The sequence below is a fragment of the Aristolochia californica genome, unplaced genomic scaffold, assembly GCF_029961685.1.
Source record: "Aristolochia californica isolate CCGP_79_NKW_82.1479 unplaced genomic scaffold, dmAriCali1.0.hap1 SCAF_14, whole genome shotgun sequence".
In the NCBI taxonomy this organism is placed as follows: domain Eukaryota; kingdom Viridiplantae; phylum Streptophyta; class Magnoliopsida; order Piperales; family Aristolochiaceae; genus Aristolochia; species Aristolochia californica.
The window spans coordinates 24,459,817-24,601,174 of record NW_027181815.1 but is presented as its reverse complement, the minus strand read 5'-3'; the positions used below and the strand labels follow the sequence as shown (position 1 = coordinate 24,601,174).

The 141,358-nt window shown below is 41.0% G+C and overlaps 2 protein-coding genes and 1 long non-coding RNA gene across 3 annotated transcripts; all 3 read right to left on the bottom strand.

Annotated features, from left to right (window-relative positions):
• Positions 1-10,882: 10,882 nt before the first annotated feature.
• LOC137949566 (uncharacterized) lies at positions 10,883-13,705 on the bottom strand. The gene is made up of 4 exons (XR_011111873.1): positions 13,650-13,705; positions 11,231-11,295; positions 11,078-11,142; positions 10,883-10,976 (listed from the first exon to the last, which is right to left on the bottom strand). It is a non-coding gene; the product is annotated as an uncharacterized lncRNA (long non-coding RNA).
• A 9,013-nt stretch (positions 13,706-22,718) lies between these two features.
• Positions 22,719-34,995, bottom strand: LOC137950634 (RNA polymerase II transcriptional coactivator KIWI-like). The gene is made up of 4 exons (XM_068797203.1): positions 34,729-34,995; positions 34,502-34,607; positions 23,087-23,109; positions 22,719-22,980 (listed from the first exon to the last, which is right to left on the bottom strand). Exons 1-4 carry the CDS (start codon positions 34,858-34,860, stop codon positions 22,921-22,923), a joined length of 321 nt encoding a protein of 106 aa, XP_068653304.1. The 5' UTR covers positions 34,861-34,995; the 3' UTR covers positions 22,719-22,920.
• An 11,284-nt stretch (positions 34,996-46,279) lies between these two features.
• LOC137949834 (protein translocase subunit SECA2, chloroplastic) lies at positions 46,280-139,395 on the bottom strand. Its single transcript, XM_068796039.1, has 32 exons — positions 139,220-139,395; positions 139,005-139,139; positions 122,521-122,590; positions 122,294-122,358; positions 122,103-122,223; positions 121,782-121,873; positions 121,621-121,686; positions 121,414-121,478; positions 121,253-121,340; positions 121,096-121,161; positions 120,561-120,676; positions 115,156-115,246; positions 114,105-114,188; positions 113,923-114,015; positions 113,693-113,788; positions 109,104-109,189; positions 108,629-108,707; positions 108,388-108,501; positions 98,998-99,093; positions 98,858-98,921; positions 98,462-98,751; positions 81,295-81,350; positions 77,236-77,353; positions 77,060-77,140; positions 64,108-64,187; positions 56,542-56,596; positions 56,392-56,461; positions 56,107-56,296; positions 55,807-55,930; positions 55,408-55,482; positions 47,034-47,202; positions 46,280-46,913 (listed from the first exon to the last, which is right to left on the bottom strand). Exons 1-31 carry the CDS (start codon positions 139,376-139,378, stop codon positions 47,038-47,040), a joined length of 3,150 nt encoding a protein of 1,049 aa, XP_068652140.1. The 5' UTR covers positions 139,379-139,395; the 3' UTR covers positions 46,280-46,913; positions 47,034-47,037.
• Between the last annotated feature and the right edge of the window lie 1,963 nt (positions 139,396-141,358).

The window sequence follows — 141,358 nt, the reverse complement described above, 5'->3', positions numbered from 1 at the left end:
ATAGCCTTTGTGGTTGAATTTATTGTGCTAGTGGTTAAGTGTTGTGTATTATTAGAAGATTAATACTAATCCATATGTATAAGCCATGAATTATGTTATAATTTTCTTATATACTTAGCTTATTTGTGTTTTAGCCTCAGGGTTATAAGGTTATTATATAATTATTGTCTATGAATATAATGGAAGGGGATGGAAGAGGACAAGCTGACTAAGGAACTTTGGTTGAGAGGGTTTAGCTCCTTCAAGACTGTGTTTGGAACAAAGAAAGAGAAAGATAAAGAGAAAGAGACGCCTATGGAAAATGAGAGAGAAAATGGAAGAGAAATACAGTTTATATTATTTGGATACATGTGAAAATGGAAAAAGAAAAAGAAAATTAGTAATATTTTAAAATTTTGATGATTAAAATTTTCTCTCAAATTTCTATTTCTTTTATTTTCTTCCAAAATTCTATCATTTTGTCAGAGAAAAAGTAATTTTCTCTCTTATTTTCTTTTCTCTGAATGATTCTTTGCCGCCAAACAATAGAAAATACCTTTCTCTCCTTTTTTTTCTTTTCTTTTCTTTTCTATGGATTCCAAAAATTGCACTTTCTCCTTCTTTCTCCTTCACCTCTCTTCCCTTTTCATTTTCTTTCCTTTTTGCTTATGATCTCTCTTCTTTAACTGAGCTTAACCTGAATTAATTCAGTGATTTATTATCAAGTTTTTCAAGGTATTAGAGTAGAGCAGCTCGTCTCGTGTTTTTTCAAATCTAAACTCATCCAAAATTCATTCATAAGGAGAAGGCACTTAGGAGAGAAATAGGGTAAGAAGTCTCTTCTTTTCCTTATTTAGGTTCATTGTTTAGTGCAAGCAAGGAGCTTGCACATGCCTAACTCTGTACTTCATAATTTGAGGAATCTCATGGAGAGAATTAGGTGGTGTAATCTGCAATTTTGGTTATTGTAAGAGGAACAAATCTGGCTTATATCTAAGATTACATGAAATACTTGGTGTCAAATACCTTAAGGTTCAAGACAATGGTTTGGAAGCGATCATGGTCATTGCTTCATTTAGGATTTCACTGAGTTGCAGAGTCCATGTGGTAGTGGAAAAGTTGGAGTTAATATTGCATTTACGTGGTATGGAATAAGCGATGGTCGATCAACCATTTACATGGTAGTGGAAAAGTTGGAGTTAATATTGCATTTACATGGTTTGGAATAAGCGATGGTCGATCAACCATTTACGTGGTAGTGGAAAAGTTGGAGTTAATATTGCATTTACGTGTCTATGCAACAACTTTTTCCTAAATCTTCTTCCTTCTCTAAACCCTTGAGACTATATTTTTGGATTTAAAGAAGGTTTTGTGTTGCTTACCAAGTTGGCAAGCATCACAAAGTTGCTCCTTAAAAAGCTTTTGATTAGTTAATCCCCATTCAAGATCTCTCTTTGTTAGTTTGTTCAATGAAACCATACCAATGCATCCTAGGCGCTTGTACCATAACCAAGACTCATCTAGGCTATCACCTAGGCATATGGCACTTGATGAAGGTAAGCCTAAAATGTCAATAAATACTTTAGCTAGAAGCACTCTGGTTGATTGATAATGTCAAAGGAGGTTGATTGATCAAGCTTTATAAATTGGCATGTTAGCATTTTGGTTGATTGATCATGCCCAAGAGTTGATTGACTTGTTGCCAATATATGATCGATCAAACCCAATAGAAGTTGATCAATCAAGCTATTTTATAATGTTTAAAATTAAATATTTTGTATAATTAAGGATAAAATAAAATTGATGAAGGATTCCAAAATATTTGTATGAACTTCAAAAACATGGTTTGGAAATAATTTGCATGTCCTGAGCTCTAAAAGCAAATTCATGCCTAAGGTTTGAAAACTGGATGGGCTAACCTCTTTACAATGCTAGAGTTCTTAAAAAATTTTAATTGCCTAAATAGGTCTTCAAATCTTAATTCTTCTGAACGTGCTTATTCAATGTGACTGACTTTTTGCTTTAGCTTGACGTCTTCTATCAATTTTGTCAATTCTTCCTCATAGACTTTTTATCTGAGTCAGTTGAAGAGTATGCATCTATAATGTTATGAATTTTAAATTTGCTAGCTTATTTAACTCAAGTTTTTTTATCATCAAAATTTTGGAATGAGTCAACCTAGGTCAACACCTAGATGACCGTAGTTTTAGGATCAAAGATAGGAGGGTTACCAGTGCTACTATCCTACTTCTCACAAGGGATATCTAGTACTTTACTTGAATACCAACCTTTTAGTGTATACTTTCTTTAATACCACCTGTTAGGTCTTATGAGCTACAAACCAAGAGGGAGTGTGAATAAGTTTGTAATCGATGCCAAATTTCAAATTCTTATGGCTCGGGTTGTACTTGTTCTCACTTTTAGTGCATTCTATTTTACCTTCTCAATTTTAAACTAATCATTCATGCAAATCATTCAGTGAACACACAACAATTTATAGTTATTCATAATCATATCTTGCATTGTTAATCCATTCCAAAGGTGTTTCCACCTCAAAGTTAATTCACTATGTTTAAAGAGTCAAACGACTTCTATATTCAGCAGCCACGAGGGCCTATTTACATTACCTCCCAAGTAGACTTACACCACTCTATGGCTACAACAAAAAAATTTACAAAGAATACCCTCATAAGGGATTGAAACACATTAGTCTCGCTAGCTTACACCCATACTTGGGATTTTTTTAGCAAGAAACTAGGTTTCTCAAGCTTAGAGTCATGAAGAGATTTTGGTAGCAAACTAGACTCAAATTCTAGACCCACCCTTGATTTTTAGCAACCAACTAGGCTCAATAGCCTAGACCCACAAAGGGATTTCCAAAATACTTGTCCACACTTGGTGATGAAGAAGCAGCTCAAGATTCCTTTTAAGTACCCAGATTTTGGTGATAACAATGAAAGAAATTTGATTATTTTGTTCTTGAGTGGTTTATGTACATGGAACAAGTTGTTTCTAAGCTGATTTGTTTTTTTAAAAAAAGGAGTCAACTCCATATCATAGGAATTGAGCACATATATACAAGAAGAAGTCAATTAAATTTCAAATTTCTATAATTGCCACTTCAATAAGCAAAAAGAGTCAAGTCAAAAACACACTATAGGAGTCAAGCAACAAATATAATTGCTTGAAAAAATTTCACTATTTGCTCTATTAGCTGAAAAAATACAAAAGAGATTTAAGCTCTCTTTGGCCACATGTAGCTCAATAAACGATTTATATAAATCCAATCTCCCCAAGAGATTGCAGCTGGATTAACTCTAGCTAGGCCTTTCTATCTAGATTAACGAGTTCTAGATGAACCTTTCACAAATACATAAAAAGAACGGGAAACAGTTACACCCATACTTGGAGTGAAGCTTCTCCTTGAGAGAGTCAAGCTACCTCCTCTTTCGTAGCACGTTGTGAAATGATCAAGGACCTTAGACTATTATGAATGCAAGTAGGGGTGGCATCGAGCCGAGCCCGAACGTGGCTATGTTCGAGCCGAGTTTGATTTAAATATTTCGAGCCGAGCTTCGAGTCGAGCCTTGTCTCGAGCCTAAAATTGTTATTGAGCTCGAACCCAAAATTTTTAGCCGAGCTCGAGCTTCAACATACATTTAAAACTTTTCAAAAAATATATATCAAATAAATTGTATATAAAATTATGCATACATTTTACATAAAATTGGGCATAACCTATGTATATAATACATGTATAAGATTGGGCATGACCTTTACTTAAAATTGAGCATAATCTATGTATATAATACCTGATTAAAATTCGGCATGACCTCTACTTAAAATTGGATATAATCTATATACATAATACCTGCATAAACACTCCATAAAATTGTCTATACATTCCATAAGCACTCCATGAAATTGTTTATACACTTCATACACTCCATACACTGCATAAAATTATGAATAAACTCCATACAATAATCAAACACAACAAAATTAAATGAAATATCACTATCAATTTACAATCACCCAAATAAAAACTATAAATCCATTTTAAATTTACAAACTATAGTTGTTTCTCTTCATGCTAGAAAATAATATACGTCCCTACATGAGCAAAATCTCCACCTATGACAAAAACAAAAAAATAAAATTAGTTATTGTCAAATAAAAAAATACTCTTCCACTACTAGTTACTTAATGTCGTTAAAAATATTAAAATTACCATGATGAGAAAAACATGAAAAATCATGTAGCTGGTAGCATTATCTCTACACTCTTCTTCTCAGACTATAATCATAAAACAAATTTTTAATAAATAAAATTAAAAAGTATACTAAAAAATATCATAATAAATAATTAATCAAAGAAATTCACCTAATGATTTTTCACCGTGAAAAACCCGAACCCAATCACTGCCACGAATCAAAGCTTGGATTGTATTTGGTGCCAAGGAAGAATGATATGAGCCTATTACTCTACCACCAGCACTAAATGTAAACTTTGAAGCATCTGTGGATATGAGAATTACAAGGATGTCTACTGCCATCTTAGATAATACCCGAAATTTCATATGATTCACTTTCCACCATTCTAAAATATCAAAATCACATTGTGAAATTCCCTCGCAACTATATACACCATTTTCAAGATAAATTTCCCCACCTCAATAGCCCATTTATCAATGCATTAAATCTCCCTTTTTACTCTTGAAAAAGCGTGCAAGTAATTATGTATGCATGTCCAAGCAAAACATTCGTTAGAGTATTAAAGAACATGCGTCAATCATGTGTGGTTTAAGGAACCTCGCCCGGTCTTCCATGGGGGGAGCTCACTTGAAAGTGGCTAGCTGGCTCATCAAGACTCGAGACATGTTCCGTCTCACGAACCCACGAGTTCCTGATCTTTCTTAGTTACAAACGAGACCTCATAGGGGATAACATTTGAAGATCCTCCACGGCGTCTTATTCATTAATAAATTAATTAACGACATTGCTGAAGTATTACCATCATTATCTGCATTATCTCTGGGCCGTTTTCCCGTGAAATCGGACCGGTAAACTTCGAATGATGTGCAAAAACAGTTACACCCCTACCGCGCACGATAGCACTGGGTCAATCTGCCCGTTCTCCATCTCTATCTTCCTCTGCCACGAAGGCTCGCCACCGCCTCGATCTCCGGCGTCGCCTCTCACCATCCAATGCAGAGCCACGCCCTAAGTCCACTTCCCGCTCACTCTTTCATGTACAGATTCCTCTCTTACTACAGACAAACGTCCTCAAAAGCCCTCCCCCCGTTCTTCCTGATGCCGCCGTTCTCTCGCTTCCTTCTTCTGTACCTCTCTCGTAGTCCTCGTCCATCTTCTTCCCATGTTCCACCTTTTCTCCCCATTCTTCTTGATTTATCTTGAAGAAGGTGTATACACTCGTGAGGAATAAAAAAGGGAGAGGGAGACCGAGGGATTTGAAGACCAAAATCCCCCATTTCCCATGAATACCCCCTAACGGACAAAAACGACAGAGAAGCATGGGAAATGGTAGAGAAATGGCAGAGAAGTATGGGTTTCGCAGCCAGACAGAATGGAAGAGATGGGACTCTCTTTCCCGAAAATTTTCCAAATCCCCCCGATTCCCGAATTGCCGCTCGTTAAATTAACGAGTCGGTTCGTGAGCCGACGAGCCGAACCTGGCTCTACTCTAGCTCAACTCATTAATCTAAATGAGCCGGCTCCGTTCGAAGCCACCCCTAAATACAAGGATGATTGAAAGAGAAAATAATTTTTAAAGTGTGTGGCTCTCTCTCTTTCTCTCTAAAACTCTTTTCATAAAAAAATTTGCAAGATAAAGAATAACAGCTTGAAGATATGCCAATTAATGCTCATTCACTTTTTTACTAATGGTTTGGTAGGGTATTTATGGCTTTCCCAACTCAAATTAGCTATTATTTTCCCATTTGCAATAATTAGTACTTTGTTTAATAGATCATTGAAAAGTGATTCATTAATCAATCAATCATAATGACTACTTTTCTGTCAGACAGTGACTTATTAATTGATGAACTGATTGATCAATATGTTATCGTTTGTCCAAAAAATTAAGTTGATCGATCATTGCCTATGGCTAATCAATCAATCGAGATTCCTTCTGGCTGTACAACACAAGTATGATCTATTAGTATACTTTTTTATGATCAATTTTGCTTGAAGTCCCCCACTAGCAAGATTTTAGTTGATCAATTAATCAGGTGGGATAATTGATCATTCCATGAAAAATTAGCTTGCCTGGACAAAGATGATCAATCAATCAGGTTGGATGATCGATCATGCGTTATACCATGAAATGGTCATGTCCTGGATGATCGATCATGCGTTATACCATGAAATGGTCATGTCCTAAATGATCGATCATGCTTTGTTGGATTTTAGGATCCCATGATAGGGTCCTCGACCAAGATGGTGAGAGAGGAGAGAAAGAAGAAGATGAGAAGAAAATAAAGGAAAAAGGAGAGAGAGAGAGAGAGAGAGAGAGAGAGAGAGAGAGAGAGAGAGAGAGAGAGAGAGAGAGAGAGAGAGAGAGAGAGAGTTTGGGAGAAAGTTTAAGGACGAATTTGAGAGAGGAGAGGCTTAAATATCTACCCCCATGTCTTGAGCCTCTATTAATAGTTGAGGAAGGAAGTTTGCAATGAATACAATGCCCTCATGACAAGAAGTCTTACATGAACTTTTAGTGCTACTAATTCTCTATTTATATAATACTTATTTACTTTATTTAGGTATTATTTGTAAAAGTTCTACTTTGGGTGTAAATAGGACTTAGGTAGTTTAATTTTATTTTGAATCCTATTTATTTTCACTATTATAAATTGAGCACCAATGTATTCATTCAAAACAATTAATTACTAAAAATTCTCCCTCAAATTTTTAATAGATAGATAATAAAATATGATTTAACTATCACAAGGATCAATTCTAGCATCAATCTAAGCTAAGTTGTAAACTCCCAAATCAACCTCCAAGAATAATTTCGGAGTGTGGGAATACTTTGAAAATTGTCTTAGCTACTATAGCAAACTTCTATTCAAAATGAGGTAGAAAATCAACTTAAAAACAAAGTTCTAATGTTCTAAAGTAGAATCGTTAGGTTTTGATAGAGATTTTTATAACTGAAAAAATATACAATTAAAAATACATAAAAATATTCTTCTTGAGGTAATGATTACAATGATAGGTCACTTGCAAATTTTGGACATTAAATGAGCTCAAATCAATTGTTTGAAAGTCAACCTTATTATGTTGTATAGAACTAAATGGATAAAAATCATTGGTATGGTCTTCTTTAAAATGTGTTTACATCTGGACAGTTAGGTGGACCATTTCCCACAAAATCTTTCTCTCTTCTGGTTGCTTGGATGGTGTTTGGGAATTCAAATGATCTATTATGCTAAATCTAGAGTTTGGTCAATCTTTTTGCTCTGATAGGGGGTCTAGATAGTGTCCGACCATTTGAACAATTTTCTTTTTCTTTTTACTTTTGTTTTCATTCTCTTTTGTTTTAACTCTCTATCTTGTCTTTTGAACATTCTAAGCTACAAAAGCTTAAAATGACTTTGAAACTCTATCTAGAACTTTTTAATGTACTAAATTAATTTTCAAATGTTTGTTATCAAAACTTGGTGGAATGAGATCTTAAGATCGATGTCCTCCTAACACGAAGTTACTTGCTATAGTACATATGCCAAACTATAAGTCAACCAAGACATCTACCACTTACTAATCATGGATCTGTTAACAAGGTTGAATTTTTTCACTCTCCTTAATGACATCATATGAAAGCCTTGAAAGAATTCAAAGATACAATAAAACACTAAAAATGCATGGTTTCGAGATCTAACATATTGGCCAAATATTGGGCAATAGCCATGAGTGTAGCAGAGTTGGTATGGATTCAAAATCTCTTATTTTTTATTCTTGGATGTGTTGGTGTTTATGTCTTGCTTATTGATAGTCGAAGTGTTGCCATTCGGATTATTCTTGTTCTTCATGGGAGTCCAAGAACATTGAGTTGGATTATCATATCTTTTGGATTTGGTAGTGCTTTGTACATTAATTCCTTGGTAACAAATTTCCCATGGCTTAATCCATAGTCAAAAGGAGTTTAGTCAAAGGTCACTTTGATAAATGTAAGCTTGACTGTCATGAGTATGGTGGGTACGGGTTGGGTCGGGTCGGAGCCAGGTTTACTAAAATCCAAACTTGAATATGATCCCCGGCCCTAAACCCAAGCTTGAATTTGATATACGACCTTGAACCCAAACCTGAAAAAAAAACCCAAACTTCTCCAATCCGACCCCGATCTAATCATCATCTTCGTAACCCCCTCCCCATTCTGTCTCTATAAACCAGACTTAAAGTTCATCCTGATTACTTAGGTCATTCAAAGATGTCATTAGTGGTGCACCACCGCCAACTTCATATGTAAGATGTAGGTTACAGGGATGAAGCCGCCTTAGGCTTAAATTGTAGAATCAGGAATCTGCCCAAATTTGCGAATCATCCACTTGAAGCCATCGGTCAGGAATCTTCATCCCAATTTTTTTTCTTCTCTCCCACTCTCTTCTCCCTCTCGGCTTGCGACGAGTGACTAGCGACGAGCGACGAAGGCCGATGACGAGCGACGATGGCATTCTCGGTCCTCTGCGGTGAAAGGGCAGCACTACTTGGCGTGGGGTGAGCTAGCGACGCCGACGATAGCGGCCGACGCCTGATGTCCGATGGGGGTCGACGATGGCCGCCATTGAAACCCCTCTGCGCGTGGCTGGAGGTTGAAGACGACCTTCAACATGCAAAAAATAGAATAAAAATTACTTATTGAATAAATTAATATTTTTTGAATATATTGATAAAACAATATATTTATTTATTTGTTATATTTATTTTTTATTACTATATTAAATTAGTGATTTAAGAGTGGCCAATTATTTTTGTTTAATTATTATTTTTTATGTTAAAATATATCTTATGTTATTAAAAAATTAATTAATTAATTTATTACATTAGCTTATGATTTTTTTTACTTTTTTTATAATTAATCAGTGCACAATTAATTGTCATACATAATTATTGTATTAATGTACAGTAAACTGCAATCATTAATTTATATAATATTTTATTTAATTAATTAATATATTGATATATTTTAATTCTTTATTAAATTACTTATTAGTGTAATAATCATGTTTGTTTTGGTTAATCTGGTATTTAGGTATATATGTTCTATTTAAGTATATTATAACAAATTACTCATTCTCTTGTTTACATCATATTTTTTATTTTGGGTCACTAACACTAGAAATTATTTTCCAGCGTATTTGAACTCGTGTACACTAAAAAACACCCAATTTGAACTTGAACTTGAATTAAATTATTAACTTGAATTTGAATTTGAAATTGAACTTCAAGTAATTACTTTGGTTGACTAATCCCCATTAAAACCAAGTCATTGTTCTTCCAAGGGTCATCATCATTAGGGGTGGCTTCGAACCGAGCTAGCTCGAGTTCGGCTCTGTGCCAGTTCGGTTCAATTTGGTAGCTCTCGAGCTCGACAGAATCAAGGTTCGGCTCGAAAGCTCGCAAGTTGGCTCATTAACGGGCGAGTAGTGGGGGATCGAGAGCAGGGAGGGAGGGGGGGGGGGGGAGAGGAACCTCGTGCCCCTCCCGTCCGTCACTCTGGCCGCCTCTGTCACCGTCGACAGCTCCTTGCTGGCCTCTACATCCCCTCTGATTTCTTCCTCTTCCTCCGATTTCTTCGCCTCCTCTGTTTTCGTCGCCGCCTCCATAATAGGATTTTATTTAAAGGATTTATAGTTTTTATTTGGGTGATTGTAAATTGATAGTGTTATTTCATTTAATTTTGTTGTATTTGATTATTGTATGGAGTTTATTCATAATATTATGCAATGTATGGAGTGTTTAGACTATTTTATGGAGTGTATGGAGTGTATAAACAATTTCATGGAGTATTTATGGAATGTATAGACAATTTTATGGAGTGTTTATGAAGTGTTTATGCAGGTATTATGTATATAGATTATGCTCAATTTTAAGTAAAGGTCATGCCGAATTTTATATAGGTATTATATACATAGATTATGCTCAATTTTAAGTAGAGGTCATCCCAATCTTATACATGTATTATATATATAGGTTATGTCCAATTTTATGCAGAGGTCATGCCTAGGGGTGGCATCGAGTCGAGCTGAGCCCGAACCTGCCTATGTTCGAGCCGAGCTTCGAGCCGAGCCTCGTCTCGAGCCTAAAATTGTTATCGAGTTCGAGCCCAAAATTTTTAACCGAGCTCAAGCCAAGCTTCGAGCCGAACTCGAACCTCAACATACATTTAAAAATTTTCAAAAAATATATATCAAATAAATTATATATAAAATTATACATACATTTTACATAAAATTGGGCATAACCTCTACATAAAATTAAGCATAACCTATATATATAATACATATATAAGATTAGGCATAAATTTTTCTTAAAATTGAGCATAATCTATGTACATAATACCAGTATAAAATTCGGCATGACCTCTACTTAAAATTGGGGATAATCAATATACATACAACCTCTATAATACCTGCATAAACACTCCATCAAATTATCTATACATTCCATAAACACTCCATAAACACTTCATCAAATTATCTATACATTCCATAAACACTCCATCGAATTATCTATACATTCCATAAACACTCCATGAAATTATTTATACACTCCATAAACTAGTCTAAAGACTTCATACATTGCATAATATTATAAATAAGCTCCATACAATAATCAAACACAACAAAATTAAATGAAATATCACTATCAATTTACAATCACCCAAATAAAAACTATAAATCCATTATAAAATTACAAACTATAGTTGTTTCTCTTAATGCTAGAAAATAATATGCGTCCCTGCATGAGCAAAATCTCCACCTATGACAAAAACAAAAAAATAAAATTAGTTATTGTCAGATAAAAAAAATAATACTGTTCCACTACTAGTTACTTAATGTCGTTAAAAATATTAAAATTACCATGATGAGAGGAACATGAAAAATCATGTAGCTAGTAGCATTATCTCTACACTCTTCTTCTCAGGCTGTAATCATAAAACAAAATTTTAATAAATAAAACTAAAAAATAAACTAAATTTTTTTTATAATAAATAATTAATCAAAGAAATTTACCTTTTGATTTTTCTTTACACCGTGAAGAACTCGAAACCAATCACTGCCACAAATCAAAGCTTGAACTGTATTTGGTGCCAAGGAAGAACGATATGAGTCTATTACTCTACCACCAACACTAAATGTAGATTTTGAAGCTACTGTGGATATGGGAATTACAAGGATGTTTGCTGCCATCTTAGGTAATACCCGAAATTTCATATGATTCACTTTCCACCATTCTAAACATCAAAATCATATTGTGAAGTTTCCTCACAACTATATACACCTTCTTCAAGATAAATTTCCAATTCTGACCTTGGTGAATTAACTATATCCTTTTGTTTCATATAACTCATTAACTTTGACCAACCTGAACTTGATGAAGGCCTACGACTTGTGGAAACACCCATAGAGCTAGTACTTGAAACAATCTCTTCATTTCTAATATCCACATTATAAAAAGATACATATTCATCGTAGATCTCATATAAGGTACGTCGAACTACATTTATATTCATTATAGCTTCCTCCTTAGAATATATCACTGGAAAACACATTTTGATCAACTTTAATTTGACCCTTGGATCCAAAACTGAACTAACAGCCATCAATAAATTGCGTTTACCCCAGTATTTCTCAAATTTCTCTTTCATTCTACTAACCATTGTCCTAATGAAAACATTTTCATTTGTAGAATGAAAATCCAGAACTTATTTTACCCTATATACCTCACTAAGGTACAAATTAGAAATAGGGTAGTCACTCCTAGAAATTATATTAGTAACTGCATTAAAAACTTCTAGGATCTCACACACCATGTCAACCTTTTCCCATTCATTAAAACTTGGCAAACAATCATAAGTTGGTTCTCTAACTTTAAATCTAGAAAATGCATCTTTGAATTTTAATGCAGAAGACAACATGTCATAAGTGGAGTTCCAACGAGTTGGACAATCAATAACCAACCTCTTTTCACCAAGTTCTAATTGTTGTACAATTTCAGAAAAAAGTGCGAAGTCTAGCCTCAGACAGATTTATGAATTTGACACTTTCACGCACATTATCAATGATATCCTTAATCTGAACAAGACCATCTTGGACTAATAAGTTCAAAATATGAGCACAACAACGCACATGAAACAACTTTCCACCACACACCAACTTTTTTTCCTTGAAAAATCTTGTTTCAAAACTCTGATACAAACATCATTATATGCAGCATTATCAACTGAAATACTAAAAACTTTATTTTTGATCTCCCACTCTTTCAAACACTTGTAAATAGCATATGCTATATCAACGCCACGAGGAGGAGGAGGAACATGCACAAAACTCAAGACTCGCTTTTGTAGCTTCCAATTACTGTCAATAAAATGCCCAGTAATAACCATGTATTCAATCTTTTGATTTTGGGACTTCCAAAGATCCGTGATAAGACTAATCTTGTTAATCTCTTTTAACAAAATTTTCAATTTCTTTTTTTCTGCCTCATACACCTCCATACACTCCTTCTTAATGGTCTTACGGGATATTTTCTCATAATTCATATTTGCCATCTTCATTACAAAATTAAATCCCTCCTCTTCTACTATCATGAATGGATGCTCATGCATAAGAATCCAATGAGCAATGAGTACTCTCATTTTAGCTTGATCGTATTTTCCTCCAAAATCCATAAAAGGAAGTCCAGATGGACTCTGATCAACATTAGATCCCGCTCCCACTGGTTGAAAGTTTAAGGTTTTTTGTTTTCTCATTGCCACTTTTCTACTAGTGCAACGTTTCAAATGTCGACTCATATGTGTGGTCATTCCACTACTAATAAAACTCAAATTAATTTTACAATGAACACACTGAGCCTTTTTTGTACTATTAAGTGATACTTCTTTGAATTCCAACCACACATGAGACTTTTTTTGTCTTTTTGAAGTATGGGTAAAGTCACCTTCATCCTCATTTATGGTAATTTCATCTGGGTCCACTTCTATGACAGAGGGTAGTGACTCTGGTGGAGTTGAGTCACTATTTATAGTCACACTAGAACTAGTGTTAATTATTGATGTCAATTGAGGAGGTGTTGACATTCTTACTTCTACAAAAAAACAAAATTACAAATTAAAAACATAGAGAGAAGAAAGTTATCCAAACAACAAAGATCCTACACATAATTTAAGATACTTGTCTATTCTTAGAGGAAGGTACGTGACGTTGTGACAATCGGGAACGACCCTTGTCTTTCAATGCAGCGGGGTCTCTTTGAGCCAGTAGCCCTGCACCCAATGGTTTCCAGTCCAATATACCGATCCTTTTTTATATATAAATTTAAAAACTTCTAAGAGAAGGAAATAAGCATACCAACATTCTCTTCTAATATTCTGATGAAATACAACCTCAATAACAAGAAATTAATGATAAAAATGAAAAAAAAAATTCAAACCTTACAGAAACAGAAAGTGTGTTCGCCGTTCAGGGATATCTCCAAAAGCCTTTCCAAGAATGAAGGAGCACTGCTGAAACGAAACAAGAGTTAGAAATTTTGTAGGGTAAGGTCGGCGACGAAAAAAAAATAGAACATTAAATAAAAATCTTACCTCCCGTCGGACCGTCGCTTTCGTCTCGTCAGCGAGGAAGAACTTTGGATGAAGAAATTGAAGAGGAAGGATAAAAATCGATTGCAAAAAAGAGAGATAATTTACATCAGTCTGTATCTAACGTATCAATTCAACGAAATATTGGGTCTAAAAATAAAAATTATGTACTATATTATGAAATGTTCTGATCTAATATGTATGATGAATACATACTTACAAGACCTGTTACTAGTCTAACATAACATAATTGGGTTGAGGTCCATATGCATAAAAAAAAGTTTTGTTTTGGTGAACAACAATTTAATTATTATGGTTGTTTTGTGGACCACAATATTATATTTAGGAAGAGGAAGAGTTCCATAGGAATAAGAAAAAGACACATGAAGAAAGAACAAGCTCTGATCACACCAGATAGGGTTTTTTTTTACAATTTTGCAGTTAGGACATGATTTTTGTTTACACAATTGATTCAAAGAGCATGTTATCGTAATTTTAATTCTCTCAAGTTATTGAAAAAAAAAAAAAAAACAGCACCAAGTCACAATAAAAGCTGCAGAAAAAAGGTAAAGACTAATCATTGCATTTTGGATAAAAAAAGTCCACTACCAGATAAAATATAATTAATATGGACACAATCTATATGAACAGAGATCAATATAAGTAGTGAACTAGCAAAAGAAGATGTGCATTGTACATTGAAAATGTTGATAATCCACATATTGTGACTAGAAGAAGGGTTTTGAGACTTTGTCCACAGGAAAATCGTATAGGATACCAAATGTAAGACAACATATGAATGATGACTGTACAGAATGCAATGCCGAGCAAAGGATGAATGATCCTTTTCAGCTTAAACAGATTCTTAAGAGAACAGAAATTTTATGCATTTAAAACCAATACCGCTGATAGCAATATAGATTGAAATTGGAAGGTCAAAGTTTAGGCCTGTGAGTAATAAGATAATAATCAACTACATGGTCTGCTAAATTCTCTTCGTGCTTAAAAAAAACCACATGATAGAAAACGATACGAGATAAAATTATTGATTGAGGAAAAAAGGTAAAAAAATGATTAAAATGATGTATTTAACTTTATCTGGAACATATACAACGAACCCCAGAGTTTTGTCAACCAAAGGCTAACTAGACTTACAGAAGATAGAAATGAAAAAAAAATCAACACTGAAATCACAGAGGAAAAAAATGTACTGAAAAAAAAAAATCAACACCGAAATTGCAGAGGAAGAAAACGTATAGAAGATAAAAATGAAAAACAAAAATCAACTCCGAAATTGCTGAGGAAGAAAACATACAGAAGATAAAAATGAAATAAAATAAAATCAACACTTACAGAAATAGAGAGTGTTCGCCGTTCGGGGATATCTCCAAAACCTTTCAAAGAATGAAGAATCACTGCTTAAACGAAACGAGATTTAGAGATTTTATAGGGTTAGGTCGGCGACGCAAAAAAAAAAAAACATTAAATAAAAATCTTACCTCCCATCGGACCGTGGCTTTCGTTCGTCGGCGAGGAAGCACTTCAGATGAAGAAATCGAAGAGGAAGAAGGTAGAATAGAAAGAAATCACAGAGGAAGACGAAAAAATCGAAGTCTTTGACAGAGATTGAAGAATCGGAGAGGGAGAGGGAGAACGAGGGATTTGAAGACCAAAATCCCCCATTTCCCATGAATACCCGCTGACAGACAGTGATTTTTGCGAGAAAATCATGCTGAAACGGCATGGAAATGGCAGAAAATGGCAGAGAAGTATGGGTTCCAGACGGGGTAGGATGAAAGGGAAGAGACGGGACTCTCTGTCCCGAAAATTTTTTTAGAGCTCCCCCGATTCCCGAATCGCCGCTCGTTAAAATGAGTCGGTTCGCGAGCCAACGAGCCGAACCTGGCTCTACTTGGGTTCGGCTCGTTAATATAAACGAACTTATTTCTGAGCTGCTCGGTTCGAAGCCACCCCTAGTCATGCCCAATTTTATGTAAAATGTATGCATAATTTTATATATAATTTATTTTATATATATATTTTAAAAAGTTTTAAATGTATGTTGAAACTCGAACTCGGTTAAAATTTTTGGGCTCAAGCTCGATAACAATTTTAGGCTCGAGACGAGATTCGGCTCGAAGCTCGGCTCGAAATATTTAAATCAAGCTCAACTCGAACATAGGCAGGTTCGGGCTTAGCTCGGCTCGAAGCTCCGCTCGAAATATTTAAATCAAGCTCGGCTCGAACATAAGCAGGTTCGGGCTCAGCTCGGCTCGATGCCACCCAACTAATCCTCTATGCGGCTTAAAAAACTCACCTTTCTTTCCGTCCGAACTGGAGCGGCGCCTCCGGCGTCTGTAACCGCCCGAGGCGGAGGCCAAACTCCAATCATTGCTGCGCAACACATTTCCCCGTTGACAACGTTAATTCGAAAGGCTTAAAGCAGCTCGGATTCGCTAATGTAGCTTGACAAACTTTCCAAAATCCAGAGACTTCCTTGCGTGAAACAGACGAGTGAGGACCTGCGCGTGTCCTTAGAGGGTGACATTTCGTATGTCCGCTCTCCCTATCGTCGCCGGCAGCACGCTATCAAAACTCCTCCCCGGAAACATCCACGACAAAAAATCCGAGCAGATTTGAACAACATACACCGCTTTCCCTTCAAGAATTTGTCAGCCTCACTCGCAGTCTGACTACCACTACTATCGTCAACCGTCAGTGTTCCCTTGATTTCAGTGCTGGCAACCAAATCAAAGAAATCAGCAACGAGCAGCATAGCCGGTACTTTTAGCTTTGATTTGCTCTTCCAATGGATCAAGACTCCCTGACAACAATTCATTTGGATCCACCCCATCAATGCCGAGGATACGAGTAGAAAACCACTTTTCATCTAAAAGTTGAAACATTTTTTTCTTCTTCCCAACTACTTATTGGCATGCTTGCCCATAAAAAAAACCTTCCGCTATCAGAATCTCAGCCATCAAAAAGCTACAACGAAAAAAATATCAGAACGGATCGCCTTCATCTTTTCATTTACACAGTCAAGGCAGATTGCTGTATGTTAGAAAACCGTAGTAAATCCTAATCCAGAATTTACAATATGCCAGAAAATTAAAATTGAATACATACCTGAATCCATTCCTGAAATTTCGTCTTTCTATTGCAGAATATCTTTGACGAATGATAAGAACAAATTGGTGTTGTGGTCTTCCTCAACTAAATCTCTTTATTCCTCAATGAGACCTTCGTCTCTCTTCCGGATGGGGAGAAGGAAATGTGTGTGATTTAGTATATTGGGGACCATAACCATGTTGTGTCTCTTTATATAGGGTTCCCATAATTCCTTATAGTATCTACTCAATTGGCCTATATTCATGGCCCATATCCATGACCCATTCCTTAATGGGCTTAACAAAATTAGATCACTTAATTTCAGTCGATTCCATTAAAAATAAAAAATATAATTGCATAATAAATATGTTACCCAAATTAGAATAGGAAATGTGAATTTCCTAACAATTTCCCACTTGGGTTATATATCATTCCTGAAACAATTATATCACAAATTCTTGAGGCGTGCATCTGTATACTATTAATAATGGAACCATCGTATATATTAATAATGGAACCACCGCGATTTTCATAACATTACATTCGTGACTAAACCATGATGATCACCATACTAATACACTCAATGACATAGATCAAATATAGATGAGTAGCATGGAAATTATATGCAATGTGATCTCAAACATGTCTATTTCCATCTGGTCCTTTAGTTTTTAGTGAGATCTTTCCATAGTCCTTAATGCAATGTGAACATCGTATATAGAAAAACACAAACAAGTTCATAAATAAAATAATAAGCAATCAATTTTATAAAAAAATCGAATAACTCAATGTCTAAAGCAAACATATAGTACAAAAATGACTCCCACTAAACCAAGGTATCCTAAAAAATAACGCCCATATGAGCAATGTACTCATGAAAGACCTTAGGCGATAAACCCTTGGTTAATGGGTCTGCTAGCATAGAGTCTGTCCCTATATGTTCTATAGAAATATGCTTATTTTGAACTCTCTCCTTAACAACTAAAAACTTGATGTCAATAAACTTTGACTTCGTCGAGCTCCTGTTGTTGTTGGAATAAAGTACCGCCGAGTTATTGTCACAGTAAATCTTTAATGACCTGTCAATGCTATCTACCACTCGTAGCCTAGTGACAAAGTTTCGCAACCATATTCCATGGTTGGATGCCTCAAAACAAGCAATGAACTCCACAACCATGGTTGAAGAAGCTATGAGAGTTTGCTTAGCAGACTTCCATGAGATAGCTCCTTCACCCAACATAAAGATGTAGCCTGATGTGGAGCGTCTGCTAACTTGGCATCCGGCGAAGTCAGAGTCAGAGAACCAAATGATCTCTAAACTGTCTGATCTCCGATAAGTAAGCATGTATTCTTTTGTTCTCCTCAAATAACGCATCACGCGTTTGGCTGCCTTCCAATGTTGCCTACCCGGATTACTCAAATACCTGCCCAAAATTCCTACAATAAATGTTATGTCGGGACGAGTACAAACTTGAGCGTACATTAAACTCCCTACTACTGATGCATAGGGAATTTTCTACATCTTTGTTATTTCAAGATCATTTTTAGGGTACTATTTGAGACTAAACTTGTCTCTTTTAGCGATGGGTGTGTCTCCTGGTTTACTATCTTTCATGCCAAATCTACTCAACACCTTATCGATATAGATCTTTTGTGACAACCTAAGGATACCTTGAGAACGATCTCTAAGTATCTGTATACCTAATACAAAAGAGGCATCTCCAAGATCTTTCATCTCGAATTTCTTCGTCAGAAATTTCTTGGTTTCGTGCAGTAAGCCTATATCGCTACATGCGAGCAAAATATCATCGACATATAATATCAGGAAGATGTATTTACTCCCACTGAACTTATGATATACACAATCATCAACAACATTTGCCTCAAAACCGTACGAGGTTATGACTTGATGGAACTTGTGATACCATTGACGGGAAGCCTGTTTGAGACCATAGATGGATTTCTTCAATTTACAGACCATAGACTTTGGATCACCAGATACAAAGTTTCCTGGTTGTACCATATAAATCGTCTCATCAATGTCTCCATTGAGAAACGTAGTTTTGACATCCATCTGATGTAGCTCTAGATCTAAATGAGCCACTAATGCCATTATTGTTCTAAAAGAGTCTTTCGAATATACCAGAGAAAAAGTCTCTTTATAGTCTATGCCTTCCCTTTGAGTAAAGCCTTTAGAGACTAGACGGGCCTTATATCTCTCGACATTGCCCTTTGAATCCCTCTTGGTTTTAAATATTCATTTACAACCAATGGGCTTCACACCTTTAGGCAACTCGATGAGATCCCAAACGTCATTGTTATTCATAGACTTTATCTCATACTTCATGGCATCAATCCACTTTTGAGAGTTAGAACTGTGCAAGGCTTGACATAAGTTAATCGGGTCATCTTCTGTCAATCCGACGTCATCCTCATGTTCTTGGAGAAATATGATATAATCATTTGGAATCACATTTCTCCTCTCCCTAGTGGATCTCCTTAATGACACTTCTTGAGGTTGTTGAGTTTGTACTAAAGGTGGTGCAAGAGGAAGAATCTCATTGTTGTCTTGATCTGGAACAATGTCAGGAATAGGAGCCTGAACATTTGTTCTCTAGTGCCTGAACTGTGTCTTGAACAATAATAGGTATGAAGACCTGATTACTATCAATAACATCTTCAAAGACAAAATTCCTTATGTTTTCTTCCCCTCCAAACTCAATATCCTCAAGGAATCTCACATTTCCCGTTTCAAAGAAAGATCGTGATGTGGGATTGTAAAACTTATAACCCTGAGAGTGTTCAGCATAACCAATAAAATAACAGCTATCCTTGAGTCTAGTTTTCTTTCATGTGGCCAATAAGGCCGTGCCTTAGTTGGACAACCCCAAATGTGCAAGTGCCTAATTCTAGGCTTCTTGCTTGTCCAAAGCTCATAGGGGGTTTTGGCAACTGTTTTGCTTGGTATCGTGTTAAGGATGTACACTGCGGTCTTGAAAGCTTCTCCCCAAAGTGACTCTGGCAAAGAGGAATGACTGATCATACTCCTTACCATATCCTTAAGAGTTCAGTTTCGTCGCTCTGCAACACCGTTCATGCTGGGTTTGCCCGACATGGTGTATTGTGGAACAATTCCACACTCTTTGAGGAAAATTGCGAAGGGTCCTGACTTTGTTCTCCTTATCCATCATACCGTCCGTAGTATTCACCACCATGATCGGAATTGATAGCCTTGATTTTCTTTCCAAGTTGTAGTTCAACTTTAGCTTTGAAAGACTTGAAGACGTCCAGTGATTGTGACTTCTCATGTATTAAATATAGGTAACTGAATCTAGAATAATCGTCTATGAATGTAATGAAGTACTGTTAGCTATTCCATGACGCTGTACGGAATGGACCACAAATATATGTATGTATAAGTTCTAAGACATCTTTAGCTCTTTCGACACCTATTTTTCTAACGTTTGTTTGTTTCCCCTTGATGCACTTAACACAAACTTGTAAGTTTGTAGTATCTAGGGGTTCAAGAATTCCATTCGACACCAGCATTTGAATTCTCTGTGTAGAGATGTGTCCTAAACATTTGTGCTATAATGTTACAGAATTTTCACTAAATTTTGCTCCGTACCACGTGAACTAATTTGCAATATTTCTCTATAGGAACTAACAACATCAAACATATATAGATTATCAATTAAGGGACCGGAATCGACAAAATTTGAATTTTGATAGAGACTAACTTTATTATTTCCAAAAGAACAAGAAAAACCTGATTTGTCCAAAATGGAAGTAGAAATTAAATTCTGCCTAAAAGACGGTGCTACAAATGTCTCAAATAAATCCAAATAAAATCCAATGTTTAATTGTAATCTAAAAGTTCCTACAACCTCTATTGCAACTTTATTGCCGTCGCCCACAAAGATGAATTTTTCAGCATCACTTGGTGGTCGGCTCCACAGGCAAGTGGTAGCACCAGAATCCACCCACCAAGTGTCTTTAGGTACAAAAGCTAAATTAACTTCAGAACAAACTAAAGTTAGAGGCATACCCTTCTTTACACGCCAGGCGGCGTACTTGGGACAATCCTTCTTCATATGTCCTGACTTCTTGCAGAAGTAGCAGGTAAACTCCTCAGCTTGCTTCTTCTGTTTCTTAGTTTGAGAAGAACCTACCGCAGAAAAGTGTGCAGGAAGAGATATTAGAACCAACTGCACGAATCGATCACAGAAAGTCTTCAAACCATGGAACAACCCAGCAAGCTCTGCCGAAGTGGATTCTGAAATGGCCGAAGGACCGGCGTCAGAGAGGAGGTTATTGTGAGTCAGGGGTGGCATCGAGCCGAGCCGAACCCGAACCTGCATATGTTCAAGTCAAGCCTGATTTAAATATTTCAAACTTGAGCTCGAGCCGAACCTAGCCTCGAACCTAAAATTGTTATCGAGCTTGAGCCCAATAATTTTAACAGAGTTCGAGCTGAGGTCGAGTTCCAACATTCATTTAAAACTTTTCAAAAATTATATGTCTCGAGTTCGAGCTCCAACATACATTTAAAACTTTCAAAAAATACATGTCAAATAAATTGTATATAAAATTATAGATACATTTTACATAAAATTGGGCATATATTTACATAAAATTGGGCATGACCTCTACTTAAAATTAAGCATAAGGGTAACATCGAATCCAGCAAAGTCTGAACCTTCCTAGAACTTGATTTAAATATTTTAGAAAATTATATGATTTTTAATAAAAATTTCTAATTAAAAAAATATTTCCAAAAAAATGACACTAATGGTCCCTATATTTTTACTAAAAATGTCTTTTCAACATTTATTGAAAAAACCACTTATAGTCTTTAGAAACGTATTTTTACTAAAATGTCTTTTCAATTTCTTCAAGAGCCATGAGGAAGAGACAAAATTTTTTTTTTTTTACTTGTTTATGATCTCGCACGTGCGAAATCGTCTAGCGTAGGGTTTCATTGGTTTATCATCTCGCACGTGTGATTTTCACACTTGCGAAATTGGCTTCACAGGGTGGGAGAAATTATTGTTTCCCAACTTAGGTATCTCTCTATACTCTGGTTTTCCACGGAGATGACGCAGAGCAAAGGCACAACGCCGATGACGGAAAAGAGGCGACGAAAACAGAGGAGGCGAAGAAATCGGAGGGAAGGGAATGTAACGGCCGGCGAGGAGCTATCGACGACGACAGAGGTGGCTAGAGCGGCGGACGGGAGGGCAAAGCGTCCGTCCCCCGCCCCCCCCCCTGCTCCCGATCCCGATCCTGCGACTCGCCCGTTAATAAGCCGGCTCACGAACTTTCAAGCCAAACTTTGATTCGGTTAAACTCGGCTTGTTAACTCAAACGAGCCAATTTTGGATCTCAAGCTCGAGACATACCGAATTGAACCGAGCCGGTACCGAGCCAAACTCGACCCGGCTCGATTCGAAACCACCCCTACTTGTGACTACCAAACCCAAGGTAAAGCGCTGCCACTTGAGGTAACCAATTCGGCTAAGGGGTCCAAGTAACCATAATGGGATAGATAAAGGCCCGGCCATAGCAGCAACAAGACGCCAATCCCTAAGAAAGATTTCCTTTATCTATTAATATTCGCTAATGGGGTTGCCTCAATTGTCCATTAAATTCAAATTAGAAAATTGTATTCAAAATTATAACATCTTGTTAACTATATTAGAAGATACAGTAAGTAGATTGAATCTAAAAAATAACCTTACGAAAGAACAATTCATGAGGTTGAAGAATCTTATCCAATAGTAATCTCCCTATAAATAAAACGACAATTGACCTATGAAATATTTGAACGTTCCATCTCCCAAAATAAGCATCACATTGTTTTCACATTTCTATCCATGTACAAAATGATTCAGGAGACGAACCAGATTGTTTACCCCATTCCCATGTGTACAGGATTGAGCGACCCACCAAAACACTATATACAGACTACAAAACAAACTCTAGCAAAAGACAGTCCTTCCACACAATCTATTCATTCTCAGCCACAGCCTTGTCGATTTCGGTGACATGATCTTTCAGAGTGTTCCACTAGATCACATAAAACAGGAGAATTAGCATTAAAAACAGCTGAATTTGTACAAGGTAAACACGAGTAAAGAAGGCAACCAATGAAAAAATTGAGGCCACAGCCTACCTGATCCAGGGTAAGTGAGATCCCTGGAGAAAGAGGAAAGGCGAAGCAATTAGTGCTTGACAAAAGGAAAAGCATTGTACTTAAGCACATTAAGAAAACCACCATAACAAGTGCCATCATAGTTACCTCATCTAGTTGATATTCTCTAACATTAATCAATTTTCCGAAGAGGATTGATTTATTTAATAGGGTTAATCATCAGAAAGCTGAAAACCAAATAAACAAGACCCTAATGCAGGTTTATGTGTAATTCAGAGCCAAGATCATACACGAACAGAAGCCAACTCTTCAAGTTCTAGATCACCATTTGGTCAGAGACGGAGATGCTGATGAGAGAAGAGTTTCAACCTTTTAACAATGAAACCTTCACAAACTTATACATGGTATCAAATCAACTCAAGATCTTTCCACTCCTTCCAACCATTCAATTTACCCATCACTAAGAATCAACCACTTGATACAACCCATTCTCCATTCTCATCTCACCTCGGAAGTAAAAATTACCTTCATTAGTTAATTCTAATGAAAGATTTCTTAACATCACTGATTTATCTAGCCATATGTCAAAGGAACCTGAAATATAGAACAGCAGAACAAAGATGATGCTTAGATCATCCATTTGATGTTAACGATTCAAAAAATAACAGGCTTAAAAGGTATTGCATCCTTTGAAGACTCTTTTCCCAATGAAAAAGAATTTGAATAAGTTACTAGGGGAAGGTGGCTTGCCAATTTATAGGGGTCCAAGATTATAAGCCCCATTGTATAAAATGACACCACAAGGATGTTATGCCTGAGAAATCTCAGATTTTTGCCATCTCGAGAAGTCTCTGAAAACCGAGTCAACCACTCCTAAAAGTTACCTAAAGTACTTCAAAAGGGATACTGTTATGTGACTATGGGGTCTAAACAGCGTTAGTTCGAGTGTTGAATCAGCCTAGCATAAATAGGTTTAAAGGTCTAACTTTTCAAAATCCCTAGGTCTGGAGTCCTTGGTATAATGGCTAGGCATAAAATGTTTGTCATCAGAGCAAGCATACTTCTCATATTTAGATCCCAAAGGGAGTAACCTGTTGGGTTAAGCATGGTTCCGTCCCAAAATGATTAACCACTTGGAAGACCTATTGTTCAATCTTATAAGTCATTTACATTTCTTAAAGACTTCTCAATGTGGGACTTTTTCCCACTTCACTCTCCCTCACGTCCAAGAGATGAGCTTATGGATGACAGCATGCAATAGCAGCTCCCCAATGCCATCATCAGGCTCGACAATGTTATAGTCAAACTTAAGTAAGGTAGGCCTTCCTTCACTTTGGACGACCACAAAGTAAGGTAATAAAGTGGATTCTCATCTATGTATTTTGTGTAGCAAATCAAATGAACACGCTTATTTAGTTCTTCGCTCCTTGTACTTATTATATAATTTGAAACACATGATAATATTTATAATTTACATACTTATAATATCTTTCTTTACAAGACATAAATATCAAATCGAGGCATTCATTCTATGACATTTTCAACTTTCCCTCCTTTAGTAGGCCTAGTATTTCCAGCAATTGCAACGGTGTCTTTATCTTGATATTCAAAAAAAACAAGATTGCATAAATCTCGCCTCGATGGATTTACAACACCGAAACAACTTGGTTCTTACCTCATGGAGACCATAAAACACAAATATCCTAGGGATCACACACTAGGCCTTCACCCACACACTCAAACTACTTTGATGCCATTGACGAATAGGTATGGAAAAGTCTTACATGACTCTCACAAAAGCCAAAATTAATATGGTAGTCTAAGAAGAGTCTTATGGGAAGGAAGTCTCACAAAAGTGGCTTGAATAAAAAGTGTAGTTATGTTAGTTTTTTATTTATGTTCAATTGTTTAATTGTGTCAAGACTTATCTTTTTTTTTTTTAAATGATACTGAATTTTATTAAGACAAAAGCTCAAACGAGCAGATTACAAAGAGGGGAGGGAAGCCTTCCTAAACAATGAGAGATTGCTGCGAGTTTCCGAATTTGGCCAATTTATCAGCCAAAGAATTGGTTAATCTAGGAATGAGATTCCAATTACAATGAATAGATGACACAATGTCAGCAATACAATCGATGATAGACCAGTGGCACTAAGTGGGAGAGCCATCTTTAGAACACCAGCTGATGATAGTCTTTGAGTCTCATTCAATAAGCCACTTGTCATGGAGACGGTCCTTGAAGATTTGGAGGTCGAATAAAAGAGCACTCACTTCAGTAGTATTTGAGTCAATAATGCCCACCGGCCCAACATAAGATAGAATAAGGTCTCCACTACTATCTTTGAAAATACCACCTGCTCCAGTCTTCCCAGGACAGCGTAAAGCACTTCCATCAAAATTGAGTTTGATGCAGTCGCAAGGGGGAGGATCCCAGGTGGCCATAACCGGAGTCTTGGAGGGGCCCACCATGTGTGCTATCAAACTCCAATTTTCCCGAAGGGTTACCCGATAGAGAGGCAAACTCCTTCCTAGTATGTATCTAGCTCGAGATAAAGCCTACTACATGAGAAGCCATATTGTTCGGGGTGCTAGCCTTGGAGTTGAATCTCTGGTTATTACGCTCGAGCCATAGGCACCATGGGACATGCACAAGACATGCCAAGAGAATTAACCTGCCCAACCTAGGAAGGCAGATCCCCATAACCATCCCATGGGACATGTCAAGACTTATCTTTAAATGTTAGACTTTGGGTGTAACTAAAACATGGACAATTTAATTGTAATTTGATTTAACTTATTTCCTCTATTATAAATAGAAACTCATTATACTCAGTTATAATCAAGTCAATAAATTATTTTTTTTCAAGAAATTCAACATGGTATCAGAGTAGTTTCTGTGAGTTGACTCGTTCAACCGATAGGGAAAATAGAGCACTTATTCATGTGTGATCCTTAAGTTTTTAGTTTTCATTCTTTAAACTTTTAGTTCAGTCCTTCATGGGTTCAGTTAAGAGTTTCCAATTGTTTTGTTGCCCTAAATTTTTGCACTACTATCCTCCTGTCTTTGTTGTTGAACGTCCCCTTTGTTTATCATCTTATTCTTGTTGCTTCTATGCTTGTTGTTGGTACTTCATCTCCTTCTATTTTTTTCTGCCTCATTTTCTGCAGTTTCTTGAGATGCCATGTTGGGACATCTATTGAGGTGCTGTGTTAAGTCAGTAAATATGAGACCCCCTTTGCAAAAAGTTGTTCGAGTCTTGTGCTCACTGTTGTTCCCATTGATAGGGTGCTCCAAGTTTTGAAAATCAACCTTAGCTCAATGTTGCCTGGTAGTCCCTCTCCTCTTAGCCCTTCTGGATTATCGCCATTGATGGGTCTCTCTAGGTAGACTGGTGTATTGGGTGTGGCAGTTGGCAGTGATAGGAAAAGGCACTGACAGTGCCAGTGTAAATGCTTCTGGTTTTTTACTCCCTGAAACTTATTACATTTTATTCTTAGTAAAAAAACTCATAGTCCCAGAGATCATACGCTCATGAAGCCTGCACGAGGAGAATTAGGAAGAAGGTTTCCCCAGCATCTTACTCTTCTTCCTTAGGCAAGAGAAATAGCAGCTTTACAGCAGGCAGGCTCACCACTCCGGTCATGAAGAATTCAATTTTTTTCTAATGTGCTATCCATGTTGAGATCTAATTGATGTCTATCCATGAGTTGATAGACAGGATTCCACGAAACTGTTAATGCGAAAACACAACCGTGGAGGAAAACTGAGAAAACCTAAGTGGGGAAAGAAGCATGTTTAGTGCCTCCGTATGGAGGAAGAACAGGTGAAGAAGCCTCAAGAGTTGGTTTTTTCATGGCATATTACATCACGCCAATCAGCAAGCAGTCCTACTTCGCTTAGGACTTCACATCCACAACGACTCCCTTATTGTTACAGCTGAGGCAAAATTACAGCAGTCTATGGAATCTTGAACCCGTGTTTCTTTCCAACCTCTTCATCCGACTCTGTATGCTGGTTTACTTTTGAATTGGTTTGCATCTCCAGTTCCTTTTCCAATAATGCAGGATGTAGTGGACAGGACATTGGGCCTCATATGAATCTATTTTCAGGAGGATTAGGATAACCATGCTGATGACCATCACTTCTATTATCCTCCCAAGACCCGGTCATTTGGCCTCCAATCTTCTTCAACTCTTATGATTTTTCTCTTGAAAGGCTAAACTGGTTTAGGCATCCGGCTAGTGAATTGAGATAACCCAACAGATTACGGCCTACAACTTTTTTTTTTTTTTTAAAATGATGTATATATTAACAAAGAGAGAACAATACAGAAATCAGGGAGCAAAACCCTAACAACAAGAGATTGGAGGGTCGCTCCTTGCTTGGCAAGCACATCAATTGCCAAATTTGCGGATCCTAGAATGTAAGATCAAATACAAGAAAATTGAGAGGCAATATAAAAAATCTCCTGAAAAGTGTCCCAATGGTTCGAATTTTGCCAATTTATCAGCTATAGAATTGGCTGATCTAGGAACGAGATTCCGATTATAATGAATGGATGTGGCACCAAGGGGGGATGACAATCTTTTGAACACTAGCTGAGGACAGTCTTTGAGTCTCCTTCGAGAAGCAGCTTGCCATGGAGGCGCTTTTTGAAGATTTGGAGGCCGAATAGAAGGGCACTCACTTTAGCAGTATTTGAATCAGCAATGCCCACCGGCCCAGCATAGGATAGAATAAGGTCTCCACTGCTATCTCTGAAAACACCACCAGCTCCAACTGACCTAGGACAACCTAAAGCACTACCATCAAAATTGAGTTTGATGCAGTCGCAAAGGGAGGAGGGGGGGGGGGGAGGGGGGGGGAATCCCAGGTGATCCCGGATTCCTACAGGGGCCCACCATATGTGCGATCAAACCCCAATTTTCCCGAAGGAAAACACATGATAGAGAAGCAAACTCCGTCCCAGATTGTAACCAACTAGAGATAAGGCTCACTGCCTGAGAAGCTATATTATCCGAGGTGCTAGCCTTGGAGTTGAATCTCCGATTATTTCGCTCGAGCCATAGGCACCATGGGACATGCGCAAAGCATGCCAAGAGAATTATCTTGCCCAACCTAGGAAGTCGGATCCCTATAACCATCTCATAGGTGCCAAGAAGATCTTGATATAGCCCCATTTGGAGTCCAATCTTCTAAAATATCTTCATCTAGACTTGCCAAGAAAAATCACAATGTAAGAGAAAATGTTGGACTGTCTCGTTGCACACACCACAAAGGGGACAAGTACGATCGGGGGCTGTGTAGCTTCTTTTATGGAGGTTGTCAGAGGTGAAGATCTGTTCCCTGATGGCCGTCCAAATGAAGAATTTGATTTTACTAGGCACTGAGAGCTTCCATGCCAGGTTTGCCTTGTGCTCATGCATGATATAATCTTGTTTTTTGATATGAGAGTAGGCAGATGCAACTGTGAATCGGTCATTAATGCTGGGCTTCCATGTCAGTTTATCAACTGCATGCTCACGAATAGTAATGCTGCTGAGTCTGGAGAGGAGAGCAAAAAACTAAAGTTTCCTCATCATTTAATCCTCGGCGAAACGTGAGACTCCAAGAGTGATCTCTCCAAGAATCGGCCACTGAGCAAGAGAGGTCTCTCGCCACCCTAGAGAGCCCTGGGAAATCCTTGGAGAGGGGGCGGGGGCCGCACCATTCATCCGACCAAAATAGAAGGGTCCTTCCATTGCCTGTGTGAAAGGAAGTTGCATCTCTGAATATTGGGAGTAGCTTTTGAATTGATTTCCATATCGGGGATAAGAGGCGAGTAGCGCCATCCTCCCTCCACCAGGCATCCGAAGGTTGAAGAGAGAACCTGGCCATATCTCCCAGTAGGCTGTTATGCTTTATGTTGAAATTTCAGATCCATTAGAGCATAAGGGCATTGTTCATCTCCTTCGTAGGCCGGATGCTTAAACTACCCCGATTGCGGGGCATGCAAATATCCTTCCAACTCACCAAATGACATCTGAAGGTGTCCTCTGATCCTCTTCAGAGAAAACACATGCGGATGGCGTCAATCTTGTAGCAAACGGAGGCCGGACAATGCATGAAGGATAATAAATAGTTTGGCAATCCTGCCAAACAAGACTTGAGGAGAGTGAGTCACCCTGTAATAGATAAAAGCTTGCCCCTCCAAGTAGCTAGTCTCTTTTCAAATTTCTCAATAAGGGGAGACCAAAGCATCGCCGAAGGCCGAGAGTCAAAGAGTGAGAGTCCAAGATATGTAACTCGCAAATTTTCCACTGAGCACCCCAAATAGTCAGCCATACCCTAAAGCACAGATAAGTCCATAAGATAGCTTAGGAGGGTTTTTCTTCCAATTAATGTTCTAACCAAAAGCCAATTCAAATAGTCCCAAAATAACACGCAATTTTCGGATCTGATCCATAGTACCAACCCCAAAACAAATGGTATTGTCTGCAAACTGAAGGATCGGCACATCAAAGGCTGCACAGTCTATCGTGGGGAGGAGCCAACGATAGTTTTGACCTAATAGATCAAAGAGGATAGATATTCCACTACCACATTGAAGAGCAACGGGGAAATGGGGTCTCCCTACCTGATTCCCCTGGATCCCTTAAAATACCCGCAAGCCGTTCCATTGAAAAGAATGGAATAGCTTGCAGAGGAGATGCAACTATGAATCCAGAAGCGCTATTTTTCCCTAAATCTCATCTTCCCCAGGAGAGTGTCCAGAAGCTTCCTATTAACTTTGTCAAATTGCTTTCTCGAAATCAAACTTAGGATGAATATGGAGAGCTTTAAAGCCTTAAAATGGTGGATGAGCTTGTGACATGCCATGACTGAATCTAATATATTCCTTCCCTTGATAAAAGCACTATGGCCATGATGAATGACAATAGGGAGAACCACCTTGACGCGATTGGCAAGGAGGCGCGCAAGCACCTTGTAGGCACAGGTGGTGAGACTGATCGGCCGAAAATTAGATGGAAGTTCTGCCCCTTCTTTTTTAGGGATGAGGGCAATAAACGAAGCTCCGATGCTCCTAAATCTGATTCCATGCTGATAGAACAAGTGGACCATGCAGGCAATGTCATCTCTAATGAAGGGCCGACATCGGCGATAGAATTCCTCGTTGAAACCATCCAAACCCGGAGCGCGATCCAAAGGAAGACCTAGAGCAGCTTTGTCAATTTCCTTATTGGAGAAAGAGAGCTCGATGAGACTAACTACAGCCGAAGGAATAGCTTGGAAATGAACCCTTTCGAAGAAAAGGCAGGCTGGCTGGCAATCAGAATATAAATTTGCAAAAAAGTTGACCAGTGAATCTGAAAGAAGGGATCGATCCGAGGTAATCTCACCATTAACGCTGAGCGTGGTGATGCGGTTGGCTCTTCTCCGTGCAGAGGCGACTGTATGGAAGAATTTAGTATTGGCATCCCCATAAGCGAGCCACTTAAATCTTATACGCTACTTCCAGTGCACTAGCTCATTATGAGCGAAGGACTGCATTTGCCCCTGGAGGGCATATCTCTGGGTAACTTCCGAGGAAGAGAGGCTTCTAGATTCCTCCTCAGAGTCAAGAGTGGCAATCTGAGAAGGACGAAGGCTCTCTCGGCTGAGGAAGAGGCCTTTTTCGCACTCGCAGAGGCCCAGGATTGTAGCAACGGCTTCAACATCTTGAGCTTGGCTAGGAAATTTCACCCGCTCGGGCCAACCACGACCATCCTCCCAAAAGGACTGGATAGAGGGGGTCCACCATCCAAGCATTGTTGAATCTGAAAGAGGGGGGAGGGGTGCAACTATCGAAGTGGGTATTTACCATGATTGGCCAATGATCAGAAATGACCCTATTGAGAACTTTGCCTGTGGCATTGCTATATAAGTGGAGCCAGTCGTTGTTGGCTAAGAAGTAGTCTAGCTTGGAGAGGATGGGGGGGCTGCCTGCCATTTGACCAAATGAAGGTCTTCCTAGATAGGGTAATCTCATCAAGATCCCAACTGCAAATAAAGTTTTCAAATAGCCCCATGGAGGTAGTGATTCTCTAGGAGGGCGGGATTTCTCATGCAGAAGCAGGTAACATTGAAATCACCTGCAAGCATCAGAGGAATGGGCCACCTCTAACAAGTCCTCAAAAGGTCATCCCAGAAGAGATGTCTCTCATGGCGTCTAGTAGGACCATACACACCCACAAGGCACCAATGTTCCCCGATCCTTTGTCTCTCAACTTGATTCCAAGGGAGTAAGTGTCACAACAACAATTGAGCACCTCAATGGTATTAGTGTCCCACACCATCAGAATGCCGCCAGCCAATCCAATCGTATCCACAGAAATCCATCCAGGCTCCTTAAGAGGCCACAACTCGTGGATATATCCAAGGGGCAGAGAAGCCGCCTTGGTTTATTGAATAATAGCAACATTTGCCTTGGCAGAGGCAAGAAGGTCCTCAACTGAGGCACGGTGACGCACAAATCCAATTCCACGAACATTCCAAGAGAGAATGATCATTGATCACTAATCTTCTTCTTGAACTTCTCAGACAGGTGATTATCTCCCCAGAGGGGCTCTGTGTAGATGGTGTCGCCAATCCACATCCTTGCCAAGCAGCTCCAATTATCTCAGATAGAGGAACCCACAAAAGAGGAGAAGGCCTTCTTAGTAAGTAGCAAAGTGGACATTTGGCCCGACACACGATCTGCAACTCTCACCACAGATTCACATTTAACATCAAAACGGTTGCAGTTGCTGTCATTCCAAAGGCCACACGGAATAAAAGCAGTACAAGTAGAGAGCATCAGCTTACCCAACCCAGGGAGGGGAATACCAGTGAGCATTTTGCTTATGGTGATCAGATCCGCCAACATACAGAATTGCAGCCCTACCTTGCAAAGGATGGAAGTCCACAATATCCACGAAAAAGAGCACTGAAGCAGGATATGGCTGGTAGATTCATCTTCTGTATTGCAAAAACGACAAAGAGGATCATCAATACAAAGGTGGCCTCTCCGTCTAAGCACATCTGTCGTGAGGATCTTATTTAGGTAGGTACTCCACATGAAGAATTTTATCTTTGGTGGGGCACAAAGGCGCCATGCAAAACATACCTCATGCTCCCTTTGAATTGAGTGTCAGCCATTGATGAATCCATAAGCAGAGGTCACAGAGAAGACACCACTTTTGTCAGGCCACCAAATGATCTTATCGAACGATGAAGACCGCAGGCGAAAGGATTGCAAAGATTCCATCAGCTGACACACCTCCAATGCCTCTGTATTTGAAAGCCCCCTTCGGGGTGCAGGCTCAAACCACCGCTCTCGAAAGCATCAACTACCGATATCTCTCTGCACAGAGAGAAGAAAAAGATTCCTGAATGAGTTTTTTAAAGGTTCCTGCCCTGCCCACCAATCCTCCCAAAATTTTAAGGATCTTCTGTTACCTACATAGAATCTGATGGCCGAGGTAAAAGTAGGAAGAAATAGGTAGAGGGACCTCCAAATTGGCGATAAACATCTTCTATTACCTCCTGAAGTCCACCATGGAGAAGAACAATTGAGCTTATCAATTACTATTTCCTTCCAAAGATTGGAAGAAATGGTGTTGAACTTCCAAATCCACTTTAAGAGCAAAACTTGGTTCATGTCCTTCGATTTCCGAATACCCAATCCCCCATTTGCTTCGGCAAACAAACATCCTCCCATTTGACCAAATGATACTTAAAGGCATCACTCGATCCCCTCCATGAGGCAAGGCATAAAGGATAAGGAGTAGTTTGGGATGCCGACAATACAAGACTTTAGGAGACTGAGCCGAGGGAGGGGGGGGGAGGGAGATATATAGGTGGCTGAGAGGAGGTCTCACTCTATTTCATGATCATATGTCAAGCCCTCTTATCATTGAAGGTAACTCCAAAGAGGTGATCTCTTGGTGTCTTCCCTCTCTGCTAAGTCCCCTTGGCGCCATTGGAAATACCTTTCACAATGTCAAGGATATATCCTCTTTTCTTTCTTGTATTTAAACCCATGTACTGCAGTCAACCAATTCTTTGGCTGACTCACTTGCTAGGAATGGTTTCTCCTTCCAATCTCTTATTGTAATGGACCCCATTCCTGATTCTGTATTATTCCCTTCTTTGTGTTACTCTTTAGTTTCAAAACAAAAAAAACAAACAAACAAAGTAATAGACAATCATGAGAAAAAACTGCATGAGGCATTCAATGAAGAAAGAAATAATATTTTCGCTTTTTGAAAATTGCACTTAGACATCAAGTCCAGATATAGAAGAAGCTTTTGTAATATTCCAAAAAGTAGGTGTACCTAATGACAATCAGCCAAAAATATGCAAACAGGAGGTATACAAGTTCTTAGGCACGGTTTTTTTTACACTTTTTTTCATAGCAAAAAAATGAGGAAAGAACCACTAAGAAAGGATCAGATAGAAGAGGAGCCCATGTGGGTAGATATAAGAATAGGAAAAGAAGAAAGCTTACCAAAAGCAAACAAAACACAAAAATGACTGAAGATATCAAAGCAATCCTTTCTTTTTGAAACTTAGGGACTGTTTGTGTTGTCATAGGCAAAAAGAAAACAACGGTAAAATCATTTGCCCTTTTGACTAATTTTTTCATTGGAAAAAATTCTCTGTGACTGGTTTTCTTGCATTTTTGCCACTATAGGTAACAACGGGAAATTAGTTCTGGTGTTTATATTTATAATAGAAATAAAATAATAAAAAATAAGGTTAAGAGGTAAGTGATTATGAACCACTTTAGTGCTTATTGGTTTATTTTTCCTATAGTATCCTATTGGACCAATAGTAAACTCATTTCCTATCCTTTTTAATATTCTTAAAAGGTAAGAGGAATCAAGTAGAATCGTTCTTGTCCCCAACAATGGCACAAATATTGGAAAATTTTGGTCAACAGGATGATTTTTCTATGACAATTTTTCCTAAACTTTCCTAGTGACACAAGCACACCCTTAGGTCGGACTGATTTTTGAAAACAACTATTTTACCATTCATGAATTACTCTGCTACTTTCCAAAACAATGATTTGGCTTTTTACGTTTACACAGTAATTACTGAAAAAATAAGAAATAAAAGTTATCCTTTCGGTACAAAACAAAAAAATGAGCCACTGCCTGTTGTTTACTCATGAGCCATGAAGAAGCAGACCAAGATACTTCGCCTGGCCATCAAACAAGTGAGGTAAGTAACGAGAAGCAGCAAATGTCTCCAATGCTCGACTGCCCAATGTCACCTACTCTAACTATGAACTAAAGGATGACATATTTAACCGTATAGAAGTACCCCAAGTAAAGGGAAACAAACATTTTCATATTCACAAAAGTTTCTTTTAAACCAAAGCTCAACCAGAATACTGAGATGCAAAAAACACAGTAAAGAAGAACCGTTACCTTTCTTTCCCGGCATTTCCTTTCCATCTTTCGTGTTAAACTCCCGAATATCTACCATGATCTTTCCCTGCCAGCTCCTCACTGAAACTTTCCGATTCTTCGAAATCTGAAAACGAAAAATAAGAAAAGCCACTCAGTTTTGGTGAGCAAATAACACTCATTTCAAATGCTGAAATAATAAATTGAATCCAGTTAGGGCTTTCACAGAAACGGAAGAAAGAGGAGACCTCACAGACGGTAATAGTGTCAGTGTCTTCGGAACCCTTTTTGGCCGCTTTCCTGGGATGCGTTTCGTCATCCGAGTGTCCACTGCCTTTAGCAGTATCGTCGTTGTCTTTCCGCTTTCCCCACCTCGGCATTATATTCGCGCTCTCCCTTCCTACGGGGCTTACAAAGCAAGGAAATCCCAACGAGAGGAGGAAGTGAATAAATCAAATGAACCAGTACAGAGCGTCTGAGCTTTCACTTTTCAGTTCCCAAGACAGTTTGAAAACGAAACCCAGAAAGACCACCGGGAGTTGCTTTTAAGTGACACCAGCTAGTGCTTTGTACGATTGTATCCTGGCCCTTGCTCTTGTGCTTGTGCTTGTGTTTGTGCCTGTGCGGGCGACGTTATCTACCATTTTGGGATGAAGAAGGAAAAGCGCGGGGAACGATTTTTTATTTTTATTGAGAGAGGGTTAGTGTAGTTCTATGTTTGGATTGCACTCAAATTGGAATTCAATTCTTTTGGAAAATGAAGATGATGTCAGTTATTGCGAATAATGGCTAAAAGAAGAGAATTTTGAAAAATGAAATGTCATGAGAAAACCATTCATTTAGTACCTAAGAGCCTTGCATCAATATGCAATTCTCTTTATTTAGACGATGCATACAAATTTTAGGTAAAAAAATTACAAATTTTACACCCTTTAGGAAAAAAATTACAAAGAAACTAGTTCCCTAGCTTATGAATTACAACACTTTCAAACACCCCTTCAAGCTAGAGCATGTACATCTAACCTATCCAACTTGGTATGTAAAGATTCAAATTATTCTTTAATCAAGGCTTTCGTCATGAAGTATCTCAAGTTACCTTCGAACCTCACATAAGGTAAATAGCTTTCCTCCCATGACCGTTTTATCTTATAAAATGATTGTCAACTTCAATATGTGTTGTCTATTCACAAAATATTGGATTATTTGAAATGAAAATTACCTTTTGGTTATCACATGTTGTAACCATATATTTGCCAATCAAGAACCCAAACTTAGTTTAGCATACACTTAACCTAGATCATCTCATGTGCATTGTGGGTCATGATTTGATATTCAATTTCAACACTTGACTTTGATATCACAATTTACTTTTTACTCTTCAATGTGAGAAAATTTCCCCTAACAAATGTACAATAACCACTAGGGTACCTCATGTTTGGATCCAAAATAATTTGCATTTAAAGAGCCTTCAATATCAATGTGAGAGTGGTTCTTATACAATACTCATTTAACTAGTGCACCTTTCAAATATTTCCTTTGTAATCATCTGTGTGCAACTTTATGGGCTTCTCTATAAATTGATGCTCCACTCTTACAACACAAGTAATATTTGGATGAGTAACTATAGCATAAGTACGTTTGCCCACTCGGCAATGATAGCCAGTAATATTTCTAAATGGGATTTACTCATCATGTAAGTTCACATTCATATCCTTAGGCATATCGACTAGCTTGGCTCCTGGTAGTCCTATTTCACTCATGGAATTAATAACATATTTCCTTTGAGAGCGAACAGTATTTAATTTACTTTGTGCCACTTCAATTCCAAGAAAAATATTTCAAGTATCCCAAGTGTTTAGTTTAAAATTTTTGCCTAAAATGTACTTTAATGTCATCAATCTCCTACAGGTTAGCTCCTTAAATGATAATATCATCTACACAAATAATAAAAATAATATTTTCAATAATTCATTCTATAATAAATACCAATTGATCCAATCTACTACTTTTGAAACCAAAGGTCATAACCAATTTGCCAAGAGTTCCAAACCACGCTGATGAGTCTATTTTAGACAATATTTTTCCTTGTTAAAATGACATACTTTACCTATCACCCCTTAATCAACAAACTCTAGAAGTTGCTCCATATTAACTACCTTAGACAAATAGTTATACAAAGGAGCATTATTTACATCAAGTTGATATAAGTTTTACGCTCTTATCATCATCACATAAATTGAAATTCTAATTGAATTAAGTCCAACTAAAGGAGAGAATGTTCAAGGTAGTCATCATTATAAGTTTGAGTATATTCCTTGGCGACTAACTTGGCCTTGCAATACTCAATTTCCCATTGGAATTATGTTTTAATATGAACACTTACGGCCATCCAAAAATATGTTATAGTCTTGTGGGGTCTAATCTTGGGGATTCCGGATTGCCTATTTACTATGGGATAGATTTGATGGCGTAACTTTCTATAATCTATCATCTTAGAGATTTTAATGTATTGGTTGGGTACCTAATATTTGGTATCCAAACCAACTTGTGGGGGTTTACACTGTCTAGAAGACATTTTGATGATTTTATAAATGACTCAAATGAAAGAATGTGAATATGGTTTCATGCAAATCAAATTTTGAGTCAAAACGATCTTCCTCTAGGGAGAAACTTATCATTTGAGTTAAGAAAAGTCATGTTGTACAAAGAAGATATTATCTTGGTTGGATAAGATTCAAGATCCAACTTTTATGTAACAAAGTTTATCTCTAAAGAAAGATATTCGAGTATGGTATTGGGCTCAACAATCAATTTGAAAATCTGAATTTTGTTTTGAGATATAACGAAGCCCAAAGAAGCAAAGGGTAGTCTTGACGGGAGGCTACAAACTGGAGTAGAAATTACATGACTTTGGCTAGCATGGAAGCCTTCTCATATCTGTTAAACCACTTGGAGGCTGTCCTACATGCAACACTTTCATTATATTTTCGGGCATGGAGGGCTGAAGTCCTTCAAGCTTTTCCCCATTTTGAGCAGTCACTAAAGGTTGAGCTTTATTTGTACCCACAAACTGAACTTGTAAAAAGTTCTTCCCAAGATTTTCAATCAAAAGAGTTATCTCAGCCAATGGAGCCACCAATAGATGTCAAAGACAACATCCAGCCATGCTTCACCCTTCCTAAATTCAGCACTATATCCCCAAAGATAATTTCCATGTTTCTTAGATAGAAGGTGCAACTCCAACATTATTCATGATGGTGACTTCACCTCAGCTTCATAGCTCACCAAAGCAACAAAACCAATGGACTTGTCCAGGCTAAGTGTCTTGGTCTTGATCTCCTATCATGTCAATTTGACAACCAGACAATAAGTTGCTTTATTGTTGGTCAACAAGCTGAGCTCCACATGCTAGTTGACACTCAAACCTTGTTGATAAGATCTTTTTCTTGCACACAAAAAAGGCATTAGCAAAGTTCTTATGCACGAGACCATGAGACCACCTATCTCTATTATAGTTGCTTACAACACTGTGTCCATCGTGACTAATGCCTTTTGATGGCCTATGACTCAAGGATAACTCACTTCTCCTTTAAAAGTAGACATATTCAACAATATTGATGCATTGGACAATAGATGTCAACCACACCATTGGTCATATCTGAACCTCAAGGTCAAGGTTTCTCTAGGAAGTGTGGAATGACTAGCCAAATAATACACACATAATTTTGTACAAAAGGTAAGAATGTTAAGGGTCATTAATCTTTAGTAGGGTAAAGTAGTCTTGAAATTCAAGTTAGCTTATGACTTTCTATTTTTAGAATTTAAGTTGATGCTAAAGTTAGTTTAGGACGGTGTCTAAGTTTGCCTAGGGTTAGTTAGTTTCCTTTCCATATTCTATCTACATAATCTCCGACTTTATGAATGCTTTAGAAACTGTGGTATGCTTGGAAAAAAACTTAATTCTCTTCTTAAATTCTCTCATCTCTCTTCTTCCTAAAAATCTCCTCTCTCTAGACAAGTTCTTGCTCTCTCTCTCTCTTTTTCCTTTTCCAACCAAGTTACTCATGACGCCCTACTTCTTGACTCCAAAATTTGGATTTGTAATAGATGAGGACTAAGATTAAGGAAAAGAAAGTGCATCTAAACATTTTGGGAGGTAAAGATCACAAAGGTGTCAAGGAATGTAACACTTGAAAAGGGATACAACTAGCAACCATTAATGATGGCTTGTAATTTATTAGGCAAAATGTAGTCAAGACAACATTATCTTATCAACTGGTCGACTTCAAGTTGCTTGTTCCCTCTCTCTTGTTTTGCCTTCATTGGGCTGGTTGTTTGGACTTTTGAGTGAAGGGTCTCTAACGAAGTTTCTCTCTCTTCTCTATTGGGTTGGTTGAATTCATGCCATTCAAATGGAAGTGTTTTCCTTGATTGTTGTGTTGAACATTCATCTAGGCCATTTAAATGCTACTTTGGATTATTTTTTCATGAGATTTTTTCTTTTTTTCAGTTCAATGATTGTTGCCGGCCCATTTAGACAGTGTGCTTTTTGGCATGAGCTGCTAGCCCTATTTTTCAATGGGCTAGTTAGATGGTTCTTGTCTGATCGAATGGATATGGTGCTAAAATTTTTCTTTGGAGGTTTTGTGCTATCAAGGTATTCTTAATGCACATCATTAGTTAAGTATTTGTTGTCATCAAAATTGTCTATGTCTTGGCGATTTGCTTTTTCTACAATTTACATGAGTTGAATTTTTATATTTGGACAAAAAGAACTTTAATAACTTATTTGTGATAGTTGAATGCTTATAAACTATCCCCTTATAAATGTAAAGTAACCTAAGCCAAATTGAAAGTACCAAAATCTTTCAAGGTCTTGAAAATCTCATCATATGGCTCAAAATGACATACTCGATATTTTTAAATGGTTGTTTGGTAAATCAAGTTGGTTCTTTAACTTTAAATAAGAATTGGAAAAGAATTATTCTTTCACGGCTACACATTAAATGAAGAATTGATTTATTAAAGAAAGGAAGATCATTATACCCCTATATACTAATGAAAGTTGCCTAATGCTAAACAAGATTTTGAGCTCAAACTTTAAAATCCTTAGGTTCTATAGTCAATATAGCTTAAGTAAGTGGATGACTACTTAGGATGCCTCTTTGCCGATTGAGTGGGAGATGCACAAGCTATCACACAAACCAAGCTTAGTACGAGAAAGTGTTTGTTAGAAATGATTGGTATAGGGGAAATTTGGCTCACATGCTTATAAGGTTTACCTTTTTTTTTTTTTTTTATAAAAGCTAGTAATTTGGTGAACAAAGGAGCCAAGAGTTGCTCATGAGCATGATAGACACTCATATTTTTTATAGCCTTTTGGAACCAAATGCTCTTTTGTTTTGGTTCACGGTCAAGACCTTGAGAATCTCATTTCATAGAAAATTGAATCAATTGTTCCTCAAAGTAAAATCTCATTATTTGATTCTTTGTGTGAACCTATAGTTTTGATTATCAACCTTAAAATTAAGACCTATAGAAAAGTTATCTATATCTAGTTGGCTATTATGCTCTAAAGAGTGTCACCAGTTTGCTTAGTGCAAATCTAATCTGCCTACCCATGCAAAATTGAATTGTGTATTTAGGTTCAGGAACATCTTGATCAAACCTAGGTGAATCTATGATAGACATTTAAAAGGCACATTGATCCTAGGTTAATATCGGAAAATCTTATATAATAACCTAGACCGAGGAAAAATAGTTAAATAAAATTGTGATTGACTGGGTGTGACTACTTGTAGAGACTAACTAATCTACCTTATTCTTTGAGTTTTGGAGCTTGTAGTCATATCTCTTTAAAACTCGGATGTCAAAATATGCTAAAATAGAAGTCAAATGCTTTGGACTAAAATCTTAAATCATCATAAGCATTAGATTTTAGCCTATAGGAAAATAGGGTTAGTCTCCTCACCCAATGAAATAAATTTGAAAGAAATCAAGTGGCTGCCATTAAAACTTGCATAAGAACCTTTCTTGAACTCCCTCGAGACTTGAATCATAAAACTTGAAATCCCTTGGCATCTAAGTTGGGTGGGCATGGATGCCCTAATGAGTTAGGGGAGAATGAGTGAAACATTAGGCAACCTAGGAAAGGAAGTCTCCTAGGAAAATTTATTTTTGATTGAATCCCCTTAAAATCACTCTAGAGATACTTGTTGCATTCCCTTGGCTTTTAAAAATGACATTTTCATGAAAAAAATTCAGGTTAGGGAATGACCACTTGACTAGTAGGAAGTCCATTTGAATAGTGGCACCCTTTTTAAGAACAAAAATTAAAGTAGTAAGCCCTTAATGAAAGTGGAGAAGAAGTAGGAGGATGTAAGTGAAGAGAAAAAGGCCAAAGAGAGTGCTCCAAGAAGAAAAAACTAGGAGATTTATGAATAGTTAGGCCATGATATAAACAATGTTAATTGCCCTATCCAGCATCAAGGACCTAATCCTAGTAGTTGAAAAGAGAATGATTGACAAGATGAAGAAGCCCAATGATAAGGCTGCCTTGATTTTAAAGAGTTTGAAGAGAAAGAAGAATGAAATGAGTAAGTGAAATACAAAAAAAGCTATAAGTGATGGGGTGAGATGGACTTGTATATTGTCAATCAAGATGCCTTGGATTGGTTGAAGTCAATCGGTTTGCTTAGCTAAGATATGAGTTGCATTTGTCATTGGATGATTACAAGGCTCTTGGAGATTAAAATCTATAGATTGGAGACCAGAGCTACTTTCTATAGGACTAAGAGTTTGGATGTCCCCTTGCTTATGCTCTATGCTATACATCACACCTGGACACTTCTAGACTCTTCCTTTGAGTTGGCATTCCTTTTGGAGAGTTCTCCTGGATAGTTTTGCCCTTTGATGGTTGGGCCATTTTTCTTGAGCATCTTCTAACGATTTCCCCCTCCTCTTTGGTGTCACATGTCTCCTCCTCCTTGCAGGCCTCCTCATCCACCTCAAACTCTTCTACTTGACATAATTATCACCCTAAAAACTTTCAAATTAAAATTCAATCCTACTCTCATAGGAGCATACTTTTCTTATTCTACTATCCATTGAGGAAGAAGAAGCTCAAAGACCTTTCTAAAAACCCGAATTTTGATGATAGACAACATAGACATGTGATAATTTTATTCTTAAATGTGAAAAAATTACTTTCAAGCTAAAAACTTAACAAAAACAGTCAACTCCACATGAAAGGAGTTGAGTATATGAAGAAGAAGAAACCTACAACATTCAAATTCAAGATCTAACACTTCCAAAATTTAATGACTCGAGCACATGACATTGTAGCTGAACATCGTAAGAAAAAAAAATAATTTGAAAAGTCATTATAAGCAATGATTCGTAAGAAGTGGAGTCAAATTCATATTCATACTCATATGGAGTCAAGTACACTAACATTGAGTCGAACACTTATAGATGGAACTAAGTATTCAAAAGTCAAACCAAGTTCAAAATTCTGAATTTTGAATCAAGCTTTAGAAAAATTACCAGAAAGAGTCGACGCCATAGTGAAGAAGTTGAGACAAAAGGAGCTGAACCCAAGTTACAATAAGTTTTGAATTAACTAAGAATTTAACCCCTAAAGGAAATGTGTATGTATAGGAGCTAACTACTTCATGGAGTTGATTTAGACTGAAAGCTACTAAAGTGGAAGGACTTCACCCCTACAAAATAGAGTCAACCCCTATAAGAAACAAAAGACATGGGATTCAAGTTAGGATTCAACCCTCAAAAGAGCCATTGAAGTAGATAACATTTGACCCCAAAACAAATGACTCGACCCCAAACTTCTAAAATGGAATTCCAAGCTATTCCAAAAGCAATATCTTCGTTTATAGATCTTCAATGTGAAAGTGATCTACCAAATTGACAAGCAACACAAGTAGAATATTTTGAATATTTTTTATGTTTTCCAAAATATTTTTCAGCTAATTTTGACAATATCTAGAAACCAACCTAAAAATAAAGTATCATCGAGTTTTTCAAATTGAGTTTGATTCTATAAATACCCAAACATTTTCTGTCTTTCACAATAACTTGGCCACAAAATTTAAGGCCATCTTGTCATACTCTACAGTCTTTTTGTGCTCAAATTCAAAAATTGAAGAATTGAGGTCTTCTACTTGAAGTTTTTGGTTCTTCAAGAAAGCGAAGTATATGAACTTCACTTTTACATATACGCCAAATACTTTTCTTGTCATTTGAGTTTTAATTACATCTTTTGATTGACTTTTTTTTATCTTCATTATCAATTTTTTTTTTTTTACAAAAGTTTAGCCGTAGTTCAAGATTGTTCTTATTAGCGATGCTAATCAGATTAGTAGTTTCACATAAGAAAATTGTAAAACCTTTAATTGTTGTAATATTTTTATTAGCTTATTAAGAGTCAATTGTAAGACTATATCATAAAGCAAGAAGCTCTTGCTCTTTGGTTACTATTGACTAGCTGTAATTGGTTTTCTAATGGTTCGTACATAGAGTTTTTACTAACCATAAGTCCCAAGGTGTAGTAAACCTATTCACCTCCCTCTAGGTTTACTTGAACTAAATCATTTCAAGTGGTATCAGAGCCACTATACTCTTGAAGCCTAATTAAAACTTTTAGGTCAACCATAAAATATCCAATTTCTCTTACTAGATTAGACATCCTATTATAGGATGGAAGTGGATGAAGGGCTATAGACCTACTAGAATTTGTCTTATAGGATGGAGAATGGCGAGTGGACCATTGGAATGGAAAGAGCTATACACAATGGAATGGATGGAAAGTAGAAAAAAAAATAAATATTTTTCCCAGAGGGTGTTCTCCTTGGGTGGATGGCAAAGTAGATGACCAGGACAGAGAGTAGTACCAAGGACTCGAGTCTTTGCCAAGGGCCATCCTCCTTGGGAGAGTAGTTGAGCTGGTGAAACTTGATACAGTGATAGACACCCTATTGATTAGGGGCTAATCGTCTGAGTAACCTTTATATCTTCGGTCAAGATACTTTGGTAGGCCGAAGCCGATAAGTTAGCTAAAGCTAAGAATTCAGCTAAGAAGGATTTGCACTGATAATTGGATGATTATAAGGCCCTTGGAGTTTACAATTTGTAGATTGGAGACTAGGGCTATTTCTAGCATTTCTGCTATATGGGGGTAAGAGTTTGGATGTCCACTTGTTTGTGCTAGTAAGAGTTTGGACGTTCACTTGTTTGTTCTCTAAACCACATATCAAACTTGGACACTTCCAAGCTTTACTATAGGTTGGTGCCCTTGGAGAGTTCTCCTAAATAGTTGTGCCTTTGGATGAGTTTGCACATTCTCTTCTAAATTCTTGCTTTTGGGCAATTTGGATGCTACCTTCGAGAGAGACTTCCAAAGAGTTTTTTTTTTCTCCAATTGGATCAAACAGTTGTTGTTGGGCGTTTGGATGGTGTCCTTTTTGGTATGAGTTGTTTCTTCTCTTTGTATGAGTTGATCAAACGATCTTTAGTCAATCGAACCAATATGCAACCAAACATTTTCTTGGACTTTATGTGTTGTTAAGTATATTTAATACACATAATTGGTAACTTAACTTAAGTGTTTGTTATCACCAAAATTATCTCAATGAGTATCTTGAGACTAACATGTTATAAATTTTGAATAAAATAAAATTGAGTTACTTTGAAATTGCTCCCCATAATTGAGAAACCAATCCTGAGTTTGTTATGAGCCTGGAATTTTAAAATCAAGTTAATTAAGGACTATTTGAGATGCTCCACATATATAGGGCATAGGCTTGGTTGTAATATTTATTTATCTTTGTATTTTAAATAATCTTATCGAGAGATGTTCTATGTAAGAGCTAAATTATGAATAAGTAATCCTTGCATATGTTAGGTGAAACCTTGTGTAGCAAGACCATCCCTCACACTGAATTTCTTAGAAAAACCTTTATGCCTTTGTTTAAGTGCTAAAAATTCTTTGTGTAGGGCTAGACGTGTATTATAGTAAGCTATTGTAAAATCTCTTAGATGAACTAGGCTTGACATAGCGTACTATTTCAAAAGTCCCTTTGTGGGGAAAAATATAATTGGCTTCGAGTCCTTTGAGTTGTAAGTTCACTAGGCTATTTACGTAGGGTGTTCAATTCCAAAGTGCAAACACTTTGTGATTGAAAATAGTAACATAAATTTGGGTTGTGAACCACTATAAATCAAGTATATTCATTGTAAGGATTAATCTTATTTGCTTTGAACTTTAGTTAAAATCAATTTGCAAAAAGAATTCACATAAAACAAAAAGAGCACAATAATCTCAAGTAAAACACTCCCTACTACCATGTTAATGTCTTAGGTAAAAGTACTTCCCAGGAGGTCACCCATCCTAGAATTACTCTTGCCTAAACTCGCTTAACTTTAGAGTTTTGAGTCAGATACCTAGCCAATACAACCCGAAAAGACTAACCGTTTAAGGTGCGGAAAGCCAAGTACCTAACTCAAACCACAAACTCTAACAAGAGTGGACGGAACCACTCTGACACCCACCCCGCCCATTCTAGAGCCGCTTCTCACGGGATACGAACACGGGCCGTGGCGTGCTTAGCTTTGATACCATGTTAAAGTCCTAGGCAAGAGTACTTCCCAGGATCACCCATCCTAGAATTACTCTTACCTAAGCTCGCTTAACTTCGGAGTTCTGAGTCAGATACCTAGCCAATACAACTCGAAAAGACTAGTCGTTTAAGGTGCGGAAAGCCAAGTACCTAACTCAAACCACAAACTCTAACAAAAGTGGACGGAACCACTCTGACACCCACCCCGCCCATTCTGGAGCAACTTCTCACGGGATACGAATGCGGGCCGTCGCGTGCCTAACTCTGATACCATGTTAAAGTCCTAGGCAAGAGTACTTCCCAGGTGGTCACCCATCCTAGAATTACTCTTGCCCAAACTCACTTAACTTCGGAGTTCTGAGTCAGATACCTAGCCAATACAACCCGAAAAGACTAACCGTATAAGGTGCGAAAAGCCAAGTACTCTCTGACATACCACACTTCCCCTTCTTGATTTGTGCTTCATGGAACCTAACAAGGAAAAGGAACTCGTTGCATGAGAGGAAAAGAGAAGGTATGTAAAGATTAGGATTTGTTAGTCAATAGGATTAGTGTTGGTACGTGAAAGACGAGAAAGGTGGTAGTAAATTCGATTAAGGAAGAAGAGATAAAACCCACTAACTGGGTGATGAACCATCTCTATTCTCACACAATGAAATCTAATTTGAAAAGAGAATTTATCTTTGCTTAATTCTTGATTGACCTACTCATTACAATTCATTAGACACTACTCATGCCTACTCTACTAGGCTCCTAACACTTGACTCAATCTCAACCAATCCAATCTATTTTGACTCAAGCTCTTCTGAGCCCACACGGTCGCTGAGTATCTTAATCTTGATCTTTTTATTTGAACTTACTAGACCGTTCAGAATCCTTCATGTAGTTAATTAATACATACCCAGGACTCTATCCTACTTAATATCATAATAGATGTCTTCTTTCTTCCTTTCTTGCTTGGAGGGGACTGGTAGAAAATGAATAATGAGAGGGGTTCACTCCAAATTTTTGGAAGGAGAGAAGATGAGTATTGTGATCTTTGGCAAAAAAATAGTTCCAGTTTTTGCCTGTCATTCTCTAATCTAAAATTGTTCCCAAGAGATCTTCAGACAAGTTGAGTTTTTGTCAAGCTAAAACAAGAGTTTTTGCAAGAAGTCATAATGAAGCTGAATTTTATTATTCTTTCAGACACATTGAGTTAACTCAGACGAGCACCAAGAATGCATGCCAACCGGTCCATTGATGTTTCATATATATAAAAAAAGGTCCATCGATCTTACTTTTGCATTTTGGCCTTTTGAAAATTTCTTTTATCCCCACTACAGACAGTTACATCAATCTTTAATTATGTCTAACCAGAGACCGTGGGTCACAAAGGCCATAATTTCATTACATCAGAATATGTAGTACAATTACATCTCCAGCTTTGCTTGTATACAACAAATGAGACAAGAACCTGGGTTGTTATGCAGATTGCTGCTTTCTACAGATAATAACTTACAGTTTGTCCCCATATAGTCTTCTGATTTTCACCACATCTTTTGGGTAGTACCATATCGTTAGAGAAGCTATACTGCTTTCCTCATCCCAAAAATGAGGTCCCTTCAATTTTTTCACTTCGGAGCTCCAAGGATAACCTCTGTTGATGATTGAATTATTTAAATAGGAGCCCAGATACAGGAGAGCAAAGAAAGTGTACCCAAGGCATGATTACTAATCGGATTATCATTAGATATGGCCAACACTACAAGCTGTGCCATCAGCCTTCCACCCCACTCAAGAGTTTATGACAAGCCCATCTGCCATGAAGAAAAACAATTATGTGCATGTTGTCTGTAATAGGAACGTTAACCAATAGCATGCAATCAGCCAAGAAGACTCCTGAAGGCAAATAAGTCAAAGAAGAAAACAAAAAATACCTTTCTATGACATAAATAAATCCTCAGACTCCATTGGAGATGACCAATACCGAAAAAGTGATTCAATTGTTATTCTTCGGGTTGTACTAAGCATTGAGATGAAAAATCGACAACCATCAATCTTGTATTCTTCAAGTGGATTTCTATGTCCAAAACTCCTCACATTTACCTGAATAAGTATGAAGCCCACAACTGATGGTCAACTTCATGAAGATCCTTTAGGAACTCAATTGCATGCACTTGATGGATAAGAGATAACATTCAAGACAACATGGAGTTTCCCATCAAACTGGACCTTAATAGAATAACACAAAAAGGTGAAGATAATTCCATACTAAAAAAATCACATGTTTCAGCTATATACTGTTCAAAAGTGACACAATAGTAAAAAGAGCATTGTTGCATAATGTACTGCCCAAAGGAAATTAGGTAATTTACCTTGGGGGGGGGGGAGTGGGGTTGAGTAGTTTAGTCCCTTCTCACCTAGGTGTAGTAGGAAAGTGATAGGAGAGTTTATATTGTATTAATTCTGTATTTTGGAGTCATAAGGTAATATGTATTAGTGAGAGGGACATTTCTGGAATTGTATTAGTTTTCACGTAAGAAAGAAATAAAGGAAGTTAGGGTCAAATTTTGAGCCCTAATGAGCATTGCATTGCAGAACTTTCTCTTTCTCTCTCTTTCTCTCTCTCTATTTCTTCTTTCCCTCTCAAATGACTTCTCTATCTTCTTTTTCTTCCTTTTTTACAAGCGTTTAGTCATATTTACTCATTCGATAGAGTATAAGGGATAGTATGGTCTCTCTGTCAATGTTATTAGGTGTCATAAGATGAGCTGGAACCAGCCCTATACTCTTTTCTCACCTTTGCACCTTTCATCTCTCTCTCTTTCACGTGTTGATTTCTGAGTTTTTTTTTTCCAAAAGATTTCACTTATTTTTACCCCTTTTTTCACTCTCAACTGAAAGAAAGCATAAAACTTAAAAGCGTAAGCTTAGGATACACCCAAAGCTAGTGTTTACACGGCGTAGTGGATCACTCTAAATCTGAGGATGTGGGATTATTCTCAACACTCAGATTTGAGCCCTATTTGTGCATCTAAACACAGAGACTAGTTTCGGTGGAAGCCCATCAAACCAGCTTGGGATATGCAATGACACAACTTGCACCAAATCCAAGCAACTTGAATGAATGAATGCCATGTGCCATTCTTTTTGTTTGAAGCGACATATAAAACAGTGCCTTTGAATAGCAAGCACAACTTTTTGAAGTGGTTCTATGGAAAGCTCTGCCTTTTGCCTTTAAAGTGGCATTTTGAGTCAATCTGAGTGCCACTTGGCACTCGACAATTGGTGGTGCACAAAATTGGTGTGACTTGCGTTGCACTGGATCTGGGCTCTCTCAAACTTGTTTTACTACAATAAAGAAAAGCTTATAAAAGCTCAATCTTTGGGTGCAGAAGTCCAACCAAAATCTCATACTGGATTCAGGATCACTCTAAGCCAAGGATATGGGACTGTTATCAGCACCTACACATGTATAACAAAGTTTTATACAGTTTCTGTGCCAGCTTGAGGGTATTTTTTTTTTTTTTTGAAATGGTGCTGAGTATTATTAGAGAGAAGATGATTTACATTAGGGGGGACCATCCCAAACAATGAGGGATTGGAGGTTTTACGATATGTTAAATTGTATATTAGATATAATTTATGTTCATAATTGTTGTATAATTTGGGTTATGTATATAAGGTTATTAGATTAGGCTTAATGGGATGGGTGGTATTGTATTGGGCCCATGGGCCAATTTGTAACAGAAAAATCTAAGCTTAAATACATAATGAAAGGGGGAAAAACCCCGAACGGATTTATTTTCGTCTTCGTCTTTCGTGTTCGTGTTCGTGTTCGCCGAGAAACCAGAGAGCTCAACGCTCTCTCTCGTTGGTGATTTGGACTGTTCTGTCAGCCCCGTGAGGTAGTGGTGGTTTCGTCCACCACCGTGAGCTCGTTGTGCCGTTAGCCGTTGAGTTCCATCAGATCGCTCGTTCAACCATTGTCGGATCGTTCGTTTGACATGGTATCAAAGCTGGGCACCATGATTCCGCGTTCGAATCCCGTGGGGAGTGGTAAGGAGCGGGAACAGTGGGTGTCAGAGTTAGGTGGTTCCGGTCCACTTGGGTTAGGTTTTGTCCGCCCTGGTCCACTGATGGGTTAGGTACTTGGCTTTTTGTACCTTAAACGGCTAGTTTTTTCTGGTTGTATTGGCTAGGTATCTGACTAAGAACTCTGAAGTTAAGCGAGCCTGGGCGAGAGTAGTCCTAGGATGGGTGACCTCCTGGGAAGTTGCTAAGCGTTTGACAGAGGAAGGTCCCATTCTTAGCTAAACTATTGGCAAAGGAATTTGCCGAACATTGTAGCATGGTTCTAGGAGCAGGAAATTACAGAGACAATATCTGAAATGGAAAGCAAAACACGCCAGTGATGCCAAAGAGAAGATACCGATCCTGAACACTAGCCAATAACGACTTTAAGAGTCCCCTTCAATGAGCAAATGACTGAAGAGACGATCTCTGAAAACGGTCAGGCCTTGAAGGAGGGATAATACTTCAGCAGTGATTGAATCAGAAATCCCCATTGGACCCAAATAGGAGAGGATGACATCTCCCGAAGAGTTCCGAAAAATGCCTCCAAAACAAGCAGGTCCCGGACAGCCAATGGCACTGCCTTGGAAATTGAGTTTAATGACACTAGGAGGAGGGGACCATTCAACCATGGCTGGAGTTCTGGAGGGGGCTGCCATGAGCGTTATGATGCACCAATTCATCCGAAGGGGCATGCCAGCGAGGGAGGAGAGGTCCTCTCTGGAGAGCCAACTTGAGATGAGGCTTGTGATAGGTTTGATAGTGTCTTCAATGCCGTTGAACTTGTGGTTAAAACACCGGTTGTTACGCTCTGATCAAATGCACCAGGGCATGTGGTCGAGGCAAGTGGACAGAGCAATTTACCAATTTTTGGAAAGGGAATCCCTTGACAAGGCGGATGGTCCCTATGAGATCACGTTGTAGGCCAAGATGGAGTCCAATCCGTTGAAACATGGCCATCTAGACCCTCCAAGAGTAGCTGCAGTGAAGCAGCATGTGATTAAAAGACTCGTCACAAGTGTTCCATAGAGGAAAAATGATGTCTGGACTGGTGTGGCTGCAATGGTGTAGATTATCCGCAGTTAGAATATGCTCCCGAATGGTAGCCAGATGAAGAATTTGATTTTGTGTGGAGCAGAGTCTCCATGCAGTGGCAACGTCATGCTCAGAGGTGTTGGGGGTCCATCCTATAATGTGAGAGTAGGCAGACGAGACCGAGAAGAGACCACCAGCATTTGGCAGCCATAGCATCTTGTCAGGAATGTGGGGTCTTATCACAATGGATTCAAGGGTGGATAGGAGAGTGCAGAGCAGTTGGGTCTCGTCTTCACTCAGGCCACGTCTAAAATGGAAGTTCTAGGATTAATTACTCCAGACGTCAGCCACAGAGGCATCCTAGCACAAAGAGATTGCAAAAAGAGAGCTGAAAACATCTTGGAAGGGAAGATTTCAGCAACATTGATCACGCCAGAAGAGAAGCTTCTGATCATTGCCGGCAAAAAATGATGTGGCGCTTTTGAATAGAGGAAGCAAAGGGAGGAGGGTCTTCCAGATTGGGGACAGGCGTCTACGATTTTCCCCCTCAGACCACCAAAAGCCCGGCCATTGCAATTTGAACGCCACCATTGGTTTCCAAATACTGCTACGACAAACATTGAAGTTCCAGATGCATTTGAGAAGAAGGGCCTAGTTCATATCTTTTGTGGGGCGAATACCAAGGCCACCCCTTGGGCGAAGAAGGCAGACTTTGTTCCAATTGAGAAGGTGATACCAGAAGGCATCATTGGATATGCACTAGAGAAATTGCTTCCTAATTGCATCGATTCACTTGCAGACAGAGGCCAAAGAATTCATGAATGAAAGGTAGTAGTTAGGGAGGCCGGTGAGGCAGGAGTTCAAGAGTGTGAGTCTGCTAGCGATGGAGAGCAATTTTCCGTGCCAAGTAGCCAATTGCCTATCAAAATTTTTGATCAAAGGAGACCAAAGATTCACGTTCTGTTTAATATCAAACATCGAGCGGTTGAGGTAGGTGGATGGAGTGGAGTCCAAGGAACAACCCAGGCAGTCCGCCATGCTCTGAAGGGTGGCTACATTGATGTGATATCCAATGAGGGTAGTTTTGCGCCAATTTATCTTCTGCCCCGAGGAGAGCTCAAACAGTCAAAAAAGGGCCCATAATTTCCTGATTTGATCCATTGCACGTCAAAGCAGATAGTGTCGTTTGCGAATTGAATGATTGGAATGTCAAACTCAGCTTGATTTGCAATGGGGTGAATCCAAGCCGCCACCTTATCTGAGTACACTATGGAGCAGAGGTATTCGACGATTATGTTGAAGAGCAATGGAGATAGAGGATCGCCTCGACGGATACCGCGAGATCCTTTGAAGAAACCACATGCGATGCCATTGATAAAGGTGGAATAGGTGGCGGAGGATATGCAACTGTTGATCCATTAGCGCTATTTCTGACCAAAGCCCATTCGATTGAGGTCATCCAGGAGTTGCCAATTCACCTTATCAAAGGACTTATCGAAGTCCAGTTTAACGGCAAAATGGCGGAGCCTCAAAGTCTTGAAAGTGAAGGAGCTTGTGACTGGCCATAGTAGAATCCAGAATGTTGCGTCCCTTAATGAACACGCAATGCCCATGATGAATGACAAGAGGAAGCACTGCCTTGAGCCGATGGGCGAGAAGGCAAGCAAGGATTTTGTAGGTGCTGGTGATGAGACTGATTGGGAGATTGATGAAACTTTTTAATGACATGAAAGGGTATATTTTAAATTCTCTCAAGAAAGACAACTCTCATCAAAGTCACATAAGCGGACATTCCAAACTAGCATTTATCTCTTACCTTGTTTGGCTAGTGTTCCAACTAAAATTGAGTCTACTGTGTGTCATTTCCTCTAGATAGGATATTCTGACCTACTCTTTTACCACTTGGTTAATTGGCAAGAGGATGTCTTCCAATTAATTTAGAGGATTAAGTATTAGATCTGTCCATATTGTTAGTTGTGATTGATTCCTGCCAACACATATAATGAACCAGGCTCTTCAGTCCAAGTGGCTATGGAGATTAGGTGATGAGAGACATTCTCTTTGGAAATGAACCATTTCTGTTTAATTATTCCCTTGATTATTGGTTCGCTTTTGACCCGGTTCAGTGTTATGCATAAAGTCTTTGGAAAAATGGCCTTAGATTTAAACTTTTGTTCATGCAGGGTGTTCAGTTTCATGTGCGTGGAAATAGAGGGGGTTTCTGGTCAAACACTTGGGTCGACTTAGTGTTGTTGTCATATTGTCTCTTGTTTCAGTTAGTAATAGACTGTCAGAGAGTTGAAAATTCTTTTAGGAGGAAGTTGGAACTTAAATCTAATTGCATACTGATGATTTAAGGGAGATCTCTAGATTTTCATTGCTAGAAGGCAGGTACACGTTGGGAAAGGGGAGGACCAAAAATTGTTTGGAAATATAGCAATTCTGGTTTCTACTCAGTGGCTTGATTTTACTCATGGTTTTTTTCTTTAGAAACTAGTCATCCATCCAGCTTCTGCTCTACCTTGGAATAGTAGGGCTACCCTTTGGGCAAGGTACTTTATGTGGTATGCTTCTTTTTTTTACTTTTTTTGAAATGTTATGTGTGGGTATGCTTCTAAAAGTAGGATTCTTACCATGACCAACTCCATTGTGGTCAATATTTTAATTAGAATGATGAGAATTCCATTAAAGAAAAGGAGTCAACAAAAAACGAGAAGGCTAAAGAAAAGCCTAAGCATACAAAAAAGAAATAGAAAAGTACTAATGAATATCAAAAGAGAAGGAAACCCACCCCCCACCCCCACCACTACAATATGACCCTGACATGGTCAAATTGATCAAAATGTAAAATGTAAGTTCTGTTTGGTTTTGTATGAGTCTGATGGTCATATATATATATATTTTAATGGCCCATTCCCTTTATTAAAAGAAGCGTGTTGTGGCAAAAAGTTCCGGATTGGTAAGTGTTAAGAAATGATATTGGGTTATAATGACAAGCAATAGGCTTTTTCAGAGGCAAGTCATTTTAGGACATAGCCAGACAATCTAAAAATGGTATCAGAGTAGGATGTGTACATGGATTGAGACCAGTTTGTACACCGGTGGGAGTGTGTATTGTGTGCTCCACTGGGGGAGTTTGAGTGCTGTGTACTCCGTTGGGAGCTTGCACCCACGTCTCAGGCTCGTTATGTGTAAGCCTAGATGTGAGGGAGAATGCTGAGAGGGGAAAAGTCTCACATTATTAAGTGTTAAGAAATGGTTGTTAAGGAATAGTCCCACATGGAATAGTGAGTACAAAAATCTTGAGTTTATTAGTTGGGAAAGAGGTTTCCTAAGTTGACTAGTCATTTTGGGATAGGGCCTTAGACCCAATTTAACATGGTATCAGAGCAGGTACTCATATGTAGGCATGCACCTAAAAACTATCTACCACAAAAAGGGCCTACACCTAAAAACTATTCACTTGTAAAGCCACAAAAGAGGGCCTACACCTAAACTGCCTACTCCTAAATTATCCACTTGTAGAGCCACAAAAGATGGTCTACACGTGAGGGGGGGTGTTAAGGAATAGTCCCACATGGATTAGTGAGTACAAAGATCTTGAGTTTATTAGTTGGGAAAGAGGTTTCCTAAGTTGACTAGTCATTTTGGGATAAGGCCTTGGACCCAATTTAACAATGGTATTGGGTTACAAAGTTGAGCAATATACCTCTTAAAAGGCTAGTCATTTTGGGATGGAACAGGCCTCAATCCAATAAAGGGCGTGGTTGTAATAGTGGTAGTCATGGACGAGGTCATAGAGAAAGGAAGTGTGTGCACTATAATAGGTCCACTCATAGTTCAGATAACTGCGGGCCTTTTCCTCACTCGATAGAGTGCCATGCTGCAAAAATTTGAATATCATTTTTGTTTTCCTAGTTTCCTTGAGTTGGTAATTTAAAGTGGTATTTTAGACTTCTTCTAGAAGTTTCTCTAAATAGGAGAAAGTTCTATGAGCAATTGCTTTTTTATGCAACCATTACAGAATGCTTGAACTTTTGAGAATAAATCTTATTATTGTAGAGGGCATATAGATTGTATGATTCATCATACGCATTTCTGGATTAGTAAATTTCACTCTGTAGAATTACATTATTATAAGATCTCACTAGTAGAGGTGTAAACAGACAGGATTAGTGGTGAGGACACCCATCATATGCTGTTGATTACAAGTCTGGATTTGATTTGATTTCGGATATCTGGAATTTTTGGATAGTATTTGGTATGAAAATCTGTAATAAAAAATTAAAGAAACATGAGGTAAAATGGCAAAAATGGGAAATGTTAGGTGGTAGTGATAGTTGGGCAGAAGGGGGGGGGGGGGGGGGGGGGGGAGGAGAGAAATGAGGTTTCCCCTGTTTCAGTTCCGGATTTGGATATTTACATTATCTGAATCTTATAAATTCCAATTCCAGATCCGAAACTTCTTATTCCAGATCCATTTACAGCCCTATTCACTAGAAAGAAGTGGATGCTTTTATTGACTCTAGAAATATTAGGGTTATCCCTTGAAAGTCTTGAGAGATGGCATAAACATTGATTGGATTTACGGGGGGGGGAGGGAGGAGGGTGCACTTCTTTCAAGACTTTTTGAGATATATTCGTTCTGTATAGCCTGCTCCTTTTAGGCGTTGTGTTTCATCTTTGGTAGAACTGCAAGCTTTTACCCTACAGTTTTCTAGAAAGAATTATGATTTTCCTCTTATTGTTGAGGGAGAGTCTTAGTAATTATTGAATACCTTTTGGCCAGCAGGTCTCTCACCTAGAGTTTTTTATGGCTGCTTGAAAACGTTGCGGCTCTCAATGCAGGCCATTAGCTGGAATAGTCCCACACTATCAGAAGTGCAAAGGGATAGCTGATCATTGGCAAGGACGGGTGCTGCTCTTCCTCATTTTCTTGAGTATCCAGATTCTATTGTTGTTTTTGCTTGTTTTGGTAGGTCTGGTTTGATTGGATGAGAGGTCTTTTGCCCTCTATTGCTGACTCTAATATGATAGGATAGCCTTGTTTTTTATTTCTTGCATGTCATGTAAGTTCTCTTTCCTCTTAATGATATTCTCATTTCTTTCGAAAAAAAAAAATCTGACTCATAATACTGCATGTATTTTGTGAAAAGCTGAAGTATTAAACAAGAATTTAGTGAGGGAAGTTTCAGAACATACTGCTGAACTTAGCCTGTTCATATTGATCAAATGATCCTTCCAGAAATAGTCAAGGGTTTTCACAAAAACTCCTCTCTGAACAAAACATCAAGAAAAAGAGTGAGCTTTTCTGAACTCATGTAGTAGAAACTGCAATACTTGGGAACATACAAAGCAATCAAATAAGCTCAGGTAAATATACAAGAAACTGCTAAACAAATTGTTGAGAAAAACTTCTTTCCTATGAATGTGAAAAATAGACTTTGGAAGGAGTTTCCAGACCCTCACTAGTCACGAATGAACTGAATCATTTACATCCATCTACAACAGGGAAACCCATAAGACCTTGTCTACCATGGGACTTCCTTTTCTTAATAGGTAACAGATCTACATATATTCTGGGAAAGGATAGCAAAATACCTCAATTTCCTGAATATAGGTATCATCATAACCAGATTCTTGTACCACCTCCAAATAAGAAGCAATCAGAAAGTCTCCCAAAAACTTTCTTAGGAGGTTAATAGTCCATCGATACCTTCCATACCTGCATATTCGAGTCCATGAAGCTTAAAAATGTAACAGAAAACACAAAGATGAGCACATGCAAAAAACACCATTTCATGTCAATTGTGCTCATGATGTGTACACCTTTCTACCTCACATTTAGTATTTTGCAATCGAAGCATGAACATATAAACTCATCAGATACTATGTACTTACTTCACTGAATCATCAGTGCATATGGTGAGATAACGCTTAAGAGAAGCACCCTTTCCACGGATTCCTCTGAAGGCATTTGGTGGAACTGGCAAATCAGGGAAGGAAAAGGAACCAACTTCAATAGATGGCAAGTCACGTGTACGACTAAGGAATGAGACTAGGGCTTCTTCAGTAACCCCAGCAAATGAACCTGGTATAATTGGTACAAAATGAGGGCCTGTTGTATATTCTGTATTATCCTCATACAAACTAGTGCAGAAATAGGAAACATTCAATTTAGGTTACCCGGTAGTATCTTCCCTCCAAGTTCGATATATTCATCCAGGATCTTACCCAAGTTCCAGTTACTTGGATGCTATGCAAACAGTGATAAAGCTGGTTAGTCTAAGAAGATGGAAAACATAATACTGCCCCTCGGAAAAAAACTTCCAATACCTTCAGTGGATCAACATTTCCAAAGATAATTTCATCGATCACAGCTTGCATGTATCTGAAGCCACAAAGCATTTAGAATGAGATTAAAAAATTAAAAGGTGTCTTCATTACAACTTAGATGAGTAACCACTAAGGTGAGGAGCAGGATAACATAGAGAAAACACAAACAAAAGTATCTAAGCACCATCATGTGTGTCAACTTGGAGACACACCCTAGAACTTGTTTGGATTCATTTGAGTTTCCAGGTTATGCTTGACCCAAGCACAAGCACAATCATACTTGTCAGAGTTTAGACAGCAAGATGGCTCAACCCCTCGAGCTCAAGGATACACATTGTATGAAAGATGGCTACAGATATTTGGTGTGATTTGTATACAAGATCATGGCATTTACACGTTCTTTTTTTAACTGAACTTTTTCTTGAAATGGTGATAAATTTATCAACAGAGAAAGAAGCAACAGAAGGCTAAGAGGGGGATCTGAGCAGATGAGCCCAATGGAGCTGTTTTAAACAAAACTAGAGAAATTAGGAAGAAAAATAGCCCATAAAATGATGTCAAGAGATACAAATCAAAGGAGCAAATTTATAATTGTAATGAAATTTATAAATACTTGTGTTTTTACAGGTGGTATGGTCACTCGACTTAAGGTGACTCATTACACATTAGAAATTGAGGTCATTTTAGTCTTTTTAATTTTATTATGTAATAGACTGAGAGAAGGGTTGAAGTTAGGCCCGACCATTAACAAGAATTTGTAGCTTGCTCACAGTTTGCGTGCACTCCAAATTCTAGTTTTACCAATTTTAAGGGGTAATTTTCAGGAAGAGGAAGCCATTTGTCCTTACATTATTTGCTACGTCTACTATTAAAATACCAGTCCAATGGTATTTTAGTTATTTTCCATATTCTGATTTATCTTAGCAAATTTCTGTTAGTTAGATAATTATATTAAATCCTTACTTTTCAAGTTTCATTCAATCAGAGTTGTATTTATGAGTTATAGGAGTTTTTGTAACTAAGGGCATTTTTGTCCTTCTTTCTAATTATCACTTCAAGGGTTTAATAAAGAGAGGGAGCTCGTGCTTTTCTGGCACAAACTCCAACACAGCCAAGGCTGCTTCTCTCCTTTCTCTTCTCTCAAACTTTTCTCCTTCTCTTTCTCTCCCAAATCTCTTTCTTTACATGGTATCAGATCAATCGAGGCAGTCTTGGACAGATCTTCTCCAGTTTTGAGGCTTCTTCCTCCCCATTCAACAACCCTATTGAAGGTTCTTCCTAAAATTTCTGGACTGGTAGGGTAAAATTCAATTTTTCCTCCTCTTCCTACCATAACCAATTGGTTGATGGTTTCTACTCTCAATTGAGTGACTACTAATTTGAAGCCCTTTACGAGACCCTAATTGAAGCCCTAGCTTCATTATTGCCTGCCAGCCTACCCAAGGTTTGTGTCATCCTCCCAATTGTTTACATTATCCATTCTTTATGCAATTAAGCTGCTTTTTGCTCAATTTCCAATCTCAATTGCAAAGTGCAACTGCTGTCAATTGAAGGTTGGGTACTTTTGAGTGAAATTGTCCTAATTCCTTTGATTGTGGGGCCCACTTTGCTACACATGGTAAATTTAATTGGGGAAAGTGATCCTTTGGGTAATCAGACAACTATTTGCATTGAATTGTGAGTTTTTTGAGGAAATCAGATGGCTGAATCCAGCACACAATTTGTTCTCCATATGACAGCTGTGGAAAACAATCTCAGCCTATTTAAATTGTTGAGTTTATGGAAAAGAGAAAAACTTCATCGACTTGATATAATCTAAGTACATGAACCCTTATTTATAATAGAGGAAAGTAGTAGAGTCCAATTACACCCAAACTCTAACACTTAAAGATAAGTCCAAGCATAATTAAATAACTCAACATAAATAGTAGACTAACATAACTAAAACACCTTTAAACTGAGATTCTTCCGTGAGACTCCTGTAAAACTCCACCATATTAATTCTGGCACTGTGAGATTTCTTATTGTGAGAGTATTGTAAGAGCCTTCCATATCTTCTCTTCAACATAGATAACATCCATCAGATTGAATGGGTCAAACTATGTGAATTAGTCAAGGTCTATTCTTATTTCTGAAAGCTAGAAGAATGGCTAAATACATCAGACATGATCCCCCTATACTGGTTACTGAGGATTGGGAAGGCATTAATAGAGTTGGGCAAGAAGAGACAACTATGGTTACAAGAGGCAACATGGAAAATAAAGGGACAAAGGTTGTTGCTCTCAATATTAGTCTATACCAAGTCGTTCAAAAACACCCCGTGGACGTGGAGGTCGCAGAGGACAAGGTCCCATGGACGTGGAGGTCATAGAGGACAAGGCAAGGAGGTCCCATCTAAGAAGTCCAAAAAGAAGAAAAATGATCAATGATTATTCTCTCTAAGAATGTTCATGGAATTGGGTCCTTGCGTTGCCGCGCTTCCATTCGGGACCTCCTTGCCTCTACCAAGGCAAATGTAGTTGTACTTCAAGAAACCAAGGCGACTTCTCCACCCCTTGGTTATATCCGCGAGTTGTGGCCCCTTAAGGAGCCCAGTTGGGCTTTAGTGGATGTGGTGGGATCGGCTGGCGGCATCCTACTGGTGTGGGACCTACTCCCTTGGAATCAAGTTGAGAGACAAAGGTTCGAGGAACATTTGGTGCTTAGTGGGTGTTTATGGCCCTACCAGACACTATGAGCGACATCTCTTCTGGGATGACCTCTTGAGGACTTGTTAGATGTGGCGTATTTCTCTGATGCTTGCGGGCAACTTCAACGTTACCTGCTTCGGCCATGAGAAATCCTTGTCCTCTCGGAGAATCACAACCTCCATGAGGCTTTTTGTTGACTTTATTGGTGTTGGAAGATGCGCCCAAGCCCACACGACCAAGGAAGGCCCACATATCCAAGAGTGTTGGAAGATGGGCCCAAGCCCATAAGATATGGACTCACCATGATCACACGAGCTGGAGGGACCCACCATAATCACGTGAGGTGGCATGATGAGTCCTACACAATAAGAAGTCTTACAGAGCCAAAATTATTATGGAAGTAGGTCTCACAGAAGAGTTTCAGTTTCAAGGTGTTTTAATCATGTTAGTCTTCTATTTATATTGGTTATTTAATTATGCTAGGACTTATCTTTAAGTGTTAGAGTTTGGGTGTAATTGGGACAAAGGTAGTTTAATTGTAATTGGACTCTACTACCTTCCTCTATTATAAATGGAGGTTCATGTTCTATGATCACAATAAGTCAATGAAGTATTCTCTTTTCCATAAATTCAACAACTGGACGAGATTACCCTATCTGGGAAGACCTTCACTTGGTCAAATGGTAGACAACCCACCGTCCTCTCCAAGCTTGACCGCTTCTTAGCCAACAATGATTGGCCCGTGCTTTACAGCAATGTCACAGGTAAAGTTCTCAATTGGGTCGTTTCTGATCATTGGACGATTATGGTTCATACCCACTTCAGCAGTTGCCCCTCTTTCCCCCTTGCTTTTCAATATGGTGGCAAAATATCTATCATCCTTGATCTATTCGGCCAAGAACTTGGGATGGCTCTTCCCCACGACAGACTGCACAACCTTTGATATACCGATCCTTGAGTTTGCAGATGATTCCATTTGTTTTGGGGTTAGTACTATGGATCAGATCAGAAAACTACGTGCTATTTTGGGATTATTTGAATTGGCTTCTGGTCAGAACATCAACTAGAAGAAAACCACTCTTCTAGGCTACCACATCGACTCATTTGTGCTTCGGGCTATGGCTGATTATTTGGGATGCTCTTCTAGGCTCCCACTTTTTGACTCTCGGCCTTCGGCGTCGCTTGGAGGGGTAACTTCTATCTAAAGTGGGGCGTCTCACTCTCCTTGTTGAATGAAGAACGAAATTAAGAACGGACGAGACAAAATTTACGGTGGTTTGGCTGAGCCTACATCCACTGGAGCGATAGGGATAAATCTTCACTAATGATAATCAGGGTTACATAATCTTCATATAATATTAAACCCTAGAGGTATCCCCCCCCAACCTTAGATTATATGAGCCATATTCTCAACAATCCTCAAGTCTTGTTTGGTAGGGTTGCCAAACTATCTGCTATCATTCATGCACTGGCCGGCCTCCATTTGCTCAAAGATTGATGCCATCCGTCGACACTTTCTCTGGAGAGGATCAGAAGACACCTTCAATATCATTTGGTGAGTTGGAAGGATATTTGCATGCCCTGCGATAGGGGTGGATTAGGCATCCAGCCTACGAAGGAAAATCAAATGGATTTGGAACTTCAAAGTCAAACATAACAGCCTATGGAGAGATATGTTTAGGTTCTACCTTAAATCTTCGGGTGCCTGGTGGAAGGAGGGTGGCGTCACTCGCATCTTAACCACAATATGGAAATTAGTTAAAAAAAAAAATTCAAAGATGCAACATCCTTTTACACAGGCAACGGAAGGACCGACATCTTCTGGTCGGATGAATGGTGCGGCCCCCGCCCACTCTCTTAGGACTTCCTGGGGCTCTCTAGGGTGGCTAGGGACCTCTCCTGCTTAATGGCTGATTCTTGGAGGGAACATTCGTGGAGTCTCTTGTTTCGTCGGGGACTAGATGATGGGGAAATTTTGGCTTTTTTCTCTCCTCTCCAGACTCAACAACATTATTAACCGTGAGCATGCAGATGATAAACTGATATGGATGCCCAATATCAGTGGCCGATTCATAGTTGGTTCCGCCTACTCTCATATCAAAAAGCAAGACTACAACATGTACGAGCAAAAGGCAAACCTGACATGAAAACTCTCAGTGCCTAATATAATCAAATTTTTTGTTTGGACGACCATCAAGGAAAAAATCCATAAAAGAGGCTTCACCAGTCCTGATCGTACTTGTCCCCTTTGTGGTGTATTCAATGGGACAGTTCAACATGTTCTCTTACATTGTGGATTTTCTTAGCAAGTCTGGATGAATATATTTCAGAAGATTGGACTCCAAATGGAGCTACACCAGGACCTCTTCGGCACTTATGAGATGGTTATGGGGATCCGCCTTCCTAGGTTGGGCAAGTTAATTCTCGTGGCATATCTTGCGCATGTCCCATGGTGCCTATGGCTAGAGCGAAATAACCGGAGATTCAACTCCAAGGCTAGCACCCTGGACAATACGACTTCTCATGTAGTGGGCTTTATCTTGAGCTGGCTATATACCAGAAAGGAGTTTGCCTTTCTATCAGGTGTTTCCCTTCGGGAAAATTGGAGTTTGATAGCACATATGGCGGGCCCCTCTAGGACAATGGTAATGGCTACCTGGGATCCTCCCCCTAGCGATTGCATCAAACTCAATTTTGATGGCAGTGCTTTAGGCTGTCCTGGGCCGGCTAGAGCTGGTGGTATTTTCAGAAATAGTAGTGGAGACCCTATTCTATCTTATGTTGGGCCAGTGGGCATTGCTGATTCAAATACTACTGAAGTGAGTACTCTTTTATTCGGTCTCCAAATCTTCAAGGACCGTCTCCATGGAAAACTGCTTTTTGAAGGAGACTCCAAGACTGTCATTAGCTGGTGTTCTAAAGATAGCTCCCCCCCTTGGCGCCACTGGCCTATCACCGATTGTATTACTGACATTCTGTCATCTATTCATTGTAATTGGAATCTCAGCCAATTCTTTGACTGATAAATCGGCAAAATTCGGAACCTCCCAACAATCTCTCATTGTTTGGGAAGGCTTCCCCCCTTTGTAATTTGCTCATTTGAGTTTTTGTCCTAATAAAATTCAGCATCATTTATGTGAAAGTTAGAGAGAAGAAATAGAGAAGAAATAGAGAAGTAATGAGAAAGAGAGACTGTACAATAGAGAAGAAGCAATTTCAGCAACTGCTGCAGTCTCGTTAGAGGTCCAGATTGACTTCTAACCCTTATATTAAAGACTTGATTGACAATTACAGTAAATGACAAAACTGCCCCTCCATTCAAGCATAGATGTGACCTCAAACTCCAGCATAGACAAAACTGCTGCAGTCACATTAGAGGTTCAGATCGACCTCTAACCCTCATATTAAAGACTTGAGTGATAATTACAGTAAATGACAAAACTGACCCTCCATTCCTGCATAGACACGAGTCATAACCAGGAAAATAAGAAAGGAAAGTAAGACTCTTATACCTTTTCACTACTAGATTTCTAAGTAAATTAGTAGGACAATGTTACAGGAGTAAAATGACTGTAATACCCGTAAGTTAAACATTACTCTTGTTCTACATCTTTTTTTTTTTTTTTTTAAATGGAGTGAATATTATTAAGAAGAGAAGAGTATAGCTAGGGGAACTCTCTTGTTACAATCAGCGATTGAAGGGAAGTTCCAAATCTGGCTTGTTTGTCAACAAAAGAATTGGCTGAGCAGGGTATGATTCCAGGTACATTGAAGGTTCGAGGCAATGCTACAAATGTCCAAATAGGTATCCCAATGTTTCCAGGGGGGCTTTTGTTAAGTTGTGGAGTCTAATTAACGCCTTACGCAGAGTCGGCACGATATATTGACTGTTGTTTCACTAAGGGTAGTTTGGGGATTGCACACTTGTATTTCGGTTGCCCTAGTTTTCTCTTTATATCTGGGGGCGCTGCTTTAGGGTCATCATTGAGGATCATCAGTTGTTGTAGAGATAGGTTAGAGAAAAACACTTGTGTGTGCAATTTCTCTTGTAAACTACATCATCATAGTGAATTATTGCAGCAACGGAAGACAGGATGTAGTCTCACCTTGAGGTGAACCCTTATAAATCTTGTTGTTTTCTGTGTTTACTTTATTTCTTCTTCTGCGATTATTAGTTCTCTCGTTAGTATTGAATTAGGGCGTCTAATTCCTAATAGCTTCAGCTTCAGCATACCAGTCAATGATGATTTTGGAGTCTCCCTCGGTGATCAGAGGCTTGGAGAATCTGTTACGTAGGTAGTGAGGCCACGAAGGAGGCTCGTGAGTTCAGCAGTAGTGGAGTCCAAGACTCCAAGAGGGGCAGGCAGCGTAGGCAGCAAAAAGAGTACCATTAGCCGAGTGAATGACTCCACCTAAGTCAGCAGGACCCGGGCAACCTTTGGTGCTACCATCAAAATTCAGCTTGAGGAAGCCCGCGGGTGGGGGCTGTGGTTCAGCCATTGTAACTACCTTAACTACATCTTGTTCTACGTCTTTAAGGGCCACTTTTTTTATATCAGCTATAACGACTATCTAGTTTCTTCACAAGATGAATTAAAGCAGTAGCATCCATGTAGCCAACTGCCGTTTGTAATTGCCTACAACAACTTATAACTTCAGCAAAGATCTAGCCATCTAAATATTTTCAACAGAATCAGTTATGAAGGATTGGTCGTACTGACATATAAACAAGAAAAAAAGGCCTTTCAGTCTTCTTGTCATCCAATATAAAGGAAATATCAAAGAACATTTATTCTGTCAGTATGGAAAAAAAGGCAAGATACATATGCATAGCAGTGAGAACACCAGCTTAAAATGGAAAAGGAAGTCAACTCACTGAAAGATATGTTGTGAACAACTTTCTGAATCATCAGTTAATATTAACTGTCTCAAGTCATAAACATGCTTTCTTTGCACCTGGTCGAATTCAATTGTTCATAGCATCAATAAATACTTCATATGATGTTGATTACAAACAAGCTAAAAATTATATTTTCAGGAAATAGCAAGCAAGTAAAATAAAACTAATTCATCAGAAAGAAACCAAAGAGAAAAATAATGTGATAAAATGAGAGGACTACCAACTTGATGAGGAATTTTTTTGTATGTTGGCAAAAATAAATAAATTATTAAATGATAAAAAAAATATCACATAGGGTTTAAGAACCCACAATCACGCTAGAAAAAATCTAGAAGAACAACATAAACACTACTATTGGCCAATTATAGTTGTGAACCCATGGAAATAACTAGCTGGGGACATGCAATTCCTCCTTTTATCAAAGAGTCTGCCACTGAATTTGTTGTTCAGAGTATGTGCTGCCACACTACTTGAAGTGGTGCAATCAAATCCATAATTTGTAGAAGATGCCTATCAAACAGCCACAGATCAGCCATGCCTTTCCCCAAGAGAAGACAAGCGTGGAGTTATCTTCAATAATCTACAGTTGATTAAAGTGAAGTCGATTTAATTGATGGCCTTCTAGTAAAACTCCAATTTCAGCCTTTGTTGATGGTTTCTGATACTGCCTCCTATTCTACTTAGACTCAGGTTACTACTTGAACTCTCATCAAAATTTAGTTTGAGATGACCTGGCAGAGGAGTTGTTCATGCCTCTCTATGTAGTACAGATCTAGGAGAACAAATAGTAACGTGTCTCCAATTAAATGTCAAAGTTTCAACAGCACCTGTTAATTTCCATAGAGACTTTCCTAGCTTTGATAAGGGAAATGAACACATCTCAGAAATCCAATCAGCAAGTGTTTTTTGAAAACAATTTGAGAGTCTAAATTGATGAGAACAGAATAACCAGATTTCAGTAGCAAAGGATTAGACGCATCTCCTCTTCAACATTGTGGTGAAATTTCTCTCTGTTATGTTCTTCTCAGCCAAAGAATGTGGATGGCTAAACCCAATCAGCAACTCCTCGGTTTTTTTTTTTTTTTAAATGATGCTGAATTTTATTAAGAGAGCTCAAATGAGCAGATTACAAGAGGGGAAGCCTTCCCAAACAATGAGAGATTGCTGGAAGGTTTCGAATTTTGCCAATTTATCAGCCAAAGAATTGGCTGATCTAGGCACGAGGTTCCAATTACAATGAATGGATGACACAATGTCAATAATACGATCAGTGATAGGCCAGTGGCACCAAGGGGGGGAGCTATCTTTTGAACACCAGCTGATGACAGTCTTTGAGTCTTATTCGAAGCTAATGGCACACGTTATGCATTTCTCCGACACACGATATGCGTCGATTCGGCGCACATTACGTGTAACGTTTCTCTCCTCTTGATTTGCGCACAAATCGCCTCTCACGTCGCTCTCCGCAACTCCTCGGCCTTCAATATCCCTATCTTCGAATATGCGGATGACACTCTGATTTTCAGAGGAAGAACTATGGATAACATCAGAAGAATCAAGACAATTATGGGACTCTTCGAAATCTGCTCAAGTTAGAAAGTAAATTGGGGGAAAACTTGCTTGATAGGGTTCAATATAAACCCAAACTCCCTCTTGGAAATGGCTGAAGCCCTTGGTTGCTCAATCTCATCCACCACATGCATCTACCTTGGTCTCTCTCTGTTTTCGAGCCACATTTGCAAAGACCTCTGGACTCCAATTACTGAGAAGATGGAGATGCGTCTTGCCTCCTGGAAGGGTCGATTACTTAGCAAGTAGGAAGGCTAACCCTTTTAAAATCAAACATTGCTGGCATCCCAAATCATCACCTATCCTTCCTGCCTTGTCTGGTTTCTGTTTGCCGACAGCTGAATAAGATGAAGAAGCGTTTTCTTTGGAGAGGAACCAGCTCAGAAAGTACCATTTGGTCAGTTGGGTAGATGTCTGCCCCCCAAAGACCCTTGGAGACCTTTGAATCTGACTTACCAGAGATATGAATCGTGCCCTACTCTTAAATGGATTTGGAGACTCAACTCATCTACTCCAAACCTTTGGAAAGATATGGTGCTATCAAAGCTCGGCATTACTTCGTTTTGGTGGACCGAAGGGGGAAACAAAAGGCTTTTATCTCCTATCTGGAGATCCCTCTACCTTTTTATCCCCTTTTTTTCCTCGTCTGTTCAATTCTATGTGGGAAATGGCCAAAATATTAGATTTTGGGAAGACTGGTGGTCGGGCGATATGCCTCTTCAGAACTCCTTTCCTAGCCTCCTCAGAATTTCAAGATTGAGGAAAATTACCATTGCCGAAGTCACCAATAATGGGGGATGGAATATTCAACTTCGTCGTGGCCTATCGGAACTTGAAGCTCTGGAAACCAGTCACTTTTGGGATACCTTATAGAGGACCAAAATGCAAGCAAACAGATCAGACAAATTAATTTGGTGGCCGGATAAGACTGGCTCCTTTTCAGTCTCCTTTGCCTATCTTGTCATTCGAGGTTGGACCGCACATAGTCCCAAACATGCAGTGGAGTTCACATGGCATCTCAGTACTCCCCCCAAAGTAAAATTCTTCATATAGAGTGTTTGCTTAAACAAAATTCTCTTTGCTGACAATCTCAGAAATCGTTGCCAGCTAGGGGTGGACCCATTTGCCCTTTCTACCATGTCGCTGAAGAAACGGTTAGCCACCTGCTCCTCATATGCCCCTTCTCTTTGTTAGGAATTAAACACCCTCCTGGGGAAGTTCAGGGAAAAATGGCGCTTCTGGATTCAAAGTTGCATCTCCTTTTCAAGCTACTCCGTTCTTCTCAACGGAACGGCCTGCGGGTATTTTAAGGGATCCAGGGGAATCAGGCGGGGAGACCCCCTTTCCCTTTTGCTCTTCAATGTGGTAGCAGAATATCTATCCTCTTTGATCTATTCGGCCAAAAATTTGGGTTGGCTCCTCCCCACGTGGGACTGTGCAGCCTTTGACGTGCCGATGTTAAGCACCTAGGCAAGAGTACTTCCCATGAGGTCACCCATCCTAGAATTACTCTCGCTTAGGCTCGCTTAACTTCAGAGTTCTGAGTCAAGCACCTAGCCAATACTACCCAAAAGACTGGCCTATTAGGAGCGGAAGACATAGGTACTTAACCCAGACCCATAACCAGGATGTCCCATAACAACCGATCCTTCAGTTTGCAGACGATACCATTTGCTTTGGGGTTGGTACTATGGATTAGATCCGAAAACTGCGTGCTGTATTGGAACTATTTGAATTGGCTTCTGTTTAGAACATTAACTGGAAGAAAACCACCCTTCTAGGCTATGATATCGACTCACCTGTGCTTCAGGGTATGGCTGACTATTTGGGGTGCTCAGTGGGAAATTTGCCAGTTACATATCTTGGATTACCACTCTTTGACTCTCGGCCTTCGGCGATGCTTTGGTCCCCTCCTCATTGAGAAATTTGAGAAGAGACTAGCAACTTGGAGGGGCAAGCTTTTATTTACTGCTGGGCGACTCACTCTCCTCAAGTCTTGTTTGGCAGGACTACCAAACTATTTATTATTATTCATGCACTGTTCGGCCTCCGTTTGCAACAGGATTGACGCCGTCCGTCGGCGTTTTCTCTGGAGAGGATCAGATGACACCTTCAGATATCACTTCGTGAGTTGGAAGGATATTTGCATGCCCCGCAATCGGGGTGGTTTAGGCATCCGGCCTACGAAGGAGATGAACAATGCCCTTTTCCTCAAATGGATCTGGAAATTTAACATCAAGCATAACAACCTATGGGGTGATATGGTCAGGTTCTATCTTCAACCTTCGGGTGCTTGGTGGAGGGAGGATGGAGCTACTCGCCTCCTATCCCTAATATGGAAATCAATTCAAAGGCTCCTCCAAATATTCCGAGCCAACTTCCTTTCACACAGGCACTGGAAGGACCCTCCTCTTTTGGTCGGATGAATGGTGTGGCCCCCACTCCCTCTCTAAAGACTTCTCGGGGCTCTCTAGGGTGGCAAGGGACCTCTCTTGCTCAGTGGCTGATTCTTGGGGAGATCGCTCATAGAGTCTTACGTTTCGTCGGGGATTACATGATGAGGAAACTTCGGCTTTTTGCTCTCTCCTGTCCAGACTATGTAGCATTACTATTCGTGAGCATGCAATTGATAAACTGACATGGAAGCCCAACATTAATGGCCGATTCACAGTTGCATCTGCTTACTCTCACATTAAAAAGAAAGATTACATCATGCATGAGCACAAGGCAAACCTAGCGTGCAAGCTCTCAGTGCCTAGTAAAATCAAATTCTTCGTGTGGATGGCCATCAGGGAACAAATCCTCACCTCTAACAACCTCCATAAAAGAGGTTACACAGACCCTGATCGCACTTGTCCCCTTCGTGGTGGTGCGACGAGACAGTCCAACATGTTCTTTTACATTGTGATTTTTCTTGGCAACTATGGATGAAAATATTTCAAAAGATTGGTCTCCAAATGGGGCTACACCAGTATCTTTTCGGCACCTATGAGATGGTTATGGAGATCTGCCTTCCTAGGTTGGGCAAAATAATTCTCTTGGCATGCCTTGCGCATGTCCCATGGTGCCTATGGTTCGAGTGAAATAACTGGAGATTCAACTCCAAGGCTAGCACCCCGGATAATACAGCTTCTGAGGCAATGGGCCTTATCTCGAGTTGGTTACATTCTAGGAAGGAGTTTGCTTCTCTATCGGGCCTTTCCCTTTAGGAAAATTGGGGTTTGATTACGCATATGGCGGGCCCCTATAGGAATCTGGTTATGGCCACCTGGGATCCTCCCCCTTACCACTGCATCAAACTCAATTTTGATGTTAGTGCTTTAGGCTGTCCTGGGCTGGCTGGAGTTGGTGGTGTTTTCAAAGACAGCAGTGGAGACCCTATTCTATCCTATGCTGGGTCGGTGGGTATTACTGATTCAAATACTGCTGAAGTGAGTGCTCTTCTATTCGGCCTCCAAATCTTTACAGAGGGGCTTTATGGCAAACTGTTTATCGAAAGAGACTCAAAGACTGCCATCAACTGGTATTCAAAAGATAGCTCCCCTCCTTGGCGCCACTGGCCAATCACTGATTGTATTGCTGATATTGTGTCATCCATTCATTGTAATTGGAACCATGTTCCTAAATCAGCCAATTCTTTGGCTGATAAATTGGCAAAATTCGGAACCTCCCAACAATCTCTCATTGTTTGGGAAGTCTTCCCCTCTTGTAATCTGCTCAATTGAGCTCTCTTAATAAAATTCAGTATCATTTAAAAAAAAAAAAAAAACCAAACAACCATTCATATTACTTCAAATCCAGTCTTCCATGAAAGAACTAAACATATTGAGGTGGATCGTCACTTTATACAGGAGGAGTTTCAAGCAGGAATAATCTCCCTCAAACTTGTTTCATTTCAAGAGCAAGTAGCTGATATTCTCACTAAACCAGTTACATCTAAAATCCTTTCTTTTATATGTGGCAAGCTGGATATTTATGATGTCTTTTCTCCTCCATCTTGAGGGGGAGTGTTGGAAGATGGGCTCAAGCCCATAAGCTCAAGGCAAAAAACCCACACATCAAAGGAGTGACATATGGGTAAAATATGATACTTTCCATAAAGATGGCATAAAGGTGTAAATACGTGTTCATTTTATGTCTTTTGTTTTATCAAGTTGTAGCCCTAAGGGCATTGTAAAACTATAAATAAAGGCATTGGCTAAGAGGTAGAGCATTGAAGCCCTCTCCTCTTTTCCCAGAAATTCATTCAGCTTCCCTCATTCTTGGTTGAGGCAATCCATCCTTTCCTTAAACCAAACTCTCTCCCTCTACGTCCTTCTTCTTCTCCTCTCTTTTCTCTCTTCTTCTTCTCCTTCCTCGCTGTTCTAAAATTCTTCTCATGGGATCCTAAATTCTACAACATAGGAGTTTTGAGAGGAGTTTGTCAAGCAGCCACATTCATGAGCCACTAATTAATGCCTCAGTGATATGCGGGCAGACACGGCATAGGTAGCACAGCCGTACATAAACATGGCACAACCGACACAGACGACTTAGGCGAATTCGTATGCTGCACAGTCAAAATGGGATGATGCATATGCAACGGCGCCAAGATGATGTTTCCAAAGAGGTAAGAGCTACCTATCAACATCGTGCATTTTTTTTTTTTTTTTGATTTGTGAGAGAGTGTGAGAGGCGATTTAGGGCGATTTCGGAGAGGAATCAACGTTACGCGTAACGTGCGCCGGTGAAACGCGTAATGTGCGCCGGGGAAACGCGTAACGTGCGCCGTTAGCTTCTTATGTGCTAACGTGCGCCGATTTTCGAAAATAAACCGAGATCCTTCTCCGATCACCGTCCCCGCGGCCGGTGACCGGAACCTTCAACGGCAGACTTTCGGCAAGGATGCCGACTCCTTCTCCGACACCGACCGACGGAAAGAGGTTGACTTTTTGAGAAGACACAGAAATTCCGAAACAGAAAAGCGTCAAGTTAGACACTCGAAAACCTTGAATCTTCCCTCTGACGAGCCAACGGAATCTCCTACAGAAGATTTCGAAGCCAGCTGGAAGACGATCTCTCAGCGCAAGAAAAGGAACCCCCCCTTCTGTTTCAGCTACGGGAAAAACAGATTTACAGTGGAGAAAGTCACCCGGAGCTCCGGACAGATGATTCGCATCTCCTCTGCCGTAGGAGAGAAGATGTCCTTCATTTGTATTCCGATGGAAGCCACTTCAAGCTTCGTCCTTTAGTTCCAACGAGTCGCGAACGAAGCTAACCGAACCCATGAACTTTGGACACGGGATTCGATTTTCTTCCTGTCGGTGAGCTCCTTCCGGGGACAAAGAGAGTGCCGTGTCGTCCATCTGCGTGGCTCAACAGTGCTCGCTAGGATCTATTCCCGAGGCCACAAACTCGGGATTTGGCTGGAAGGAGTTCGAAGAAGCCATCCAGAGTCTCTCTCCGGCAGGGGGAGCCCCCATAGCCAGCAGCACCACCCGAGCTTCCCCCCCCCCCCCCCCCCCCCCCCCCCCCCTTATACTTGAACCTTATCAGCGACAAAACACTCCTCTGAGCCCATTTCTCCCCCCCACCAGCCCTCCCCTTCCTTCGAAAATACGTAACCCCCCTAACCCAGCCATTCAGAACCTCTTTTCAGAACACCATGCTCCTACACACCTTCTTCCTTTAAAAAAATCCAAAACCATCCAAATCCCTCCTAACTTGCTCCATAAAGGGCGACAATCTCTGACCCGCTCTATACTAGTCCACACCTCCTCCAGTATTGTCAAATCCAGCATACTTCAATGACTGATTGATGAGCTTCACCTCCCCTACACACCCAAAATTTTCTACCTCAACCCCCACTCCTGGCTTGTTCACTTTGAAACCCAGACAGAGTCTTTTGCGGCCCTTGCTCTCACACCCCACACCCCCTTGGGCATCATTGGGATATCAGAATGGCTCTCCTTGACTCCTTCTAGTCAATTTGGGCACTGGGCTACGGTCACCGGCTTCCCTGCGGATCTATGGCACAATGAGGTCTTCACGAGCATCATCTCGGAGTTTGGTGACATAATCGCTTTGGAGCCCCTAACTGAGCACTGGCATCGCCTTGATGAGGCCCGGATTCTCATCAATCCTATCCATCCTTGTGAAGGAAGCTACTTCCGATGCATTATGGTGGCTAATGCCCGATTCTGGATTCAAATTGAGTTGGCAGATATGCAAGATTTTAGAAATGTGACCCCGAGTCCTACAACTAAATCCAGAGATTCTCCACCTGTCCACTCATTGAGAGCAGCAACCCCAACCTCTTCTCCCCAGAAGATGCATCCTGAACCAGCCAGTCTTACAGTTGGCGATGACTCTATTCCAGCTGCCTCCTTGGTTGTCCCTCCCTCCAGCCTGCCATACCACCCACCCACCACAAATACTATGCCTGATAGAATCTACCCCCCCCCAATTAAAAGCCCCGCAGGCCTCCCTATAACCCTATCCCACAGTCCTCACACCCCTCAAACCACCACTCAAATAATGAACTCTCCCCCTCCACCACCTCCGAGATATTCCCACCCCAAAATTCCTCCTCCTCCTCCCCTTGCGACCTACCAGCGCCGGAATAGAGGTCAGTTGAGACAGCTTCTCCAGGATGGTCCCAGTGCTACTTCTAGATACCCCTGCAATCTAGAGATAGGGGACTTCATCCTTCCAGAGACGGGGGAAAAAGCTCAGAAGTATGTGGCTGCTCTTCAGATAGAACAACAAAAATTTGACCCAGAAACCTGGGCACAGATAGTGGAACTTGCCAAGGTGATGGGTGCCGTGTGCACGGAGCCCCTCAGGGAAGATAACCACCTGTCTGAGAAATCCAAGAAGAAGACTAGTTATCAATGATCATTATCTCTTGGAATGTTTGAGGAATTGGATCCGTGCGTCGCTGTGCACAATTCGGGACCTCCTTGCCTCTACCAAGGTGACTTCTCTGCCCCTTGGATATATCCGTGAGTTGTGGCCTCAAAAGGGGCCTAGATGGATCTCTGTGGATGCGATTGGATTGGCTGGCGGTATTCTGATTATGTGGGACACTAATACCATTGAGGTGATCGATCGCTGCTGTGGCACTTACTCGGAATCAAATTGAGAGACAAAGGATCGGGGAACATTTGGTGCCCTGTGGGTGTGTATGGTTCTACTAGACACCATGAGAGACATATCTTTTGGGATGACCTTGTGATGACTTGTCAGAGGTGGCCCATTCCTTTGATGCTGGCGGGAGATTTCAATGTTACCCGCTTCTGCCACGAGAAATCCCCACCCTCCGGAGAATCACTACCTCCATGAGGCTATTTGCAAACTTTATTGGCAGTTGGGATCTTGATGAGGTTACCCTATCTGGGAAGACCTTCACTTGGTCAAATGGCAGACAACCCCCCGTCCTCTCCAAGCTTGACCACTTCTTAGCCAATAACGACTGGCTTCAATTATACAGCAATGCCACATGCAAAAATTCTCAATAGGGTTGTTTCCGACCATTGGCCGATCATGGTAGATACCCACTTCGGCAGTAGCTGCGCCCCCGCCCCCCCCCCCCCCCCCCCCCCCCTTTCAAGTTCAACAATGCTTGGATGGCAGACCCCCCTTTTGACTCCTCTATCCAGTCCTTCTAGGAGAGGATAGTCGTGACGGGCTCGACCGGGTGCAATTTCCAAGCAAAACTCAAGATGCTAAAGCCGTTGTTGCGATCATGGGCCTCTGCGAGAAAGGCCTCTTCCTCAGCTGAGAGAGCCGTCGTCCTTTCTCAGATTTCCACTCTTGACTCTGAAGAGGAATCTAGAAGCCTCTCTTCCTCAGAAGTAACTCAGAGATACGCCCTTCAAGGGCAAATGCAGTCCTTCGCTCATAGTGAGTTTGTGCACCGGAAGCAGCGTGCAAGATTTAAATGGCTCATTGAGGGGGATGCCAATACTAAATTCTTCCATGCAGTCGCCTCTGCTCGGAGAAGAGCCAATCGCATTACCGCGTTCAGCGTCAATGGTGAGAGTACCTCGGATCGATCCCTTATTTCAGACTCACTGGTGAACTTTTTTGTAGAATTATACTTTGATGGCCAGCTAGTTCGCCCTTTCTTCGAAAGGGTTCATTTCCAGGCTATTCCTTCGGCCGCTGCTAGTCTCATCGAGCTCCCTTTTCTCCGGTAAGGAAATTGAAAAAGCAGCTTTGGGTCTTCCCTTGGATCGTGCTTCGGGTCCGGATGGTTTCAATGGAGAATTGTATCGCCAATGCTGGCCCTTCATCAGAGACGATATTGCCTGCATGGTCCACTCGTTCTATCAGCATGACATCAGATATAGGAGCATTGGAGCTTCATTTATTGCCCTAATCCCTAAAAAAGAAGGGGCAGAAATTCCTTCTATGACTTTTGGCCAATTAGACTCACCACCAGTGCTTACAAGGTGCTTGCACGCCTCCTTGCCAATCACCTTAGAGCGGTTCTCCCTATTGCCATCCATCATGGCCAGAGTGCTTTTATCAAGGGAAGAAATATATTACACTCGGCCATGGCATGTCACGAGCTCATCCACCATTTTAAGGCTTTAAAGCTTCCCAGATTCATCCTAAAGCTTGATTTTGAGAAAGCCTTTGACAGAGTTAATTGGAAGCTTTTGGACACTCTCCTGGGGAAGATGGGATTCGGGGAAAAATGGAGCTTCTGGATTCAAAGTTGCATCTCCTCTGCAAGCTATTCCGTTCTTCTCAATGGAACGGCTTGCGGTTATTTTAAGGGTTCCAGGGGAATCAAGCAGGGAGACCCCCTTTCCCCTTTGCTCTTCAATGTGGTAGTGGAATACCTATCATCTTTGATATAATCGGCCAAAAACCTGGGTTGGCTCCTCCCCACGACGGACTGTGCAACCTTTGATGTGCCGATCCTTCAGTTTGCAGACGATACAATTTGCTTTGGGGTTGGTACTATGGATCAGGTCCTAAACCTGTGTGCTGTATTGGGACTATTTGAACTGGCTTCTAGTCAAAACATTAACTGGAAGAAAACCACCCTCCTAGGCTATCATATTGACTCACCTGTACTTCAGGGAATGGCTGACTATTTAGGGTGCTCAGTGGGAAATTTGCCAGCTACATATCTTGCACTACCACTCTTTGACTCTCGGCCTTCGGCGACGCTTTGGTCCCCCCTTATTGAGAAATTTGAGAAGGAACTAGCTACTTGGAGGGGCAAGCTTTTATCTACGGCTGGGGGGCTCACTCTCCTCAAGTCTTGTTTGTCGGGGCTGCCAAACTATTTATTATCATTCATGCACTGTCCGGCCTCAGTTTGCAACAGGATCAGAGGACACCTTCAGATACCATTTGGTGAGTTGGAAGGTTATTTGCATGCCCTGGAATCGGAGTGGTTTAGGCATTCGGCCTACGAAGGAGATGAACAATGCCCTTTTGCTCAAATGGATCTGGAATTTCAACATCAAGCATAACAGCCTATGGGGTGATATGGTCAGGTTCTATCTTCAACCTTCGGGTGCCTGGTGGAGGGAGAATGGCGCTACTCGGCTCCTATCCCCGATATGGAAATCAATTCAAAAGCTCCTCCCAATATTCAGAGATGCAACTTCCTTTCACACAGGCAATGGAAGGACCCTCCTCTTTTGGTCGGATGAATGGTGTGGCCCCTGCCCCCTCTCCGAGGATTTCTCAGGGCTCTCTAGAGTGGTGAGGGACCTCTCTTGCTTAGTGGCTGATTCTTGGAGAGATCGCTCATGGAGTCTTACGTTTCGCCAGGGATTAAATGATGAGGAAACTACTGCTTTTTGCTCTCTCCTCTCCAGACTCAGCAACACTACTATTCGTGAGCATGCAGTTGATAAACTAACATGGAAGCCCAGCATTAATGGCCGATTCACAGTTATATCCGCCTACTCTTATATTAGAAAACAAGATTACAACATGCATGAGCACAAGGCAAACCTGGCATGGAAGCTCTTAGTGCCTAATAAAATCAAATTTTTCGTGTGGACGGCCATCAGGGAACAAATCCTCACCTCAGACAACCTCCATAAAAGAGGTTACACTGCCCCCGATCGCACTTGCCCCCTTTGTGGTGTGTGTGATGAGACAGTCCAGCATGTTCTCTTACATTGCGACTTTTCATGGCAAGTCTGGATCAAGATAATTCAGAACATTGGTCTTCAAATGGGGCTACATTAGGATAATGTAGCTTCTCCCTTATCTCGAGCTGGCTACATTCTGAGAAGGAGTTTGCTTCTCTATCAGGCGTCTCCCTTCGAGAAAATTAGGGTTTGATAGCGCACATGGCGGGCCCCCGTAGAAATCTGGTTATGTCGACCTGGGATCCTCCCCAATACGATTGCATCAAACTCAATTTTGATGGTAGTGCTTTAGGCTGTCCTGGGCCGGCAGGAGCTGGTGGTGTTTTCAGAGACAACGGTGGAGACCCTATTCTATCCTATGCAGGGCCGGTGGGTATTGCTGATTCAAATACTGCTGAAGTGAGTGCTCTTCTGTTCGGCCTCCAAATCTTTAAAGAGCGGCTCCATGGCAAGTTGATTATTGAAGGCGATTCAAAGACTGTCATCAGCTGGTGTTCAAAAGAAAGCTCCCCTCCTTGGCGCCACTGGCCAATCATTGATTGTATTGCTGACATTGTGTCATCCATTTATTGTAATTGGAACCTCGTTCCTAGATCAGCCAATTCTTTGGTTGATAAATTGGCAAAATTCGAAACCTCCCAGCAATCTCTCATTGTTTGGGAAGGCTTCCCTCGTATAATCTGCTCGGTTGAGCTCTCTTAATAAAATTCAGCATCATTTCAAAAATAAAATAAAAGAGCTACCTAACAACTATTTCATCCTCATAAACTAAAATAGAAGAAAATGAGGTTCAGCCAAATGAAAAGGAACCCATCTAGCCAAGTGGAAAGGAGTCTTCAGCAACAGGATTCTAAAAATATACTCCTATGCAAGCAAATAAGTCTATATATAAGGTATGATAGTACTGAATTTGTAAAGGACCATTATGATAAACTGTCAGAGAAGAGTCTTCCTGGGGGAGAACTATGGAATGACCACCAAAGAATCACCGTCCACTAGAGAACACAACAAGGACTGAGTGAAAATCCACATCCCATAAAGGAGGGCATGGAGTCCAGCCTCATAAATCACATGCTAACTGATTTTAGTAAACAAGGCAATGCAAGGGTATGACTCGTCAACAATAAAAAATGCACAAAATGTGGGGGATTAAATGGTCTATGAAAGCTCAATGACCAAGTGGAGATTAACAATGACAGAACTAGCAATTTATACAACTACATTACTCTGACACTGTTAGTTGCAAAATTTACCTCCAATACTTCATCAAATTCTACTAGGCTCTTTCTTATCCCAAAAAAGTACTTCTCTGCATTTATTTGCAAGGCCAAAAGCTACAAAATAAATTGAACGTGAGCCATCAATCAGTTTCAGATGTCACAAGTAAAAATAATAAAAGGCTACAGAATAAACTAAGGTTCAATTGCACCTGTTTAACTATAGCATCGCCTTCGATCGGTATGTCCTCATCATTTGTAATCTTTGATATAAGTCTCACTGCCCACTCAGTATCAAAATTAAACTTCTGGAACATCTCATCCTGCAAGCTATTGCCCAAATGGAGGATAAATAACAACTGGAGATATGACCAACAAAAAAGTAAAGCAGTTCAAAGACTGAAATTTGTCTACCACATATTTCTTGTCATAACAATGAAACAGTACAGTTCGAAATGTAGCCCTGAATTGTAAAACTTGTACTCAAATGATGCAGCCCATGCTACCTTTAGAAAGTACAGGTGTTACGTAGGAATTTTACGAGGTATTGGTAGTATAAACTCTTCATAGTAGGTATATGTTAAGTGACGAGAGTATAAGGGGCAGTTTTGTAATTTCAATCACAGTTATTAGATACAATCAATCAAGGGTAGTTTAGCCAGATCACTTCGTCTGTTTATTTTCTTCATAGTTCTTCCTGGGGGAGAACTATGCCACAACAATATTCTCTAAGTTGATAATGAAGAAATTGTTAGCTACCTGCTTCTCTTGTGCCCTTTCTCTTGGGAGATTTGGACGTCGATAATTAGCCGAATTGGGCTCCATCTCTGCTTCCAAGAAGACTTGGTTGCCGCCTGCCGAATGCTTTAAGGGACCCCTGTCCCCGGTCTTGGAAAATTGATGATCTCTGCCCCCGGCCACAGGTGAGGATATGTAAATGAGTGCTCTTCTATTCGCTTCTAAATCTTTAAAGAGCGGCTTCATGGAAAACTTCTTATCGAAGGAGACTCAGACTGTCATCAGCTGGTGTTCAAAAGATAGCTCCTCCCACTGGCCATTCGGAACCTCCCAACAATCTCTCGTTTTTTGGGAAGGCTTCCCCTCTTGTAATCTGCTTGCTTGAGCTCTCTTAATAAAATTCAGCATCATTTAAAAAAAAAAAAATAATAAGACTCTCCAGTTTGTCAAAGACTTTAGCAATTTGGGTGAAGGTTTGGCTATGCCAAAGCTCAACCGGTAGTCCCCTAATGTTGATCCATTGCCCAATAATATTATTGGTGTTAAGTTGTGGAGCCTAATTAACGCCCTATGCTGAATCGATAAGTGGATCGACCTTCAAGGTAAGATCGCCGTGAGGGTTGGAAGGGGGGCGGGAAGCCCCCCTCTCGAGGGTGCCTGGTCCACGATATATTAACTGTTGTTTCATTAAGGGCAGTTTGGAAATTTTACTCTTGTATCGCGGTTGCCCTAATTTTCTCTTTATAATTGAGGGGCCCCGCTATTAGGGTTTTATCATCACCGAGAAGGAGTTGGAGTTGCAGGCCGAGAGAGGTTAGAGAAAATGCCTGTAAGTGTGTGCGATATCTCTTGTGAACTACTCATCTTTAGAGTGGATTACTGCAGTGGCGGAAGATAGGAAGTAGTCTCACCTTGAGGCGCACCTATATAGATCTTGTTGTTTGTTTTCGTGCTTGCTTTTTTCCTTCTTCCGCGATTATTATTATTTCTCTTGTTAGTTTGGAATTAGGGCGTCAAATTCCTAACGGTTGGGGGCAGAAGGTATCCACTCAATGACTTTGCTGAGATCAGTGCTCGAGCTGAGGGGTAGATTGATGGCTGCGTCTTTATCCTCCTAGCTACGAAAGTGGATTAGCCAGTCATGAGCACCAAGAAAGGATTGAGCTGGTGTATAGTCGAGCTATAATGCTTCAGCAAACAATGTGGGTATGGAGGGAACATTTCCAAAGTTACTGTCAACGTGGCAATGAGAGGGATGGCCAGAGAGGTGAGAGAGTGTGACAAGCAAAGAGAGAGAGAGACGGGGGGGGGGGGGGGAGGAGGAACCGCCATTCCTGATCGAAAACTCCTTTCGATCACGAAGATCAGCCTCGACATTGATCCCGTTGACGAAGCTAGGCGGTCTTTCTCCCCTCCCGCGGGCGACGACACCCTGTGACTACAGATGAAGTTGTTTCGAGGCCTCCTGACGTTTTGCACTCACCTCAAAGCTACAATTCCGACACACACAGAGGACAAGTGAGGCTGATAGACCACACGACGCTTTGAGAACTGGCAAAGAGGAAGATGACCCCAGTTGAACCATCGTACATAGCGAAATCAAAGGCAACGACGTCCCTAGGGAGCTGCGACGCCTCTAATGACCCCGCTACTCTTCTCCTATGGTCCCATCTCAGCATCGATTGCTTAGGTGGCCTTCTGTGACGGCCCATGCATGCGCATTACCGTGAAAACTTGGCATGCACAGTGCTTTCATCACTGTTCCCATTTTGGCCTATTGTGTAATTCATTTTTGACATTGTTTCTATAATATCTTGTTCTTGGAATCATGTAAACAGATTGGCAAACTCTTTTGCCGATAGATTTACCAAAGTTGGGACCTCCCTCCAATCCCCCTATTGTTTGGGAAGCCACCCTACCACCCCCCTCCTCCTCTAATGTTATTTCCCAATGTAATTTTCTCTTCATTCTAATAAATTCCAGCATCATTAAAAAAAAGAAGACTATTTAATGAAAATGACACCTTATGGTGCTTCCCGAACCGGTAACCTCACCATTGAAGGAAAACACTGAAGTATAATAAGGAATAAGAGAACAAAGCTTAGCTAGAGAAAGATGTCCCAATTGAAGATACTACTAATATGGAGAAACCAAACCGTCACTTGAAATGCATTATCCTTCAAAGTCGGTGCCTCCACAAGATAGTACAGCCCATCATGTTCTCATCCCCACTAATCATCCTTTTCGTCCTCAAGTCCAAAAAAATAGAACCAAAAGAGAAAAGGTTATTGTCTCCAATTTAAGGATTTAGTTAATTGACTTCTAGGCAGTAAATTAATGGGATATTTGGGAACATATAGGATGGAACTCAAAGAAAGAGTGGATGTGGCACAAATCACACCTTCTCCCTCAACACTAGAAGTAAAGTTGCAAGCCAAGAGTACAAAATTATGAGGAGAAGACAGTCCAAGATAGGAAATGAGAAGGCATACCTAATATAAGGGTTGATGCACCAAAATCAATAATCCAACTATAAGAGGAGGACACATGGAAGGCAGTATACCTGAACTAGATAGTTTGGAATTGGAAAAAGATAAAGAGTTAGGCAATGAGCCATCGGAGGAGGAAAGCTGAATCAACTTCTAAACAAGATGCTGAATTTGGGACTGTATAGACATAGCTGACTCAACCTCACCACCACAACTACCATCTAGCAAATTTGTCACACTAGAATTAGCCCAAGCAAGCTTCCCAAACTTATTCCAACATTTTTAGAAAATATGGTTAGTTCACCCACAATGAGTCACTTTCTATCTCCACATCCTCTACAATGACGGGCCCCTTCTCTTCTCCTTCCTCATCCACTTCCACCACCCCTACATCCTATTGCATTCTCTATCCTATTTGTTGTGCAGGCAGAATTTGATTCTGACTCATTGCCATATTTAGAACCTTTATCCACAAATAAAAGCATGCAAATTTAGCCCTTATCACCCTTAAGAAACCATTTTCCAAGGTAGAAGCATCATCTTCTGCCAGTAATTCAGATCCCAAAGCATGCAAAAAATTGAGTAACTTATATCTGATTTTTAGGGTCTATTTTTAACTTAAACAATGTTCAAAATGACAAAAATATCCCAGCAACCATAAACCATAGGTATCTACTTACTACGGGAGACAGTTTCCTAAAAAAGAAGGATAACCTGATTAACTCAAAATAACAATTTTGTTCCGAAATTACAAAAATCATGTGCTTATACATGGGAACAGGCCTTCCAACTTTTACTAGTCATTATGGGAGGGACCTTGACCCCACTTTAACAACAGAACTACAGCTTGAAATTTGTTTCTTTTCCATCCAAAATTACTATTAACTCAAAATAAAAATTTTGACCCAAAATCTGAAAGTTCATGTGCTTATAATTGGGAAAAGGCCTCCCAACTTTTTCCAGTCATTATGGGAGGTACCTTGACCCACTTTAACAACAAAACTACAGCTTGAAATTTGTTTCTTTTCCATCCAAACTCACTACCTGACCATAAACCTGGTAGATCCAGGATCACCCTGTCTGCCCGCCCTTCCACGTAGCTGTAACATGAGGAGAAAAATCAACAATTAGAAATTCAATAAAAATAAGAAACTTGAATCAAAGAAGATGCTCAAAAACCTAGATACAAAAAACTTAAGATTTTGTCATTGAGTTTTTTTGTTTTTTGAAGTGTTGATAATTCTATTTCAAAGAAAAACGAAGATACATCAAGGGAGACCTCCTCTAACAACAAGAAATTGAAGGAGGGGCCTAATTTAGCGCACAAATCAGCAGCCGAATTGGCTGATCTAAGTACATGAGACCAAGTACAAGAAATGGTGGATACAATGTCTAAAATATCAAGAAAAATTTGCCAATAACACCATGGGCGGAAGGATGAGGTGGAGGTGGAGCACCATCCGATGACAATCTTGGAGTCTCCCGCCACGATAAGGGAACTGAAAAATTCGTAAGCCATGAAGGAGACCGAAGAGCTCAGCAGTGGTTGAGTCAGCAATTCCGAGAGGGCTAGAGTAAAAGAGGATGGCAATGCCCCCTGGATAAAAAATCACCCCACCAAACCCAAACCCAGCCAAACCCGGGTTCCCAAAGGAGCTACCATCAAAGTTTAGCTTATAATATTCGAAGGCAAGAGGCTCCTAAACAACAACTCGGGGGGGGGGGGGGGGGGGGGGGGGGGGGGTAGTGGGGACAGACATCTGAGCTATAATCTTCCAATTAGTGCGGGCCGGGACACAAGAGGGGCGGGCGAACTCTTTCTGGGTGCAGGTCCAGGTAGATATGAGCCCAGTGGCAGTGAAGGAAACTTCAATAGCATAGTGAAAAGTACAGTCAAACCGTCTAGAGTTCTTTTCCTTCCAGAGGCACCAAGGAACAAAAACAATGCAGGCAACCAAGAAAAGCTTGCCCAGGCTAGGCAGGCGGGTTCTAGAAGAAAAAAGACACATGGTGCTCAGGTCAAGCGGGATGCAGAAGCTGAGTCCCATGTTGTCAATCATGTAGGTCCAGATCTTCCAGGCGAAGTCACAGTGGAGGAGGAGGTGATTCAAAGTTCCAGCCACCGTCCTACAAAAGGGGCAGAGAGGATTGGGAGTGGTGTTGTCATGCCTAATAAGGTTGTCTGCAGTAAGGATCTTGTTGTGGCAGGCACTCCAAAGGAAAAACTTCACCTTAGGTGGGGCTGAGAGGTGCCAGGCAAGAGCAGCCGGATGTGGGGCAAGAGGTCAGGTCCATCCCATAAGATGACGGTAGGCCGAGGAGACCGAGAATCACCCACTGTCATCAGGGAGCCAAATCCTCCGGTCAGTTATCTGAGGGCAAACCATAACACTACTAAGACTATCATTAAGCCATTACCGGATCGAGTTCACTACATAGATTTTTGTAGCAGATTTCCTAGGTTATTAACATTAGAAAATGATTAGCACATCTCAATATCTAACTCAAGGGTCAACATGACTCCTCACAAAGTTGGAACTTTAATTTCAGGAGAGCTCCAAAAGATGCAAAGGCACAAGGAGCTTGCCAACTTGCTGGCACTTCCAGAAAGACTTTTTATTAAAAGTCAGGATCAAGATAATCAAATATGGACATTACCCTGCTCTGCATTTTTTTTTGTTGAGAAAGTAATGATTTTATTAAAACCAAGAGCAAAACAAATAAGACTAGGGAGGCCTCCCCCTTACAAGAAGGGCATGGAAAAAGGCCCCCTGTTTAGCAAAACCATCTGCAACAGAATTTGCAGATTTGAGCACTCGGGACCAAATACAGGTAAGGTGGGGAAGAATGTCTAAAACGGAATAGTAAATATCTCAATGATGCTATGACAGAGAAGAGGGATAGGAGAACCATCCAATAATCACCTCAGAGTCTCCCTCAATGTGGAACGGCCCAGAGAAGTGCTCACAGAAGATGATGAGGCCTCGGAGGAGGGCTTGAAGCTTGGCAGCAATGGAGTCAGAAATGCTCATAGATCCATAATAGGAAATGAGCCGGTTGCCACCCGAATCAGGGAAGACACCACCATAGCCCACCATGCTAGGATTGCTGAGAGAATACCATCAAAATTCATCTTGATGAAGCCCGGATCAGGGGGCTGCCACTCCTACATAGCTGGAGTCTTCGTCGGGGTTCCCATTTGAGTAATGAAACTCCAGTTATTACAAAGCGAGAGCCCAGAGAGAGTGGAAAAATCCTTCCTGGAATGGAGCCACAAGGAGATGAGGCCAATAATGGAGGAGGTGACCCACCATGCGTCCATATAAAATTTAGATGGGAAGTTATATTACATATTTCAAAATAAGTATCCTACTGCCGCTAGGGGGGCAGATTTTCTTCGTGCACCAGTCAATGACAACCTTGGAGTCACCTTCGATGATGAGGGGCCTAGCGAGACGGTCCCAGAAGATTCGGAGGCCCTAAAGCAGCCTAGTGAGTTATGCGATAGTAGAGTAAAAAATACCCAAAGGGTTGCAAAGGAGTAGAGGAGGCAGCTATTTTCATCATGACTCACCCCACTGAACCTAGTGGGACAAGGGTAGCCAAAGGCACTGCCATCGAAGTTCATCTTGAAGTGACTAGAGGAGAGGAAGGGGGGGGGGGGGGGGGGGGGAGTAGAGGTGGCAGCTATTTTCATCATGACTCACCCCACTAAACCTAGTGGGACAAGGGTAGCCAAAGGCACTGCCATCGAAGTTCATCTTGAAGTGACTAGAGGAGAGGAAGGGGGGGGGAGTAGAGGAGGCAGCTATTTTCATCATGACTCACCCCACTAAACCTAGTGGGGCAAGGGCAGCCAAAGGCACTGCCATCGAAGTTCATCTTAAAGTGACTAGAGGAGAGGAAGGGGGGGTGATTGGGGGACGGGAAGGCCCCACCATCTCGGCGATCAAACGCAGTTCCCCCTGAAATCAATGCTACTAAAGTGAATGAAGTCCTTTGTCAGAAGCCAGGCGGAGACCTGACCAACAATGTTTTCCACAAGCACCTCAATAGGGGAAGTTTTGAATTAGAATTTCTGGTTATTCCTTTCTTTCCAGAGAGCCCAAGGGATGTGGCCCACACAACTTGATATGAGCATCTTTCCAAGCTTCGAGCACCGAGAGTTGGTGATGGAGAGGATCATGGATGTCGAGCTGTGGAGGACCCAGAATTGTATTCATATTGTGTTGAGGAGATTGGCCCAAATGGCTTGAGCGAATTGGCAATGGAGGAGGACGTGTGGCAAATTCAGGGGAATTGCGATAGAAGGGGTAGGAAGGGTCCTGCACGGAAATTCCCGCCCTAATGAGAGTAAAAAAAATTGCATCGGAGGAGGACGTGTGGCAAATTCAGGGGAATTGCGATAGAAGGGGTAGGAAGGGTCCTGCACGGAAATTCCCCGCCTAATGAGAGTAAAAAAAATTGCATTGGAGGGGGGTAAGGAAAGACCAGGCTTGAGCCACAGGGTGGTGAGATTGGGGGGTTTTGAGGCCGTGAAGAAGGTTGTAAGCAGAAGCCGTGGTGACTAATCCTTTGGGACAAAGGGTCCAAATGAGGGTGTCTAGAATGTGTTCTTGAATTTTAACCTTTGCGAGGTATGTGAGGAGGTTAGAGGCCAATAAGGGCTTCTGAATCCGTAAGGAGACCACACCCATAATTTTCGTTAATTCCATCATTTGCCTCCAAGTTTCATCATCGTACTTGTGTCTTTCAGATTGTGTTCAGCAACAAGCCTGTGTGACGTTCACTAGGTGGAGGAAATGTTAGAGCTAGGTGGTTCTGGTCCACCTGGGTTAGGTTTCGTCCGCCCCTAGTCTACCTGGGTTAGGTACTTGGCTTTCCGCACTTAAAAGACCAATCTTTTAAGTGTGGAAAGCCAAGTACCTCACCCAGGTGGACCAGGGGCAGACGGAACCTAACCCAGGTGGACTGGAACCGCCTAGCTCTGACACCCACCGTTCCCGTTCCCTACCGCTTCACCCTGGATTCGAACGCGGAACGTGGTGCCCAACTCTGATACCATGTCAGATGCCTTGCCAAATAGGACTTCCCAGAAGGTCACCCATCCTAGTATTACTCTGGCCCAAGCACGCTTATTCGGAGTTCTGAGTCAGACGCCTAGCCAATACAACCCAAAAGATCGGTCTGTTAAGTGCAGAAAGCCAAGTACTTAACCCAGGTGGACCAGGGCCGGATGGAACCTAACCCAGGTGGACCGGAACCACCTAGCTATGTCAAGAAACAGAATACGACCGGTTATGGGGTCAATCAGATATTGAAGCAGGTTGCTGGATTCACCTTGAAGAATTCATCTGGGTTGCCCATGCCTCTTTGCATCATATGTTATTAGGGGAGGAGGAGATGTGTTCTCCGGGTAATCTTGCTAGGGGTCAGTGGGTGGTATTCTGGTAGAGTCTCGATTCGCTGTGGGGGAGATAGAGTCAGTGTCGAAGTGGTGGACTGTTGATGGTGGGGTTGAGGAGGTGAAGGCAGAGGAAAGACATGCTGGGAGGTTTTTGATTGAGTTGCGTAAGGTATTTGTATGAGGAGAGAGGGTGGTCGAAGGGGTTGAGGGAGCTGATTTGTCCATAGAAGGAAATTATTGGCACCAAGTGTTAAGAAAAGCTTCACCCGCAGCCTGGCTAGTGCCCAAAAGGTACCTAGCTGCATGACACAATGAGGAGTTTTTGGTTGTCATGTCAGGATGCAGTTGGGTGGGTGGTGCCGTATTATTATGAGGGGCTGATAGATAGCAGGTTGTCTGGTTGACAGGCAAAAAAGTTGTTGCTGTCAGGGTTGGTTGCAGCATTGGCATGGTAGAAAAAAAGGTCAACAGGAGAGATGGATTTTTTTTTACTTCTGGATGAAGATTCCTTGAGTTGGTGGCATGCAAAATGATTTGGGATTGGAGTGTCAGAGTGGTTCCGTCCACTCTTGTAGGCATTAGCTTTCCGCACCTAATAGACCGGTCTGTTGGGTTGTATTGGCTAGCCGCTGTCATGGTACCAGAGCTGGACACACCACGTCCCGCATTCGAATCCCATGAGAGGAGGTCAAGAATGGGCGGGTTGGGTGTCAGAGTGGTTTCATCCACTCTTGTAGGCGGTAGCTTTCCGCATCTAACAGATCGGTCTTTTGGGTGTATTGGCTAGCCGTTGTCATGGTATCAGAGCTGGGTACGCCACGTCCCACGTTTGAATCCCGTGAGAGGCGGTCAAGAATGGGCGAGGTGGGTGTCAGAGTGGTTCCGTCCACTCTCGTAGGCGTTATCTTTCCGCACCTAACAGACCGGTCAGTTGGGTTGTATTGGCTAGCCGCTGCCATGGAGGACAGTTCTGTCAATAGTGGTTGGCTAATGTCAAGGTAGTCAGTTTCATAGACAGGGGTAGGTGCACAGTTCAAAGGATTGGGATGGGGGGAGAGATGTGGACGAGTCACTGACCTCAATGTCCATGGTGAGGATTGGGTTGGGACACAAGTTATAGTTGACTCGGTTCCGATTGGACGAGTCACCGGTGAGTGGCAGGACTGGTGTTGTCTTCTCGATGGGTGGAGATCTGCAGTCGGTTTCCTCTCAAAACAGAAATCATCATAGGAGATTTTAACCCAGAAGAAAACATCACCAGCAATAGGAGATTTTAACCCAGAAAAAACATCTTCATCTTCATCTTCATCTCATGCATCTACATGATCTTCATATTCGAAATGGGTGTTAGTGTGGACAAATTCATGTTCGAAATCTTCGAAATAGGGTGGGGAAATCGAATGAAATCGGAAGGTATTTTGGGAGAAAGGAGAATAGCCAGAGAGAAAACGGAGTGGGAGGCTGAAAGGGAGAAGAGAGGGAGAAGAGAGAGAAGAAAGGGAGTCGAGAGGGATAAGAGAGAGAGAGAGCGAGAGAGAAAAATGGAGAGTGAGTCCGAGAGAAGAGAGGGAGGCATGGAGACGAGAGAGAGGGCGAGTCCGACAGAAGACAGAGAAACAGAGGCCGGAGACGAGAGTCCGAGAGAAGAGAGGGAGCAGCGACATCGGGGGCACAGGGAGACGAGAGAGGGGTGTGGGAGAGGGAGGAAAAAAGGGAAATGAGGACGCGCGAGAGAGGGGGCTGCGAGGAGAGAGGGGGGAAAAAAAACCAAGCCACACGCGTCCTTCATCTCGAAGAAGATAAAAAATGGTCTTCAACGAGATGAAGGATTTTAAAACGTGGAGATGAAGGACCGCTTCATCCCCAACATCCAGATGAAATGTCATCTGCGCTCCACTAACGACTTCAACTGATGAAGGGCGTCATGCAGTTGATCTTCATCTCGGACTTCAAGTTGAGTAACCCCCACTAAAGTGTGTCCCATCCAGTGTTTCCTCTGGATAATGAAGACTCTCGCTTAGTCAAGCCTGATCATTTCAGCAATAACGTTTTCCGGGCATTGGTGGAGAGAAGGTGGAACCACCAGTCACTTATCCCCGATTTGGAAATCAGTATACAAGCTGCTCCCCGCCTTCAGGGCTGCGATCTCTTGCTCTACTGGAAATGGGCGGACTCTCCTCTTCTGGTCAGATGAATGGTACGACCCCCGCTCCCTCTCAAAAGATTTCCCGAGGCTTTCCAGGGTGGCTAGGGACTTTAGCTTCTTAGTGGCAGATTCTTGGAGTCTTCCACTCAGCCGAGGGATGAACGATGAGGAAGCCACAAATTTTTGCTCTCCTCTCTAGTCTCATCAGTATCACTATCCGAGAGCATGCGATTGATAAATTGATATGGAAGCCTAGCATTAATGGTATATTTGTTGTTGCCTCGGCCTATTCTCACATCATAGAAGATGACCCCAACCTGCCTGAGCATAAGGCAAATCTGGCATGGAAGCTCTCTACACATAATAAGATCAAGTTTTTCATGTGGATTGCCATCAGAGAGCAAATCCTTACTTCTGTCAACCTCCACAAGAAAGACTTCACCGCTCCTGACCGCACCTGTCCTCTCTGTGGTGTGTGTGAGAGTCCATCCAGCATGTTCTACTTCACTGTGGGTTCTCTTGGCAAGTTTGGATGGTGATTTTTCAGAAGATTGGTATTCAAGTAGGGCTTCATAAGGACCTTTTCGGCACTTGTCAGAAGGTGATGGGGACTCACCCACCTAGATTGGGCAAGTTACTCCTCTCGGCACGCCTTGCTCATATCCCATGGTGCTTATAGCTAGAGTGCAACAACCGAAGATTCAACTCCAAATCCAGTACCCCAGAAAGCACGACTTCTTATGCAGCGGGCTTGATCTCTAGCTCGTTGCATACCAAAGAGGAATTTGCCACTCTGTTGGGTATATCCCTTCGTGGAAATAGGAGTCTGCTGGCCCATATGGCGGGTCCCCTCAAGATGCTGATCATGACTGTTTGGGAACCTCCCCCTAGCGACTGCATCAAGCTCAACTTCGATGGCAGTGCATTGGGTTGTCTCGGGCCGGTGGGTGTAGGTGGCGTCTTCAGAGATAGTTGAGGGGAATTTGTTCTCTCTTATGCGAGGCCGGTTGGCATTGCAGACACCAACATTGCTGAAGTGAGTGCCCTCCTATATGGTCTTCAAATTTTTAAGGATCGTCTTCACAGAAAGTTGTTGGTGCTCCAACTCAAGCTCCTCCATGGCGCCAATGGCCTATCATTGATTGTATTACTGACATTGTGTCCACAATTCACTGTACTTGGAATTATATTCCTAGATCAGCCAATTCCTTGGCTGGTAAATTGGCTAAATTTGGAACCTCCCAACAATCTCTCATTCCCCTCCCCCCCCCCCCCCCCCCCGTAATCTAGCTATTTTGAGATTTTGTTTTAATAATTCAGCATCATTTCAAAATAAATATAAAAAAAAATTGTTGTCTTGCTTTTCCATTTGTTTCAAAGACGCTGGTAATGCATTCAAGCATTTGAACATACCAAAGCTCAGCTGGTAGTCCCTAAATACATACACATTGACTTAAAGAGCACTTAGCAATAGATGGTGTCCATTCTCTGACCCTACTAAAGCATTCTTGGGTAGTAGTCTGATAGCTGCTAGTTTATCCTCAAGTGAGTGGAAGGGGAGAAGCCAATCTTGTAACCCCAAGTAAAAGAGGGGGAGTGTAGTCTAGATGAAGCAGCTTAAAAATCCAACTAGAGATGACAGAGACCATCATTCATGAGACAGTCAAGAATAGTGATTAAGGAGAGGGATAGCTTTTCTCTTCCATCAATTAGGGATTGGGGGGAGGCAAGGTGATGGTGAAGTGATTTGCATTGGTTTAGGCATACTTACGGTCATGGGTGTCACTATCAGTTTGGAGTGAAGAAATTGGGGATGGCGGCAAGCTTAGCTGAGTGATGATTCTCGTTTTTGTGGCAATGGAAAAGGGGGGAACTGTGGTGTGGTTTCCTAAGCTGGCTGCTTCCTCAATGAATCAGGTGGCAAAAGACCACTAAGGCTGTCTTTGAATATGTGCCACCTGAATGTAGACCTGGTGCGTTCCAAGATGTAAATCCTCACCATTATGGTACTCTCCCAGCATGCATGATCTTACATTCCAGGTGTCTTTGTATTTGGAGACTAAGAAGTGGAACCTTCCCATCAAAAGTTCCTTGGTTAGGCTATCAGAGTGATGATCAGAAACTACACGGTCGAACTGTTTGATAAACAAAGCACAGGCAACAGCTGGAATGGAGATAACGACCATTTGTTTCCATTTCTGACAGTTACTCATATTATCCTACCAGTAAGTTCAGCCAACTCAATGACAGGTAGGGTTGTGCCACCAAACTTGAACAGTGATAAAGTTGGGTGTCGTTCTGGTGTGCAGCTTTAATCGATCCGCCTTACTCTGAACAATCTGCCATTCATTTTCTTCCTCATCTTAGCGGATGGTCCTCGTGTTGCTGCTTCGGAGGTGGTTGGGATGATGCCTCATCTCTCTTAGTACTACACCATCGAATTATGCTTGCAGAATAAAGCCTCTCTGCAATCGTGGTGTCCCCAATCTGTTTTTCTTCTTGCTCGCTCTCTTTTGCTCCTACAATCTCTCTTGCACCCTCACTCTCCCTTGATCTCCCTTGCTCTCCCAGGACTTTCTCGCTCTCCTTCTTCCCTCACTCCCTCATCCTTAATCCCTAGGTGCAAAAGACGCTTCACCCCTATTTATAAATTAAACAACATAAAAATTTATATCCATGTCTCAGCAACCGTAAACCCTAGGAATCTACTTTCTACGGGAAAATACTTTCCTAAAAAATAAGAAAACCTAGTTAATTCAAAAGAGCAACTTCTAGCAGAAACAATGCACGACTCCACCATTCTCTGTCCAAAACTCTTGTATGTCATGAGTATATAACGGTTAATAAATAGACACTGTTAAGTAAAACCATTAGTTTGAGAATTTAATACTACTAGCATAGAAAAAATCCCCTTTTTACTGGATATTAGGTCAAACAGATCGAGAATCCAAAATTAACAGCACTTCAGCTGTTTTCTCAAAAAAGAAACAGCACTCCAGCTGTTCCTTGAGCATCCAAAGCAATCCATTGAGGACTAACGTTATACCATATATAACAAATTATAACATTCCTCATCTGGTCAATTGCCAATATAAATTACTGCCACGTATGGTAGGGTTCTCTGTACCTTCTGATTCTATAATAAAAGGGTTACTTGCCTAAATACCCATGAAATAGAGCTGAATTACTCTACATCCCTGGATTAAAATAATGCATACGTACTATTACAGAATTACCTGCATACGGCAATGGCTTAAAATAATGCATACATACCACTGCAATATTGTCAGAATTGCCTACATATTCTTACTGTTGAATACTTTAACTTTAACTTTAATATATAAAAAGACAAAAATTGCCAAGATACTTGTACAATAACGACAATGTATCTCTTTTTTTCTGTGCTTACTAATTGCTCAATGTAGGTCCACACATGTGGGACCAACTAATGAAAGGCCCAAAAAGATAATGTGAGACCTACTGTTAGGTTCATGTATGTGAACCTACATAATTTATGCGTGCTACAAGACTAATAAACATGAAAGAGATCTCATTTTTAGGAGATTATTTTAAATTTTTTACACGCTCAATTGGAGCTAATTAACTGAGTGTATGTATTTTAGCGGCATTACAAAGGCATGTAGACATTAATTGCAAAAGGAAGCTAGAAAGATAAAGAAATAGGCGGACAAAGGAAGACTCCCTTTGGGATACTCCCTTTGCACCTAAAAAAGTTAAAAGAGTCTTTAAAGGATAGAAAAGGCCCTCTCCATGAGACCCCAAAGTAAGGGGCATTTCCCAATTGTAATAAAGGCATGCAAAGTGACTTAGCAGTGACAGCTGCCCCCAAGGTTGAAGCACTTATGCATTGTCGTCTATGTAGCCCAATTGGAGCTTGATCATGCTGACCATAGTGACAAAAGGAGGAATGTGCCCATCCGAGCACCTCCAAACATCCTACTTTTGTTATGATAAAGAGGATGATGTGTGCAGATAGGAGAGAGGTGGACCTTTTGAACAGGATCAATTATCGTTTTTGTTATACTAAGTCTTTGGTAAGATAGAAGAACTCTAAGAGTGTGAAGCCTTATAAATTCTGGGATATGAAGGCATTATCTCTCTCTCTCTCTCTCTCTCTCTCTCTCTCTTTTATGAAAAGTGATTTTTTAAGAGAAACAAAAAGGAAGAGCTTACTCCTAACAACAAGAGATTGCAAAAAAGGTGTGTCTTTCTCAACCACAGAATTTGCTGATCTCAGAATGAGAGACCAAAAACAGTCAAATAAATTGACAATATTCATAATTTAAAAAAAGGCGTCCCAATGACGCCACAGAGCCGCAAAGGAATTCTCACACCAACCAATCACCACCTTGGAGTCTCCCTCAATCAGGATGGACCCAAAGCAATGATTTTGAAAAACACAGAGCTCATTAAGTAGGCTTTGATGCTCGGCCGTCGTGGAGTCCGCAATACCAAGAGGGCCAAAGAAGGAGACGATCTGGTTCCCAAAAGAATCACAAATCACGCCGCCAAAGCCCGTAGAACTAGGGTTACCGAAAGAAGATCCATCAAAGTTCAACTTAAGGACACCAGCAAGCGGCGGGGTCCACTCAAAAATAACTGGGGGTTTGGAAGAAGTGTGGAGCTAGGCAAGACACCTCCAATTATTTTTTATGGAAGATCCTGAGAAGGGGGCGAAGACATTTCGAGAGTGAAGCCAAGTAGCAATATTGCCTGAGATGGTTTCAATGATTTTATCTTGAATGCTAAACTTGGCATTGAATCTCCTTTGATTGCGCTCTTGCCAAAGGCCCCAGGGGATGAATGCGGATAGGGCAGAGATCATCAATTCTCCAAGACTGGGGCTAGGGGTCCCTGCAAGCATTCGGCAAGCGGCGACCAAGTCTTTTGGGAAGCAGAGATGGAGCCCAATTTGGCTAATTATCGATGTCCAAATCTCCCAAGAGAAAGGGCACAAGAGAAGCAAGTGGCTAACCGTTTCTTCATTGGCATGGCATAAAAAGCAAATGGGGTCAACCCCAAGGTGGCCACAAATTCTAAGATCATCAACTGAGAGAATCTTGTTGCGGCATGCACTCCACATGAAGAATTTTACTTTAGGGGGGGGGCATTGAGATGCCATGTGAACTCCACTGCATGCTTGGGACCATGAGTAATTCCGCCTCAAATAACAAGGTGAGGGGAGGAGATTGAGAAGGAGCCACTTTTATTTGGCCACCAGATTAATTTATCTGATTTGTCAGCTTGAATTCTGGCTGACTGTAGAGCTCTGGAAGATGACTGGCTTCAAGACCTTCAAGTTCTGATAGACCACGACGAGGTTGAATGTTCCATCCCCCATTATCAATGATTTCAGCAATGGTAATATTCATTAACCTCGAAATTCTAAAGAGGCTAGGGAAAGTGTTCTGAAGAGGCATATCACCCAAAGCACCAGTTTTCCCAGAATCTGATATGATGGCCATCACCCACATAGAATCGGATTAACAATGAGAAGATTGGAGTAAGGAGATAGAGAGATCTCCATAAAGGAGATAATTGCCTTTTGTTTCCCCCTTCGGTCCACCAATTTAAAGTAATGCCAAGCTTTGATAGAATCATATTTTTCCAGAGGTTTGGAGCAGATGAGCTGAATCTCCATATCCGTTTAAGGAGCAAGGCACGGTTCATGTCTTTGGTAAGCCAAATTCAGAGACCTTCTAGGCTCTTTGGGAGGCTGACTTCCTCCCAACTGACCAAATGGTAGTTTGAAATCAAGGCTACTTCATACTGCTAAAGTTAGTGCTCTACTGTTCGGCCTCCAAATCTTCAGAGATCGTCTCCATGGCAAGTTAATCATTGAAGGCGACTCGAAGACGGTTATTAGTTGGTGTTCCAAAGACAACCTCCCCCCTTGGCACCACTGGCCCATCACTGATAGTATTGTTGATATTGTATCTTCTTTGCATTGTAATTGGAATCTCATTCCTAGATCAGCCAACTCTTTGGCTGATAAATTGGCTAAATTCGGAACTTCCCAGGAATCTCTCATTGTATGGGAAGGATTCTCTCGTTTGTAATTTGCTCTTTTGAGCTTTTGTCTTAATAAAAATCAGCATCATTTTAAAAAAAAAAAAGAAATCAAGGCTGCTTCCTCTCCAGAGAAAACGCTTCTTCATCTTATCCAGTTGCTGACAAACAGAAGTTGGGCAAGGTAGGAAGGACAAATAATGGTTTGGAATGCCAACAATGCATGATTTTAAAAAAGTCAACCTTCCTGCCTTGCTAAGTAACCGACCTTTCCATGATGCAAGTCACAATTGCATCTTTTCAATAACTGGAGTCCAGAGATCTTTGCAAATACGGCCCGTGAACAGAGGAAGACCAAGGTAAGCACAAGGGGTGGAAGATATCGAGCAACCAAGTACTTCCGTCATTTCTGAGAGGGAGTTTAGGTTGATATTGAACCCAATCAAGCAGGTTTTACCCCAATTTACTTTCTGACCTGAGCAGATTTCGAAAAGTCCCAAAACCACCTTTACTTTTTTTATGTTGGCCATTGTTCGTACTCTGAAAATCAAGGTGTCATCCGCATTTTGAAGGACAAGGATATTGAAAGCCGAGGAACTGTTGGTTGGATGTAGCCATCCACATTCTCTGGCCAAAAATAGTATAGCTGAAAAGAATTCCACCACAATGTTGAAGAGGAGATGGGAGACAGGATCTCCCTCTCTCAATCCCCTCGGGCCATTAAAGCATCCGTAAGAAGTACCATTCAAGACTAGAGAATACGTTGAAGAGGACCAGCAGCTCCTAATCCAATATCTCCAACGATCTCCGAAGCCCATCCGGGTCATGATGTCGTCCAAAAGGACCCAGTTTAGCCAACTGAAAGCCTTTTCTAAATCCAGCTTTAGTGTAAATATTGGTTCCTTCGAACGGGTAACATGGTCAAACAACTCAGGTGCTGCCATAGTGGAGTCCAAAATGTTTCTACCCTTCAAGAAAGCACTCTGACCATGGTTGATAACTAGAGGGAGCATGGTTTTGAACCGGTTTGCAAGGAGTGTAGCAATAATCTTGTGTAAGTGCTCGAGATTAGACTGATAGGACAAAAGTCACCCGGGGTCTCAACATTTCTCTTCTTGGGGATCAAGGAGATAAAAGAGGCCCCCATGCTGCGAAGGGAGATGCCATTCTTAAAAAATCCCTCAACCATTTTATAAATATCTCCCTTGATAATTGACCAAGCACGGTGGTAGAATTCACTGTTGAATCCATCTGGGCCCGGTGTCCGATCACAAGCCATGCGCATGACTACCTTTTCAATTTCCTTCTGAGAGAAAGGAGATTCGAGAAGAGATGAAGCAGAGTGAGGGAGGTGACCAAAATGAAGCTGCTGAACTTTGGGCCGATTAAGATAATCATCAGTGCATAAATCTATGAAAAAATTGAGCAGCTCATTAGTAATTTGGATCCTATCCGACGTTACCTCGTTATTGATGCATAAAGAGGTAATTCGGTTGGATCTCTTCCTCATCGATGCGAGGGAGTAGAAAAATTTTGTAATGGCAGCTCCATCAATTAGCCATTTAAAACGGGCGCTCTGCTTCCAGTTGATTCTTTTCTGAACTAGGATAAATTGCAACTTCGTTTGTAGAGAAAGGTGAGTGGAAAATTCAGATTTGAGTTAGATACCTTTGCTCTTCTGATGAGTCCAACTCAGCGATGCAGTTGAGGAGAAACGATTTTCTATTTCTAGCTGATTGACGACACCAGAAGGACCATTCATTAAGATTCCTTTTAAGGAGTTTGAGCTTTATCGGAAGAGACCACTCTGGTATACCCCAAGCCAGCAAGCTAGACCACCAGTTTTTCAAAAGCACATCAAAATCAGCATTCGAGAGCCAGGTGTTTTCGAATCGAAATGGGGGGGAGGGGATGGGTCAGTGATCAGATCCTACCCGATTGAGGACTCTTTCGGAAATATCATCATAAAGATCAAGCCAATTTGAATCGGCAAGAAAACGATCCAACTTCGAGAGGATATGGTGTTGTTGTCCATTAGACCAAGTGAAGTTCTTTCCTGAGAGGGTGATCTCTTCCAACTCTCCACTACCGATGAAGTCAACAAAACCCCTCAAAGAAGATGAGATGTGAGTAGCTGGAGGTTCTTTTTTGTCGCAGAAACGAATAACATTGAAATCTCCAGCAAAAATTCGTGGTAGAGGCCACTGGAGTTGGAGGTCAGTGAGCTCCTCCCAGAAATTCTTTCTCTCGCGATAGCAGTTAGGACCGTAAACTCCAGCGGGACACCACTTAAAACCAAAACAACGATCACGGAAATGAATCCCCACCGAGTAAGTTCCATGATTGGTGTTAATTGCATCGAAAAGGGAGCTATCCCATAGCACCATGATTCTAACAGAAAAGGTCAATCGAATTTACGGCCGATCATTGCAGTGAGGGGCAGTTCCAATGGTCACGGGCAAGGCTATTGTTCGGACTTTCGCATTTTGTTTCTTGGAGCACCACAATAGAAGGCTTGATTGTGTTAGGAGGCAACAAATTATTGCTCGCTTCCATGAAGACCCTCTCCGCGGACATTCCAATAGATCAAGATCATTTGGAATTGATTTGTTGAACTGCCACATCATCTTTCCTTCCTGGAGTCTGTCTATGGAAAACCACTCCCAAGAGACAAGCCACATTCATCACGTTTTGCCATGTTTCCTCATCGTACCGACTTCGTTCAAATTGTAGCTCTGCTGCCATCCTCTCATTTGGAGGGAGGGGAGGGTTGACATGGTTAGGAGGGGATGTTCTGCTGGCCAAAGAAGCCCCTGATTAGCAACGGGCGGGGCCACTCTTTTTCCTTCTTTGATAGGTAGCCAAAACTAGAGGAGTTGGAAGATCCAGGTTGAGCGTGGTGTTAGGATTGGGCTCAGGTTCTAATGTGGTCTCTAGATCTTGAACACTGAGTGGGAGAGGCAATTCAGGTGGCTTCTATGTCCTGGGGATGAGGTGGGCATTGTTTTTTCCATGGTGTTTTGAGGGTTGGTGTAGCTGTGGCCAATTCGGGGGGAGGCGCTGAAACCATCGGAATTGTTATCCTCATAGTAGCTGAAAAGGGCGTTTTGGAAGGCAGGGGTGAAGAAGTTTGTTTGATGGTTATCTAGTGGTGGTGAGAGATCGGAATTTTTCTGGTGGGTGGGGTCCTGAGATGATTTCCTCGGTTTGAGATGCACAAGGCCTGGATGTTGCAGGCGGAGATACCAAGACACAGCTCAGCTGGAGATTGGTGGTGTGTTATGAGGGGGAGGTGGATGATTTTCGAGGTTTGATGGGCAATGGCATTAGCCGAGGTGGAGATACTGATGGGGTTGGCTGTCAACGTTGAAGTTCTAGTCAAGGTCTGAGGGGGGAGGGTTGTATTTCGAAGGGAATGGGTGGGTGCTTCGAGGTAAAGGTTTGAGGTGGCGTGTGGGGGAAGGGGAAGGGGAAGGTTGCCTGTTGAGGTAGCATGAGAAGGGAAGGAAAGCGCTGCATTCAAGATTGCAGGGAGGAGGGGGATATTTCGAGGCAGAGATTAGAGGTGGCGTGTGGAAGGAGGGAAAGAGGGGGGGTTGGGATTGATGTGACTGCTCGAAATGGTAGTGGCATTGGGAAGGCCAATTTGGCTTTTCGATGTGTCAGAAAAAGTTGGAAAGGTGTTTGTGGGAGGTTTGAAATTTGGTTTGGATTTGGAATCGAATTTGAATTTGAATTCAGATTTGGATTTGAATTCAAATTCAAATTCAACAAATTCCTGGTTGGGTGGGGTGAGTCTGGGTTTGTGGGATTGTGTGATCGACTCGGCCAAGCGATGGCTCAATCATGTCGGGGAGGGGGAGCAGAATGGCCTACCTCTGTGGGGTGGAGTTCCGGCAAGTCCACCGTGGAAAATTCTCCGATCACCACCTTAATCCAAAAGAAAACTTCTCCGATCGCTAGCTTTAGGAACAAATCTTCCGTCCAAGGCGATGAAGGGGCTACAAACACTTTTGCGATGTCGTGTTTGGCATGGTTGACAGTTTCCTCCGCCCATTTGATCGGCTCTCCAAATTTTCTAGCAAGGTGGTTTATGGTCGTTTCCGACCAGAGCTCCACCGGGATTCCGAGAAAGGAAATCCATTGGCCGTATTGATTTCCGGGAGTAGTTGAAAGCCAGATTCTTATCGTCGAGAAGTTGATTTTATGGGATGGTGATAGATGAAGAGTCCGTCGACGATTGAAATGAGATCAGCCATTTAGAGTGTCCCAAATAGGAGGTGGTCGGATGGTAGTTGAAATTGAGTGTTTCTCTGACATAGTGACACAAATCGTCACTGCTCCAGCCCGGGGCTAGTTCTCTCTCTCTCTCTCTCTCTCTCTCTCTCTCTCTCTCTCTCTCTCTCTTATTATATCTCTTACTGACACTACTCAGTTTATTATCTATAGCCCAAATTTCCTACTCTAAAAAACAAAAGAAACAACTGACTGCAACTCTTCAATGAAAAAGATCAACATTTCATCCAAGGACATCGCACTGTACATCTCCTGTTTAAGTCAACTTTGGCATATAAGCTTCAAAATTTATCATTCATATAAAACTTTAAAAGGAAAATTGTGGAGCCTACCTGGTTGTCTATTCGACGGGATTCATGCAGAGATGTTCCAACAACATGGAGCCCACCCAATCTTTTCACTTCAGACCCCTCAAGTTGACAATGTATTTCACAGTCCTTTAAGACTGTAAGATACAAAAGTGCGACTGTAGGTTTAATAGGATACATCCTAGCATCTTCAGAAATGAGCTTTTCTAGCTCTTTCCTACTGAATAACTGTGTCATCTGAATTGAGTCAGTGATCATAGCTTTTGCCCCTTGATGAGTCCATCCTTTTCCCTCACTTTTGCCAACAAACTTAGCTGCAATAAATTATATCAATTGGGGAAAAAACAATACATTGTCTAACATATGCATTGAAATTAAAGAAAAAATAGAACGATTGATGAAGTCATTAAAATTACTTACCCATGAGAGTCACCCTTGCCAACAAAGCTAACGATGACTGGCCAAGGTTTACCTTTGGCAATACCTGCACATTGAGCACTCTCAAATTAATAAGATGCTTACATATCAAAGCAGGAAAGAAAAGTTTCCACATTTGGCACCTTTTGAGCAACTGAGTCACCATGAGTTTCTCCATTTGGAGCCTCCAGTGTCAACAAGGGAAGTATGTTGTCCACAACAATTTCAGTTGCCAACATCTTGAAACACATAAAAATGGTTAGCACACATCAGTTCTAGTGAGAAGTAGCCTGAGCAAATATGAAATAGTAACTAGATGAGTAAAATGATTTTCTTGAGAAAGGTGAAGTTTTATTTTAGCAAGCACGCAAAACAAGATAAAAATCAGGGGAGAATGCCCTTTACAACAAGGGATTGGAGGGAAGCTCCCTGCTTAGCAAACAAAACAAGAAAGGAAAGATGACTGAAATGATAAAACCAGGTTTTGACTGACAAGTTCTCCAAATAGCAGAAGTGATTCAAGCTAGGCAAATTAGCTACATGCATGTACTACGATCGGGAGTACATAAGATGATATTTAAGCAAAAGAAGGGAGAACAAATCAACAAATTATTGTCATTACATCTGTTGGTCTCAAGATTCTTAGTCCCATGCTTTTGATGAAAACCTAAAAACTCTAATAATGTGTGTTAAGAAATGCTCAATACAGCCATTTTGCAAAGAAAAGGGCTAAGCAGTGACAATGTTCGAATAAGGTCATTCGAACAAGCTCTGATTTATAAGAAGGCCAAGTCAAAAAGGGTTGTTTATATAAGGATGTTATTTGGACAAACTCACACGGCAGAAAAGACAAACAAAGGATGTTCAATTAGATACATCATCCAAACAAAAGTGTAGCAACAGAAGCTTCTGCCAAGATGAAGACCATTAGGACAATGCCGACATTGTTGGATTTTTGGGTTAAGCCTAGTTCCATCCCAAAGTGACTAGCCACTTAGGAGGCCTATTGCTCAACCTTAAAACCTACTAACTTTTCTTCTTATTTTTCAATGCAGGACTCTTTGCCACTCAATACTCCCCTTTACATCCAAACTTACACATAACGGGCCAGAGACATGCGTACAAACCCTCTAATAGGGCACAAACTCTCTCATGGGGCACACAGACTCCTTCATGAAGCCCATGTTAGGAATTATACACCCTAATTCCAAACTAACGAGAGCAATAATAATAAATACGGATTATTAGTTGGTGTTCAAAAGACAGCTCCCCCCCTTGGTGCCACTGGCCCATCACTGATAGTATTACTAATAAATTGTAATTGGAATCTCAATCCTAGATCAGCCAACTCTTTGGCTGATAAATTGGCAAAATTCGGAACTTCCTAGCAATCTCTCATTGTTTGGGAAAGCTTCCCTCCTTTGTAAATTGCTCTTTTGAGCTTTTGTCTTAATAAAAATCAGCATCATTTCAAAATAATAATAATAATAATAAACGCGGAAGAAGGGAAAAGCAAACAAGGAAAAACACAAGAAGATTTATACAGGTTCGCCTCAAGGTGAGACTACGTCCCATCTTCCGCCGTTACAGTAATTCACTATGAAGATGAAATAGATTACAAGAGAAATCGCACACTTATAAGTGTTTCTCTTTAACCTCTCGAGATGCTCCTCGGATTAAGATCATAAAACCCTAATAGTGGCGCCCCCCAATTTAAAGAGAAAGCTAGGGCAACCACATTACAAGAGTGAAATTCCCAAACTGCCCTTAATGAAACAACAATCAATATATCGTGGATCGGACGGGGGCTCCGCCCCCGCACCCAGGGAGGAGGGCTTCCTGCTCCCCTTCCAACCCCCACAACAACCTTATCATGAAGGTCGATCCGCGACTAACTCAACGTAAGGCGTTAATTAGGCTCCACAACTTAATAATCTCTCACTTGGAGATTAATCCATCATCAATATCTCCTCTGCAGCGGCAACAACTTCTCAATCCTCAAAGAGAAATCTAACTAAAGTTGCACACAACTTCAGTTTCTCGATCGTAACAATCTTCGTCAACATATCAGTCGGATTCTGACTCCCTTTGAATCTTCTCAAGTGCTAAGACTTCATCCTCCAGAGCCAATTTGATGAAGTGATAACGCACCTGTATGTGCTTTGTTTTGGCATGATAAACATGATTTTTTGCTAAATGAATAGCACTTTGACTGTCACAATACAACACATTCTTCCCATGCTTGAGACCTTGAAGTAATCCGTTGAGTTCTGTGGTAGTAGAACCAGAGATCCCCAAAGGCCCCGCACAAGTGTAGAGAAGATGGTTTTTATCATCATGTATAGCCTCTCTGAATCCAACTGGACCTGGGAAGCCAATGGCATTACCATCAAAGTTCAGCTTGTAGTGGCCCGGGTGGGGACTAAATCTTCATGGTTGAGAGCGGGGGGAATTAGTCATCTCGATGATTAGCCTCCAATTACCTCAAAGTCAGTATTACTGAGATGGGAAGATTCCTTCCAAATCTATAGCCAAACAGAGACCTGACCAACAATATTATCAACAATTACCTCAAAGGGGGAGGTTTTGAAATTTTCGATTGTTTCTTTCTTTCCTGAGGGCCCAAGGGATGTGGGCCACACAACTGGAGATTAACATTTTTCCAAGTTTTGGGAGATGAGTGATTGTGATGGAAAGGACCATTGAAGGTAAATTTTTGGGCACACATTATTTAATTCCAATTTGGCAATGGAGGAGGACACGGGTAGCAATTTCTAGGTTATTTTGACAAAACGGGCAGGAAGGATCTTGTACGGGGGTGTGTTGTCTGATGAGAAAATCGGATATGAGTATCTACAAGCACACCAAACAAAGAATTTCACGCGGGACAGAGCAAGTAAGGACTAGGCAATCGTGGTAGGGTATTGTGGTTGGGAGGGGTCGGGGCTGCGAAGAAGCTTGTAGGCAAAAACCGTAGAAAATATTCCTTTTGGGCATGGGGTCCAAATGAGGGTATCCGACATATACTCATGAGTTTTGACTTTAGATAGGCAAGTGAGAAGATTTGAGACTAGAAGAGCTTCTAAGTCTATGAGGGTTCTCCGAAGGTTAAGATTCTAACTGCTATGTTGAGACCACAAGTCGGAGATAGAAGCATTTTTATCTTTGGCCAATCAGGAGATACGACCAAAACTAATGTCAAGAATTTTGTCCCCCAACCATAAATCCGTCCAAAATTTTGTGGTACGACCATTACCCGGGTAGCATTCGACTGCCTTGTTAAAAACAGGGAGCAATAGCAAAATTTTCCTCCAAACAAGAACATGTGGTACTGATAGCCCCCTTCAATCCACCAACCATTCGATTTGTTCACTTTGGCAGTAACAACGCCTTCCGAATCAAATCCGGAGATGAATTAAATCTCCAAATCCATTTCAAAAGGTAATCTGAGTTGGTAGATGCGATATCACGGATTCTAAGACCACCACGATGTAAAGGCTGACATACATCATCCCATTTAACTAAGTGATATTTTCTTTCTCCATTGGAACCACCCCACAAATCTTTTTTTTTTAGACTTTCTAGCCGATTTTTAATCACTGCAAGGCAATGGAATAGAGAGAGAAAGTAACCCATCCTTGCACTGTAAATTGGAACAATTAGCTTGGATTAGCTGATTGGTAGATGACATTTCAATATGTCTAGATAGGAGTACCTAGTTGTTGTTGCCGAAGTTCCAAGAGTGGGCAAGTATTGTAACTTGGACATGCGTACTCCTCTATTGGTAGAGATGTTGTTGGGCTAAAAATCAGGTTCAATCACCTTTGCAGTGGATTAGAACTTGAGTCTGGGTTACAAACCACTATAAATCCGTGAATATGTGATTGACTTGTCTTGCCTAAATTTCTGCTTTGGTTGTTTAAGTGCATTTGACTGTTTTAATTAAAAAAATAGCATTTAAATTTGATAAACCTATTCACCCCATCCCTCTAGGTTTATCAGTATGAGACCTAGCAACATCCTAATATTGTGATTTTCTTTTTTCGTTTTGATGTAATTTTGGCATATTTGTTAATAATAAATATCTCGCCACTCAAAAATAAAAATAATAAAACCAGATTTGACTACTAGGCTAGCCCAGTGTCTTGTAAACATGGAACTTTTATCTCCAAACCAACTAGCAACGAGAAGGGCAACAGTAGTGGATTGTCTGAGGTCCAAGAATTGAGCCCAAATGAAAGATCTTGGGATGTTCCTTTATTAATTATAGACTCCAAACATTGTGATCGCACTGCTTCGAAATGTTTGACGGGTTCCTATTCAAAGATAAATTATTTTTTAAAGGCCTTAGTCCCTTCATCAAATCCGGCCACCTCCATGCTTGGGAACTTCATGAACTCTAAAGACCATGAATTCTAGTCGTTTCCATTGAAAGGAACCCTTGCCATGCAGGTCTTGGAGGCATTATTGAGGATCATGACAGTGTGCTTTTCTTTCTGGTTCGATGACCCCAATGCAACTCACCTGAAGTAGAGATCTAGCCTATCCAAGAGGGGTCAAGTTCTTCCCCAATTGCTCTCAACCTTCTGCACCTCCACCCGCAAAGCCACCCATTCCAACCCCCCTCTAAGAGATTTTTTTTTTTTTTAAATGATGCTGATTTTTATTAAGACAAAAGCTCAAAAGAGCAAATTACAAAGGAGGGAATCCTTCCCATACAATGAGATTGTTGGGAAGTTCAAAATTTAGCCAATTTATCAGCCAGAGAGTTGGTTGATCTAGGAATGAGATTCTAATTACAATGCAAAGAAGATACAATGTTAACAATACTATCAGTGATGGGCCAGTGGCGCCAAGGGGGGAGGTTGTCTTTGGAACACCAACTAATAACCATCTTCGAGTCGCCTTCAATGATTAACTTGCCATGGAGACGATCTCTGAAGATTTGGAGGCCAAACAGCAGCCCACTAAGAAAGAATGGGGTCTCCATTGTGACCTCTGAATATACCACCTGCTCCTGCTGGACCAGATAACCATTCTAGGAGCTCTGGTAGGGCCGGACATGTGAGCGATCAAATTCCAATTTTCCCGAAGGGAAACCCCTGAAAGAGTGGCAAAATCCTTCTTTGTATGAAGCTAACTCGAGATGAGGCCCACGGCATGAGAAGTCGTGTTGTCTGGGGTACTAGCTTTGGAGTTGAATCTTCGGATGTTCCGCTCGAGCCAAATGCACCATGGAACATGAGCAAGATAGGCTGAAAGAATTAACTTGCCCGGCCGAGGAAGGAGAATCCCTCGAACCATCTCAAAGGTGTCAAAGAGGTCTTGATGTAGCCCCAGTTGGAGTCCTATTTTTTGAAATATCTTCATCCAAACTTGCCACGAAAATCCACAGTGTAAGAGGACATGCTGGACTGTCTCTTCACACTCACCGCATAGGGGACAAGAAAGATCGGGGGCAGTGAAGCCTCTTCTGTGAAGGTTGTCTGAAGTAAGAATTCGTTCTCTGATAACTGACCACATGAAGAACTTGATTTTGCTTGGTGCTGAGAGTTTCCAAGCCAGATTTGCCTTGTGCTCATGAGGACTATAGTCTTGCTTTCTGATATGAGAGTAAGCCGAAGTGACAGTGAATCGACCATTATTACTGGGCTTCCAAATCATCTTATCAATTGAGTGCTCTCGAAGAATAGTACTGCTGAGTTTAGTAAGGAGAGAACAAAAAGCTAACGATTCCTCATCATTTAATCCCCGACGAAACTGAAGACTCCACGAGTGATCACTCCATGAATTGGCCACAGAGTAAGAGAGGTTGTTTGCCACCCTATGCAGCCCCGGAAAGTCCTCTGAGAGAGATCGGGGGCCACACCATTCGTTCGACCAGAAGAGAAGGGTCCTTCCGTTGCCCGTGTGAAATGCGGTAGCATCTCTAAATACTGGAAGGAGCTTGAAAACTGATTTCCATATCGGGGATAGGAGGCGAGCAACGCCACCCTCTCTCCACCATGCACCCGAAAACTGAAGGTAGAATTTCACCATATTATTCCATAAACTGTTGTGCTTGTTGTTAAAATTCCAAATCCATTTGAGCATAAGAGCTTTGTTCATTTCTTTTGTAGGTCGGATGCCCAAACCTCCCCTATTATGGGGCATGCAAATATCCTTCCAACTGACCAGATGGTATCTTAAGGTATCTTCTGAACCCCTCCACAGAAATCGTCGACAGATGGCATCAATTTTGGAGCAAACGGAGGCTGGACAGTGCATGAATGATAACAGATAATTTGGAAGCCCCGCCAGACAAGACTTAAGGAGGTGAGATGCCTCGCTGTTGATAAGAGTTTACCCCTCCAAGTGGCTAGCCTCTTTTCAAATTTCTCAATGAGGGGGGACCATAGTGAAGCCGAAGGCCGAGAATCAAAAAGTGGGAGCCCAAGATAAGTAGTTGCCATATTTCCCACAGAGCATCCCAGATAGTCCACCATATTCCGAAGTTCAGCTGGATCAATATGATAGCCAAGGAGAGTGGTTTTTCCCCAGTTTATGCTCTAACCAGAAGCCAATTCAAATAATCCCAGCGCGGCATGTAATTTTTTGATCTAATCCATAGTACCAACCCCGAAGCAAATAGTATCATCTACAAACTGGAGAATCGGAATATCGAAAGTTGTGCAGTCCGTCGTGGGTAGGAACCATCCCATGTTCTTGGCCGAGTAGATCAAGGAGGATAGGTATTCAGCCTCCACATTGAAGAGCAGGGGGGAGAGGGGGTCTCCCTGTCTGATTCCTCTGGTTCCCTTAAAATACCCGCAAGTTGTGCCATTGAGAAGGACGGAGTAGCTTGCAGAGGAGATGCAACTTTGTATCCAGAAGCGCCATTTTTCTCCGAATCCCATCTTCCCCAGGAGGGTATCCAGAAACTTCCAGTTAACTCTGTCAAATGCCTTTTCGAAGTCAAGCTTGAGGATGAATCTGGGGAGCTTTTGGACCTTGAAATGATGACTAAGTTCATGACATGCCATGGCTTAATCAAGAATGTTTTTTCCCTTAATAAAAGCACTCTGACCATGGTGTATGGCAATAGGGAGGATTGCCTTGAGACGACTAGCAAGGAGGCGCGCAATCACCTTATATGCACTAGTAGTGAGACTGATCGGCCGGAAGTCGGATGGGAGTTCAGCCCCTTCTTTTTTAGGGATGAGGGCGATGAAAGAGGCTTCGATACTCCTATATCTGATGCCATGCTGATAAAAGGAGCGGGCCATGCTGGAAATGTCTTCTCTTATAAAGGGCCAACAACGACGATAAAATTCCCCGTTGAATCCATCCGGGCCAGGAGCACGATCCAAAGGAAGACCAAGGGCTGCAATTTCAATTTCCCGCGTAGAGAAAGGGAGTTCGATGAGACTAGCTACAGCTGATGGAATAACCTGAAGGTTAACCCTTAGAAGAAGGGCTGAAGTGAGATCCGAGTATAAATCTACAAAAAAATTCACCAGTGAGTCAGAAATAATAGCTCGGTCCGCCATCCAATTATTGTTGAACCTGAAAGAGTGGGGGGGGGGGGGGGGGGGGGGGGGGAGGGGTGGCAATTGCCAAAATGGGTATCAATCATAATAGGCCAATGATCAGAGACGACTCTATTGAGCACTTTTCCGAAGACGTGACTGTAGAGCTGAAGCCAATCATTGCTGGCTAAGAAACGGTCCAGCTTTGAGAGGGCAGGGGGTTGCCTGCCATTTGACCAAGTGAAGGTCTTCACAGATAAGGCAATCTCATCCAAGTCCCAGTTGCCAATAAAATCAGTAAATAGCCTCATGGAGGTAGTGATTCTCCGGGACAGCGGGGATTTCTCATGGCAGAAGCGAGTGACATTGAAGTCACCCACAAGCATCAGAGAAATAGGCCACTTCTGACAAGTCCTCGATAGATCCTCCCAAAATAAGTGGTGCTCAAGGTGTCTGGTAGGGCCGTAGACACCAACTAGGCACCAAATGTTCCCCGAACCTTTGTCTCGCAGCTTGATGCCAAGGGAGTAAGAGCCACTTCAACGGTCAAGCCCCTCAAAGAGATTATGACTATCTATTTGAAAAAAATTGTTGAAAAGTGTGGTTTCCTTGTGCTCTTCTGAAGCATATTCAAAAGGAAACGAATCATATAATTGATGCAGTAGCCAAAGCTGTAACATGCCAGCAAGCTGCTATGGGTAACTCTCTTCCCCTTATATCTTGAGTCGACACGTGCCCTATCCTTCCTCTTAGTCACTCTATACTCTTTAAGAAAAAGCTAATCACGTTCTCAAATATAATTTTATTATTTTTGAAAATGAATAATAATATTGTTAAAGTTAGGTTTAGGTCCATCCTCAAATGAACAACCAAAATTCTGATGTTTTTTTCCCAACTAATAACTCCAAAGCTAGCACCCTGGACAATACGGCTTCACATGTTGTGGGCCTTATCTCGAGCTGGTTACATACCAAAAAGGAGTTTGCCGCTCTATCGTGTGTTTCCTTTTTCAGAAAACTAGAGGTTTATTGCTCATATGACGGGCCCTCGTAGGACCTCCGGTTATGGCCTTTTGGGATCCTCCCCCTTGCAACTACATCAAACTCAATTTTGATGGTAGTGCTATTGGCTGTCTTGGGCAAGCTAGAGCAAGTGGTGTTTTCAGAGTCAACAATGGAGACCCTATTCTTTCTTATGTTGGACCGGTGGGCATGGCCGATTCAAATACTGTTGAAGTAAATGCTCTTCTATTCGGCCTTTGAATCTTCAAGGAACGTCTCCATGGCAAACTAATTATTGAAGGAGACTCAAAGACTGTCATCAGTTGGTATTCAAAAGATAGCTCCCCTCCCCCCCCTCTTGGCGTCACTAGCCTATCACCGATTGTATTGCTGACATTATGTATTCTATTCATTGTAATTGGAATCTCACTCCTAGATCAGCCAACTCTTTACCTGATAAATTGGCTAAATTCGGAAGTTCCCAGCAATTTCTCATTGTTTGGGAAGGCTTCCCCCCTTTGTATATTGCTCTTTTGAGCTTTTGTCTTAATAAAATTCAGCATACACAAAAAAAAAAAAAACTAATAATCATAGGATTTTTCCTAACATTAGACCATATGGGACTATTACCACTAACAATCCCTATCACATCTGGGCTTAAGCGAACGAAAAATGAGATACCAACAAAATGGGGCTAAAATTAGACTCAATAAAATAAATCCCATGTTTTGATGCCATGCTAAAATTAGGTCCAAGTTCATTCCAAAATGACTAGCCAAAGTTAGGATGATTTTTTCAACTAATAACCATAAGATCTTTTCTAACGCTAATGTATGTCGGTAATTCCCAGTAACAAATATCATAACTAAAAAAAGAAAAAGGTTTTCAAAAAAAGTAATGATGATAATAGAGAAAACAGCTTCCTAGAGCACTAACTAAGAATTCAAACCCGTGAAATGACTGAATCAAGAGTGGCATAAAAGGATTGTAACGAAGGATTGAGCAGCTTGAGCAATCAATACACCTTTGGGTTTCCACCAAGGATTATATCCGTTCCTCTGCCAGCCATATTTGTGGAGATGGTAATGGCATATTTTCGACCAGCCTGAGCAATAATTTCAGCCTCCCTAGCAGCATACTGTGAAGAGGTTCTCAAGCAAAACAAATAAAACCTTAGGAAGCTCAATAATATCATCATCCCATGAATACAACAAATTAGTAGAAAGTATTTACTGTCAAAGAAAGGCTAATAACGTAATACAAACCTTTGGCCTTGCATTTAGGACATTGTGAGGGATGTTACAGTCTTTCAGTAAATCAGAAAGAAATTCAGAATTCTCAACACTGCATCCAGAAAATGAGACACTCAAAAAAGCGATAAAGAATACCAATCTCAAGAGGGGTAAAATAAGTTCCAAACTTGGGGGTTCAGTGAAATTTGAAACTTGAAGCTCAGGGTAATTCTTTTCAGTCCATGGATTAATAAGGATTTGTAGAGTTTTATGGATTTTTATGATCATTAAAAGTTTATGGTTAGCGAGATTCAACTACATCCACGAATTTAAAATTACTGGCAAGAATATAAAAATAATGACTTTGAAAAAGGTGTTAAAATATTTAAGAATATGCTTTTTCGAAAAATGGATATTTAAGAATATGTAAACAATTAAAAAATGAAAAGGAGCAAAAAACTGATGAAGTCCTGGAATCAAAGCATGTGTGAGTACACTAATGATTTACCTGGTGGTCCCAACTAAGACAGGGCGGCCTTGACGAAACATGTACTCAACTTCTTGACGAACATTTTCCCATTTCCCACGTGCAGTCTACAAAGAAATATTTTTAGAGGAAATTCTCATTGCAAGGAAAGGAGAAAAAAATAACACTAAAACAAAAAGATAAAGAAAGAGAGAAAGAAGAGGAATGAAGGAGAGAACTTTCTGAAAGAGAGCAATCTCGTTAATCTCTCCCAAACCTCTAAGCTCTTTTATCAGTTACTTAAGTGAACAATTACCAATTGGAAAAAAATGCCCCTCCCTAACCTCTCGTCTAGTATAGCTAATAGACTTAAAAAGAATAATAAAAATTACACCCTTAACCTCCTAGCTCAGCTTCCCTCGAACAGAGGCACAAACATACACTTCAGAAAGGATAAAAAATACCCTTGAACTTTAACACTCCCCCTCAAACTGCAGCATATATATATTAACTAACCTCTGCTTGGTATAAAATTAACAAATTCAAGTTTCCCAAGGGCCTTTGTAAACATATATCCAATCTGATCTGTCATCTTGACACATAGAAGATTCAAATAGATTTTAACACTTGAACAAAGTTACTTAAATTCACAGAAGAATTTTTTTTTATTTTGAGAAAAGACAAATTTCATTAAGCCCCAAGGCAAAGAAAGAACATTAATGTGGGGGATCCATTACAATGAGGGATTGGAGAGAAACCCCTTTTTTAACACACTATTGGCAGCTTTGTGTACATAACTCCAAGTACAAACAATGGAATTGACTAAATCTTGGATTTCAAAAAAACAAAGCCATTGAGGGGCAAGGAGTAAGAGGCTGAAGAGATACAACTACGGATCCAAAACCTCCATTTGTCTCTGAAGCCGATCCGCTACATAATGTCATCTAGGAGGGACCAACTAAGTCGGTCAAAAGCTTTCTCGAGGTCCAACTTCAGAACAAACCGTGGCCGACCCATCTTGGCAAAATGATCCACAATTTCATGTGTGGCCATAGCTGAGTCGAGTATGTCACGACCTCTGATAAAAGCGCTATGGCCCCCATGGATGATAGTAGGGAGAACAACCTTGAGACAACAAGCCAGGATGCGGGCGATGATCTTGTAAGGACTTGAAACGAGACTGATCAGCCGGTAATCTTGAGGGCCTTCCACACTAGTTTTCTTGGGGACCAGAGCAATAAGAGAAGTCCCCGCACTCTTAAAAGTGATTCCACAATCATAGAAGCTTCGGACCATGGAAATGATATCCGACCTCACAGCGGGCCAGCAAGCTTTGTATAATTCTCCGTTGAATCCATCAGACCCCGGGGCGCTATCCTAGGGGAGTCCCAGGACTGCATCCTCAACCTCCAAGTCAGAGAAAGGGAGCTCAATGAAACTCGCCAGTATTGGGGAAATCGCATAGAAGTGAAGGTTGGAGAGCCTAGGCCGGTGGTGGTCCTCCTCCCTGTAAAGATCTGCAAAGAAACTGAGAAAAGCATCGTAATGGAGGTCCTATCCAAGGTAACCTCGTTGTCAATAGACAAGGAGGTGACCTAATTAGTCTTCTTGCGGGCCGAGGCGATGGCATGGAAGAACTTTGTGTTAGCATCCCCCTCGGCCAATCACTTGAAGCAGGATTTTTGCTTCTACTAAACCCTTTCGGAGTGCAGAATAGATTGAAAATTGCATTGAAGAGAGATGTGGGTAGAAAACTCGGCATGAGTAAGACGTCATTGTTCCTCAACCATATCAAGGGTAGCAATCTAAGACTGGAGACAGGATTTCTGAGAGGAGGCAGCAAGGCAACGCTCCGAGGACCATGATTTGAGCTTTGCATTGAGACGCTTCAACTTGTGACGGAGTGACCAGCCATCATAATTAGGGTCCCCAAAGGTTTCCCACCATGAGGCGACGTTGTCGGCGAAGTGCTTACCCAACAGCCAAGAATTATCAAATCTGAAAGAGGCAGGCCCCCATTTATCAAGTTTAGTATCAATCTGAATAGGCCAGTGGTCAGAGCCAGCACGGCTCAAAACCGGCCCACAGGTGTTGTCGTAGAGTCTGAGCTAGTCACCAGTGGCAAGGAACCGATCAAGCTTGGAAAGGATGGGAGGCCTCTGACCATTTGACCAAATAAACGTCTTGCTACATAGGCTAATTTCTTCCAACTCAAAACCACTAATAAAGTCAGCAAATTGCCTCATGGTTGAGGTACTCTGGGAGGTAGGGGGAGACTTCTCATCGCAAAAGCGGGTTGCATTGAAATCCCCAACAAGGAGCCAAGGAATGGGCCAAAGAGGCAGAAGGCCAAAAATCTCATCACAAAAAGAGTGACGATCTTTCGAGAGATTCTAGAAATCGCTTCACTATTCTCTTGTATTTGGTTTCAGATGTGGTTGCCAAGCAGGGAGTGATCCTGTAATCTCTTGTTGTTAGGGATTTGCTCCCTCTTCCTTTGTAATTTTTCTCTTGTTAATATAATTACATCTTTTTCAAAAAAAAAAAAAAAGTGATAATCTCGGTATCTGGTAGTGCCAGAAATGTTGGCAAGCCCCCAAGTGAAATCAGTGCATCTGTCATGCAACTTAATTACAATAGAGAAAGTGTCAGTCACGTGATCTAAGACTTCAAGTGCAAAAGAGTTCCAGAGAAGGAACAGGCCCCCAGAAAACCCAATAGCATTGATAACAAGTCATTCCAAATTATTACAACCGCAGAGGTCATGCATAATGGAATTGGAAGGATTCTGACATTTAGATTCATGGAGGATTACAATAGATGGGTTACTTTTTGAAAGAAGATTCTGAACAATAGCACGCATTCTAGAAGATCCAATCCCACGAACATTCCAAGAAAGAATAATCATTTCTTGACTTCTCAGCAAACCTCTGATGTGGTCTTGCCACCCGAAAAGTTATCACTGTAAACCACTCCCATTCTTCAAGCCAACTCGGAGATACGATCCCAAGTTTCATCATCAAACTGTTGGTGCTCATTCTGCAAAGCCAAGTAGAATTGCCGGTTTCTGTCATCCAACGGGGAAAGCAAAGGTCTCCATGAATCATTTCCCCTGACTAGCAGGGAGAGCCACTAGGCTCCCTAGAAGGGGGGCTTGGCCAGAAGTTTGGCAACGACGCTGGTAGGTAGCCAGATGAGGAGGTGATCTAGTAACAGGTCGCCTGGGCTGACTAGTCCCAAACAAGGAGGATGATGAGAACTCACTGCCAGAAAGGAGGGGAGAGGTGGGTCTGGGAGGGGCCTGGCTCAGTGGTGAGAGGTCCATACGAGCGATAGGAGGGGCAATGATGGCAGACAGGGTAATGGGGGGGGGCGGGGGAATTTCGGAGGGGTTCTTGTTGAAAAGGGGGGTTATGATAGGAGTGGAGGTGGGGGAACCGGGTTGTTGTAATCGTGAGGCAGTTGCCCCGAGTGGGGGGGCCTCAAGGAGGGAAAAGAGATGGCCAAGGATCAGAGGGAGGGGGGGGAGGTTCTGGTATCGATGCGATGCCAAGTAGGGGGTTAGGGTGTTAATGTGGTGGGGGAATCTCTTTGGGGTGTCAGGTGCTGATGGGAAAGGAAGGGTAGGTAATCTGAGACATAAGGGTAGAAGGCTGTCCGGGGGCTTGGCAGTGGCAGGGGGTGGGGGTGCCTGATGACCAAGTACAGGGTTGCTGCTGCTTGTGTCGGTGAGAGAAATACTCCCACAAGTCCTCCAAATGTGATACCAAGCCAGAGGTGGGACTGACCAGCATCAAGACGCAAGAAAGTCGTCCCAGAGTGAACACGGCTGAGGCTGATGAAGAGCCTGGCTCGGTCAAGTCGCCGGCCTTCAACCGTAAAGAGGTTGGCAATGAGACTGAATACACCGCTCTCCCAGGGTTCGGGCGGAAGTCCCGTAATCTGAACCCACTGACCAAGGCCACGGTGGTGCAAGGAAGGGCTCCAGTCACGGACTGAAGCAATGGGGGTAGAGACTGCAAGCCGAGTTGCCATCCAGTGGTCATCAATTGAGTGGAAGGTGACTATCCGCTTACCCGGGCAGAGATATGATGCCAGGGGGCTGTAGTCTAGGCGCAGGTGGTATCAAAGTGCCAAATCACCTGTGTTACCTTCTGTCAAGATGCCCGCAAGGGATGAAAGCAACGCAAGCAGAGATGATCAGCTTCCCCAATTTGGGGAGGGGATTCCCAAGAAGCAAATGCCCAATCAAGAAAATGTCCTCTGGCAGGCAAAGTTGGCTACCAAACCGACTGAGGATGCTCCATCCAAACAGACCATGACTAAGGGCATGCAGCAAATAGGTCCCGAGAGGTCTCCAATCAGATCTTGAGTTCATACTGGTAAGAAATGCCAACTCTATGATCGATTCTTTGGCCAAGCTGGTGTCACTCTCCAGCATCTTGCAGTCGAAGATCACTCCATTATTTGTCTCACTGTTTTTCTTTTTTGCTGCCGGCACCATTTTCCTTTTTTGGCAATTGCTTTCTGATTGTTAATGTACAATGTACATGTTTTAACTCTTAACGAACTCTCAATCATTTCCAAGAAAAAGTTTAAATATAAAAAAAATATAAAAAAAAGAGTCCTACCGCAAAAGCTTGAATGGGTAAGTCTTGCCTAATATTTGGTAGATTTGTTGGAGCTTCAACAACCGGCATCTGGAACATCTTCAAAAATTCTTTCTCCTGTTGACATAGAGATAGGACACTTATTTTTATCAGAGAAACCAATATAGATTAAGATCTGATGGCATGCACTGAAAAAGTTGGACTCTCCGTGCAGAGTTCACATAAGAAGTCAGAATTAAGCAAGGACCCACCTCAGTCTTTGCAGTTCCAGTCATTCCAGAAAGTTTCGGATAGAGCTTGAACAATGATTGGTATGTTATTTGTGCCACAACCACCGAATCAGGCTATATATCATGCAGAATATCAAAAACTTTTGAGCATAGATAACAACTTTACTTGAGAAATTAAGCATCATTCAAACAGAAAGGTACACCTGAATTTGGAGCCCTTCTTTAGCTTCTACAGCTTGGTGGATGCCCTCGGACCATCTCCTCTTTTCTTCAACCCTCCCAGTAAGCTGTATCATGTTAGCAGGAAATAACCTCTCTTTTTTAGAAAATAAAATTTTATCAAAAGATAAATAATTAAAATGCATTAATTGGTTCCCAATGCATATGCAGCCACCTGCCCAATTTAGAACTTGCACTGGTAAATTTACATGAAACAAATCGATAACAATAAAAGACATGGTCAAACAAGATCCATTACTGTTTTATGGGGGAAAATGATGTTTTAGTACGAATTCAAATTGAATTCAGAATGAGATGAAAGAACAGGAAAAATAACCAATCAAAAGAAAAAAGTATTTGTACATAAGAAGAACAGTGTGAAAGTTGAAGTTTGAGAAAGAAAGAGAGACCAGGAAGGTCAGGTTGTCAAAGTGAAGATAGTTAGGTCTGAAACCCAGGACCCACCTCTTAATTACAGGTTTGAGATAAAAACATCACAATGAACTAAAATATCCATACTACATAACTACTTCTCTTTAACATTAAGTGACCTGACTGTTACTCTTGACTTCATAATACAATTACATATAACTTCCCAGACCTCTCAAAATAATAACTCTCAACGGACTAAAAGCTAACTATGTGTGCTTCAGTTATTTCTTAGATATTACAGGAAATATTTTAGAAGTTTTTATAAGCTGTATTGTAGGGTTATTATTTCTGCCGGTCTTCTGTTGTCAAGACAGTACTCATTCATTTAAATAAAGAGTACATGAGCACAGCCAAGTGTATTCTTCTGCCCTATTTCAGCAAATTCTATTGTACAAGATACTATTTTTTTTTCTTGAAATGATGCTGAATTTTATTAAAACAAAAGCTCAAAAGAGTAAGGGGAAGCCTTCCCAAACAATGAGATTGTACAAGACACTATTGCACACTTATCTCCAATTCTCTGTCTGAACTTCAAGATCAAGGTCTTCACACAAGGCAGAAAATGGAAGCATAATAGAAGTACAAAACGGTGATGCGAAGTACCTCATTGATTATAAGTGCCTTCCCATTTCTAACAATGTACTGGACATCTCGACGATAAAACTCTTTGGCTTTCAAGGCATTCAGTACAAACCTAAGCAAGAAAGAAGAGGGGAAAAGTTAGAAAAAAGAATTAAGAGTAGACCCAACCCCATCCTGAGGTTAACCAGGTCAGGTTGACCTGCTAATCAGCCGGAACCCCCCCCCCCCCCCCCCCCCCAAAAAAAAAAAAAAAAAGATAGGTTTATTCATTGCTATATCATCTAATCTATTAAATAAAACCTGAGTTCATTCCAAAATGACTAAGTACTAACCGAAATTATGACACTATTTTCCTAACTAATAACCACAAGTTTTTTATTTTTTTGAAATGTTGCTGGATTTTATTAAGAGCAAGGAGAATTCAAAGGATTAGGTAGGTCCACCCCTAACAATGAGAGATTGGAGGGAGGCCCAAGTTTTTTCAAACTAAACCTATTTGAGCAGGTCAGGTTCTTTGGTTCAGACAGTTAACCTGCTGACCAGCCCAGTCACCTCAGGTTCGTTGCTGCCTTGTTTTATTGACCGACCTTTGGCTTGAAATTTCTTCATCATTCTCCCAAAGAAAAAAATTGATTTATTTATTGATATGTCATCTTATCTATTAAATGAAGCTCAAGTTCATCCCAAAATGACTAAAGTACTAACCAAAATTCCATTTTCCAAACTAATAACCACGAATTTTTACAAACAAAACCTATGTGAGAGATGATTAATTAATCAAAGAAATAGATTACAGACTAAAGGAGAACTCCCCTTTTACAACAAACGATTGAAGGAAGACTCCTTGTTTAGCCAAAGAATCAGCAACATCATTTGCTGACCTTGGTATATAAGATCGAGTACAATTAAAACAAGAAACAATTTTAGAAATATGATGACGTGAAGGTGGGTCAGTAGCTTTTGAATACCAACCAATGACAAACTTGGAGCCTCTTTCAATAATAAGAGGAACATTGAAATGATCACAAAAAACAAGAAGCCCCTGAAAAATAACAAACAACTAGACCAAAGTAGAGTCTAAAATTCCCATTGGCCCTAAATAAGTAATAAGTTGAGCTCCTAAATATCACAAATAACCCCTCCAAATCCAGCCTAACCAGGATTCGCAATAACACTACCATCAAAATTAAGTTTTAAATATCCAAGTGGGGCAGAGTTCAAATAACCATCATAAGAGGACGAGAGGAACTGTCATATGGGCAAGGATGTTCCAGTTGTAACCCAGGCAAGAATCCCTCATACTAGCAAACGTAGGTCAAGTATGGATCCATGAAGAGATATGACCAATGATAATGGAGATTATTCTCACTTCGTCCACCACTACCTCTTCTTATCAGCCTTGTAGATCATAACTTTAACCCTCAATTGATGTAAACAAGGCTAACAAAGACTATGGCTACTATCAAAACTAGCACTTAAGACCCAATCAACACCTTCAAATGGGGGTCCATCTGATCAGCAAGTAATCCTCCACAACTCTTGAGGTTTTGTATGATCTTTTTATCAGCTTATGTTGATTGCAAAGGTGTCAGTGCTAAATATTTCATCCAAAAGTGGGTTCATTTTATCTTGCCAAGTCCTCTAAATCTTTTGCATTATAATCATTTTTTTGTCTCCAATCCTTATAATCATTTTGTCTCCAAACCTTTTTTTTTTTTTAAAATAAGATGTATAAGCTATATTAAAAAGAAAAGAGAGATTACAATACCTTGCTAAACAGGGCCCCCTTCCACAACAAGGTGTTGGAGAGAGACGCATAGTTTAGCCTGGGTATCCGCTAAATGATTAGCAGATCTAGGAATATAATTCTATTTACAATTTAAAGTAGAAATTAAATTACATATATCGTAAAACAATCCCAATGCCGCCATGGAGGACGTTCATTATTTGCGCACCAATTGATAACAACTTTTGAGTCACCTTCAATACAGAGGGGCCCAGAAGCACGACTTTTGAAAATCCGAAGTCCGTTAAATAATCCGGTTAATTCAGCAGATGTAGAATCCGAATTTCCAATTGGCCTGGCATAAGAAAAGAGAAGAACTCCATTTTCATCATGAACAACACCACCAAAACCTACAGGAACCGAACATCCATACGTGTTACCATCAAAGTTCGATTTAAAATGGCCAATAGGGGGAGGGGACCAAATCGCCATACAAGGGGGCCTTGCAAGATAGGACATTCTAGCTACTATTCGCCAGTTTTCTCGGAAATTTGACCCTCGAAGATCACGGAATTCCTTACACAATAAATCCACGAAGTAACTTGACCAATAATTTTTTCAACCAATATCTCTCTAGAAATAAACATTAGGTTAAATTTCCGATTATTCCTTTCTTTCCATAATGCCCATATAAGATGTCCCACACAACAAGATATTAGTAATCTTTCGAGTTTTGGAAGGCTAGTATTTGTAATTGAGAAAATGGTTGAAGGGAGATTATGAGAGGAACAAAATTGGAGACCAATTTTGTTTAAAAGGTTGGTCCACACGAAAAAGGCATACTCGCAATGTAGAAGGATGTGGGTGATCGTCTTCGTAGAAGTTTGGCAAAAGGGGCAAAGAGGGTCTGGGACATGGGCACCTCTTCGAATTAGGGTGTCTGAAGTAAAGACTTTGTTCCAGCAAGCAGTCCAAATAAAAAGTTTAGCACGAGGGGGAGCGTGCAGAGTCCATGCAATGGCAGATGGATGGTTGATTTGTGGATGATAGGTAGAGCTTAGGAAGCCATAAGCAGTGGAAGTTGAAAAATTACCTTTCGAGTTGGGCATCCAGATGAGAGTATCTGCTGAATTTTTTAGACTTACCGAAGAGATCATGGTAATGAGGTCAGAAGCCACCAAGGCCTCAGAATCAAAGAGTGATCTTCGGAGATTCAGGTTCCACCCTCCAGAATCAGTTCGCAGATCAGAAATAGAAGCTTCAATATTTCTTGTCAGATTTGAAATCAAGTTGTGGCTGTTGTTGAAGCTATGTGCATCAGTCCACCAGTCGGTCCAGAATCTTGTCACAAAACCCGTGCCCAAGTAACATTTTACAGCAGATTTGAAAGCAGGTAATAACTTTTCAAATTTTTTCCATACTGGAGACAACCTATTACATCGCCCACCCTCAGTCCACCAACCCAACAATTTATTTGCTTTAGCCGCAACCAATTTTCTCCAAATTAATTCAGGAAATAAGTTAAACTTCCAGATCCATTTAAGTAACAGTGCTGAATTTGTAATGGCAGTATCCCGGATCCCAAGCCAACCAAGAGATTTTGATTTACATACCTTAGCCCATTTCACCAAAGAGTATTTCCTTTCCACATTCGGTCCACCCCATAGGAATTTTTTTTTGAGTTGTTCAATTCTTTGGCAAACAGAGGCAGGACATCGATAAAGAGAAAGGAAATAGGAAGGAATTTCATGCATACAGGACTTAATGAGAACCAGTTTACCAGCCTTGGATAAGAATCTTCCTCTCCAAGTGGCCAGACGACCTTCCAAACGCTCAATAACTGAATGCCAAGAGCTTTTGGAGGGTAATGTAGGTGACAAAGGCAATCCCAGGTATGAACTTGGAAGCGTTGCAATTTTACATCCCAAGTATTGGGCCCTGGAATTTAACACAGTAGGATCAATATTAAAGCCAGTAATTGAAGATTTAGACCAACTAACTTTCTGACCAGAGGAGAGTTCAAATAAATTTAATCGGGCTTCAATACGAAAAATTTCTGCTAACGTACCTTCCCCAAAGAAAATAGTATCATCGGCATATTGAAGCAGGGAAATATCTTGAGTTGGATCGTCTGAGATCGATTTCAGCCACCCAGAATTTTTTGCAAGACGGACCATAGAGGCAAGATGCTCAGCAATGAGAGTGAAGATGAACGGAGATAAAAGGTCCCCTTGCCGAATACCTCTTGTCGCATTAAAATACCCACAAGGTTTACCATTGACTAACACAGAATATGATACATTCGAAATGCAACTCCTCATCCAAAATTTCCAACGTGTCCCAAATCCCATCTTATGAAACAGCTGGTCAACAAGTTTCCAGTTTACACGATCAAATGCTTTTTCAAAATCGAGTTTCAGGACAAATCTGGGTTTTTTTGAATTTTTGAAGGCATCCAGTAGTTCATGTGCAGCCATGGCAGAATCAAGGATATTTCGGCCTCGTATAAAGGCACTTTAACAAGGGCTAATGATCTTGGGAAGGAGGAGTCTCAGACGATTGGCAAGAATTCGTCCAATGATTTTGTAAAAACTTGTGGTGAGACTAATGGTCCGAAAATCTTGAGGTAAGGCAGAGTTAGCTTTTTTAGGAATAAAGACTATGAAAGAAGCACCCACAGCCTTGTGAGTGATCCCCATTTGATGAAAATTTTGAACAAAAGCAAAAACATCATTTTTTATGACCTCCCAGAATTTTTGATAGAACTCACCATTAAAGCCGTCTGGACCAGGGGCTTTATCTTTTGGTTAAACACATAGAAGTTGAGTGTCACTTAATTAAAGAAGTTGTCATGAGCGGAAAAAATCAGTACTCCATATCTATGGTCTACAAAGCAACTTGGTGACTTATTGACTAAAGGACGAGGATGTCAAGAGGCTGGCCAATACAACCTAAAAGACTAGTCGTTTAAGTGCGAAAAGCCAACCTAATCAAGAGAGGTGGACCGGAAGCACCTTTGACACCCACCCCGCCCCTTACTGCTCCCCACGGGATTCGAAGGCGGGACATGCCAGACCTGGCTTTGATACCATGTCAAGAGGCTGGCCAATACAACCTAAAAGACTAGTCGTTTAAGTGCAGAAAGCCAACCTAATCAAGAGAGGTGGACCGGAACCACCTCTGACAGAGGAAAGCAAGAATTTAGGATTTTTTGTAACAAATTTGGTATGTTAGATATAAAGTGCTTCAATCAAAGAAAACCATTTTTGTCCACTCACATGAATTGTGTATATCTTGTATGTCTTATTGCAGAGGGTATCTACAATTTCTGCTTATGAGTTAAGTACTGCACTAAGAAAATGCTAGACGGATCAACAGATTCTGGTGTTTCTGGGATTTTCTCACTTTCCAGAAATACCAGAAGTCAGATATCTCTACTTTCCTCTCTCCTCTCCAGCTTTTCTTCTTTTCTTTCCTGATTGTCTTTCTACTTTAATCCTTTTTCAATCCGCCATCACTTTTTATCATGTTGCTGTTATGTCAAGAATATATGGAGCCAAATAGCTATTTCCTCAGTGACAACATGTCAGCATTCTAGCCATTCTAGCTAATGGTCATAGGAAACAACAAGGAATATAAAAGAAAACTTAATGCCCATCAAACAGGCAGGATGAATGCAGCTTCAGAAAGAAATACAAACCTGGCCCAAGGATCATTTTCATCCCATAGGTCATTAGTTTCAAGAGCACTCTCAGCAAGAGCAACTCCCTCTTCAGCTAACTCCACTGAGTTGTCCTTAAGCTCCGCTTTATAGTGCTGAAAAATAGAAATATTAAGCCACATTTAACATTTATGTAGATTGTTAAAGTTAGGTCCAGGTCCATCCCAAAATAACTAGTAAAATTAGGAGGTCTCTTGACAAGTAATAAATAAAGGATCTGTCTGATCCTGGATCTATGTGGGACTATTATTAATCCTTTCCTTCACGTGTGCAGCCTCTCTCAATGGCTCCTAAACATGGACATTGAGTGGAGAATATCCACTTGGATACCGTGTCAGAGTTAAATCCACATCCTTCCGAAAATGGCTAGCAGAAGTTATAAAACCTCTTCCCAAGAAATAAGCACAGTATCTATCCAATCCTGGATACGTGTGGGGAAATTTTCAATATAACTAATTCATATAATAGTAGAAACTACATAAGTGGTAACTTAATGAATAGCCACTACACTTACAAGGCCCTGAATTAACAAGTCAGCAACTTTCGCAGCAACTGGATATCGAGCAGCATCTTTGGTAGCCTGAGAAGATAAATAAAAGGAAAGGTCACTCTCCGGAAAACATTTAAATGATTAAATTAAATATAAGAAACAAAAAACATCGATAAATTACCTCACCACTTATTAGCAAAGGATTTCTTCCCTCATCTATTAAAACAGAATCAACTTCATCAACAATTGCAAAATGAAATGGGTTTGGCCTGCAAACATGGATTACTTCAACTAGTCCACAAGAGAACTATAAAAACCTTGATCAAAAGCTTGAAAAGTTACCATCTCATAACCAGTTGTTCTTTACTTCCAGCAAGGTTATCTCGAAGGTAGTCAAAGCCAAGTTCCTGAAGAATTTCAGGAAATTAGGAGTTAGCACTCTTCTTGACAAGATATTTAACATCAGAACAGAAAGTTCTTTACCATAAACATAAATAAATAACAAAAATATTGAAGATCTACATAAACATTTTCTATTGTGCCACTTACTGAATTGTTGGTATATGTTATATCACAGTTATAGTTGGATCTTCTCTCTTCAGACTTCATTCCTTGCTAAGAGGTAAATAACAGCTTATCAATTTTCCCTCTTCCAAATTTACAACAACAAGACATTCATGTTTTTCTGATTGAAATAGAAAATTAAGAACCTGAATAAGGCCTACAGAAAGACCTAGAAAACGGTGAACCTGACCCATCCACTCTGCATCACGCTGAGCCAAGTAATCATTGACAGTTACAACTGCCAAAACCAAGACAATGCAGAACAGTCAGAAACCCGGTTTCTATTTCCTTCACAAAAATGTGCCCACCGCATAATTGAGTGACTTAAAAAACCTATGGGCCATTCAGGAACATAAACCAATAACTGAACAACTAAAATCAGCAGGTCAAATTGGAGTCATGACCCCATTTTGCTATTCATATATTTAATCAGATGGTAACTCAATATAGTTGGAAACAGTGTGCACCATGGACACCATCACCCGTCAATGCATTAAGATAAGCTGCAAGCGTTGAAACAAGAGTTTTGCCCTCTCCAGTCTTCATCTCAGCAATGCAGCCATCATGAAGCACAGCCCCACCTACAATCTGGAAATACAGAATCAAACTATAAGAACAATAATTTTGTTCCACCAAGGAATGATAAATGAAATAATACCTGAACATCAAAATGGCGCATCCCGAGCTTCCGTTTTGCAGCTTCACGAACAACAGCAAAAGCCTCTGCAGAAATAAAAACAAAGTCACTTGAGGCTTCAGAAATAAAAACAAAATCACCTGATGCTGCAAGAAGAGACACAAAAGATAGGAGTAGGCATAGGGGGAGACAGATATGCTGGAAGAGAGAAGGTTAGAGAGAAGTAATAGGACAGGAAAAAGAGAAACCTGCTTGAATGTCTGCCAGAACCTCCCCTTGACTCAAACGACAACGAAATTCATCAGTTTTTGCTCTCAACTGCCAATAGAATCACCAAGAGCATATATTGTTAAAATATTTTTTTGAGGGAAGTGAATATATTATTAGACAAACAAAGGAATACATAGCCAGCTAAACGAGGACTTCCTTTACAACAACAGATTGGAGGGAGACTCCATGCTTGGCAAGCGAGTCAACTAGAGAATTAGCTAAACGAGGTACACGAGTCAATGAATAATGGAAAAGAGTTACGATTTCAGAAATCTGGTAAAAAACGGTTGAGTGCCTCCAAGGCGAGTCAATAAAATAAGAGCATTGATCACCACCTGAGAGTCACCCTCAATAATGAGAGGACCACTGAGATGATCATAGAATACGATGAGCCCTTGGAAGAGGGCGAAAAGCTCTGCCAAAGTAGAGTTGGTAATACCCATCGGACCAGCATAAGTAATGAGAGTGGTACCATCAGCATCGCCGAAAGCCCCCGAACTTGGCAATGCTCAGGTTACCGCGAGCGCTGCCATCAAAGTTGAGCTTGAGTGTTCCAGGCCAAGGAGGCTTCCAAGCAAGATTGGCAGGAGGACGGATGGGAGTGGACATGCTGGCCCCCACACTCCAATTAGTGCGGAGATGGGTGCTAATCAGGTTGGGGAACTCCTTGGCCTCTCGATGACGATGTTGGACACGTCCTCAGCACTGCTGAATTTGCGGTTGAATCTTTTGTTATTTCTCTATTTCCAAATGGCCCAAGGAATCTGAGCTAGGCAGGCTGATAGCAGAATCTTCCCCTAATTTAGATAAAAAAAGTGCCCAGAATGAGTCTATTAGTGCTGAGGAGATTGCTAGGGAGGCAGAATTGAAGCCCAATTTGACTAAATGTGCGGGTCCAAACCATCCAGGAGAAATGGCAATGGAGGAGGAGGAGGTGGGATACCGTCCCCTCATCAACATTACAGAAAGGGCAAAGGCTACTAGGAGAATTTTTATTTTTTTTTGAAATAGGGTGTGAATATATATTGCAAGATGAAGAAGAATACATACCTAGCTAAGGTGGCCTTCCTTCACAACATGCTGTTGGAGGGAAACACCCTGTTTAGCTTGATTATCTGCCAAATGATTAGCAGATCTAGGAATATAATTCCACTTACAATGCATTTGGGAAACTAAAGTGCATATATCCTCATATAACTCTCAATGCCTACATTCACACTTACTTCTCAAAAAAAAAAAAACTCTCAATGCTGCCAAGGAGGTTTTGAAGGCTTTGTACACCAATTGATAACAACTCTCGTCATGAATCACTCCACCAAATCCAGCCAGTCCGGGGCAGCCAAACGCACTTCCATCAAAATTTAATTTGAAGTGTCCCAACGGTGGTGGAGACCAAATTGTCATAAGAGGAGGTCATGACGGGAAAAACATTTCCGCAATAAGACACCAGTTTCCACGCAAATTTGATCCTTGTAAGTTACAAAATTCATTCCGCATGAGAACCCAAGAGGACACTTGCCCAATGATTCTATTGCACAAAATTTTCCAAGGAAGAGATTTTTTATTAAATTATCTGTTGTTTCTCTCTTTCCATAGATTCCAAACCATGTAACCCACACAGCAAGAAATTAATATTTTCCCAAGTTTGGGAAGACAATCACTTGTAACAATGAATATTGTGGAAGGTAATGATAGAGATGGGCAATATTGCAACCCAATTTTGTTTATGAGTTCGGACCAAACCAAATGGGCATATTCGCAGTGTAACAGGATATGATTAGCGGTTTCCGGAGAGGAATGACAAAATGGGCACAAGGGGTCCGAGACACTATTTCCATGTCAAATTAATGCGTCGGAGGTTAAGATTTTTTTTCGGTATGCGGTCCAAATAAAAAACTTCCCACGAGGTGGAATGTGTAGAGACCACGCATAAGCAGCTAGATGGACTGATTGATTTGCTTGGAGAGAGATCAAGAAGTGGTAGGCAGAAGCAGTAGAGAACGTACCTTGCCTGCATGGTGTCCAGATGAGTGTCTAGAGAGTTTTTGATTCTCACTGTTGAGAGACTTGTGACAAGGTCTGCAGCTTCAAGAGCTTCATCGTCTGTCAAAGCTCGTTTGAGATCTAAGTTCCACTCACTAGAGGTAAGCCTTTGCGCAGAAACGGTCGCATCTTTTTCTCTTGCCAGGCGGTAAATACATCCATGACTATCCTTGAAACTGCTAGGATAGGATGGTGTGAGAACACGTCTTCTCCTCCATAAAGGCATTGGGATACTTTTAGGGAATTTTAGAAATTACCTCAATTGTTTCTTGTATTTGGACTCACATTCCGAGATCCGCAAATTCAGCGACAGATGTGCTTGCCAGGCAGGGAGCTACCCTACAATTGTTAGTTGTAAGGAACATGCTCCCCCAAATTTTTTAATTTCTCTTTTTTTATAAATACATCTTTTTTTTTAAAAAAAAAAAAAGTCTATCCTTGAAACTGCTTGGGCCAACCCACCAATCTGTCCAGAATTTTGTTTGGCTACCCGAACCAATGTAGTATTTGACAACAGTTTTAAAGACAGGCAACAGTTGGGCAATCTTCTTCCACACAAGGGATAATTTGTAATATCTTCCGCCATCAATCCACCAACCAGAAACTTTCCCTGATTTGGCTTCAACAATTTTCCGCCATAGCAGAGTTGGTTGCACATTAAATTTCCAGATCCACTTTAACAATAAAGCAGAGTTGGTTGTTACAATATCCCGGATCCGGAGACCACCCATTACAGTAGGTTTACAAACATCATCCCATTTTACAAGACTATATTTTCTTTCCCCATTTGGCCCACCCCATAAAAAACTCTTTTTAAGTAGTTCTATTCTATTCCGAACAGAGGCAGGACAGTGATACAAGGAAAAAAAATAAGAGGGTACACCATGTAAACAGGATTTAATGAGAACAAGCTTACCGGCTTTGGACAAAAATCTTCCTTTCCATGCCGCAAGACGGTCTTCGAGGCATTCAATGACAGGGTGGCAGGCGCTTTTTGTTGGTAGGGCAGGAGTCAGTGGTAGATCCAAGTAAGTGCCGGGGAGAGATGCAACTTTACACCCCAAATAGTTGGCCATTGAGTTTAATACGGAGGGATCGATATTAAATCCAATGATAGAAGTTTTAGCCCAACTTACCTTTTGACCAGTAGACAATTCAAAAAATGTTGAGCAAGGCTTTCAGTGGGAAATCTGTCTCATAGACCCTTCTCCAAAAAGAATAGTGTCATCAGCATACTATAAGATCGGAATATCTTGGTTCGGGTCTTCAGCGATAGGACTAAGCCAACCCGAGCAAATCGGATCATAGAAGAAAGGTGCTCGCCGATGAGAGTAAATAGAAAATGAGACAAAGGGTCACCTTGCCTTATCCCCCTCGTTGCTTTGAAGAAACCGCACGGCTTTCCATTAACAAGGACGGAATATGATGTGGTGGAGATACAACTTCTCACCAAAATTTCCACTTATTCCTAAAACCCATTCGATCAAAAAAGTGATTGATAAGTTTCCAATTTGCTCGGTCAAATGCTTTTTCAAAATCTAATTTTAGGACAAATCTGGGTTGGGAAGATTTTTTGAAAGAATCTAATAGCTTGTGACGGTCATGGAGGAGTCCAAAATATTTCTATCACGAATGAAAGCACTTTGACTGAGATTAATAATTTTCGGAAGTTGGGCTTTAGCAAATTTGCAAGAAGACAACCAATATCTTATAACAACTAGTTGTGAGGCTCATAGCTCGAAAATCTTGGGGCAGTGTTGTATTGGATATTTTGGGATAAGAGCAATGAAGGATGCTCCAACTGCCTTATGGGTTATGCTAACTTGGTGGAAATTGTGGACAAAAGCATACACATCACTTTTGATTGAATCCCAATAACAAGGATTCGTGACGTTGCTACCACCAACAAGTCTCTGCTATTAAAGTGGGTTTGGAAGTTCAACATGCAACCCAATCTACTGTGGCGCCGAATGGTTGCAAGTAAATCCGGAAAAGAGAGAGATTGGTGGACGGATGGGGGAAGATTTTACAAGTTATCCCCTGTTTGGAAGAAAATTGCCAAACTCTTACCTTCCTTCAGAGCTGCCGTCAAATGCTAGATTGGAAGTGGTGCAAATACTCATTTCTGGTCCGATTGGTGGATCGGGACTAGTTGTTTAGAGGAAAGCTATCCTCTTTTATTCCAGCTGTCAAGATCTCGTAGTTCAATGATTTCTGACCATTGGCAGTCTTCGGGTAGCTGGAATCTTCATCTCAGACGGGCATTAAATGACTCTGAAGCTATTGAAGCAACTGCCCTGATCAATCTACTTTCTGGTGTGACCTTAAAAAATTCTTCCGATATACTCATCTGGACGCCCAACAAGCAAGGTATATTCTCTACAGCCTCAACGTACCATCATTTGATTTCCTACCCTCTTCACGCAGAACATCCTGTTGCTTTTGCTTGGTCGCTCCCGATTCCTCCTCGCATCAAATTTTTCATCTGGACTGTATGTCGTAAAAAAATTTTAACTTCTGACGTTTTGCAAAGACTAGGCATTAATATTTCCAATCCAGAATGCCCATTTTGCAACACATCTCCTGAAACAGCAGATCACACGCTTCTGCATTGCGAATATGCTCATAAGATTTGGACCGAATTAATGGACAAGATCGGTTTATTATATTGCCCTTCGCAAGATTTGCTAAACACTATTTTAACTTTGGTTAGCTCTCGTCTTCCGAAGTTAGGGAAAATCTTAATATCTTGTTGTGTTGGACACATTGTGTGGAATTTATGGAAAGAGAGAAACAATCGCAAATTCAATCAGAAAGCTATTCCTCGGAATATTCTTTGTGATCAGATAGTTGGTCAAGTTAGCTCTTGGGTTCTCCTTCGCAAAGAATTCTGTGATTTAAGAGCAACAAATATGAGGGAAAATTGGAGAAATGTTGCGAAAATGTCTCTTATTTCGAAAGCTCCTATTATGATAGAATGGACTAGACCTCCTCCTGGACACTTTAAATTAAATTTTGATGGAAGTGCCTTCGGTTGTCCGGGCCCAGCCGGATTTGGTGGAGTAATTCACGATGATCAAGCGAATCTTCTCTTCACTTATGCGGGTCCAATTGGAGTATCAGACTCTACTTGTGCGGAATTACATGGCTTGCTCAACAGGCTGAAGCTCTTCAAACAAAAAAAGGACGGTGCTCTCTTGATTGAAGGGGATTCTCAAGTTATTATAAACTGGTGTTCCAAGCCTTCAAAACCTCCTTGGCGTCATTGGAAGATTTATGATGAAATTTGTAATTTAACTTTTGATTTATTATGTACTTGGAAACATGTTCCAAGATCTGCTAATCATTTAGCCGATGCTCAAGCTAAAAAAGGCGTTACCCTCCAACATCTTGTTGTGGAGGAAATGTCTTTTTAGTTTTTTTGGTTTGTATTTTTCTCTTTTGAATACATTTACAACTCTTCTCAAAAAAATGGTAAAACTCACCGTTAAAACCATCAGGTCCAAGAGTTTTATCTTTAGGAAGGCCGAGGGCAGCCAAATCAATTTCTTTAGTAGTGAACGACTTTTCCAGATCTGATGCGTTCGTGGGAGAGATGCGCTGGAATTCAAGCTGCGACAGCTTAGGTCTATTGTAGCACACTTCAGTGTAAAAGTCTGAGAAGAACTTCACCAAAACATTAGATATGGAGGAACTATCCGTTATCTCCATGAAAGAGAGTAGTGATACGTTTAGTCCTCCTAGCCGAGGCGATGGAATGGAAAAACTTTGTTTCCATCTCCCTCAGCCATCCAGTGGAATCTAGCATGTTGTTTCCAGCAGATAGATTCAAAACGAAGCAGATTTAAATATTCCAAATTTAATTGATTTCTAATGAGCAAATCAGGAGGAGAAATGGACTTTTGTTCTTCGAGTAGATCAAGCTCAGATATGCGACGACGAACTGATTCTTTCTGAGAAGCAGCAACAGCACGATGATTACTGGCCCATAAACGGATCTTTGCTTTAAGAGCTTTGACTTTGATAAGAAGCGCCCAGCCCGGGTTGGGATGAGTCTCCTGCTCATGCCACCAGCTAGGAAAGGAAGAAGTGAAAGACTTAACAAGGATCCAGGCATTTTCGAAGCGGAAGGGGGATCGCTCCCAAGCAGGTGGGCAAGTGTTGATTTGTATAGGCCAATGATCAGACCCAACTTTGTTTAGGACTTGGCCAGAAATGTTAGGAAAGAGGTGACATCATTCATTGTTTGCAAAGAAACGATCCAACTTTGAGAGGACAGGGGGGTCTGACCATTGGCCCAAGTGAATTTTTTTCCAGAGAGGAAATTTCAGAGAGCCCGAGACTGCCAATGAAGTCGGAGAAGGCTCTCATGTTGGACGAAGTTTTGATTGTGGGAGGGCTTTTTTCTAAACTAAGTAGAATAGCATTGAAATCTCCTGCCAACAGCCAGGGCAAATCCCATAATTGAACAAGTAGAAAAACTTCCTCCCAGAAGGAAGCACGATCGTGTTGCCGAGTAGGACCATAGATACCAGCCAGCGCCCAAGAAGTTCCAAGAGAGTGATCGTGAAAACGCAAGCCAATAGAGTAGTGGCCCTGTTGAGAGAGGGTGGCATCAACTGCTTTTGGGTCCCAGATGACAACGATGCCACCAGAGTGCCCAATCGCATCAATATTAGCCCACGCAGGATCCGAATCATACCATAATTCTCAAACAATAGAATAGTCAAAAAATTGCAAGTTAGTTTCTACAAGAATTACAATTTTTGGCTTACATTCAAAAAGAGCTGCTTTGATAAGGGCTCGCTTAGATTGTGAACTGATTCCTCTAACATTCCAGGACAAAACAATCATTCAGGACAGGAAGGGGTGATATTCTTCGCCGTCCCGCGAGCTTCAAGATAGTAGGAGCAGAAAATAGTCGCAAGCTCCGTCATTTCTGAGAAAACTTCTGGAGGGAAGTCTTGCTCTTGTTCTTGTTCTAACAAAAATTGGAGGAGATCATCCCTCTGCTCAGCTTGGGGGAACATGGTCGAGGTTGGGGGAGGTTCAAACAGTGGAGGAGGGATTTTAGGAGGGAGGACAGTGGGAGGGCAATTTTTGTGGGGGAGGTAGCTTTAGCTTTGCCTTTCTTCCTTTTTCTAGAGTAAGTGTAGGTGAAGGGGGTTATAAAAGGCCTTTTATCTGTTTCAATATGGGGGGTAGCGGCAGGAGATTTGGTTTTAGGGCTTGAAGCTTCCATGGTGGGGTTCGGGTTAAGTATCTGAAGGGTGGTGGGACATAGAATGGAGGGGGCGTGGATATTTAAAAGAGTTGGGGAGTCATTGGGGGAACCGAAGTCCCAAGTGGGATTTGATTTGGACGTGAACTTTTTGGGAGTCGAAAACGACGACTTTTGATGGAGGGGAGGGACTGGACGGGGCTCGAGGAAGGATTGCGATCTGACAAGATTTTTCCAGAGGTGATGGGCTGCAGGGAGTGTTTATGAGAGGTACGGAGTTTGATGTGAATGGAATGATTTGATTTGGACAAGGTAGAGTTGACGAGGTTGATGGACCTCGAGATATGAAGCTAGGGAAGGGAGCAGGGGAGGCGAGTTTGGTAAGAGGTGTGGATTTCGACGTGATAGGGATGATTGACGAGGTTGATTGGTATTGGGGTGGAATTTGGGGAAGAGGCGTAGGAGGCGAATCTTGGGCAGTGTGTAATGTCAGTTGTTGTGACAGGTGGGGACGTAGAAGGTGGCCCTCGAGATGTGTAGCTAGGGAAGGAAGAGGTGGATTTGGTAGGAGATACGGATCTCCTAGAAGATGTTGACCGGGATGTTTTGATTTGACAAGGTTTATGGGCCTTAGGGGGTGGAGTTTGGGGAAGAGACGTGGGAGACGAGTCTTGGGCAGTGGGTAATGTCAGTCGCCTTGTCAATTGGAGAAGGCAAAGGCGGTGGGGTGAATTGTAAATTACTAACTGTGTCAAAGCGATTGACTAACGGGATGGTTGTGGATGATGATGATGGGGTGGCGGCTGGATTTCGAGAATCTCGTCTGAGAGACGGGGGTACAGGGGACAAGGGCAGCGGGTTATTGCCACACCTTCTCAAATTATTAGCTGTCAAAATCTAGTTTAGGATTGTGCACCAGAAGAAAAACTTCATTTTTAGCGGAGTCGAGAGTCTCCAGGCAATAGCAGCATCTTGAGGAGCTGAGGCATCGTCCAGCCATTGACGAGTTTATACGCCAAATTAATCGAGAATAGACCGCTGTCCTCGTACCTCCAGATAATTTTATCCTAGGCATTATGTCAAAGTATAATTGGTTGGAACTCCATAATGAGTCTAGTAACAAGTTGGGCTTCATTAGCCAACCCATGCCAAAAATTCAGATTCTAGCAAGCATCTGAAATCCACAATTCAGCAACAGAGGCGCGTCATGTCTTGTACTGATTTGAAGTAATGGAGCATAGGAATTTCACCTTCTATTAGCTGCTTGCAATGCTTACATCCCTTGGTGCCTCTGGAAGGAGAGGAACTCCAGACGGTTTGATTGTGTTTCTCACTCCGCTACTGAGGTGATCTGCACTGCTACGGGCCTTATCTCTACCTGGATCCGCACTCGAAAAGAATTTGGTTGCCCCTCATGTGCCCCTACCAGCACCAACTGGATGACTATTGCTCAGATGTCCATTTCTTTCGCGCCCCGCCGGGTTGCAATTTGGGTGCCTCCTCCCACTGATTATTATAAGCTTAACTTTGATGGCAACGGTTTTGGGAATCCGGATTTGGCTGGTTTTGGTGGGGTTATTATTTATCCCGGAGGCTCTGCTATTATTTCTTACTCTGGTCCTTTGGGCATTGCGGACTCGACTACTGCTGAGCTCTTTGGGCTCCTCCACGACCTTCGCTTATTTTAGGACCGCTTCAAAGGCCCGCTTATTGTGGAAGGAGACTCCAAAGTCGTCATCAAATAGTGCTCCACTACCTCCTTCCCCCGTGGCGTCCCTTGCAGATTTTGCTTGATATAATAGATGTTGTTTCCACTATTTCTTGTACTTGATCTAATGTACTTAGGTCAGCCAATTCGGTTGCAAATTTGTGTGCTAAATTGGGTACCTCCCTTCAATCTCTTGTTGTAAGGGGAGGTCTCCCTTGATGTATTCTCTTGCTTTGCTTTGAAATAAAATCATCACCGTTTCAACAAAAAAAAAAAAAAAAAAAAAAAGAATTGCATAGAGGACCAATGTCACTTCACCAATCAAACTAGAAACTTAATGACGTACCACAACCAGCATAGAGTCATATTCATCGCTCAAAAGTGAGGAGGAGAGGGAAGAAGGATCACTGTAAGAAGGAGAGTCTCTACCGGCCAGCCACCAGAAATCCACCAAGTTTCGGTCCAATTCAGCTTGGCCGTGATCATCAGTCTCCAGATTGATTTTGGGGAGAAATTGAATTTCCAAAACCAATAGAGGAGGAAGGCCAGGTTCATGTCTTTTGAGCGATGTATTGTTAAAATATAGAAGGGTATTGATGTCAATGTGGAATGAAAATACACCCTAAAGACCAAGTATGCACTTTCAATACGTAGAAAAAAGGGAAATCCAGCAAGTTTGCACTTCAACTGGACTCTAATGGAATCTATGCAATACTTTCGTCTGCGGTCCTCCTCGTCGGATAAGCTCATTTGGTGGCCTGACAAAAGTGGTGTGGTGTCTTCTCTGTGACCTTCGTTTACAGACTCATCAATGGCTGGCACTCAATTCAAAGGGAGCACGAGGTATATTTCGTGTGGCGCCTTTTTTTTATATAAAGATATATTTATATTAACAAGAGAAAAATTACAAAGGAAGAGGGAGCAGATCCCTCACAACAAAAGATTGCAGGGACGCTCCCTGTTTGGCTAGCACATCTGCAACCGAATTTGTAGATCTCGGAATGTGAGACCAAATACAAGAGAGTAGAGAGGAAACACGCTCGCACCATCCAATGACTACCTTTGAGTCCCCTTCAATGTGAATGGGACCACTACAATTGTCTCTAAAAATGCGAAGCCCATTGAGGAGGCCATAGAGCTTAGCTGACGTTGAATCAAAAATGCCCAACGGGCCGGCATAAGAGAAACATTGATTGCTAGATGGATCCGAAATAACTCCCCCAAAACCAGTGATCCCCGGATTACCGAGAAGAGTCATCAAAATTCAACTTTAGGTAACCAGCTTTCGTGGGGGTCCACTCCTGCATGGCTAGAACCTTGATCCCAAAGTGCATCCTTGCCAAAATACTCCAATTATCACGGATAGAGGTTCATTTGAAGGAGGAAAAAGACTTCTTAGTTAGAAGCCAAGTGGATATTTGCCCCGACACCTTGTCCTCTACTCTTACTTCTGATTCACTTTTAGTATTGAACCGCCTTCGGTTGCGTTCATTCCAAAGCCCCCACGGTATGAAACTGGCACAAGCGGAGATCATCACTTTTCCGAGACCAGGAAGGGGAAAGCCAATGATCGACTTGCTAAAGGAGATCAGATCAGCTGATATACAGAATTGCAGCCCCAACTTGCATACAACAGAGGTCCACACATTCCATGAGAAGGAGCATTGAAGAAGAATATGACTAGCGGTTTCAGCTTCAATGCTGCAAAAAGGACAGAGGGGGTCGATAGATGGGTGGCCCCTTCTACTAAGCACATTTGCCGTGAGAATCTTACTCTGGCAAGCATTCCACATGAAGAATTTTATCTTTGGAGGTGCACAAAGACGCCATACAAAATAGATATCATGCTCCCTTTGCGTCAAATCCCAGCCATTAATGTAACTGTATGCAGATAAACTGAAAATGTGTTGCTTTTGTCAGGCCACCAAATAAGCTTGTCCGCATCGGAAGGTCTCATTCTGACAGAATTCTGAGACCCCCTTGGCTACTTTCTAAGAAGGTCTTCTCCTCTTTTGCGGGTTCCTCTATCCGCGATAACTGGAGTTGTTTGGTAAGGAGGCGGATTGGCAAGAAGGCCCCTATCATGCAGTCATTGATCCCTCCGAAGCCTGTTTCCTCAAGTTGAATTTTGATAGTTCGTCTCTCGGTAATCCCGGGATTGCTGGCTTTGGGAGAGTTATCTCGGATTCCTCCAGTACTTAGTGTCTCTCCTCTGCAGGCCCGCTGGGTATTTCTAACTCAACACCAGCTGAGCTTCATGGCCTTTCCAATGGGCTCCGTATTTTTAAAGCCAACTGCGGGGGCCCTCTTCACATTGAAGGAGACTCAAAGGTGGTTATTAGATGGTGAGATCGTGTGTCCGCCCCCCTGTGGCGCCATTGGGACACCTTCCTAGAGATTCTTGATATTGCCTCTCAATTTTCTTGTATATGGTCCGACATTCCGAGATCTGCAAATTCAACAACTAATGTGTTTGCCAAGCAGGGAGCAACCCTCCAATCTCTTGTGGTTAGGATTTTACTCCCCTGATTTTTGTATTGTTCTCTCTCTGTTATATATACATCATTTTCAAAAAATAAAAAAAAAACATGTACAAGTTGAAATTGGCTTCTAGATGAAGGATCCAATGGTTAAGGAGTGTGACACTCAATTAGTGATCTTCATTGCAAGTAATCCCATCCTTCATGAAAAGACAACACACATTGGAGAAGATTTTCATCTTACACAAGATAATGAGTGGCACAGTAGTTACCCAATACGTAAAGTCCACTAACCAACTTTGAAACATCTTCACCAAGGCACTCAAAATACGTGAATTATCAGATTTTTTAACAAATAAGACTCTATGATATCTATGCTCTAGCTTGAGGAGGGTAGTTTAATTATTTTACATGTACTATGGTGCCCTCTTCTTTATTATCTATCACGTTGGATATATACTTTGTAGGGCTTAATAGCCTTCTATGTTCCGTTTTCTCGGTTCTATATTGCATGTATAAGAGAGGGCCATTTTGGGTATTTCTGTAATTCTTTTTTACGGAAGTGTGTGAAATTTTATTCAAAAAGAAAAGAGATACAACCTAGCGGGATGGGCCATCCTCACAACGACGTATTGGAGGGAAGAGCCCTTTTTAGCATGATAGTGCACCAAAATTATTGGCGGATTTGGGGGTATGGGTTTATATACAATTTAGATGAGAAGTTATATTACAAATTTCAAAATTTAAGTATCAAAGTTGGGGGTATGGGTTTATATACAATTTAGATGAGAAGTTATATTACAGATTTCAAAATTTAAGTATCATAGTGCAGCCAAGAGGGCGAATTTTCTCCCCACACTAGTCAACGACAACCTTGGAGTCATCTTCGATGATGAGGGGCCCAACAAGACGGTCCTAGAAGATCAAGAGGCCCAACAAGCTCCGCGGTAGTAGAATCAGTTATATCCAGAGGGCCAGCAAAGGAGTAGAGGAAGCAGCTATTTTTATGATGAATTACCCCACCGAACCTGTGGGACTAGGGCAGCCAACTGCAATGCCATCGAAGTTCATCTTGAAGTAACCGGGGGGAGGGGATACATGCTCTTGATTGGGGCACAGGAAGGCCCCGTTATGGTGGCAATCAGACGCCAGTTCCCCCTGAAATCAGAGCTACTAAGGTGAATGAAGTCTTTCTTTGTCAGTAGCCATGCGGAGACCTGACCAGCAATGTTTTCCGCAAGCACCTCAAGGTTTTGAATCTGAATTTTTGGTTATTCTTCTCTTTCAATAATTGTAACTTAAAAGACATAAAAGAAGATTAGAGGGCTTTGTGGCTCTCTAGTCTGCCATTCTCTGACAACAAATCTCCACTCATTCTTCTAATTTTTTACAATACAGATTCTCTCATATATTTAGTACGTTATTAGTTCTGTTCAAACACAAAAGGGATTAAAGGAGAGAAAGTTTTACAAAAAATAGGAAGGGGAATTGAATCCCACTGTAGATACTCACTTCATGTAAAATTGTTGTATATTAAGGAATTAGGGAGGTCGGAATTATTGACCTCTATTCCATTCACTTTCTTCTTCGTCTCCGTTCTCTATTATGTGTTCTCTCTCTGGCCTCATTTGTTCTGACTCTGATGGGACTAGAGTATAACATGGTATTACAAAAGGTTCTAGAGTGCCTAATGCTACTGCTCAAAGCCAAAAACTAAAGACCAGACAATGGGTTGTACATGGTTCCATCGGGAGTTGCAGAGATATATTCCCCAATAAATAAATATTCCTTTAAAGTTACCTTTTTTGTAAAGCTTTGATATGACTTTCCTGATAGTATTAGACACTCAGTTTCTAGAGTTATGTATCCTCAATAGAAGGATAGGATGAATTTCTAAAGCCTCTAAAGAAGACCATCAAAGGAGGAATTTAAATTGTGTTTTAAGCTTTCCATCTGGTTATTGTTGAGAAAAATTAATCATCTATAGACCCTCACCAAGAAACCCTGCATCTTTTTTTTTTATGAGAGGTGATTTTATTTTTATTTTTATTTTTTAAAATTATGCTGATTTTTATTAAGACAAAAGCTCAAAAGAGAAATTTACAAAGGAGAGAAGCCTTACCAAATAATGAGAGATTGTTGGGAAGTTTCGAATTTTGAGAGGTGATTTTATTAAGAGAAAGAACCAAAGGAAACAAAAAAGGGAGAGCTAACCTCTAACAACAAGAGATTGCAAGGAAGCACCCTATTTGGCCAAACCATTGGCCACGGAATTTGCTGATCTCGGGATGTGACACCAAAAACAAACAAACAGGCTGACAATTTCCATAATTTCAAAAAAATTGTCCCAATGACGCCACGGAGGCACTGAGGATTGCTCACACCAACCGATCACCACCTTAGAATCTCCCTCGATGTGAACGGGGCTAGCGTAGTGATCACTGAAAACACGGAGCCCATTAAGGAGGCTGTGGAGCTTGGCCATTGTGGAATCCGCAATACCGAGAGGGCCGACGAAGGAGACGATCTGATTCCCTAGAAAGTCACGAACAACTCTGCCAAATCCCGCTAACCCAGGGTTGTTGAGAGAGGAGCCATCAAAGTTTAACTTAAGGATATCGGTCGACAATTTGAAGACGTATGGATTTGGGGGCTTTGTAGACGTATGGAGCTGGGCAAGACAACTCCAATTGTCTCTGACGGAAGATCCCATCTTAAGGGGGAAAAGGCTTTCCTAGAGTGGAGCCATGTAGCAATATTTCCCGAAATAATTTCAGCGACTCTTTCTTATGATTCAAACTTGGCACTGAATCTCCTTTGATTGTGCTCTAACCAGAGACCCCAAGGAATGAAAGTCGAGCATGCCGAGATCATCATTCTCCCAAGGCCGGGGACAACAATCCCTACAAGCATCCGACAGGCTGTGGGGAGCTCCGTAGGAAAGCAGAAATGGAACCCAATTCGGCTGAGAATCGACGTCCAAATCCCCCAAGAGAAAGGACATAAGAGGAGCAGGTGGCTGACTGTCGGCAACTTGGCAAAAAGGACAAATGGTGTCCACCCCACATTGGTCACGCTACCTGAGATTGTCAAGTAAGAGAATTTTGTTGAGGCAAGCGCTCCACATGAAGAACTTTACTTTTGGGGAGGCGCTGAGACACCAGGTAAAATCCACCGCATGCCCGAAGTTGTAAGTGAGTCATCCTCGAATTGCGATATATGCAAAGGATACCGAAAAAGAACCACTCTTATCAAGCCACCAAATTAACTTATCAAATCTGCTAGCCTAAATCTTGGTCGGTTGAATGGCTTCCATAGCTTCCAAGTCCGATAGACCCAAGCGAGGATGAATGTTCCAGCCCTCATTACTGGCGGCTTCAGCAACTCAAATCCTCCTCAGCCTGGATATTCTGAAGAGGTTCGGAAAAGAGTTCTGAAGAGGTATATCGCCCGACCACCAATATTCCCACCAATAGCAACCGAGGACCTCAGCCATTTCCAAGAGGGAGCTCGGGTTAATATTAAACCCAATCAAGGTGGACTTCCCCCAGTTTATCTTTTGTCCCGAGCATAACTCAAAAAGCCCAAGAATTGCCTTAATTCTTCTAATATTGTCCATTGTTCCGACTCCGAATATTAAAGTGTCGTCTGCACATTGGAGGATAGGAATATCAAAAGCCGAAGAGGTGCTGGTTGGGGCTAGCCACCCACATTCTTTAGCTGAGTAGGACATAGCTGAAAGCAATTCTGCCACTATATTGAATAAGAGTAGGGAGCGAGGGTCGCCTTGTCTCAGCCCCCTCGAACCTTTAAAGCACCCGCAAGTTGTTCCATTTAGGATGAGAGAGTACGATACCGAGGACAGACAGCTCCTGATCCAGTATCTTCATCGATCTCCAAAACTCATGCGGCACATGTGATCGTCCAAAAGCGTCCAGTTTACCCAATCGAAACCTTTTTCTAAGTCCAACTTCAACTCGAATATCGACTTCTTTGAGCGGGCAAAATGCTCAGCAAGCTCATGAGCCACCATAGTGAAGTCCAATATGTTTTTGCCTTTCAGGATTGCACTCTGACCATGGTTGGTTTGCAGGTTGAAGACAAGAACAACTTACCCCCATTCCCTAGTTCACTTATTCAAAAGCCTAGGAAGCTTATACCCAGTTTCAGGTTCTCCTTTTTCCTTTGGCAATCTCTCCATGGATTCCCCCTCCTAAGGGTTTATATTTTGATAAAAATTCTTCTAGAATCCAGGTCCAGCCGGAATTGGGGGAGTAATCCTTGATCTATATGCAGAATCCAAGTGGCTCTCTCAGGTTCTATTGGCACTTGTGACTCACTGAAGCAAAAGCTTCATGCATTTCTAATAGAGATTAAGATACATCATAGAAAGTGTAATAAGTTGGATAAAGCAAATTCCCACCACCACCAACCCCAAAAAGATAAGTCTATGCACAAAGTGACTGAAATATTCGGTATCATACTTACTCCGACGCCTGTGAATAGTGCTTCAGATAAATTAGCCAAAGACAGTGTCCCCCATCAATCACTTTTCATAAATAGACAGCCTTACTCTTGTTATTTGATGCAATCGCTCGCCACATCTTGTATTCTTTATTTTTTCTAGGTAACAAAAGCTTAATTAAAAAACAAAAATCATCTGCAGAGCTTTACGTCTTTAACTCTGATTATTGTCTTTAGAACATGCAGAGATTCATTTACTCTTTTGCTTCCTTTATTTTCTGCTTTCACATTTAAAGCAGCCGAAAGCTCCCATTTTCGTGCTTACCACGAACAGAAAAGGATTACATCGATCCCCATTGCAGCAGTATCATGAACAGACTAAGGGTTACTTTCCCATTTCCGAAGTATCGAGATATGAATTTTCAGTTTTCTTCATTGATAACATAGCAAAATATCCTCGACTGAAATAATAAATTTCCATTACTTCCAGCCCCTAACAACAAGAAACAAATAAATGATTACTGGAAAGCGGACCAAACCAAGTACCTGTTCATCGGACAGTCCAGAAATTTGTGGCTCGAAAGAGTTAACATTACCCACGAGATGATAGTAATCCCGAACTACCCAGTAATTCAAGCTCGTGAAATCGCTCCAACTCTGTGTCAAATGGCCTAAATTCTCCTGAAATCCCCAGAGATACAGTAAAAGGTTAGAATGAACGTAGATGATTGCAGATAAACAAACATTGAGAAACAGGGGACCTTGAGCGAAGCAGCAAGGGGCTTGTGAAACGAACGGCGTCGCGACAGGAAAGACAACAACGGAACCGCTAGTTGGGGACTTCGTATGGGGAAGATAATGCCCGAAAGGCGGCGTTTGGGCGTGCAGAAAGTGCAAGGTAAGACAGGTACGAGCGCCATGGCGTTCGTTGGCCTTCTTGCAGCCTCTGCCGAACTGTAGGGAGAGGCTTGGTTAGCTTCCCGCTCGAGGAAGAGATTCAGATAGAACTCGGAACTCAGAAATCGTTGTTCGCTAACACGTTAGTGTACTCGTTCACGGTATACATCCATCAAAGGGACCCGTCCGACACACGGGACACCATGCTTAATCAAGTATTTTGTTTAAAAAAATTATTTAATTCGACATAAATAACAAAATCCAAAAAACCTATAAATGTTTAGTTACTTGTTCAAGTTTTCAAGGAGAATTAGACTTAAACCAATTAAAAAAAATCTGCACTAATGGTCATATACAAATTTCTCTTAGGTTGTGTTTGGAACACAAAGTGAAGAGAAAAAAGAAAAGGACAAGAAGAGAAAAAGAAAGAGGAAGAGAAAACAAAAGAAAAAGGGTTTTTTTCTCTTGTTTGAATGCCCATGGAAAATGAGAAATAAATGAAAGATATATATAGTTTATCTAATTTGGATACACGTGAAAAATAAAAATAAAAATAGTAATACTTTAAATTTTGTATGATTAAAAATTTCTCTCAAGTTTTTATTTCTTTTATTTTCTCCCCAAATTTTGTCATTTTTGGTAAAAAATATTAAATAAAAGAGAATTTTGATTTTCTCTCAATGATTCTCCACTACCAAACAACAGAAAATAATTTTCTCTCAATGACCTCGACCCAATCACTATCCTTTCAACCCCATCCCCCACGTTTCTGTAAACCCAACTTAAACCCAACCCTCGTCTAGTCCCCTTAAACCTAGCCCATCTCCCTCAATCCTTGAGAACTCGACTCATTCCCAACTCGTCTGAACTCCGTTTTATATCCTTGTCTCATCCTCGTGGTGTTGAATTTAGGACCCCATGACTGAAATCTCGAGCAAGGTGAGAGGGGGGAGGAGAAAGAGAGCTCTCGGGTAGAGAGGAGAGAGGAGAAAAAAAAAGGAAAAAAAGTTTAAGCTAGAGAAAGATACTTCACAAGTTGAGAAGTGGAAAACTACTTCACTTGATTATAATTTGAGTACATGGACTTCTATTTATAGAAGAGGAAAGTGGTAGAGTTCAAATACAATTAAACTCCCATTATCCCAATTACACTCAAATTCTAACACTTAAAGATAAGTTCTAGCATAATTAAATAACTCAACTAGAAGACTAACATAAGTAGAACTGAAACTCTTCTATGAAGCGCAAGATCATGTGATAAGGATGTCAACTCGTGGTTATCATGGTGGGTCCCACTTGATCTTCCAACTCATGTGATAAGGATACCAGCTCGTGGTTATCATGGTGGATCCTACTTGATCTTCAAATCTTCCAATTCATGCCAGCTCGTGTGATGACCCATCATGCCATCTCACGTTATCATGTGGATCCCACTAGCTCATGTAACCATGGTGGGTCCAACTTTGTAACTCTCCCTCACAAGTTGGGGGTGAGAAAACATTGTAAAAGCCCAGTTTGTTGTAGATGGTGGACAAGATCTTATGAGCGATTGGTTTGGTGAGAATGTATGTAACTTGGCTTTGTGAAGATATATGTTCGAGAGATAATATGTCGGTTTGGAATGAATTTCTCTCGTATGAAATGGCAGTCTACTTCAATGTGCCTTGTTCTCTCATGGAATACCAGATTTGATGTAATATGTATTGATGTCTGATTATCACATTTGTGCATGTATTGACTCACCACACTTACTACATATAATATATCCAGCCTTGTTACACAAAGATAAATGAGTTTCCCAAGTCTTTGATATTTTCTAATATCCGCATCTTCTTCAATACTTACAGATAATTTTGTATTCGAATCCATAAGGGTTTCTGCTGATCTACACCCCATCATTTCTGCCTCCTCCAGTAGATCAAGGACATACTTGCTTTGAGATAGTACAATCCCATGCTTGGACTGTAGTACTTCAATACCCAAAAAATATTTTAAGTAGTCCA

Coding starts and splice junctions, on each gene's coding strand:
- LOC137950634 (XM_068797203.1), bottom strand. CDS start 34,860: ATGCCGAGGTGGGGAAAGCGGAAAGACAACGACGATACTGCTAAAGGC. Junction 34,608..34,728: donor ACACTATTACCGTCTGTGAG/GTCTCCTCTTTC, acceptor TTTCGTTTTCAG/ATTTCGAAGAATCGGAAAGT. Junction 23,110..34,501: donor GGAAATGCCGGGAAAGAAAG/GTAACGGTTCTT, acceptor CTCTTTCTCCAG/GGATCTCACTTACCCTGGAT.
- LOC137949834 (XM_068796039.1), bottom strand. CDS start 139,378: ATGGCGCTCGTACCTGTCTTACCTTGCACTTTCTGCACGCCCAAACGC. Junction 113,789..113,922: donor CTGGAACTGCAAAGACTGAG/GTGGGTCCTTGC, acceptor CTATGTCAACAG/GAGAAAGAATTTTTGAAGAT. Junction 47,203..55,407: donor TGAACAGGCTAAGTTCAGCA/GTATGTTCTGAA, acceptor ATACTTATTCAG/GTAAATGTGAGGAGTTTTGG.